The following is a 110,688-nucleotide window of genomic DNA, read 5'->3' on the forward strand; positions in this document are numbered from 1 at the left end:
TGTGCACGAACCGAGCCTCGAACATGTCTAGCATGCAATACATATAATAAACATCATGCAAAAAGCATGAGAGTCTCTTCAAAATGTAACAAGTGCATTTCACCACCAACTTTAAGCCCTTCGTGGGCTCAGAGCAAGTTAGTTGTCATGTGCATCCTAAATGTATAAGATGGCATTTAGGGTTGCCACCTGGCCGGTTTTCTACCTCCGGTACAAGTATTGTGCTATCTCGTCAGGTACAAAAATGATCATTGATGTTATTGATTCAGTAGTCACTGCATGACTAGGATACTCCATGCGATTCAAAATGTTAATTGACCTATACGCGTCTCCTTGTAAGTTTACTTATAAAGGACCAGGCGCGCTTGCATACACAAATGAGCGCAATCAGCAAAAGTTTGTATTTTTAGCCCTTATTGGAATTACTTTGAATGAAAAATATAATTAGAACATTGGAATGTTGGGAGCTCCTTTGAAAACAATACAGTGCTCTGGGCTTCCAATGCCTGGTAGAAGCCCTGAGCTTCAGCGTTCCAATGTTGGCCACAGCTGTTGCCGTGAACAAAGGCCTTAGGGAGCCTTAGGCTTGGGCCTTTAACCCTGGAGCAGGCCTTTAATAGACAGCGGGTTATAATAGAAAACACTTCTCCCTCCTGAATCAGGTCTATTTGCATGAATGTAGCTAGTTGCCTGACAGGACACTTGAAGCCACCTGGCACGTCGACCACATCTGAGTATTTCAGCCATCTGTGGGTGGGATGGAGCAGCTACAGCACAGGAGGGGTTGAGCACAATGCAGCAGTATTGACACTTGCAGTTAAACAACCCTGAACGCGTGAATGAGAAACATGATGTGACATAAGCTCGGAATACATCTGTTATAATCTTGAAGAAATTGATTATTATTGTTCTTGATGCGATAATCTTCTCTATCAACTAATTACAATTGTTCAGTTCTTCCCATATTCTATATGTAATTTTAAGATCAACTATTGATCAGGTTAAAGTGTAATGTGTTAACAATTAGACAGTTGTCTGCCACTAAAAAGCTGTGTCACACAGGAATGGTAACTCCCGGTGTCTCCCTAGAACGTTGTGACAATGGAACAAACTGGAGTTTACCTTAGAATGTTGAGGTGAGCTTGCTGACAGAACAGTTGCTGTATGGCATTGGAGGAGTTCGTTGAATAAACATCCTTTCAATTTCACTCTGTGGCGTTATTTACAACACTTTTATTGGTGACGAGGGTGGGATCCTGTGTAGCGGAACTTCTCACCCCTGATTGTCTTCGCCATCAGTGAACTGTTCAATAGTGGTCAGCAGTAAAAACCTGTAAGTGCAGAACAAAGAGCTGACAATTCCACTTCATTTTAAGGCATTTGATTTACGAAGGCTGGAAGCTGTAGCTGTAACGTCGTTCCGTTGCTGTTTCGGCTCAGATCGGAGGACCGTGGCTTACTTCCAGGCATAAATAAGTCATCAATCAAAGGAGCGTGACTCCTTCGAAGCGCCTCAACTACCGGCATGTTTTGTGCAGCGAGCAGATCCTGAAGGGGCGTATTTCCTATTAAGCCTCCAAGGAGTGTGAGTCCTTTAAAGTGTCCCAACTACCGGCACTGTTTTTGACAGTAGGCGGATCTCGAAGGGGCGTATTTCCTATCGAGCCTCCAACAACCAGCTGAGCTTGGTGACGTGGGAGGTGAGGAGCTGTCAAGGCAGAGTTTCGAGGACCGCACCACGCTTCACTACCGGCATGTTGGGAGTGTAGTGGGCGGATCCAGAAGGGGGTGGATCTTCGACACACTTCCAACTACACAGCATTGTTGTTATTGAGGCGGCAGTGGAAGAAACGTTTTCTGCAAAGTTGTGGCGAAAACCTACAGGAACAAGGAGGGGGCATAATTAACTCTGCTCCTATTATTTTTAATTGGAATCGTATACTGTTCTGAGAAAGGCATTGAACATTATATTTTAATGTATTTGTAAGGCTGAAGTCAATAACGTCGATGTGTTATGTGTGAACTCCGGTGAGACAGTTCTTGTGCTCAGTTTTCAAATTTATGAGGAATTTTAGAGAAAGAACTGTTGTTTCTTACTTTATACGGGATTTATTTCCTAAGTGTTGATGAATATTATTTAACAAACATGCTCCAGGAAGTAATATACTACTAGTGCTTATAGAACAGGCATAAGGGTGTCATTGTATGATTATAAACGTTCAAGCAATTTTATTCCATAACGGTGTGATCACTTTTACCCTCCCATATTGCAGCATAACTGTATTGTATCTAATCATGGCTGCAGCTAGTATGTCTTAACCACCTCCTTTTCTAAATCAGTTTAGTGAACCAGGGCTACCTTGGAAGGACTGGATAAAGTTATTTGAATCTTACTTGATTTCCATTGGGGGAGAAAAGTTCACACCTTTAAGAAAACAGCATGTTCTTCTACACAATCTTGGTACCCATGGAAGTAAAGTTCATGGTAGTTTATCTGACCCAGATGAAGAGGAGGAGGATGAAAATGAAGGATTAGATGTTTATGAAAAAACACTCAGGAAGTTAGAATGCCATTTTGGTCATAGAGTCAATGTTGTTTTAGAAAGGCACACATTTTTTAGCAGGACCCAAGGCAAGGAAGAGAAAGTATCTAGTTATATTGCATGTTTGAAATGAATGGCATCTACTTGTGAATTTGGAAGTCTTGAGGACTCCCTAATTAGGGATCAGTTGGTGAGATGCACCAATAATCATAAAATATCAGGAAAAATTACTGATCCTGAACCTGACCTTAAAAGATGCAATTGATGTTGCAAAAAGTATTGACCATACAGCAGAGTGTATGAAACTAATCAAATACACATCTGGTGAAGATGAAGTGAAGGAAGTCAAAACTAGCTCCAAACAGGAACATAGAGAAATGAAACAGGATGATGATGCCAGGGTTCACAAAGTCTCTTTTAAGAAAAATAATCAGGATGGAGGTAGAAGTAAATGTTTCAGGTGCGGTAATAGCAGACATCTAGCTAATAATCCTTTGTGTCCAGCACAAAGTTGTATATGCCGGAAGTGTGGAGTGAGAGGACACTATGCACGAGAATGCAAGAATGACAAGAATGAATGCAATGAAGGGAAAATGGTGCATAAAGTTGAAGAATCTCAAGATCTACACAGTAAATTTGTGTTACAAGTAAAAGAAGTTTGTGATGTCAAGCGTGGAAATGTAGTATACCCCATGTGTGATATAACCGTTGATGGTATATGTGTGAGTGTGTTTGCAGACTCTTGTTCCCCATTTACTTTCATGAACTATAGTGTGTATGAGAAAAACATTCACAGCAAAGGGTACGAGTTACAACCTGCAGACATTTCTCCGGGTGGATATAATAATGATCCTATACCTTTGAAAGGCATGATGTCTATGCAAATAACATTTAAGGATAGACAAACCATTGGCAAGGTTTATTTCACAAATAAAGGATCCAATCTGTTAGAATGGAAACATCAAAGAGAATTGGGTACTAAACTAGACCCTAACAAGGAAGAACCAGTACTACTGGTAGACGTCTTAAATTGTGAGAAAAGTGTATGCAAGGAATTCCCTGAATTATTTGAAGATAATTTGGGATTGTTAAAAGATTATCAACACAAAATCAAAGTGAAGGAAAATGCAATCCCGATAGCCCACAAGGTCAGAGCTATTCCATATCTAATGGAAGAACTCTTGAAACAAGAGTTAAACAGACTGCAGCAGTTGGGTGTCATTGAACCAATTGAAAGCTCCTTATGGTTGGCCCCAATTGTAGTGGCTCGTAAACCTGGTGGTGAAGGCATTCATGTGTGTGTGGACTTGAGGGGCCTAAATGCAAATATCTGGGTGGATAGGTTTCCCTTACCCAGGATTAATGACTTGTTAAGCACCATGGGCCTGGCCAAGTTTTTCAGTGTGATAGACTTATTCTCGGCCTACCATCAAGTAGAGTTGCATCCATTATCCCGTTCCCTCACATCCTTCATCACACCGTATGGGGCTTTTGGATTTTGTAGGATGCCTTTTGGTCTTGCTTCTGTTGCAGCAGTTTACCAGCGTATCATGCAGGGCATATTACAAGACATTGATCATGTGATGTGTTTCCAGGATGATGTTTTGATATATGGTGTCACGGAAAAAGAGCATGATGACACCTTGAGAAAAGTATTCAGGGCACTTGAACAAGCTGGTATGACTGTCAAAAGAGAGAAATGTCAAATTGGCGTAGAATCTGTGGAATATCTTGGCCACAAAATTTCTAAGGATGGTGTACAACCTAAACATGATTTAGTGGTGGCGGTGAAAGAAGCTCCAGTAACCACTAACAAGCAAGAACTCAAATCATTTTTAGGTTTAGCTCAATACATGGCAAAGTTTGTGCAAAATTTTGCTGTAGTTACGGCCCCAATGAGAATGTTATAAAAAAAAGATGTCCCTTTTGAGGGGCACCTGGAATGCCAAACAGCCTTCATCAGGGTAAAGTAGGCTATTATTAAGTCTCCCAAATTAGATAATTTTGATTAAAAAAGGAAAACGTGGGTGACAACGGATGCCAGCGGCAAAGGTTTAGGGGCGACTTTGACTCAGAGTGTAGATGGACAGGAAAGGATTGAGGCATTTGCGTCTAGATCCTTAAGAGGGGCTGAAGAGAACTATTCAACAATCGAAAGAGAAACTCTAGCATGTTTTTGGGCCATCAATCACTTCAAGTTCTTCCTATGGGGTTTACCTTTTACAGTTAGGACAGATCATAAACCACTCACCAACATATTCACTACCAAGGGAAGAGAACATGCTACCCCATGTATAGCCAAGTGGATGATGAGCCTAGATGGTTACAATTTTGTGGTAGAATATGTCCGGGGAGGAAAAATATTGTAGCGGATTATTGGTAGATTACCATTCACATTGGACAATGATCAAAATCGTAAATCAGATAACTACCCAGGAAGCAGTAGAATTCTTATTAGAAGCATTTATGAGAGAAGGGATTCCCAGCACTGTTGTAACCGACAATGGTGTGCAATTCACTTCTGACGCCATGAAGGAATTCCTCAAGAGATGGGGAGTTCACCATTTTAGAACCACTTTGTATATCCCCGCGCGAATGGGCTCGTAGAGCGAGCAAATTGAATGATTAAGGAATGCCCACAATTGGCATCAGTTTCGGCTGTAGCGGGTGAGAAAGCATTAAAACAAATGTTGTGGTCTTATCATACTACGCCTAATCTAGTTACAGGAGTGTCACCTTTCCAGTCCCTCAAAGGAAGACATCCGGGAACTAAACTAAATCCAAACTGGCTGAAAGGGGGGGAAATAGAACGTGAGAGGAGATGGCAGACTGCATCAGACGGAATCAAGGAAAGTACAGAAGATGGTACAATGAGAAATACAGTACTAAGGATAAATCATGGAGTGTGGGGCAATGGGTCAAAGTAAAGCTTCCTGTTCCCACTAGAAGAGAGGGTAGCAAGTTCTCTAAGCCATTGAGAATTATTGTTGTGAGAAAAAATGTTGTAAGGTTGGAAGATGGGAGGATGTGGAGATTGGACCGCATTGTAGGCAATCAAGAACCTATTGTGAGCCTGGGACAGGATGGTAATGAGGGAAAAAAAACGGTCCTTTGGAGACACCTGTTTGTAGTAGAAGTGCCAGGACCCAGAAATGACCTCCACGGCATAAATACTTTGTTTTTCAACATTAAGGATAGGAGATATGTTATAATCTTGATGAAATGGATTATTATTGTTCTTGATGTGATAACCTTCTCTATCAACTAATTACAATTGTTCAGTTCTTCCCATATTCTATATGTAATTTTAAGATCACCTATTGATCAGGTTAAAGTGTAATATGTTAACAATTATACAGCTGTCTGCCACTGAGAAGCTGTGTCACACAGGAATGGTAACTCCCGGTGTCTCCCTAGAACGTTGTGACAATGGAACAACCGGGAGCTTACCTTAGAATGTTGAGGTGAGCTTGTTGGCAGAACAGTTGCTGTATGGCATTGGAGGAGTTCGTTGAATAAACATCCTTTCAATTTCACTCTGTGGCGTTATTTATTCTTGTAGTATTTTTCTCCTATTAAGTCACCTTCAAGGTGCACACATATTGTAGATCTGGGGACACAGGGACGTATGATTTGTGCAAGATCAAACAACCTGTTAAAGTTAAAGGCCCAAGATTGTAATACAGAGCTGCTTGTTCCAAAGTTTAGTACTTTGCCCCAATATAACATTTTGTTGAACAGACCATGTAAGTGGTCACTGCCTACCTGCCCTCCTCTAAGGTAATCTCCAGTCCAGGTTCTTTTTTTACCACTAACTTACCAATCCCATTCTTGGATCAAAAATTGGAAAAGAGGAAGATGCTTAAAAAGTGATTGTCCAAGAACACATAATTTAGCCAAACGGGAATGCTGGGACTAAATACCATACCGCCTGATTACACAGATTCCAATTAGCCCAGTACAGCACATTTCAGGTAGCAGTGATTTTGATGGAAAGGCCGAATAACAACTTTTACAGGGAAATGTCACTGTACTGTGGGCTCTGCCCTTATTTATAATTAATTTTTGTTTCCTAGCATATTTAGGTGAGTGGGAAAGCCAGTATCAGAACCCCTTTTGGAGGTTCAGGTCAAGGGGGTGGGGGGAATCAATCGTGGTGGTTCAGACTTTTTCTCCTGATGTCCAGAGGCCCGACTTAGTATTTATTCAGAGTAACAGGGCCAAGTACCCCCTCTGCACTTGACTCTCAGGGTTGCATGGTCCAAGCAGTTCAAGACTCCCTCGGGGTGGGGTGTATGCATATTCGTGAACATAGACTCACAACTCAAAATGTGCACAGCAATAAATCATTGTCCAGTCAAATACTCACTTTTATGAAAATAGAGAAACATTTTATTTCTAATGCTACCCACATAAATAAAGAACACAACCTTCACCAATGATTACATAGCCCTCCCCTGAGGTCGGGGGCTGTCTCTTTGGCAATTCCTTATCCCACTCAAACTTTGTGTAAATGATCATGGTTACTCGCTATCGATAATATCGAGGGTATGCCTCACTAGTAGTCCAATTCTGCAGAGTCTACTACTACTCCGATTTTAAGTCAATAGTGTTCCTTCCCATTAAAGCCGCCTGAGTTAGTTGGATGTTTCCCTGGGGCCATCAGTCCAGAAACAAGTCATACCAGTTTTTGATGTCTTGGAGTGCACCCCGTCCCCAGGTGTTGTAGCAGCCTAGCCGAAGTCAGGTGAGTTGGCTGCACGTGAACTCAGGGACTGAACTCTGCAGGTGCAGGTTTTCTTCCTTGCAGTCACGCTTCTGCGCTGATCGGAAATTTCCTACTTATTTTCCTGTGGGGTAAGTATTCACTCGCTCCCTATGGGGGGTGGCTACAATGATCCTGTCCTGGGTCCCTCGCTTGAGTGGGAGTGCTCCCTCAGTCTCTTCACTTCTCCAATGGTGTAGAGCAAGTCGCAGTCCTTGTGGGTCTGGTGACCTCCTCCAAAACACGAGGGTCACCACCGCTCACTGTCATAAGGCTACCATTGGAGCAGGACCAAGACTGATTTGCATATGGCTGAGTCTATTCTGAGGTGTCATGGTGGGCAAAAGAACGATGGGTTGGAATGTTACACAAAAAGTGATGGGAGGATTCTTGCAATAAACCTAACTACTGGCAATCGTTTGGGTGTGTTTCAGGAAGTGGCCAACCATACCTCAGAGTAGCCAAGTCAAGGATAAACGAAGGATTTACTCATTCACCTCTAAGCAATAACGTAAACAGTTAGTTAAATAAATTACATTATATGTGGTCTATCATTTACCATAATATCAATATAAAGTTCTATATTCCATTTAATTTTATTTTTCCATCATATCCCTTCCACATAGCTTCCCTATCATAAGCTAAAACTAAGAATTCATTGGAAAGGGCAGGGTAGAAAATAAAAAACAGACATGTCACAGCAACAGGTAGGTAGGATGACTACCATTCTCCAAGTAAAATTCTGGGTAGTCACTGACAAAAGTTTGGACAAATGGCCAATTTAAACGGCAAAAAGTCTGTACACAGTACCAATTTTACAGACTCAAGAATGCAGCAAATTGTATAAATCTGTCAAAAATAAAAGATGGGAAAATAAATTAAGGTTATGTCGTATGTCAAAAGAAGAAAGCTTTTACCGGAAGGTCTGAAGGCGAACCCATGAAATATTGAAGCAGTTCACGGTCTACCACAGTATACAAGAGCCTTATTTGTCTGTAGCCACCAGGTATTTGCAAGTCTGTGTGTACTGTAGGCTCAGCTTCATTGATTCTGCAGAGTTATTTGTCTTCCGTTTCTAAAACCCTGAGCTGCTCCAGCACCAGCAAGAAATCTCATTTCGAATGATATGCTCGTAGAAATGTCGCACTTTAAAAAAATATCTTTATCCTAATGGTTTTTTTTTTACAAATGTTACAGTCAAACACAACCTTACAATTAACTTAATAGAAATAGAGACAAATGACATTTTCTTCATCTCCCACCATCCCAAATACAGCATTCCCATTCCCCTGCATTTTCATACAATACATCCAATTGAAAGAAGACTCCAGAGAACAGGCAGCTATCTCTCCTCATCGCAGGTCAAATGAGAAAACGTTCAAGAAAGAATTTAAAGACTGGATCATTAAGTGTAATGTGATTTAAAGTGTCTCATGCACTCTTATTACAATAACAGATCCAATTCTTCTTTAGGACCCCTTTACACATAGTTCTCATGTAAACAGTTAGGAAAATACCCAGAAATAACTTTAGACAGCTTCAAATTGCTATGGGCTGGAAATTCCACTAGAATTTGGGCCAGTATTAAATACTATGCCAGAAGAAGTAAGGCACATCATTGTTAATAAACTATCGCAACAAATGTAAAAGAAAATGAAATATCACCCAAAACATTATTTTATGCCATAGTATTTCTAGTATATATTACATGGATGCATAAACACTGTTGACTGAGATGAAAATAATGTCAGAATGTGTATCGTATACTCCTGAATCCCGCACATGGTATACTGTTCAATGTGCCAGCCTGCCAGTGGCGCTTCTGAAATACCCAGGGCTCTGCTGAAAGTGCCATCTTGCCTGACTCACCACATATTACATATTTTTCCAGTTAGGAACACAATGACATGCCATGTCAACCATGGTCTCTGCGGTCCTCAAAGTCACACATTATTAATTCAATGATCTTCTCCATAAGCACTTCCATGAACCCAAAGAGCACAATTCACATTGCGCTCAGCCCCAGAGCTATGGTGTGGTCCCATGTAATGGGTAACATCTTTAGCTGAGATGTGTCTTCAACCAATCAGAAACAGGCAAGAAGTGTAGCTGAGACAGGAAACAAGAACAAGAAAGGGTGTCATGGTTTTGATGTCTGTTGTTGTTTCTTATGCTACTTCTCAGCCTCAACGGGATAGTCTTCACAGACTTAGTCTGCCAAGGATAAAGGCGACTCCTTTCAGTAGCCAAGATGCCCCAGACATAGAAAAGATCTTAACAGAGACTGCCTTCTAGAAGGAGTACCAATGTGTGAAAAAGCCAAACAGGCAAAAACCTCCAAAAACAATCCACAAAAGCCCTGGATGATTGAGATAACTTGATAGCTGAAGATGGTAGCAGTGAGATGGATTTAAGCTGCACGGATAGAAGATAGGTACACTCTCTGTGGAATGGCAGGTGGGACAGTGACTCTAGGTTTATCTGGAAATTGTCAGGAAAATCAAAGTATGAGCACTGGGGCATAAACAGAGGCCTCAGCTTCCTAGGATAGCTCACAAGGCAGATGACCTTTTTAATGAAACAAATACTGGCTGAGGCAGGGACAGCCAGTATACGTTCTAAAGCGGATTTAACATCTCTGTAACACCAGCAACAGGCGAGACATGACACACCTTCAAACCTTAGTTCTTTAGATTACAGGGAATGAATAGGACCTTCCCTTCAAAGGCTAGATTTCCTTGTTTATGAACCTTCCCACGTGTGGCTTCCCATTCTTTTTTTAGATTGTGGAAAATCCAGCCTAGCCACCTTGAGAAAATATTGCACCATCTATAAAATCTTATGTGGAGGATGAACACAGGCAGGTGGAGACTCAGGATATCTATGGGAATTTCCATCAGCAAGAATATTTCTTCATCAGGGATAGAGGTAAAGGAAAACATGTACTAATTGAAACAGTATGCCCAAAAAGCCTGTCCACTGCATAGCATTTTCATGGGCCATTACAAATTTTGCTGAGCTGTTGAAATTTCAAAATGCTTTTGAGCTCCCAACAAAAAATGTCTCCATTCAGAACAGGCCAATTTTCACAGCCAGAATGTGTCTTCTGAAAACTGCGTAGTTTGTTTCAGAATCGGACAGAATATGTGACAAAAAATGGGATGTTCCAAACTATCATCATCTTGGACATGGAAGAGGTCTACACAGATAACTATCTCTGAGGCATCTGTCTCAACAATAAACTTTTAGTTGGGTCAGGATGCCAAACAAATGGTGCTTGACTGAATGCTTGTTTTAGACCCCAGAAGGGTACATCAGCTATGGAATCCCAGAGCAAACATTAACTAAGCATCTCCTTTTTTAATAATTGGGTGATGTTATGGGTTAGGTGAGCAAAGTCACCAATAAACTGTTGATATAAATTAGTAAATCTGAGGAACTGGCCACTCCTGAATTGTCTACACCTTTTGAGGATCCATGGACACTCATCTATTTATTTGGAAACCCAAGTATTCAAACTAAAACAGATAAAATTCAGATTTTTCCAGCTTACAAAAGGATTGATTTTGTCGAAGCCCGTTTAGTACTGGACAGGCTTGTTGATTACATTTTTGGGTCCTTAGAATAAACTTAAATATCATACAAAATGATTAGTACAAATGGATTCAGTATGTTAGAAAGGACTTGTTTCATAAAACACTGAAAAATGGCTGGGGTACTACTCAATCCAAAAGGCATCACTCGATATTCAAAATGACCCAAATGGGACCTGAAAGCTCTTTTCTATTCATCCCCTTCTTTCATAAAAAGAAGATGATATGCTCCTTGTAGATGTAAGTTTGTGAAGATCTGAGACCCTCTCAGAATTTCCAAAATATCCTTAATCAAAGGAAGGGGATATTGTGCCAGATGTACTAAAAGGCAATTTGGCGTTTCCTAAATAGTGACTTCCAAGAAATCGCTATTTAGGAAATGGAAAATGCCAAGTACGAAGATATCCATTTCCTAATCGCGATTCCTACACAGTAGGAATCGCTATTAGGAAATCGCAGATAAGAAATTCCATGCCATATGTGGCAATGGACCAGTTTTCCATTTCCCAATTTGGAAAATGAAAAACCAAGGATGGCTATGGTCAAAAGGCCCCCTGAAATGCACCCCAAAAATAGTGATGTACCTATGGAGCACACATATGACCAAGGTGCATGTATGTTCTCTATTACACTTTAAAAAAACGCATTTTGGGGTGTTTTGTAAATTGCACATGGTTATCATCAACCGGAAGTTGATGGTAATTGCGTTTCCTAAATGCTCAATTCGCATTTAGGAAATGCTTTGTACACCTGAATAGGAACTGCAAACAGGTAATCCCTTTTTGCGATTTCCTATTCTGAGTATCGCAAATTGCAATTTGTGTCTATAATCTATATAAGACATCAATTCTTTAGATTTCCCAAGCATGAAAAACACTGAATCTCCAGCAGGAGATGAAGATCGTATTATAAGGCCATTCCACAGGTTTTATTGCAGATCTTGTCTAAGGACTTCCTTTTCTGATTCTTCGAGTGAATACATACTTCCAAATGGGACAGCACCTTGTGGTTCAATAGGAATAGCACAATCAAAATCCCGTTGAGGAGGCAATGTCATTCCTTTGGTTTCTTGGAGAGATCAACATGTCGATGGTAAAGGACAAGAATTCATTAAAGATAATTTATCATTCTAGAATCAGAGTGACTCTTGGTTTTTCATCAGGGCCCCATGCCTGAACTTTCCCACAACCCTCCCACGTCATAAAGACATAGGGCAACTGAACTGCAGTTCTGGCATCTTCTCCTAGCATAAAATGATTCATTTATTTCAGGTAAAAGGTTGGGAACAAGGCTGTTTTGGGGATCTTGGCGATGTTCTTTGAGTGTGAGATTCCGGTTAAGGGTGGAAATGAGTGATTTAGCCCGTCTGTCAGTTGGGATGAGGCTGTGAGGTTTAAGTTAGGGAGATATGACTGATTCAGAGACTATTTTGCGCTGTTGACAAATAAGAGGAATTCAGCCTTTGGTGGAGTTTGGCATTAGGTACTTTGTTGATATCCAGACTTGGATGCGTTCAAAGCATACTTTGAGTCTCTGTATGCTATCAGTTGAGGGGATTTTTAGGTAAGGTTAGGTGTTATCAGCATACATGTAGAGCTTGATGATACTGTCTGCAAGGATCACTCCCAAAGGTTAAATGTAAAGACTGAAACCAATAGGTCACTGGATGATGGGAAGAGTCAGTTCCAATCTGAATGAGTTGTTGTTGCTTGGAAACCACCGTACGGTTGTGCTAGAGAAGCCTATGTGAGTTTTCAAGGTGACAATCGAAGCTGGATGGTTAACAGTGTTGAATGCTGCAGATAGGTTGAGTAGGACATGAAAACTAGGGTATTTTGTTGCTGAAGAACAGGACACCGTCAACTACTTGGAGCATGGTTGTTTCTATACTACTCTGTGGTCCAATTAATGGTGTAGGAATATGTTATTTTTGCTTATGTGCTTGTGAGGGTGGCATCTGCCTTCTCAATGATTTTCCACCATTGGTAAGTTCACCAGGATCTAGTGAAGGCTTTTTGAGCAGCAGGAGCATCTGACGGGTCTTGAGGTTGTCTATGAAGTGCCCTGGACTAGCAAGGCAATCTTCAGAAAAGGTGTGAGGGCGTCCACTTACAGATATTTGATGCTGGAGGAGGGAGCACGTCATTGTTAAAGGAGATGGCCGTGAAAGTCTGTGTGGCAAGATAGTGTTGGAGGATGGACAGTTAATGGAGTGACGACTGAGTATAGGTAATAGAGTGGGGGAGGGTGATAAATAGGTGATGTTGGCTGAAGGTTAGATAACGTAAAGAAGGCTTTGCTTATGTTGATTGCTCAGCTGTTGGTGGCCTTCTGGTAGGTGGCTTTCAGAAGGATATGGTTCTTATGGAATTTAGGTGATCTTCAGATCTTCATTTCTTCTCCTGTCTTTGCATGGCGTGCTCTTTTTCTGTAAATTCTTGGGGGTATGAGGATGCTGACAGCTTAGGTTTGGGTGTGTTTTCAGAAAAACACAGCGATCCTCATAATTCTTCAGAGTGGACTTGTAGGTGATTAAAATAGCATTGAGGGTTAGACGTGCCTGAGAAAGTTTATTTAGTTCCTCCCAGAGTTCTTCTAGATGGATGTCCTTGAAGAAGCAAAAAGTAACTATAGGAAATGACCATCTTTTGCATGATGTCCAACCGATTTTTGCCCTTTTGTTATGCTGGTCATACTGGGGAGTGAAGTGGGTCTGGGCATGTGCCACGGATGGATGAGGCATCGCCCTCCTGGGCCGCGACAACTCTGGATGCAAGCCGGGCCCTTTCTGTGGCTCACCCCAGCTGCGGTGGTCGCCTCTCACTGTGCCCCTCCTCGAGGTGCGGGTTGGGATTCTGCCTTGGCGGGTGCCTAGCAGCTGATTTAGAACTGATGCGGACCACGGCAATTCAACTGTTTACTTAAAACAAAGCATTGTGATTTCTGCCCATTGCTCTGAATGTCAAAGTGAGGAAATTCAATGAAGTGCAGATAAATGGCCCCTGCCTGCTGCAATTACCTTCGGGAGGCTGGGGAAAGTGAAAAAGTCGTCAGAGGCAGCTTACATACCATTGAATTTCTTCACTTTGAAATTCAGAGCACTGGGCTTGCTGGCTTTGGAACTCTGTGCACTTCATTGATGCCAACCAGAAGTAAAGTGTCTGTGCCCCTCTGTTAAACATGGTTAAATTGGCTTATTCATGGTTTTCATGCCGAGTGGCCAGGTAGATTGAAGTCTCTGAGGAAGGTGAGATGGGAGTGTTGGACAAAGGCAGATGTGATGAGATGTTAAATTTCATCTATAGGGCCTTGTGGGTTTCACGTGGTCTGTAAAGGAGATGAAAGGATGCTGTTTTGCAGGCTGGGGGAGGAATTTGGCAGAAGAAGAGCTCATAAAACTCTGGGGTGTCATGTTGAAGATGCTGCAGTGCCAAGTCCACCTTTAGATGACTGCGAGTCCCCCCTAGTTTGAATATGCAGATTTATTGGGTGCTATATCACAATATCACAATAGTTTACATCCTCCTCCAAATGTGTGGAGGGAGTTGTGTACTTGTTTATGTCTCAGCAGGGTTTTGCATTAATTGAAACAAACTAGGGTTGCGTTAGAAGGCACAGACTGCAGAAAAGTTGCCCATTTCATTCCAGGGTTTCTGGTAAAAGAGAGATACTTTTAGGAGTTACCTGCCAGTTTCCATTCCACAAACACACTCGTAAATGTAGGCATACAAGCACACATATCTTACCTTGCATACAGACTTCTCTCTATTGACCAATGAGAGCCAGACTCCAGTACAACAGTATTCTGGATGATATCTCAGATTTGCATTGATCCCCGGAGGGGGAAAGGTTGGACATATGTGCATGGGGAGTGTGCGCATAGTCGTTAACCAACGCATAGCTGAAAAGGGCTTGAGATCCTCTTTCATGAAGTAAAAATACTGAGCACTATTTAACTTCCTGGTACGAAGGTGTTAAGGAAATCCTCCAGAGGATGTAAACAAGAACTGTAGTATCAATAGAGTTGTTTAAACCAGCTGTACACATGTACCAATAGCGTGTTTTTCACGTGTACGCAAACACAGATACCTCAGTTCTCAAGCATGTGTTCAGGCCTGCCAATTTACATGGTACCACTGCATATCATGTTTCATCACTCATCACATAGCAGCTGCTGAGTGGGAGCTCAGGTCTCTTGCAGAGAATAAATGTCCACCTCAGATGCGAACATGCTGCACAGTCGGATTCCAATTAAAACCTCCCCAGGAAATGGTTGGTGGCGTCTGAGTCTCACACTTTGGGCACAATCTCCAGCCATGTCAAGTCAGGAAGATCCCTACAGAGCTGGAATTTGTGAGACATTATCATAATATTATAATAATAATAATAATACTGACAATAGATATTGTTAATAACATATTTACTTTTTAAGTCAAGCCTAACAAACAGCACAGCTGTCTGGTTGAAAAAGACAGATTGTCAGCTAACCAAGATCGTACAGTGGGCTTAAAGGTGACCCATTGCTTACCATTGGTTGGCTTTATTTTCACTCTCATTTGCTTGTTTATTCGATGGCTTTCCTTACCCCAGGTTGTCCATCTTGTGTTGCTCACTCCCCTGGAGCACAGCCTCTTTACTGTCCTTTGGACTGGCTTACTTGCAGCCTTCCACTGTTTGCTTTTATGGAACTACCTTTTTATGGGCGAGTGCAAAGCGCTCCGTCCATTCTGTAATCTCTCTTTGGGCTTTAAACCACGCCCCATGCCACGTCAGTCACTTACATTGGTTTGTGGGCTTGCCTTTTAAAATCCGCTTGCTTTCATTTGTGAAAGGCATGCATACATCATGCCTTTTCCTGTGTTTAGCCCGCCTACATAGCACTGGTAAAGTACCAAAAACATACGAGGCTCGATGTGTTCAGCCTGGAGTCCGGACTACTTTATCTGTTTATTTTCCACGCAGCGTGATTGCGCTGCATTTTACATAGCGTGATTGCGCTGCGTTTTGTTTTGTTTTGCTTTACAACGCTAATAGCTCTAACTCGAACAAATGCGAGACCCGTTGCATTGAAAATGCTTGTTCTTTTTGTTAGGCACTCCATAAGGGTGCATGTAACTTCCATCTCTCTTCCCAATGTACTGTTACTCCTTCACCTTTGCCTCACCTGCGCTCTCCATCTTGCTGCCACCCAATCCCTTCTGTTACTTTCCCTGTTCCTCTTCTTAGATTTTCCTCTCAGAGAGGTAGTTCAACCCAGAGGTATTTTCTTCATTTATGGAAGTTCTCTGACAACCAGTGAAAAGCTTTGAGCTCTGCTCTTTACTGCAGGATGAGCTCTCTACATACCATTGACAGGGACATCTTAAGCATTTGGGGTCTCTGGGCCAAATGTATTTTGAGGGCCCTTGTTTGGAACATCTTTGAATTTATGATCCAGCTTAAGCTCTTTCATGCCCTTTTCGACCAGGTCACTGACAGTGGAATCCATCGGACCACCTCGACGCATGGCCCTTCTGTAAAAACGATGGGGTCTGCACGCCTTCATTCATAGGCACTAGCTGTTACTCAGCCTTCTCCTGTCTGCCCACCAGTAGAGCAGGAGGTAGTAACCACACACTGAACCCAGGTGCCACACGTTTGTATTAACTGCACGCCCAGATAAACAGCAAGCACAGCACTTTTTTAAAATCATTTTTTGTCGAAATGACCATGTTTTGAGTGGCATTCTCCCAGATTTTTGCATTTTTTATACTGATCCTGTTTGTATTGGCCATTGCGACTTGGTGCACTTTAGCCCTGCTAAACAATGGTAAAGTGCTTCCGCTCTCCCTTTCAAATGTGGTAAAACTGGCTTACACCTAACTGAAACATTTGATTTAACCTAAGTCCCTAGTATACGGCACTACCTGACCCTGGGTCTGTAAATGAAATGCTCCTAGTGGGCTGCAGCACTCATTTTGCCACCCGCAAAAGACGCCCTGTAGAGCATGTCTTGAGGCCGGCCACAAAGGCCTGTGCATGCGGTTTTAAACTGTCATTTCAACTTGGCAAAATAAATCCTTTGCCAGGCCTAAATCTTCCTTTTTAATACTTAGAAGGCACCAAATGCCCATAGGGCTCGGTGCATGTGACTTAAAAAGTAGGGCATGTAAATGTAATGCTATTTACATATCCTAGAGGTGAAAAACCTCCAAAGTCATTTTTCACTGTGGCAAGGCTGGCTCTCCCATAGGTAAACACAAGTTTACATTATTACATGTAATACGTGCTAAATCTAGTTTAGGAATAGCAAGAAATAAATTTCACAAATTTTCCATCCTAATGGTGAAGTCAGATTTTATATCACTATTTTGGAAACTGCAAGTTTAGAAATTTTTCATTTTTCTGCCTAAAACCAAAAGTCTTTCCTGCTTTTGTCCAGCTGTCACCTGACCCCTAATGGATCCCTTATGATAAGATGTGTATTGCTCCTAGAGAGTGGACAAAGGGCTCTGTGGGTATGTGTGTGTGTGTTTGTGTAAGCCTGTCTCTCTTTTGTCGAGCACATCAGGCTGGCTCCAAACCCAGAAGGAGGGGAGAACAGGTTTAGAGTGTGGACAAAGGATTGTCCTCCTAGCACCAGGCATAAATTTGGAACTGCTTGCCTTAAACCCAGGAGCCCAGATGTGACTCAAAATGCCAGCTGTGTGAGCTACAGGGTCCCAACAAGCCTCCAGAAACCTTCTCTTGGCAACTGCTCAACTGACCAGTTTCAAGTGGACCTGCCCTGAAACCTGCTGCTGGCATCTGCCGGATTAAGTCCTAACCACTAACTGGCGCCACCAAGGTCCTGGACTCTTGGCTGGTGTTAGAGTGTACTCCTCCTGTCCCCAAACTGCAAGCAGTTGGGCTTAGAACATTTTTGTCAAGTTTCTGCCTTGAGCGCCCATGCAGACCGGGGTCACTACCGAAGTCACTGCCGTTGAATCGCTTGTCAGCCTCAACTTGCTGGTTTGCCCCAGTAGAGAAGATCCAACTTCCAGAAAAGTTTCTGAATATCAACTTAGAGGACATCCAATCTACTTAGAGGCTTTCCTGGGGTTGGACTTTGATCTTTGCCCACATCAGAGCTCTCCCACCTTGAATGATGACTAGGCTGGGATAGAGCTCTTCAGAAACCCGCTGTCATTGAACCCCGATTCAGATCCAGCTAATGGCAACAGTGATCAACGGCCACTTTCACTCCATAAAAGTTTCTAATTCAGAAGGTAACTTTTCACCAGGACGAACCTGGTCCTTGTATCCAGCCAGCAAGCCATTAAGGTCGGTCTTAACTTTTGACTTTGACCCAGTCCAGCATGACCAAATACTCACAATTAGCACGTTTTCGATTTTTGGTGATTTTCTTGAATCAAACTTTAAAAATTCATATCTCTAGATTTAGTTATTGCATATTTGTCATTTTTGTTTCATTTTATTTATTACTACATCATTTTTAGGGTCGAGTCTGTGTAGCATGCACTTGCACATGCGTATCGCGTGCGAGATGCTGTAGTAGTTAGAAAAGGGCTCGGAGCTCCGTCCATGTCACGTCAGTGTCTTTTATTGGTTTGTGGGCTTGCCTTTTAAAATCTTTCATTAGTGGAAGGCATCCATACGTCATGCTTGTCCAGTGGCTAGCCCTCCTCGAGCACAGCAACCAAGTGCTGAAAACATACGAGGCCCGATGTTTTCCGTCTGGTTTGTGGACTACTTTTTCTCTTTTTTCGCAGCGCGATCGCGCTTGTTTAGCAGCGCAATTGTGCTAATTTTTTTACCATTTAATGAGGCAAGAAAAGTCCGGTTGGGAGTTTACAACTGCTTATAGCTCTAACTCTGAGAAATCCGAGACCTGTTGCATTGCAAATGCTTGTTTCTAACTTGGCATAGCGTTTTTCTTGTGTTATGTTTTCACTTTAATACTGTTTGAGTGTTGTATAAATAGTTTATGCATTGCCTCTAAGGTAAGCCTGAGTCAGTGTGCCAAGCTACCAGAGGGTTGTGCCACAGGTTTACTTAGTGCCTCAGTAGTTCACCCTAGCAGGATTTTCATTATTCTTTGAAGTGGGTTCTCATCTTCTCCAAGTAGCCTTCCAATTTCTTACAATTTCTAAAACTTGTTGCAACTCAGGCAACCTTGTCTTTGGAATGTAGGTTTTCAGATACAAATGTTCAGACATTGCGTATGTTACCTGGCGACTTGCCACCATGATGTTTTATGAACCCCACTATTTAAGGCACAACACCTGGTTAATACTGGCTCACCATTTGTGATTTAATTCTTATTTATAAATCCAGTGGGACTCCGTAAGCACCCCAACATTTTGTTAGTTGTAGTTTATTGACAATGGTTTGTTCCATGCAGCATGCATGTTCTTTTGAGGAGTTTGAATGTCCTTTCATACCTTCCTATGTTTACACTGGATACGATATATGTTTATTTGTTTATATGGTTTTTATTAAGGTTTCTCAGGCCATATGACACGTTGGTACATTAATGTCATACCAATTCCTCTCAGCCATGTGAGGTCCCACAATGAATCAGAAACAGTTTCCCAACAACCAAATCACAAAAAACAATCAGGCATTGTTATCTCTTGAGAGTTGCACTGCCTCCGTGTATGCCCTAGCCCCCCTTGCCTTTTGGGGAACGGGCTGCCCCCCTGGAATGCCACACACATTTACCCTCACCAGGCGCGCAATGGCGGGTTTCAGTCGGCCCCCAAGCCGCCCACGTCAGCCCCCACTCCTGGGTATTCCAGTAGCCTCACTTGCCCCATTCCTGAGCTCTCCCCAGTTGGGTCTGGCATCCGCAGGGTCTCTCCTGTGCCCGCAAATCACCCTCAGCGTGTGTGCCCCTTCTAGTGTGTTTCCAGGATCCTTCCTGTTCCCTCCACTCAGGCGCGTCTCTAAGACTCGGGGCCTCGCCGCCAGCCTCTTTATAGCTGTGCAGCGTTGTGCAGAGTAATACAACATCCCTGATGGGTTTCTTGTTTTCAGGGGATGGGAGCAGGCCCACTAGGTCTGCCTGAGTGGGGGCTGGACTGACCATCCAGTGGCCCTGTTTAGTTGCTCTGTCACCTCCTGCCAGTAGGAGTCAGTGAAGGACAGGGCCAGACGAGGTGAAGGAAGTCCACTTCAGGATGCTTCAAGCCGCACGGGTGCCGTGCTTAATGTGCAGTGCTTTGGAGAAAGGTCGGCCTGATGTACAAAGTTGTTCTTTATCAGTTTACAATGACAGTAGAATTAACCTCACCCCTTCATGGACTCTGCCCCAGTCTCTGCCAGTCATGGGCTCACTCCTTCCCAGTTTGTGTATATTCGGGGTGGCGACAGTGGAAGGTCATTCCTCAGTGCTTGATAAACATTGAATATCATTCCCCTCTCCCCTCACTCAGTGCTTGATAAACATTGAATGTCATTCCCCTCTCCCCTCACTCAGTGCTTGATAAACATTGAATATCATTCCCCTCTCCCCTCACTCAGTGCTTGATAAACATTGAATGTCATTCCCCTCGTCCCTCACTCAGTGCTTGATAAACACTGAGTATCATGCCCCTCTTCCCGCACCAGGAGCACCGTCGGCGTTTGGAGGGGCGGTGGCCCCTACGGTGGCGCCTCCGGGAAGCACCCCCACAGCCCACGTGCCACGGCAGAGCTCTTTGCGTGTTGTAGATATGGACCAGTCCCAGTGCAAAGACGCAACAGCATCCTCTCTCGCGACGAACTTCTTGTCGGGGTATAGGTTGCCCCAAGTATCGCAACCTCCATCCTTCCATTTTTGACCCGATAGAGACCCAGCTGTCTGAACCAACCGTTGCGAGGACCATGTCAGCAGATCTGGTGCGTCACCGCCATTACCCAGATCCTACATACATGACGTATGATACATGTGTGCCCAGCGGTACCCTCGCTCTCCCAGCCACCACCGTTAATGCTGCTCATTGCTGGGTTCAGGGAGCTGCCATGGTATGTTCCGTTCACTACCGGTCTTTTTACAAGGAATTTTCATTTACAGCGCATTTTTCATAAAAAAAAAACACACACAGACTGGCCATGCAGAAAGTTCCAGAGCCCTGGTAAGACTGATCCATCGGTATGCCCGAGACTTATACTGACATGGTCCTTTCATGTAGTTTAAAAATGTGCCCCTTTCGCTTTCTGTACATGCACTCAGTGCTTAATTTGTGCTTGTTGTTTCCGGTGCGGGGCACCGGCTCTTATTTTTGAGGTGCGGCGCTTATTTTTCTGCCTCAAGCATTTAATGCGAGCAAAAGACAAATGTGGGGTAGACGGAGGAAGAGAAAAACGAAAAAGTGTCACAAAGGGAGAAAGCAGAAAGCTGCAGAGTGAGCTGAAGGGGCAGAGAGAGGCTGTAAATGGATTGAAGAGGCCCGAGATGATTTTAGGATTATGCAGCCTCAGTATTCCGTGTTCACACATTTAATTACAGCAGCCGCATGTTTAAGAGGAGAGCTTTGGCCACCAGCAACTTTTTATTTACAAATTAAGCACTGCATGCAAAGCCACCTGCCTGGGCTCTGCCCACTACTCCTGTGCCCACAGTCTGTCAGAGAAACACAATCATGCACATGCACATGTATTCAGATCTATTCCCATCCAAAGACACACCCTTGTGCGGACACTCACGCTCATTTCACAGAGGTGCAAAAAGGACGCCAGCTGACCTGATGCTGACCTCCAGTAAAATGGGCTTCCATGCCCCCTAGTCAGGGACTGAGGTGCAGCCGCAGTAGGGATTCTGATGGCCATACAGACCCCTGGGTGCCACTGCAACTGCTGCACCTTTTAATATGATAAAAAACTTCATTTGCATTTCACATGTAGTTAACATCAGTTTACAATATTGACTTGACGTGTACAACCTATTTAAATGTTGTCTATTTCAAAATCGTTTTTTACACTGCATACCTGCTGTAACAGCGTGCTGTGTGTATTTTACATTCGATAACATTGTTGTAAAATGTTTGATTTTTAACTAATGACCGATAACAGCTGCAACTTGTTGTAAGAAGTGTATTTTTTCCTCAGTACAAAACCCCTCATATTGCATTCAATGAGTCTGCAATCGTTTTTTTGCTTCCTACACTCAACAAGAATACAAATACAGATGAATACTTTTTTGACTATAAAAAGAAATTAAATTTAACATTTGTTTATTTTTAATTTTTTTTTCAATGTAAATTTTTGTTTCCCTGTATGAGCACCTGATCCCAGTCAGTGGACTGCAGTACATTTCAGTCCCTATTAAATGTTAGGAAAGCACCTTAAAGGTACAATTTGGCGTCCTGCTTCTGTTTGTGCTTTACGTTTGCACATTTTTCTATGCAGCACGGGTGGAATCCTGCTATAGATGGGAGTCTCTCCTTATAAAAAGTCAGGCAGCTTAGAACTATGCTATGACATTAAACAGTTGTTTAAATCAGGCAGTATGTCTTTTACCTTGTTATTGTGCAGTGAATGCAGAATAGATACGAACTTTTTTCATCAATTTAAATATGACATGCACAAACTCCGAAATATCATGGTATCCGACTTTAGGAGGTTGGCTTGGTGTATGGTGGAGATATATATATATATATATATATATATATTTACAGTGCTTGAAATTGAAAAATTAAAGTGCATGTACTCTGTGCCAGAGTACCTGCCTGTTTCCGAGTAGTGCCGGTACTCTCCAATTAAAAGTATTACGTTTTTCTTGAGATGTGCCAGTACTCTCCCTCTCAAAATAAAAAAGTGCTGGTACTCAGTACCGGACAGCACCGGCCCATTTAAAGCACTGTATATATATATATATATATATATATATATATATATATATATATATATATATATATATATATATATATATATATATATATACATAAATATATATATACCAGGTCCAGGTATCCCTTATTAGTGAGGTGTAGGCAGTGTCTAGAAGCCAGGCTCTCTAGAGGTAGCTGTGGATGAGCAGCCAAGGCTTATCCAGGAGACATGCAAAGCTCATGCAATACTACTGTAGTCACACCACGCTTACACATATGAAAGAATACACTCAGTTGTACAAAAACAAAGGTACTTTATTATAGTAACACAACACTAGATTACTTATAGGCAGTCCCCACCAACTGGAGGTAAGTATACACTAGTTATATAAACAAAAACAATCAGAAATTAGCATAGAAAAAACAAGCATTGGCAATACTTAGTGAAAATAGTAAGGGCCATAGGGGAGGGCCAAACCATATACTAAGAAAGTGGAATGCGAAGTGAAGTCCCCCACCCAAGATTATGGAGTTGTCAGAGGGGAGTTGGAAAAACTAGGACCCCCAAGAGGTGAGAACCTGAGTAACCCCCAGCGATCAGGACAGTAGAGGTAAGTACCTGGTCTTCCCAGGGACTAACAGGAGAACTTAGAAAAGGGATTGTGCAAGAATAGGACCAGTCTAGAAGAAACCAATGGTGGATTCTGAAAGAAGAGGACCTGCAAAAGAACGGGATAGAGTCCAGTCCACGATGGAGTGTCCAGTGCGGGCAGAAGCTACTAACCACCCTTCTGTGGGTGAAGATAACGGTCGTCGGGAGAAGAAGAAGACCAGCTGTGAAGATCTGGAGCTGAAGAGGGGTTCCACGTTGGTTGTCGGGTTGCAGTTGGTCAGTGGAGTTGGAGAACCACCAACAAGCCTTGGCAAATGCAAGAGGAGCAAAAGAAGAGTTACAAAGACAAAGAGGACCAGCAAGGCCCGGGGCCTCAACCCTTGGAGAGAAGTCCGAGGTGACCCTCAGTAGTCGGGAGAGCCAAAAGAAGTAGTCACAGCCCCCACAGGCAACCCACTGGCAGCAGTCACAATAAGTGACAGTGAGACCCAGTCAGCACACCTGAAGAGGAGTCCTGCCTCGCTGTAGCAGCAGAGAGGAGACTGTGCTTGGCAGGATGAAGTGCTGGGGGCTGGGGCTTCTTGGAGCCTGGAAATCCCTTGGAGCAGGAGACAACAAGCCTGGGTAGCTGCAAGAGTCGCAGTGCACAGGGGTACTGCCCTGCAAGGACAGGCAAGGGCTTACTGACTCCCAAGTTGGACAGCTGGCAGAGAGGAACAAGGGGACCACTCCAGACTGCCACTTGTGATGAAGGATCCACGCAGTTCCAGAGGACAGCAGATACACACACCCAGACGTTGTTGCTGTAGTTACCTGCAGATGCAGTGGAGTGGCTCCTTCACTCTAAGGGAGATTCTTTCTTGCTTCTTGGTGCAGGCTGAAGTCTTGCTGACTCCAAAGGATGCACAGCCGAGGAAATGTTGCAGTTGTTGGAAAGAGCTCGAGAGACAATGTTACAAAGCAAAGTCGTCGCCGGAGTTGCAGTCTTGTTGGTTCCTGAAGAGTCCAGTTGCGGTTCCAGTGGCCAGAAGTTGAAGTAAAGGATGCAGCGGGCCTGGTGGAGTTTACTGGATGCTCACCACTGAAGGTCCTGAAGTTAACCTCACCGATGTAGACTTTGGGTCTGATTTAGCATTTGGGGGAGGACGGTACTCCGTCACAACGATGACGGATATCCCGTCTTCTGAAATATGGATCCCATTATTTCCTATGGGATTTATATTTCGGTGGACGGGATATCAGTCACCGCTGTTACAGAGTAAACTGTCTGCTGGAATCTAAATAAGGCCCTTAGTCTTCCATCCATCTGAAGTTTGTAAGCTGAGTGCCATAAGCTGGGTCACGGTAACATCTGTTATGCACATTTAGAAATTGCAGAAGGGTGGTATGAAGCACAATATAAAAATGCATTATTTTTACTATTGTTATTAACCCTGCAAACCCTGTATACAATCCAGTCTCTAATTTCCTTACCACAGTCAAACTGTGATGCCTCCAGTCACTTTTAAGAATGAAATGATATAACTACTCTACTGTAATAACTTATTACAATTGAGTTATGATGTCATAATGCCTGCTGCCAGTACCCACAATTAAGTGCTGGGTTACTCCTTTCTTGGAACAGTGAATTAAATAAATATGACAGCTGCATCATGTCTGTGCCCATGGCTGGTGATGTGCGCACTTGTATACATAATTATGCTGGGGCCGTTACAGTGTCATAATGTATATGTATGCATGCGTGATGATCAGGGGCGGCTCCTTCGCTATGGCGGAGCGTCGCACCCCTGGCCAAGAGCCAGGAGATGAAAAATAAAACGATAGTTGCATTATTGTTTTCATCTGCTGGCTCAGCCAGCAGTACAGGGAGGGGCAGGGCAACGGGAGGGGGGGGAGGATTAGAGAGTGTACATCTTAGTGCGCATGTGTGTTTGGCCGGCCATCTGAGGCTGGACAAACACACATGCGCACTTAGGTTTCTCCAGCACAGCTGTGTTTAACAGCCGACCTGGAGAAACTGCACAGATCCCAGGGCTGTGTCTGAGTAGTCCTGATGCTGCTTTCATGCTACGTTTGGCATGAAAGCAGCGCCAGGATTGCTGGGGAGCCTGTGCTGGTGCCCCAGTGAAAGCTGGGACACCACATGGAGGGAAGAGGAGCGCGAAGCAGCAGGAGACGGCAGTAAGGTAAGTTTATTTTATATTTTATTTTCCCCCATCCATCTCTTCCCATCTCCTGCCCCTCCCCTTGAGATTTGCTGTGGCCGCCGCTGGTGATGACACATGTGTAGTCATAATTGTGCTTTCTTAGGTCCCTGTGTTGATAGCACAGATGTCATACAGCTCAATTGCTAACAAGATATATACAATAGGCTCTGGTACATCCCCTTCAACCATAGGCTATCTTCACTAAACCTCTTTCAGCCACAGGCTACAGATTCTGTCAATCATGTCTTGGCTCAGACCAGTGGATGTTTTTTTCTTTTTGCTGACGTGGAACAGCATGAGCTAAAGCGGTTGGCAAAGCCAAAATATGGCGAAACGCTATTGAAAGACAAGACCTATTGGCTTTGCCAGTGCTTAAAATTCATCAGCCCGAAAATTGTCTGTCTTTTAAGATCTACTTTTTAATGTCACTCATTGTACTCACAGACACCACCAAGCCGGTGGCTCCCACTAATATCTACCACCATGGTCTACAAATAACTTCACTGGAAAGAAAAGAAACACTAAAACAGCATACTTCAGTTGAACTATAGTCGTACAAGGGTCTCTCACATCTATCAGGAGGGGCCCAAGCCAACAAGGTACGTTAATGACAGATTCCAAGACAACACAACACACTGTAAAACGATCTGAACTACTTTCTTGACTATATATGTAGTGCAAATATATGGTACTTAACTGTATGGTCATGTCACATGCCATAAAGTAAGTTACTGTTTTACATTTCTTTATATGGGGTAATATTTTCTACACACACCAGGAGAAATACAAATGAAAAAGAAATACGAAAATAGTTGTTGCAGGAAGAAGACATGTAAACTCCTTTCATGTTTTCCTGATTCGCTCTAATCACATAAAAGAGAAAACATTTCAATTACAAGATGGCCGCTCTATTGGATTATTAATATCAGCTTTTTTCACATCACAAAGTTAGAAAAGGGCTATTTCGGAGGAGATTCATGCCGACCTTGGGTGTGAGGCTTATTTACGTGTGTTCCTGCTAGGTGGGTAGTTTACCTCTCAGACTGACAAGTTTCCAGCCTTTGTCTTTTCTTTTGCAATGTATTATAGAAACATAAATTCAATGGTTTGTTTCATGTTTGTATTAGGACGCTCCACAATACCAATTCCAGTAGTAGCAGCTAATAAACGCATTGCTTGCCTCGCTCCTATCATGTAAGAGTAATTAGTCGAGTGATGCAATCTAGGACTACAAGTCCCATAATGCAGCGTGTCGAATTGCAAATCAGGGCCTGAGGACCTGGTTTCCCCGCTGACATGCCCCCGCAGGCTTTTCTCTCTGTTCCGAAGCCCCCTGCTCTGAGTAGGAGTCGGGGGGAGTAGTGTCAGAGGCTCGGAGCAGCCTCAGAAGGCAGGCCACATTGTTATTCCGTAAACCTACACTGGAGCGCCTTGGTGCCCGTGCGCCTGCTCTACAATCCAGGCGGGGAAGGATGCGATCATAGATCATACATGGGAGGCTGCTGATCTGGGAGCCCGGGGACAGTGTAACAAGGGGCTCCATCAGCACACCCCCTCCCCCCGCACACAAAACCCACTGCAGCAAAAACACCATGAAGATCAGACAGGACATCTGCACGAAGCCTCGGCTCCAGGTGAGTGATACTCTGTGAGTGGGAGCTTTGCATGCAGACCCCGGGGCACCGTCTAGGGCTTCGAGCTGTGTGAAGACAATGCACCATTAATAGTACTGACATCATAATGATGCATTGCCTGCCATCTGTGTGTTTACTAGGCATTGCTGCACGGTGTAGCAACAACAACTTGTGGGCTGCTGCATGGGTGCACACTGTGTGTTTTACTAGGGAGGGAAACGCCACGCACGTTTATGAACTACATGCCTTCCACATGTATAAACTAAATGCCATGCACATGTATAAACTAAATGCCACACACGTTTATAAACTAAATGCCATCCACATTTAGGAACTACACGGCATACATTATTTATTAACTAAACGCCACGCACATTTATGAACTAAATTCCATCCACATGTATAAACTAAACGCCATGCACACTTATGCACCAAATGCCTTCCACAGGTATTAACTAAACGCCATGCACACTTATGCACTAAATGCCTTCCACATGTATTAACTAAACGCCATGCACATTTATGCACTAGATGCCTTCCACAGGTATTAACTAAACGCCATGCACATTTATGAACTAAATTCCATCCACATGTATAAACTAAACGCCATGCACACTTATGCACTAGATGCCTTCCACATGTATTAACTAAACGCCATGCACATTTATAAATGAAACGCTATACACATGTATAAACTAAACGCCATGCACATTTATAAACTAAACGCCACACACGTTTATAAACACCACACATGTTTATAAACTAAATGCCAACCACATTTATGAACTACATGCCATCCACATGTATAAACTAAATGCCATACACGTTTATAAACTAAATGCCATGCACATTTATAAATTAAACGCCACGCACATTTATGAACTAAATTCCATCCACATGTATAAACTAAACGCCATGCACACTTATGAACTAAATGCCTTCCACATGTATGACTAAACAGCACACACATGTATAAACTAAACGCCACGCACATTTATAAACTAAACGCCACACACGGTTATAAACTAGACGCCACACACGCTTATAAACTAAACGCCACACACGCTTATAAACTAAACGCCACACATGTTTATAAACTAAACGTCATGCACATTTATGAACTTCATGCCATACACATGTATAAACTAAAGAGCATGCACATTTATAAACTAAACACCATACACATTTATAAACTAAACGGCATGCACATTTATAAACTAAACACCACGCACATCTATGAACTACATGCCATACACATGTATAAACTAAACGGCATGCAAATTAATAAACTAAATGCCATACACATTTATAAACTAAACACCATACACATTTATAAACTAAACGCCATGCACATGTATAAACTAGGTGCCACGTATATTTAAGAACTAAATTCCATCCACATGTATAAACTAAACACCACACACATTTATGAACTAAATGCCTTCCACATGTATAAACTAAACGCATGCACATTTATAAACTAAATGTCATACACATTTATAAACTAAACGCCATGCACATTTATAAACTAAACACCATGCACGTGTATAAACTAAACGGCAAACACACATTTATGAACTAACTTCCATCCACATGTATAAACTAGATGCCATGCACATTTATAAACTAAACGCCACATACATTTCTGAACTAAATGCCACCATATGTATAAACTAAACGCGATGCACATTTATAAACTAAACACCATGCACATTTGTAAACTGAATGCCATGCACATTTATAAACTAAACGCCACGCACATTTATGAACTACATACCACGCACATTTATAAACTAAACGCCACACACATTTATAAACCAAACGCCATGCACATTTATGAACTAAATGCCATCCACATGTACAAACTAAATGTCATACACGTTTCTAAATTAAATGCCATCCACATTGATAAACTAAATGCCATTCACATTTATAAACTAAACGACATGTACATTTATAAACTAAACGCCATGCACATTTATGAACTAAATGCCATCCACATTTCTAAACTAAATGCCATCCACATTTCTAAACTAAATGCCATCCACATTTATAAACTAAACGCCATACACATTTATGAACTAAATGTCATCCACGTGTACAAATTAAATGGCATCCACATTTCTAAATTAAATGCCATCCACATTTATAAACTAAACGCCATTCACATTTATAAACTAAACGCCACACACGGTTATAAACTAGACGCCACACACGCTTATAAACTAAACGCCACACACGCTTATAAACTAAACGCCACACATGTTTATAAACTAAACGTCATGCACATTTATGAACTTCATGCCATACACATGTATAAACTAAAGAGCATGCACATTTATAAACTAAACACCATACACATTTATAAACTAAACGGCATGCACATTTATAAACTAAACACCACGCACATCTATGAACTACATGCCATACACATGTATAAACTAAACGGCATGCAAATTAATAAACTAAATGCCATACACATTTATAAACTAAACACCATACACATTTATAAACTAAACGCCATGCACATGTATAAACTAGGTGCCACGTATATTTAAGAACTAAATTCCATCCACATGTATAAACTAAACACCACACACATTTATGAACTAAATGCCTTCCACATGTATAAACTAAACGCCATGCACATTTATAAACTAAATGTCATACACATTTATAAACTAAACGCCATGCACATTTATAAACTAAACACCATGCACGTGTATAAACTAAACGGCAAACACACATTTATGAACTAACTTCCATCCACATGTATAAACTAGATGCCATGCACATTTATAAACTAAACGCCACATACATTTCTGAACTAAATGCCACCATATGTATAAACTAAACGCGATGCACATTTATAAACTAAACACCATGCACATTTGTAAACTGAATGCCATGCACATTTATAAACTAAACGCCACGCACATTTATGAACTACATACCACGCACATTTATAAACTAAACGCCACACACATTTATAAACCAAACGCCATGCACATTTATGAACTAAATGCCATCCACATGTACAAACTAAATGTCATACACGTTTCTAAATTAAATGCCATCCATATTGATAAACTAAATGCCATTCACATTTATAAACTAAACGACATGTACATTTATAAACTAAACGCCATGCACATTTATGAACTAAATGCCATCCACATTTCTAAACTAAATGCCATCCACATTTCTAAACTAAATGCCATCCACATTTATAAACTAAACGCCATACACATTTATGAACTAAATGTCATCCACGTGTACAAATTAAATGGCATCCACATTTCTAAATTAAATGCCATCCACATTTATAAACTAAACGCCATTCACATTTATAAACTAAACGCCACACACGTTTATAAACTAGACGCCACACACGCTTATAAACTAAACGCCACACACGCTTATAAACTAAACGCCACTCACATTTATGAACTACATGCCATATACATGTATAAACTAAACGCCATGCAAATTCATAAACTAAACGCCATGCACATTTATAAACTAAACACCATACACATTTATAAACTAAACGCCATGCACATGTATAAACTAGGTGCCACGTATATTTAAGAACTAAATTCCATCCACATGTATAAACTAAACACCACACACATTTATGAACTAAATGCCTTCCACATGTATAAACTAAACGCCATGCACATTTATAAACTAAACGTCATACACATTTATAAACTAAACGCCATGCACATTTATAAACTAAACGCCATGCACATGTATAAACTAAACGGCAAACACACATTTATGAACTAACTTCCATCCACATGTATAAACTAGATGCCATGCACATTTATAAACTAAACGCCACACACATTTATGAACTAAATGCCACCATATGTATAAACTAAACGCCATGCACATTTATAAACTAAACACCATGCACATTTGTAAACTGAATGCCATGCACATTTATAAACTAAACGCCACACACATTTATGAACTACATACCACGCACATTCATAAACTAAACGCCACACACATTTATAAACCAAACGCCATGCACATTTATGAACTAAATGCCATCCACATGTACAAACTAAATGCCATTCACATTTCTAAACTAAATGCCATCCACATTTATAAACTAAATACCATTCACATTTATAAACTAAATGACATGTACATTTATAAACTAAACACCATGCACATTTATGAACTAAATGCCATCCACATGTATAAACTAAATGCCATCCACATTTCTAAACTAAATGCCATCCACATTTCTAAACTAAATGCCATCCACATTTCTAAACTAAATGCCATCCACATTTATAAACTAAACGCCATACACATTTATGAACTAAATGCCATCCACATGTACAAACTAAATGCCATCCACATTTCTAAATTAAATGCCATCCACATTTATAAACTAAACACCATTAACATTTATAAACTAAACGACATGCACATTTATAAATTAAACACCATGCACATTTATGAACTAAATGCCATCCACATTTATAAACTAAACGCCATACACATTAATAAACTTAACTCCATACACATTTATGAATTTGCATATTCTCCACAGAAAACAGAGCAGATGAACTCAGTTACTTCACTTAAAAAGTAAAATATGACAAAACGCTGAAACCTGTTCTTCCCATTTGTCCAGCTTTCCAGGGCTAAAGCCGGGTTATATTTAATGCCACTTTCTGTTTTGCCTCTTTTAGAGAAATCGGTTGAGCCCAAATCACAGAACCTCCTCCGAGTTCCAGGCAATTAATATAAATTCAGTGCATAACTAGGGAAGAATTGATGCTATGTGCAGTTCATGTGTACAGATTCCTCTAGTAATCGAAAGTAAGGACATAAAAATAGTGATTTGCTCAAGATCACACAATTTGATAAATGACAGAAACCAGGATTATGAACACCAGGTCTCCTACTTCAAACAGCAGTGTCTCAAGGTGTTTAGATAAAGGAGTTTATTAGAACAGAAGCCAGGCATACGGAAATACATGCTTAACTGAAGTTACAAATTACCAAACACCAACCCTTCCTGTTCGTAAAGTTTTGAGAGAAAATTCAAAAGCCATGAACTTTGAAATATGGAAAAAATATCTAAAACTGACAGCTGCCTCTTAAGGGTGTTCATCAGTCACAGAGGTGCAAGCCGTCATCTTTATGTGTCGTTTGAATCCTCTGGGGATAAATTAAGCGTGAAAGGTGGCAATGTAATTCAGTTTAAACTAGAAAGAGATAAAAACAAGCATCTGCAATGCAATGGGTCTCGTGTTTGCTCGAGTTATAGCTATTAGCATTGTAAATTCCTAACTGGACTTTTCTTGCCACATAAATTGAAAATGAAAAGTAAAACACTTGACATAAGCAAGCCGATTCAAAGCTTCACGGCTGCCATGAGCTTGAGCGCAAAGGAGAGACACAAATGGAAAAAGAACTTTGTTTGCCGTCAAACATATTGGCAAAAGTGCAATTATCCATGTAACAAGGTCAGTGGCAAAGGCAGTAACAAAACCGCCAAAAGGAGGGACAAACATAAAGCACTTACCAATGATAACAAAGGATTTTTGAAAGGCAAGCCCATGAATGAGTGATAGTGATGGGCGTGCGGTGGGTGTGGTTAAAAGCCCAGATAGATTACAACACGTCAGAGCGCTTGCACTCGACCTAAAAATCAGACTAATAAATTCTTCACTGCAGAACTTGAAAAGCAAAAGCTAGCCGGAATAATTTAGTGAGTGTAATGGGTAGGATGCAAGTGAAGTAGGGCAAGGTGTGAATCACGCCTTTGTTAAAAAGTTAAATTGCCTAAACATTCCTTGGCCTATTCACAAAGGCATTTTAGAGTAGGTAAAAAGGTACTCATGTAGTACTCTTTTCCATACTCTTCCAAGCCTTTTTGAATTAGCCCCAAAATCTCTAAAATGGCAATAAAATAGGAATACTAAGGGAATAATCCTATGCAGATAGTACAACTAGAAATGACTTAGCCCTCTTTGCACTTTTACAAATAGAGAGTTGAATGATTTTGGCCCAGTTCACAAATGTATTTACGAGTACAGCTGAGACTGAAATGTGCTCCGCATTATGTAGATTAGAAACATGGGGCTCTCAAAGGAGTTTTTTTCATGAAAGCTTAACACATGTTTTCAGAGGTAACTGAACTTAAGACAGAGTGGGATAGACCTTGCTCAATAAATGAAGATTCAAACTACCCATTGCTTATGCAAATGAAAATGTTTAAACATTCAACGTAGACTGAATCTGTAAACATGTAAATTGTATACAAGCAATATTCATTATGCACATTTAAAAAAAAAATATTTTTCAAACAAATAGAAAAAAGTCCAATACAAACGTTTCTCATAATACTTATATACATATAAAGAGATTCTTTTCTCTCTCAAAAAGAGTTGACATGTCAGAGATAAAACCATATTGACATCAAGCAGCATACAGAACAAGTACACAAATGTAGCCCCTCAGGAGCCTTAAAAACCAACGTTATGCACAATTTTTATATGCTATTTCAATATGTAAAAATAAATGGGATTCATATGTTAGCATCAGCCCGTGTATGCCCAGCAAAAAAAATAATATTGTGTTGAGAACATGCATAGTTCCATTAATATGCAATTTTGCTCTTGCTGAACATAGTGTAAGTATGAGCTAAAAATAGGAGAGATAGCCTTTACGTTAGCAATCCTGGGCTGTTGTTGCAAGATGCAAAAGTGTGTGTTGACGTTTCGGTCTCAGATTAATTGAATAAGCAAGACCATCTTCAGGACTGAATGCGTAGAAACAGGCAAAATGGGTGACACTGGCAGTCTGAATAAAACATGAAATACAAAATTGTAGCAAAGAAAAAACGCATGCAGTAATTATTCAAAACAGGTGGTTTGTGGATAAACCACCAACGCCAGTTCAGCACAGTGAAATACCATGGACTAGGGTGACAACTGATAATGTAAATTATCCCAAAGCCAACGAGAGCCATGTAGACCAAGGACCAAAACACATTAATCATGCAAAACACATTTTGTGAAAAACGTAATTAGCATTTGTCCAAAGAATACCTCAAGGGTAGGCGTAGGGGTATACAAGAAGCCTGTGGTAACAGGAAGGCAATGCGAGCCAAAAGCACAACAAGCCAAATAAAGTCAAGCCTAAGAAAAAATGGACTCTCACAACTGTAATACAAACTTGCAGTTCAGATTCCTTCTGGGGAGATGGGGTTACTCTGTCACAAACGTGCCGGATATCCCATCCGCCGTATTACGATCCCATTATATGTTATTAGAATTGTAATATGGCAGACAGGATATCCGTCACGTTTGTGACGGATTAACCCATCCACCAAACTCTAAATCAGGCCCAAAGTCTGTTAACGGGTAAAAGCTATTTATTATGAGTAGCATCCATGCCCATGAAAAACAAGAAGGTGCAGCAACATAGGCTTCCCATGCAGGAACGGCTGTTAAGTTAGCAGTAAGATGGGTAGTGAACGCTCAGCAAAGCAAGCATGCAGCTCCAATAAGTTGCGCAAGACAAGCATTAGAACTATTTGAATTCCAGGTTCTTTTGAGTAACAAAGAGAATGCTCTGCAGAGTACTGCTGTGCAACCAGAGCTGCTGTCTGCCTTTCAGCCAGCTTCCCAGGTGTGAGGTGACATCACCTCAAGCCTACCCCTTGCTGCAAGACCTGATTGCCTGTCCTGAGCGCTTAAAAGCCAGCCTGCCACCTAAGAGAGGGAAAGAGCCTCTGAAGAAGGAATAGCATTGCTGGGGACACGGTGCAGTAGGAACTTGCTGTGGTAGGTATGCAGGAGAAGGGTGTTACAGAGAGCTTCTTCCCTCCTTGATGTTAGTCAGCTACAAACCCTCCTGTGGTTCCTGCTCAGAAGGTGCTGAGCCTCTGTGCCCAGTAATCAAGCACAGAGTGCCCCGAGCTGCTGTGCCAAGTGGTCAAGCACAGAGTGCCCCGAGCTGCTGTGCCAAGTGGTCAAGCACAGAGTGCCCCGAGCTGCTGTGCCAAGTAATCAAGCACAGAGTGCCCCGAGCTGCTGTGCCAAGTGGTCAAGCACAGAGTGCCCCGAGCTGCTGTGCCAAGTGGTCAAGCACAGAGTGCCCCGAGCTGCTGTGCCAAGTGGTCAAGCACAGAGTGCCCCGAGCTGCTGTGCCAAGTGGTCAAGCACAGAGTGCCCAGAACTGCTGTGCCAAGTGGTCAAGCGTGATGTGACTGGAGACGCTGAGCTAAGAAGTACCCAAGTCTGTCTTGATCTGAGCTGCAAACATCCTACCTGCTACTGAGGGTCACCCTCACATCATCTTCTGCCAAGGAACCAGCCAACCAGTGACTGCCGTCCACCAGACCTGCACAGCCATGCGGGCTGCAGCGTCTACAGCCAGGACCAAGAGTCGTGGCAGATGCACCCATGAGCAATGCCCACTGGGGCAAATGGCTTGTGCTCAGCCTCCAAAGAGTAGGAGAGGCCAAGCCAGCAGGAAGCAGGGGGGCAGGGGCACTAGATTTGTCCAAATCAGGAGTTTCTCCACTGTTTTGCGTGAAGAACTGTACAAAGACTGAGAGGCTGCTCATTACTAAGAGTGTTGGGTAAAGCTACACCTGAGCGGATTCTTGCTACATTGTGCCCAAAGCGGGAGGAGTAAGGAGGAAGGGTGTATCCACCTAAGTCAGACATGGTGAGGGCACAGGCCACTATCATAGGAGACACCAGACACTACATTGGTACCTGAATAAGTCTGTATGCAATATTTAGTCCTAGAGTGTGATGAACATATTTTTCTTCTTAAAAGTCAAGTACTGGCTTGGCAACCCTTTATTATACAGATGTATGTGATGAATGCTGAGATTGAACACCCCCATACTACCTCTCTGAAAAGCCTGTTAATCCTCGCCATCCCTAACACAGAGAGTCGAGTGCTGAAGGGGGTATGTTTTCCCAGTTTGCAGAGCCGCAGGAGGCTGAATGCCAGTGGCAAATGTCTTCAAAACGTCACAGTCAAGACACGGTAGTCCCTTTGTGCCCCTTGTCTCTCAAATGCAGGAGTACGTTCTCCGTCAATGCAACTCTAAAGGTGAATCACATCTAAGAGAGTACGTTGGTCAGGAGCCCTTGAGGGCTTTGCTGCTTTGATGGCTGCTGATAGACTGAGGTTCGTGTAGCCCTGGTTAGTGAGGACCTAAGGTTCAGCATCATTAGGTCTTGTACCTTCTGCTCAGTGTGATCTGAAGAGACTTAGCTGCAGATGGATGGGAGCGGGTGCAAACCCTCTTTGGAGTTCTCCTCTGCAATGGGTTCTTTTTCAGGGACTATTGTAATTAAGGGCTTGATTTAGATCCTGGCGGCTGGAATACTCTGTCTCAAATGTGCTGAATATCCTGTCCGCCGCATTACGATCCCCATAGGATATAATGGGATTGTAATACGGCAGACAGGATATCCTTCACACTTGCAACAAAGTAATCCATCTGCTAGTATCTAAATCATACCCTAACTGTTGACTATAAATAATAGAAAATGTGTACGTATCAACCAGACATGGTAGGCACAACACAACATAAATATTCAACACAGTACAGATGATTCATATAGTTGGCAATCCTTGTGCTCGCATTAGCATATATCATTATCTGCGATATAGCACCGATGCCATGCCAGAACTCTACTACACCTCTTCAACAGCTGCAAAATCTAAAAAACAAGCTGCATCATTTGCAAATCCAGCAAGATTGACTCACTTATCTACTTGGCTGGGTAGCCCAGTATCTCCGGTGGCTCTCAATTGACTCGCAGCCAGGACGCTATCAGACTGGAGATGAAGAAGTGCAAAACAGGCAGATATTTTCCACCTATTCAATTAGGGTCTGGTGGGATATCCCCTATCCACCAGGACTACCCCAACACTGCTCCAATTTAGGAAATAGCTGACTCCCCACTTTAGGTACCACTACATCATGATGCAGTAACAGTCCAGAAATCAGCTACCCCTCTTATCACAGGGTGACTCTGCCTTTGCATTTGACAATGTTCAGGGCTCCCCTGTCTTTCGACTGGGTTTTAGCTATACAAACACAATAGCCATACATACTCCAGGGGTGAGAAATCCATTTCGCTACCTGTCACACTCATGTCTTTTTCTCTGTATTGACAAGAGTGTATATCAAGAACCAAGGAGCAGTGGCCGCCCTGCCTGTCTTTATTTTCTGTCTTAATCTAATGCAACACATTCCTTGTAATAGAGCATTGACGCTAACAAGCCGTAGAAAAGCCAGTAGGCATCTTTATTGTCCACAAACGCACTCAATGCTTGGGGAACCAAAAACATAGGAGGCGGAGAAAGAGGCATGTTGCAAAGAGACAGGGCACAAATAAATAAGTAAGCAGTTACTGAAGTGGTATACGTGACCAGAGGTGGTGCGCTTACCTTAACTGTTGTGGGACTCCATGAAATGTGTGCACTAAAGAGAGTCTCTAATACCACAATGTACCACTGGGGGTTGGCTTCTTGACTTTGACTGGCTAGAAACATGCTAATTTCATGAAGGCCCTTCATGTGGTATTGACCTGATGGTAGTTTGTAGGTATGGCTTCACGGGACAGCTGTCTGCAAGACTTAGTGTTACCAATTCTTAAAAATATACATATGATGAGGTTTTGCTTCACCTTGGGGACTATTAGTTTCTGACCTCATGCAATTGGCAAAGTCAGAAGGGCAGGCTGTAATCTGATGAACGACATTTGGTTAAGCAATCTATGCATAGCGCATTAGTGAATGGCTGTATTTACATTTGATGGATCTTTAAAAGGCAGATCTATTGCCTTGCCAATGCTTGTTGTTCTAATATTTTATTCACGTTGAACACACGCTGAAAGAAACTCAGTCTCATATCCCACCTACTTGACCAACCTGAGGCCATTTTAGGAAAATGGTGATTTTCAAACGAAAAGACATTATAATGAACCCAGTCGCCTGCCGGACAAAGGAGTACAACAGACTTTCACTGGTGCGGCCTCACTAAGTATGTATCTCACTTGCTTGTTGTGTTGCTTGAGATGTACTTTCTTGAAGTCTGTATCAAGGAGGATCGTACGAGCTCTACACTGTCATCATGAGAAAGGGCTTTCTCTCACCCTTGACAATTTGGGACAAGTAGCCAAGTGCATGTGTGAGGACTAACTGGGGATAAGAAGGTTTATGTGTGAGTGTTCCAATGAATTTGAAGGGTGTAATCCATTCTTGAGTTTTAGATTTTCTAGAGCCTGTATTATTTTGCTTCTGGCCTATTGCAAAACATCTGTGGATTCGAAATCTGCATTGAGTTGGGCATTGATCATTGCTAAAAATTAATTAATAAAATGTAAAGCTGTCACAATGAAATAAGAACCTCCCACCAGAGCCAAAGACGGCTGTCCATGTGAAATTGTGAAATTGATCTCGGATTTTGATTGGTTACCTACTCATAATTTGTAAACATGTAAAATGTAAATCTGTGCATAATATGCCTCCACCATGAACCTTAGGTCAGTTTCGTCCCAAAATAGTCAACCTCTCCTATTGAATGAACTTGTTTGTTTGTGCCTTTGGTGGCTGCCACCACAATACGAAGTCCTTTTAACTACTATTTTCCATTACAGTATAGTTAGAATGTTGGCATAGAATCCTTCCTAGCATGACATCATGTCCTGCATTGTCATTGCCTGGCAGTTCTTGACTCACAATGCAGTGGTGATGTAGGGTGGGTGGGCACTTAGATGATGACCACTGATGCCTAGAACATGCCTTTGGTGGATGATGTGGTGAGATTTTGTGTGCTGGTTGTAGGAGGGCCTCACATTTGAGGTTATAATGCAAGAGGGATATTCACAGGTAAGATGTTGGTCGCCTTAATTCTGTGATTGTCTTCAACCTATTACTCAGTAGGGAGTTTGCAACTGAAGTTGCAAAAAAAGTGATATGAAATTTCATCTTCCAGGCACCGGTGACTTTCCATGATGTCGCTGCCTATTTCTCCGAGGAGGAGTGGAAGGCGATGTACCAGTGGCAGAAGGAACTGTACAAGAACGTGATGAAGGAAGTTCACCAGGCTTTGTTCTCCTTGGGTAAAGTGTCATTCTTTGTTGTATTCCTGAGCAGTTGAGGGTCTTTGACTTGGGGTGAGCGCTCAGAGTGTGTTGTCTACTAATATTTTGTGATCCTTTGATCCCAGGTAGTTCCTATAAGTAGCCCCGCGTTAGCAATCTTTCTCACAGTGTACCGGTTATGTTCCAGCTGCCCTAAAAGTACTTTTTCTGGAAGATGTATTTTATGGAGTTTCAACACTTACATGAAGGTCTTCATGCAGGACATTAATCCTTTGAACCACCGCCATGTGGTCACATAGAAGAGAAAAGACCAGTGCCCCATGACTCTGCTCTCTATGTTACCCTTAAAGTAAAGGAAGGTTGATCGTGAATAGTATGACAAATGTAGGTTTTGGCTGATGGCAGACATCAGGTCTAATGTTGAGCAGCAGAATCAGGGTGGTCACTCCACATAATAAACAGCCCTTGGTGATCAAAATCCTCATGTTTGAATATATTGGTGAAAGCACTGGATCAAATGTACACATGGCTGGTGGTGAACATTAGACAAAAGGTAGGAGGAGCTGATAGTCCACTATAGACCTAAAGTAGGGCAGAGGGTGTAACACAGGCCCCTGCAGTCCTTGGGGTGCAGTGGGCCCCACCAATCAGGTGGCTGCCAAGCAGCCTCAATCCTTGGATATCTAGGACTCACCAGAGTCTCAGGGCTCCTTATGATTTACTGCCGGGGTCCCATTATCTTGCATTACACCACTCACGTAGGGGTAGCTGCTGTTATACATTATATGGGATGCAGGGGTTGGCTGAAGGCGAACATTAAACCTAATGTAGGAAGCAGCTGATGGTCCACAATAGACCACATTTAAGGGGCAGATGATGGGCATCAATAGGCCGACTGTTGTTTGCAGCTAATGGTGAACATTCAGTCTAACGTACAGGCAATTGACGATGCACATTAGATTTAATGTCAGGGGCAGTTCATGGTGAACATTAGACCTAAAGTGGGAGATGTCATGGTGGAAATTAGAGCTAATTTATGGGGCAGCTGATGTTGAGCAGTAGATCTAGCGATGGGACAGCAGATGGTGTGCATTAGACCTACTGTAGTGGGTGGCTTATGGACATCAGACATAATATATATTGTTCTATTACTACATCATATTGGGAAGCTCTGCCTCAAAGATAGTCTGAACATTTTAAAATGTAAGAATCCACGCCCTGAAGAAGAAGAAGATACAGGGAAATCCCTGGGAAAGAGGAAGGAATCATAGCGACCCAAAGGTGAACTATAAACACTGAGCAAAACATCATTAGGACACTCACTCAAAAAAGACTGCATTTGTAAGGGCAAATGTGATATGAATTTTAGAAATGGAAAGAAATGTGTTAAGTACAGCAGACTCCATAAGTCATCATACAAGAACCTGTAATGTTTTCCGTAGACTCTGAGTAGACCTGTCAACTTGTCTGTGCTCAAAACATAATGTGGACTGCAATAGTGCAGGTCGTGCATAGGCAGGATTTAGAGAGCGCAGCAAATGCCTTAGGTGTCAAGGCGCTAGAGTTTCTGTAAACCGATTCAGGCAAAAAGCAGTTGAACAAAATTACAAAACGAGCTGTGGATTCCCTATAAAGTGAAAGAGCTACTGCACACCATGTACAAAGTACATAGTGCTGGTAAAAGAGGGAAGATCGGAATATCTCGGAGTATGGGATAACAGTGGTCGTAAGAGTGAGGAGCGGGCACCTCGAAGAGAATTGTAAGAAAAATACATAAGCACTAGTGTGAGGAGTCCAGAACGGGGCTGGCGGGTCCAAGTGAGGATGTAATACTGGTTGAGAATTGATAGCCAAGACAGGATGCACAGCGGGACACCTCAGGAATGTGTGGTGTGCGTTCCACCTTCCCTTATCTCTTTGTAGTTGGAAACAAATCTCCTTATAGCACCTGTTACATCATCAGTCCTTCTGCTCATCACATTCGCCTCATGACTGCTCTGTCTGTGATCTCTGCTGTTTTAGAATGCCCATGAGTGGCACAAAGTTGAAATAATTTGTAGCAGTCATTGGGAACAAACTTGCATAGTGATGCTTTACAGTAAATGATATATGTTCAAGAAGTAATACTTTACTAGAGACCCTGGGCCTAGCTGCTGGTCTTCAAGCAGCTCTTCTCCAATCGCCCAAGCCCCGGTAGTACATGGATCTCACACCAACTAATGTAAGAAAATAAATGAATACTTAGCATGGAACATCAGTGGTGGCAACAAAATAACAAGAACAGATTTGCAGTACACACTACATGAAACCACAATCGTACACCACCCCCATTATAAGAAGCAAACCAAAGGAGACCTAACAACTGTACATAATGTAGGTGGGTCAGAGAGAATGGGAGCTGTAAAGACAGGCAGAAAGGCGGAAACAAGGGGAGATAAGGAAAGGCAAAAAAACCCTATTCAAAGACATAATTGTTGAACTTCCTTGGTCTGAAAATCTTTCTATTAAATCTGTTGTTGACTTCTTCAGAAGGGACATTTGCACTTCTATTGTCAAAAACTGTTGTGGGTTCCTTCTTAGCGCATAGATTGGGCGCCCAAATTTGAGCCTTTACGCCCATAGCCTGAGCCTTTAAGACACACACGTTTTATTTGCTTTCATTCATTTTAGCATATTTTAGCAAAGCTTGCTTTTCAGCTTGTTGTTTTATGTTGTATCAGCTGCCTTTCTCAGAAAACACACTTGTTTGTGTTTCACATTTATCTGCATCTTGTATGCATCTCGTTCTGTGCCCTGCTCAAGGCTGTTATATTTATATACAATAGTTCACTTAGTATTGCCGCTCCAAGAGTACAAAGTCAACTTTCTAACCATGGACATACAATCATGTCAGGCCTCTTCTCAGAACACAACATGTTTTGTTATAGAAACACCACACTGGCCTATAAAGGATGAGAGGCAATTTCATCCAGCCAGCCATGTTATGCTGAGTGCCACATCGTCAACAGCTTAGTTGTTATTGGCCTTCTCTTTTCAGCAGGCTGGGGAGGACTGCCAGTAGAACAACAGGCAGACCCCTGCCTTTTTCAGGTACAGGGTGGGGGCTCCTCCCATACAACCAGGGCAGACAGAAGGGCTAACACTGCTATGCTCTCATGTGAGACATTAGGGTGTAGGTGGGAATTCTTAGGCTCATGATGATGTCAGGATGTTGGAACTGTTTGTATGTTTTACACTAATGATCACAGTCACCACTGTATTACGTTTCATCCTCCTAATAATTGCAGCTCATTTTTTTAATCATAGAATGCAGTTGCTTCAATAAATGCATTGAAACGTACCCTGCATTTTATTGTCTACATTTGCATGTGTAAGAATTTGTGAAACTGAGAGAAAAGGGTATGATCTGTCAACCACGACTTTCCTTACGAGTCAGTGTGTTTTGTTTTCAGGCTGCCACAAATCACTTCTACTTTCTAGGTTTGGGTGAAGTGCTGCTAACTAGCCAAAGTGGTCAGGCCGACATCTTCCAGCCAGTGTGGGACTCTATCAGTCACCCACATGCACCAAAAACAAGCAGTCTTACCCCCAACGTAGGAGTCCTACGACACAGCAACAGGACACGTCCTCAACAGGCACTTTCTCACCATGCACCACACCATCCTCCAATGCCTCACTATCACCACTGCTACTCGTAGCCACACAGTCATCCCATAACCAGGTAAAAATCTGCTTTCCTTGCTCACTAGCCAACTTTGTTTCCACTGCACCACCATCTTTGCATAAAGCCAATCTCCTCAAAAGCCACACCTTTCCACCCTCCAATAAAGTAGAATTACAAAACGCCTCTACAACCTTGTCTGGATCAAGTAATTTTCTTTCACCCTTAAGCACCTTCACGTTTCCTCTCACAGGTACTCTTTGCCCAAACTTCAGTTTCACTCAGTACTTTTTGTGACTTCATCCGGGATCCACAACACATTTTTACTCCTCTCCACTGAACCCTCATTATCCCAAGGTTTCATTAGCTTGAAAGAACTATGCCCTGTCGCATCATCAGGAGTATAGCTGTAGGGCCACAGCATCCTCTTGACCTCCAGTTCCCAATGCCAATGGCAACATAATCTGTGGTACCCAGACTGGCCCAATAAACATACATGACTTCATCCTGGCCATCATGCATTGTAGGTGCCGGGAAAGACCTCTCAAAGATCTGAGGGCCTATTTGGCCTATGAAAACATACATTTTCTATCTGGCTAAGCCATTTAAAAAGGTTTTCAGAGTTACCTTGCTAGCAGAAGCCTGCATCACAAGGCTTTAAGGAGTCAGTGCTGAGACAAGATAATGTGGCCCACCGATGACCTGAACAAAATTTAGACTGTGCTGCAAAATCACAGTCCATAAACGCCCCATTAAAAGGCAAACGGGCTCACAGGTAGTTGGCACAGGTTAAAGAATTTATGTGAATAAATTAGCTTTAGTGCCCACCACAGGCAGCTGTAAATCCATGACCTCCACAGCCCTGTGTACCATCACCACAAAGGAGGCACTCTCCTCAGTGAAGGAACACAAAGGAGATTACAGGTCTGATTTAGGAGAGGTGTAAATGCCACTAGTATTCTGCAAATCCAAAAAAGGCCTTCATCAGTGTAATGAAGGGGAGAAGCTTGTCCACTTTCTCAGCGTTACCTTAGTTATGCTGTACTGGGTCAAGCCTCTGGGCAGCATCAGAATCTGTGCTAAACAAGGCCTCGAACCTCTGGTGATGTAGGTGTCGGGGCACAGAGGCACTAGAGAAGTGATCTGAAATCACAGGCTGTGCTTTCGTTATTCTGTGATGCAACATATGATTGAACCAAGCAGAAGCTGGCTCCATATCCAACATCAGAACCCGTGCAAAATCTGGAACTGGTGCCATAGGGCCATGACCCAGCGTCAAATGCAGACAACCAGCAGGACATCCAGCAGAGGTATCAAAGCGTGGGCAGGGGCCAACGGAGAGCTGGACTGAGGTTGGACTCGGTCAGGCAGCACCAGGGAAGGATTTTGACAGAAATCCCCAATTGCTCCATGGGGCCTGAAGATGCACCGGGTGGTACTGGAGTTGGCTTGAACAATCGCAGCATGGCCCCTTAGAAAGCCTCAATTTGCTATACAGTCAGTGATGGCTTGGAAAACCAGGACTGGATTCTCGTCAGAGTCCGAGGTTGCAGCTGGAGTTGCCTTGGAGCAGTGACTGCGTGACTTTTCTTTGGAATGAGAATAGCAGGGAAGGATCAAACACTGCTGGGATTTCTTTGTGTGTACGTCTTGACTTGTCTTCTGACCTTGTCTTAGACATACCCAACAACAGCAAACAGGACTGGGACCACAAACAACCCTTGGGCTTGGAGTAGGATAAGCCCTTGTTCTTTGCTCAGCAACGTAGAGCCTTGTTTTTCGTTCTCTGATGGCCTTTGGGTGCAGCCGGGAACATTTGTCGCAGGACTTCTGATTCATGTTAGGTGAATACTGTGGATCCATGGCCAACATTTGCTTCTGACCGATATGCCATGGTTGAAACTTGATGGTGCACAGGAGCTAGCGCAAAAGATTTCCAGATTCAGTGTAGCACTTGGGAGGGTTCAAAAGGTCAGAAAATGTTGTCCTCGATTTGTCAAAGCTCATTCTTCTGAGAGGCTTAAGCGAGAGTCTAGACTGGCAGTGACACGGATTGATTGACAACTTTTCTAACCTATAATTAGAGCTACATCATCTAATAGCTTGATATGGCAATCAGAACCTGTCCACTGTGAAGTCATACATCACTTTATGAAATTTAACATATTGTTTAAGTGAATAATAGATTTTATGATGCCTGGAAATGTTACAGTGAGATTCGAAGGTAAATCAAGGGTTAGCTGATAAGTACTATGAGGTATTTTTGTGAGATCTGTTCTGCAGGGCTGAATTATTTCATATCACGTCTGGACTAATATGACTTGTTATTTTATGCTGCAACCTAATTTCAGACACAAGAGATAGCCTTCGACTACTACTGAGTGGGTACCGGTCTTTTTGGAGAGCATTTATACATATGCATCAATAATCAGTGGCCTAACAAAAGCCCCCGCAGCCCAGTGGTGCAGTGGGACCCGAGCTCCAGGGGCCCCCCTCAGCACAGACCACTGTACACTGGCAGCAGGCCCTTGATCGAGTCCGAGGGGGGGAGGGCTCCCTCCAAGTATTTTGCAGGGGGGGGCACTCAAGTTTCCTTACGTCACTGTGAATAATACGTACTGGTTGACGAGGTATCAGGAATTACCACATTAACAATACTCTCTTTACCTTGCAGTGTTCCCTAATAATGCACTATTGCAACAAACACAAACAGATGCAGAGTACTATTCATGGTTACTTAACTTGGGCACTGATATCCATAACCTTGCCTTCCTTTTAACAACAAAACTCAAACCTCACCCAAGGAAAGACAAACAAGGGTAAAGACAGTAGGTCTGGCTTATAACTGTGAGTGCCCCTGACTTATAAGAATCATGATCCCAACTATGTGCTCGCACATCCACCCATGCATGGACTCATCCTTGCACCGTTGCAGCCATTCATCCGTCCATTGATTTATTCTAGCACTCATCCACTCATTTCTTTTAACCAGACTCCCCACCAAAAACATAGGGGCTTATTCACAAACTGCATGTTGTAGCATGTTTAGTGGCGCTACAGTAATACTACTAACATACTACAAAATGCTGTTCAGAACCCGGCCTCCGCTTCCCCCATCGCTTCCGTGCACAGATCGCTGCCTCGACTGCGCGGGCCTCCGTACACAGAAGTGCACCTTTCAGTTGTAAATGTAGGAAGAACAGAGGGGAGCGGCTGGAAATGGGGACTACGTACAACGAAAGGGGAGGTGTTAAAGGTGGAGGGAGGGGTTTAGAGAGGGACAAATACCCGCCTACAAAAGAGTAAGCCAATTGCTATTCACAAGCTGCCATTGTATAGTTACTACAAGCAAAAAGATCCCAAACTGGTACTAAATGTACCCAAGCTGAGAGCTGAACTAGGTCCAGCATCACACCTGGCCGAGCACTGGTACTGCAGCACGCTCCCACAGAAAATAATGGGGGTTTGAACTTAAAATGAAACCCCATACGAACTTATCTGGAAATAAATTACTTAAACTGTTTATCAATACGTTTTATTAATTAATGTTAATAAAATTAATCAAATAGTTTAAAATAAATAGCTGTTTTATGTTTAGATATTTTTCTGAGTGTAAAAAACTAATGTAACGATATTTTTTAAAGTATACAAAATATACATTATAAATATATACATTTTTTACTTTAGGTGGGAAATTTTTATTTTAAACTATAAAAATATTTATTGTTCAAAATAATTATATTCTGTATTTAAAATGAAGTTAGTGATGCCGATTTTTGCATTCTCATTATCTAAAATAAATATATACAATTAACACAAATATTTAACATAAAAATATTTTTCTCTAATTTCCAAAAATGTAATATACTTGATACTTTACCCTAGTGTGAGCTCCGGGCTTGATTGTGGAGGCCTCTGCCAAGTGAGCAGTTTGTGAAAGAGAGCTGTAAAATCACTACTTCTACTAGTAACATTACAGTCATATTTGATGTTTTACTGACTCAATCCCTTATTTCAGAAAGAGGGAACATGTGACTCTGAACTTTTGCTTAACTTTACACTTGTAAATAGTGAGTAGGCGAACGCAGTAAAGTTACTAAAAAGTGTACATTTACTTGTGGTAAATCTACACGTGTAGATTTACCTTTGTAAGTAGGGCCCACAGAGTCATCAGTTAACTAAGAGAAATGTTTATTTGCAAATCAGACGTGCGGGCTAAGCCCATCTTGTTTGGAAAGGGAAATGCTGCAGCTTAGCAAGGATCAGGAACCAGAAAGCAATTCAACTGGGAAACCGTCTTCACAAACAATACCATCACCGAGTGCCCACCACCTAACTGGGCACTTGAATTATTTCCTGATAGGGTGGAGTTGCGCTCCTGCAAAGCCTACTGGGAGTTGCAGTCATCTCTTTCCCCATCTCCCTTCCGCGAGATCAGACCTGATACACTCATCTATTTATGAGATGGAATTAGACGCTATGATTCATATTTCAAGACAAAGGTGGGCCACCACATACTTCTATGCAACACAGAGTTTATTCTAGAGGTTTCTCCCCTCCCACTGCTCCTCCCCCCAAGATGGCTCCTTCTATGGTGACCACTGCCACATTTTGGTGGTGAAACTTAAACTGCTCCGGTGGAAAATGTGAAACCTAGTCAGAAGCAGAATTTCCACCACTAGGCAAACTTTGAGTCGGCCCCCTAATTGACAATAACAAAGTTGACACAGTGATCTCAGCATCTGGAGTCTGAAGGACGCGGATTAGTGCCAGCATTCTACTGCCAACGATGATGAAGTCACTAAGGAGATCCTGTAGCTTCAAGCTTGCACCTGGTAGGATCCTGGATCTACTATGTGTACACTATTGTGTACACTTGCACGTGCATTCCGATGTCTCTACGACTAGTCATGCAGCCTTGTTTACAGAGATTGAGGTACCGTGCCTGATTCTGATACATAGTATGGTCGTTATGCTGTTCCCGTTCCTAAATAAAAACACTCTTAGGTGAAAATTTGCTTTATCATTTTGTTCAGGACTTCTTTGCCACTTCATGCATCCCTCATGATGCTTCTGCGTCATCTAGTTTTATTTTACAAAGTCACTTTAAACACCGAAACTCCACTGTCCCCTACTATTCCTTAGACGAAAGAAATGAATATTCTGTGAAGAAGAAAGAAAAGAAAAACAGCGGAAAAATAAGATATCTTAAATACTCTACCATTGCATTAACTCTTCAGCTCTACAATTGATACAGTCAGCGGCTCTCTGTGACTGCTTCCTACCATATAAAAATGCAATTAACCTTAAATGATGTTGGTGCCTTCCATCACTAACTCAGTACTGCCGGAGAAGCCATCGTCAGGTGCTTAGGGGTACACCTATATCCTGAAAAACCTGTCACCAGTAACCTCCTGAAGGTCTCTGGAAGATTACCCTGAGTTAAGTGGAGTTTTTATTGAAGCACTCTTTAGCACAACTGGAATCCCCATGAGGAGGTAACACCCACATGTGTATATCTCTCAAATAAGTGTCAAAGATACCATTATGCTGTCTGTAGAGACTTCTTTTCATGTTCTTTTTGGTTTCTCGCTCCACCTGCATAGGTTATTTATCATTCACCAGGAGCAGGAGACGCGGCTTTTACATGTTTTCACCGACTCATATTTGATTTCTAATACAAGAGCTTTGACTTCTATGGAACTAATTCCTCAGTACCTGACTGTAAGAGGGAAACATTTATCACCTCTCCTTGGTATTAAATGTTTAATGTTACACTGTATTACATGTTACACTTTCCTTAGTCGCTGATAATTTTTCATAATCAAAGGCTTGCTCGTGCTTAATTCACGTCTTCGATGAAGTTCCCTTGCTCTCTGGCACTCCTTATACTGCCTAGTGAGCCCAGGAATGTGTTGTACTTGTAACCAGAAAATAACTTTAGCTTTGCATGGAGAAGAAGCCATACTTGCACACCTAGCTGAAAAAATGTCCTATCAACCCTTGCTGGTTCACATTCAGAAATATCAATATTTGAAGTCGTTTGAGCACATTCTCCCCATTTTTCGTAGCCCTTTTATAAAGAGTAATATTATTTTTTCGTGGTTCCTCACTTTCTGAAGTTGGTTTTCCTGGCATTACGAATCTATGATACTGCCATTCAGTGTCACAGCCAGTGTGTTGCCTCCCTAGACATGTCATGTTAAAATTAGCTGCACTCAGCTGTTTTATTTAACTCTCAGCAAGGCCATGATTTTTTTGTCAGCAGAAAAGGAACCATTGGAACGGAAGTTTAAAGTCACATGTGAGCTGATGTGCATATGTAAACCACCCACATGCGTGATCAAAAATGGATGGCTCCAGAGAACACCATTGTGTTCTGGTTGGGTCTGATTTAGGTAACAGAAGCCAGCAAGGCCATCATGATCTCACATGCGGAACCTCCTTTCAGACATTACATGGAGGTTCATTCTACCTGTGTTTGGACCAGGCACATAGTACTTCCCCCTCCACCATCAGCTGGTATGCATCTTCTCAAGTTGTGGCACGGATCCCTTCATGCTCTTCACCTACCCAATCCCACGCTACTACCTGTGTCCATACACCCGTCACACTTCCTTCCGATGCCCTCAATGTCCATAGTGAACTAAAGGATACTGCTGGGCTGGACAGTGGCGGAGTGCACTTGCACTCTTTCAAATCTTAGCATCATTAAGTGTGCCGGGAGCTGGTGACTCCATCGACCACTATTGGTCCGATTGCAGAGTATCACATGATGCTTGGACTGCTGTCCTAAGTTCATCCGCTGATCAGTCGGAATTGCAATACCCACAACATTGTACTTTTGCCATCCTCCCAATCCTGATGATTACCTTTGAATTGTTCACAAAAGGTTGAAATGCCATTGACACATAAGCAATCAGCATGTATATAGTTGCTGTATTAACTGTCATTGTGTGAGGCTTAAATCCTTTTGCTGCTTACCCATCCTGTGACTTCTGGCTTGATTGTCTCTCTAAATGCACTCTGTTTGCTTTTTTGTTACTTCTTTCGCCGTGGGATCATTTATAAACACAACACTTTTATTAATGTACGGATAGCTGCTATTAGTGTAACAGGTTAACCTTGTGTCTAGAACTCCAGGAAACTAAAGTCCTTGTCTCTTTTTGTTGGGCAAAGTAATGTCATTGTCCCTCAACGAGCTCAGATTGTGTGAATCTTGACGTGTCTTCCTCAGCATTCATTCCCAGCACCACCTTGTTCCGCCTTCTTCTTCGGCGAAGCTCAGCAGATCTTCCCCTTACGTACACAAAGTTGGTAAGCACCATTAAAACCATATTGGAGATATGGAAATGTGTCTTAACGTACAAAAAAGGTCCAGTCGTTGACCTACGATGGACAGATGTCCAAACTGGAAAAAATTGGTCTGTGTAGATTGTCTTCACATCTTCCTTAAGGTAAATATGCAGTAAAAGTCTAGACTAGCCTTTTGGTGGTATAGCTGTAAATGGTGAAATCCAAGGAAATTGTTTGTATGCATAATAAATTATTGTCTAACCATTTCCTCTGAGATACCAACAATTTTCTATTTTTTATGATGACAGGTCATCAGATTGTCAATCCCAATGTTTTTCTCCGAATTAGTAAAAGCAAAAAGGCTTGTTTCCGTGATCCAGAGAAAAGCATCAATCTTAAAGATCCTAGCATGCGTAAGTAGACCTGTTCCAATGTTTTGTTTATTCCCAGAATATGCAATTCGTCATTTTACCACCTCATGATCTGTAAAACTGTTAACATTGCAACACCAATAATTAGCTCTGATTTGTTCAGTTCATCATTGGTTTTGTAAATCATGCAAAAACTGCCTTTCTCTGATGGATGCATTGTCCCTGAGATTTCTCAGCTTATGCACTCGCAGGCTTCAGACTGGTCCGGAAAACATTTTCACCAGCACCGCCTCTCCACTACTGCCAGGTGACACCAGGAGACTCCATCCATGGCTCTGTTTCTGATGTCACCAGAGTACATCAGGTGCCAACTTCTGCGCTGACATAAGTTCTTATTTTTGTCGCACCTCATTGAATTGGTATCAGTGTATCACTAACACTATCTAGCCATGTATCACTAACAAATTCCTCAGGTATCTCTGCAAAGAGCCCAAGTCTTGCAGATAATGCCATAAGACAATTTCCCTTTTGGGTCTCCATGTTGTCTGTATGTGGCGCCTTGGCTCAGGAAACTATGCTGCAACGTACGGGTCCAGTGCCTTCATGCGCCCAAAGGTTATCACCAAGTTATATTTGTCTAAGGCCCTGCAGGAAGACCCGCAATCAGACTTTCTCTCCTAAAGTCACCTCCCAGGGAACATTCTCCTAAGAGTTCTTCCCACAAAAAAACACATAAAAAGCTTCATACAAAGGACACGTCTTCTTCTTCCTTGAGGAAGCAGCCCTGGCCTTGGACCATTCAGATTCTGCCCCTCTCTTCCCGGAGCATGTCAGAGTGGTAAAAGGTGATACCGGAGTGTCCCCGTCTTTTATGTAACCCCCTGAAGGTCAGTTGTGCAACCCTCTGGGCTACTCCTCAAAAGGGGGGGGCTCCCTTCCTGTGGGCTTGGCACGTCTGGCGGCTCTGACCCAAGCATCATTGTCAGAACCCCTTTCATCACAGTGCAAGTAGGAGCTACTGTCGACCGTGGGTGTTGAGGCCTTTCACTTCTGATCTCCTGAGCCCGACCAACTATGTGTCCTGAGCAACTGGGCCAGGTCCCATTTCAGCACTTGACTCTCAGTGGCAGCACGGGTCGAGCAGTTCAAGGTTTCTCATGGGGAGGTAGATACATGGGGGTGATCACAGGTTCACAACACAAAGTACAATCAATAGCAGCAATAAATGATTATCTGGTCAAATAGCCTGTTATGATACAAGTAGTATTTATCTACAAACATAGAGTGAAATACGTCATACATAAACAATAGGCGCAGTCCCTTGAGGTCAGGGCTCTAGTGTTCGACTTCCCTCTCACTTGTGGTAGTGGTTATTCCCCATTCACAATAGGGGACATTCAGGTTTGGCAGCACCAGCAGTCTGAGTTTCAGGAGTTCCACTCTGACTCTGATAAAAGTCGAAAGTGTTCCAGTGCCCGAAGCCCTATGTAGCAGAACAAGTTCTCACTGGGCCTTCTGGCCCTGAGATCAGTTTTACTCGCTCCTGCAAGGTTGGTGCGACTGGAGTCTCTGCGAGAAGTGGTAGCAGTTGCTGTTGGTGGCTACCACTCACGGCTCTGCAGTGGCAGCTGGTGGGCATCCATGGCAATTCCTCGGGTGAGACTGTAAGTTCCTCTGATCCTTCCCACGAGTGGGGGGGCAGGTTGCTTCGGTTCTGATCCTCAGTCGGGGCTCAGGTCCAAACGGGTCACTACTGCGGCATCTCATGGTGGCAGCTTAAACTAGGCAACTGTCCTTGTCCTTTTTGGTGTCCACACAAGGCATACAAGATCACCGACCTTACTCTGCACACGGGCTACCCCCTGATTGGCACAACAGTTCTCTTCACACTACCCCACCTGGCATACAGGGTCATTGACTTTCCTAATCATATGGGCTACCGCCCAATCAGCACAGCAGTACTCTTCACAGTGGCCCCCTCTGGCACATGGGATCACTGACTTGAACCTGCACAGGTGCAGCCGGTGTCTCCTCACCCTCGCTACAGGGATCCACTCGCCAGGATTCCCCGCTAGACCTTGCTCCCTCAAACGCACTCCTCCTCTTCTTCACAGGGCAGACTGATCTTGGCAGATAGGGAAGCACTGGAGCTCCGGACTCCACGGGCTTGTAGTCTTGGATGTCGCTGAGTGATGTTCCATCGCCCAGCTGGGAGACTCCACAGACCGAAGTCTTGCAGAGCTTCTCCTCCTTCTCCTCGTTTGCTTGGCAGTTGACAATTTTGGGGTCCTCTAGCTCCCCTTTTTATTGTGCATTTCCAGACACTAAGGGGGTCATTCCAACCCTGGCGGTCGGTGTTAAAGCGGCGGCCAACCCGCCAACAGGCAGGCGGTCAAAGAAATGGAATTCTGACCCTGGCGGGAACCGCCAACACAGCCCGCCACTTTAACACTCCGACCGCCACGGCGGGACAAACAAACAGCGCAGCGGTCACCGCCAACAGGCAGGCGGCAGACAATGTACCGCCCACCCTATCACAACCCACCAATCCGCCACCTTTTCCGGGGCGGGAGCCCCGCCGATAAAAACACGGCGGAAACAGACTACGAACGGGAAAACGCTCACCTCTATACACTCCACGAGGAATCTGGACAGCATGGAACCCGAATTAAACATCCTACCAGCTATTGTCTACCTGCTCCTCTACCAGGAGCACGAACGCCGGCGCAGACGACAACGGTGAGTACTGCACCTACGACACAGGGGAGGGGGGAGGAGAAAAGGTTACGGGCACACACATACGCGATACACCCACCCCCACCCCCCCCCCCAAATACACACACAACTATGCAGAGTAACAAGTTACAGTGACCCCCCCCCCCCAAACCCCACGGAATAATGCAAAGACAAAAGAAAATGATCATAAAAATTGAAGTATATTATAGCAAATTTTATCTTATGTGCATTATGAAATATATAAATTAAATAAATCACATCATTTACAATATATACATCGGGCAAAAGTCCGGCACATTTTGTCAACCTGCCATTGTTCGTGGGCCAATGTGCATAGACACATGGGCAAAGCCCACACACGAGACCAGATTCCATTGGAGAGAACACTGCTGGGGCATCAGATAAAAAATCTACAGGCACCTCAGGGGGAAGGGAAAGGGGGCACCTCAGCCACATGAGTCCACGACGCCAGATCCACGAGGGGCCTCCATGCCCACTGTACCATCCTGGGGAGTGCAAAGCCACAGTCTCTCAAGTCTCTACAGTGGGTGGGTCGCCCACTGGACCATCCTGGGGAGTGCAAAGCCACAGTCTCTCAAGTCTCTACAGTGGGTGGCTTGCCCACTGTTACATCCTGGGGAGTGCAAAGCCACAGTCTCACAAGTCTCTCCAGTGGGTTGTTTGCCCACTGTTACATCCTGGGAAGTGCAAAGCCACAGTCCATCAGGTGGATAACAGACTCCACTGGTCATGGAGGAGGCATGGTGGCCAGAGTGCTTCGTGAAGCCCTGCCCGACACAGATCCGGCCCTGCCAATGGGCCAGCGGTGCTAGAGAGGAAGGGCCCAGCAGAGCAGTTCAGAGACGGCGGTGCCCAGCGGAGCGGTGCTTGAGACGGCGGTGCCCAGCGGAGCGGTGCTTGACAGGAAGGGCCCAGCAGAGCAGTTCAGAGACGGCGGTGCCCAGCGGAGCGGTGCTTGAGACGGCGGTGCCCAGCGGAGCGGTGCTTGAGAGGAAGGGCCCAGCAGAGCAGTTCAGAGACGGCGGTGCCCAGCGGAGCGGTGCTTGAGACGGCGGTGCCCAGCGGAGCGGTGCTTGACAGGAAGGGCCCAGCGGAGCGGTGCTTGACAGGAAGGGCCCAGCAGAGCAGTTCAGAGACGGCGGTGCCCAGCGGAGCGGTGCTTGAGACGGCGGTGCCCAGCGGAGCGGTGCTTGACAGGAAGGGCCCAGCAGAGCAGTTCAGAGACGGCAGTGCCCAGCGGAGCGGTGCTTGAGATGAAGGGCCCAGCGAAGCGGTGCTTGAGAGGAAGGGCCCAGCGGAGCGGTGCTTGAGATGAAGGGCCCAGTGGAGCGGTGCTTGAGATGAAGGGCCCAGCGGAGCGGTGCTTGAGATGAAGGGCCCAGTGCAGCGGTGCTTGAGAGGAAGGGCCCAGCGGAGCGGTGCTTGAGAGGAAGGGCCCAGCGGAGCGGTGCTTGAGATGAAGGGCCCAGCGAAGCGGTGCTTGAGAGGAAGGGCCCAGCGGAGCGGTGCTTGACAGGAAGGGCCCAGCAGAGCAGTTCAGAGACGGCGGTGCCCAGCGGAGCGGTGCTTGAGATGAAGGGCCCAGCGAAGCGGTGCTTGAGAGGAAGGGCCCAGCGGAGCGGTGCTTGACAGGAAGGGCCCAGCAGAGCAGTTCAGAGACGGCGGTGCCCAGCGGAGCGGTGCTTGAGATGAAGGGCCCAGCGAAGCGGTGCTTGAGAGGAAGGGCCCAGCGGAGCGGTGCTTGAGATGAAGGGCCCAGCGGAGCGGTGCTTGAGATGAAGGGCCCAGCGGAGCGGTGCTTGAGATGAAGGGCCCAGTGCAGCGGTGCTTGAGATGAAGGGCCCAGTGGAGCGGTGCTTGAGAGGAAGGGCCCAGCGGAGCGGTGCTTGAGATGAAGGGCCCAGCGGAGCGGTGCTGGACAGGAAGGGCCCAGCAGAGCAGTTCAGAGACGGCGGTGCCCAGCAGAGCGGTGCTTGAGATGAAGGGCCCAGTGCAGCGGTGCTTGTCTTGGCTGGGCCCAGTGCAGCGGTGCTTGTCTTGGCGGGGCCCAGTGCAGCGGTGCTTGTCTTGGCGGGGCCCTGTTCAGCGGTGCTTCTCACGGCGGGGCCCTGTTCAGCGGTGCTTCTCACGGCGGGGCCCTGTTCAGCGGTGCTTGTCTTGGCGGGGCCCTGTTCAGCGGTGCTTCTCACGGCGGGCCCTGTTCAGCGGTGCTTCTCACGGCGGGGCCCTGTTCAGCGGTGCTTGTTTTGGCGGGGCCCAGTTCAGCGGTGCTTCTCACGGCGGGGCCCTGTTCAGCGGTGCTTGTCTTGGCGGGGCCCTGTTCAGCGGTGCTTCTCACGGCGGGCCCTGTTCAGCGGTGCTTCTCACGGCGGGGCCCTGTTCAGCGGTGCTTCTCACGGCGGGGCCCTGTTCAGCGGTGCTTGTCTTGGCGGGGCCCTGTTCAGCGGTGCTTCTCACGGCGGGCCCTGTTCAGCAGTGCTTCTCACGTCGGGGCCCTGTTCAGCGATGCTTGTCTTGGCGGGGCCCTGTTGGAGCTTCTCAAGGCGGGGCCCTGTTCAGCGGTGCTTGTCTTGGCGGGGCCCTGTTCAGCGGTGCTTCTCACGGCGGGGCCCTGTTCAGTGGTGCTTGTCTTGGCGGGGCCCTGTTCAGCGGTGCTTCTCACGGCGGGCCCTGTTCAGCGGTGCTTCTCACGGCGGGGCCCTGTTCAGCGGTGCTTCTCACGGCGGGGCCCTGTTCAGCGGTGCTTGTCTAGGCGGGGCCCTGTTCAGCGGTGCTTCTCACGGCGGGCCCTGTTCAGCGGTGCTTCTCACGGCGTGGCCCTGTTCAGCGGTGCTTGTCTTGTGTTCCTAGGGAACCAGACCTGGCCAATATTTCCCGCTCAGTCGCCATCCGACCTCTCGCTTGCGGGGCCCTCCTGTGCTGGAGTCCTGGGCCCGTGGGTGTCCTCCATCACACCCGGAATGGGGCTGGTGGGACCCTCCTGGGCAGCTCGCCTGCTGCCGGACTTGTCCGCCCTGCTGCCCTTGCCCTCCTTCGCAGAATCTCTGGGGCCCTTGCCTCCCTTTGTGGATGTGCCAGGTGACGGGGCAAGGCTAGTGTCCTTGGGGGCAGCCGTCTCAGGCCTGTCGCGCCGGGGCTTCACTTTTTTTGTCCTCTTCCCAGGGGGTGGGCTGGCTGTCCCTTTGCTGCTGGCCGATGTTCCTGCCCTAGGAGCTGGTGGACTCCAATAGCCCTGAACTATGGTCCTAGTAGATGCAGGGCTGGTGGTGGCTGAGGTGCTCTTTGGACTCCTACGAGATGGAGGGGGTGGGTCAGTTGTTGGAAAGAGGTCAAGGTTGGAAAGGAAAAGCAATTTTGAAAGAGAGGGACGGGTAGGTGTACTGGGTATGGGAGTGGAGGAAGAGGATGTGGTTGTAGGAGAGTCAAGTGTGCTGTCTATGGGTGCAGGTGCTTGTGACGGAGGCTGTCGTGAGGTGGATGGCTGTTGGGTGGGTGGCTGCCTGCGTTTGTGTGGATTGGAAGAGGGGGTGACAGACACACTGGGAGAGGACACAGGGGATGTGTAAATGGCAGTGGGGGTGGTGACTGCACGTGTGCGGACTGTTCTGGAGGGTGTGCTGGTGATGGACGTACTGGCTGATGGTGGTGTGCATGCAGGTGTGAGTGGAGACGTCACAGGGAGGGAGGAGGGGGACACAGAGGAGGCAGTGGCTGTTGGCATGTCTGCATGTGGCTGTTGCTTGGGTGAATGCTTGTTGGATGTGTGGTGCTTATGTCTGGATGAGCTGCCCTTGGGTGTTGAGGTGTGTGCAGGCTGGTCTGTAGGTGTGGATGGGATAGGCAGAGGAACAGGGGAGTGGGACTGGGTGGAGGGAGTTGAAGGAGGGAGGCTGGAGACAGGGACAATGGCTGCCGTCAGTGCTGAGGCCAGAGCGTTGAACGATCGCTGATGGGCAGCCTGACCCGAATGAATGCCCTCCAGGAATGCATTGCTCCGATGCACCTCCATTTCTACACCCTGGATGGCATTCAAAAGGGTAGACTGCCCAACAATGATGGTCCTGAGGAGGTCAATGACCTCCTCACTGAGGGCAGCAGGGGTAACTGGGTCAGGGCCTGAGGTGCCTGGGGCGAAGGAGATGGCCGTCTTCCTGGCCGAGCGGGCACGGGGCGAACGCTGAGGGGCTGCTGGGAGGGCGGAGCTGGTGCGCTGGGTGGCGGCTGTACCTGTTGTAGCGGTGGGCACGGATGTTGCCGCCACCCCAAGGGAGCTCCCTTCCGAGGACGTGTCTGTGTCGCTGACGTCTCCACGGGTCCCCGTTGTGGAGCTCCCCTCGCCCTCCGTCTCACTGGTGTACTCGGAGTCGGTTGCATGGCCCTCCGGGGCCATGTGAGATGCAGCTCCCTCGTGCGCCGATGCCGCTTCTCCTCCGCCTGATGATGCTAATGCACACATGAACAGGAAGACCAAAAAAAAGGGGGGGGAGAAGAAAGAAAGACATGTTGAGTGCATGCATTGGCGACACCGTTGGCGGAGAGGACAGACACAGTAGCCCACTGCACTACGCCGCGCATTTGGGGTACACTACTCAATCAGTGGGACATGGCCTACAAGCCTATGGACGACAACTGCACACATAGATGACACAGGGCCATGAACAGCTGTACTAGGCACCCTACAGAGGTGGGGGGCGGGGGCACAGGGCCATGCCTCACGGAGGGACCTAGCCTACAGAAATCGCCCTGGCCTAGGGATACCCACAGCCCTCCTCCCCCACCAAGGCACCTCCACTGTGCGCAAAGATAGCAGAATGTGCTGCTACTCACCCCCTTGTGTCTGCTGTGATGTCCTCATGCGCCCATCCAAATCGGGGTAGGCCACCGCCAGGATCCGGGACATCAGGGGGGTCAAGGTACGACTGGCACCCCTCCTACGTTGGGAGGCCATCCCCAGCAGAGCCTCGGCGGTCTTTCTGCTCCCGCGGCGGATGTCCTCCCACCTCTTGCGGCAGTGGGTGCCCCGTCTGTTGTGGACCTCCAGGGCCTGGACGTCCTTGGCGATGGCACGCCAAATCTCGATCTTCTGATGGGCGCTGACCTATGTGACATGTACAGGGTGGGAAGAGAAACATCATCACTTTTCTGCATGGTCGATGTGAGTGGCCCCCCCTCCCCAACCTTGCCATGTGGCACATGCTCTCATCTGTCGCGCGATGCATTCCTCATTCGCTCCCCTCCCCACCATCGTTCATTCACCCCACTCAACCCAGCCATTGCCCACTAAGCATGGTCCCAGTGTACTTACCTGTTGGTCTGGAGGACCGTAGAGTAGCGCATACTGGGGGAGGACCCCATCCACTAGTTTCTCCAACTCTTCTGAAGTGAAGGCAGGGGCCCTTTCCCCAGTCGCAGCAGCCATTGTCTCTTCCAGACCGAGGTCACAGCAGCACTTGCAGTATAGGTCCTCTCCTGTGGATGATCAGGTCTCGAGTGATTAAGCAGATAGAAAATGGCGGCACGGCCGCGGCGGTGCGTACCGCGGCGGTGTACCGTGACCGCCGGCGCACATCCTCATTGGCTCCTGAAACCCATAGGGTTCAATGTTAACCAATGCGGCTTTGCACCGCGGTCTTCGACCGCCTACCGCCACGGTGTGCCACGCCAGCACAATGACCTCACATCACATTGTCACACTTCACAGGTCAGGCAGCCGCCATTTCAAAGGCCCACATGGCTTAATGTCAACTGCGTCACACAGGCCTAGGCCTTGCATTGCCACTCATACAAGCCATTCAATGCATAGAGAATCGTGTACAGTGAAAGCTGTGTGAACGTACCTGTGGGTTGATTGACTCTGTGCTCCATGTTGTCCTTCCTAGGCACCGTCCACAGGGACTTGTGAGGAGATGGAGGGCTGTTCCCGTGTACAGACCGCTGGTGGACCTGTAGACAATGGAAGAACTACATGTCATACTGACCTACAGACTTGACAGAGCCACTATACAGGAACTGTGTACCCAGCTGGAGCCAGACCTGATGTCACCCATCCGCCAACCCACAGGGATCCCCCCTCTAGTGCAGGTTCTGTCAGTACTCAATTTTTTGCAAGTGGATCATTCCAAACAACAGTGGCCATTTCATCTGGGATGTCTCAGCCTATGTTTTCAAAGGTGTTGTCCAGAGTGTTGTCTGCCCTGATGAAATACATGCGGAGCTACATTGTTTTCCCTGAGGTGGAGGATTTGGCTACAGTGAAGGGTGATTTCTATACCCTGGGACATATTCCCAACGTCATTGGTGCCATTGATGGGACCCATGTGGCTTTGGTACTCCCCAGAGGAAGTGAACAGGTGTACAGGAACAGAAAAAGTTATCATTCGATGAATGTCCAGGTGGTCTGTTTGGCAGACCAGTACATCTCCCATGTCAATGCAAAGTACCCGGGTTCAGTGCATGACGCGTACATCATGCGAAATAGCAGCATCCCTTACGTGATGGAACTACTTCAGAGACACCGTGTGTGGCTAATAGGTGACTCTGGTTACCCCAACCTGTCGTGGCTACTGACCCCAGTGAGGAATCCCAGGACCAGGGCAGAGGAACGGTACAATGAGGCCCATTGGCGTACTAGGAAGGTGATTGAGCGGACCTTCGGCCTCCTGAAGGCCAGGTTTAGGTGCCTGCATATGACAGGTGGATCCCTAATGTACTCACCAAAGAAGGTGTGTCATATCATCGTGGCCTGCTGTATGCTTCACAACCTGGCTTTGCGACGCCAGGTGCCTTTCCTGCAGGAGGATGGTCCAGATGGTGGTGTTGTGGCAGCGGTGGAACCTGTGGAGAGTGAAGAGGAGGAAGACGACGGGGACGACACAGACAACAGGGACAGAGTGATACTACAGTATTTTCAATAACACACAGGTAAGATTCAACACCGGCATTTTACAATTACTTACAGTCTCCTGCCTCTCTACTGTCTGGCCTATTCCCCCAATGTATGTTAACTGAGTTGTGACTTTCCCTTCCAATTGCAGCGTTGTGGCCCCCACTGCGTGACCTCTGCTTTGTTTCCCCATGGACTACAGCTGTGTGACATTGGTATGTTTTCATCACTGTGTAACTGGACATTTTGGCGGCATTATGTTCAATACATTTGTTCACAATACAGGCAGACTCCAGATTGTTTTTGTGCAATAAGTGTTTTTATTTAAAATCTGAATTTAGGGACATGGTGGGAAATCGGTGATGGGTGATGGTGGAGGAATGTCCATGGCAGAGTCCAGCTTTTCAGTCTCACAGGTCCATTGTCCATATGCCTGTGGAAGGTGGAGCAGGGGCAGTTCAAGGTTGGACAGGGTGACAATGTGGGACAGTGGGATGACATCAGGGGGTATCCTTTGCTGGCGGGGGTCTTGACATCCTACTCTGTCTTCTTACGAGATCTCAGGCCCCGCTTGCGGGGTGGTTCTTCTTCTGCAGGAGGTGGGGTTCTGGTGGCCTGTTGTTGTGTGGGGGCCTCCTGTCCACTAGCGCCGGCGGAGGTGGTTGCCTGTTCTTGGTCCATGCTAGTGACAGGGGCCCTTTGTGGTGCCACATGGTCCCGCAATGTGGTGACAATCAGGTTGAGTGCCCCTACGATGGTGCCCATTGCGGAACTGATGGTTCTAAGTTCTTCCCTGAACCCCATGTACTGTTGCTCCTGCATGACCTGGATCTCCTGGAACCTGGCCAGTACCGTCGACATCGTCTCCTGGGAGTGGTGGTATGCTCCCATGATGGAGGTGAGGGCCTCGTGGAGAGTGGGTTCCCTGGGCCTGTCCCCCTCCTGTCGCACAGCAGCCCTCCCAGTTCCCCTGTTTCCAGGTGCCTCCGTCCCCTGGACCGTGTGCCCACTACCACTGCCCCCAGGTCCCTGTTGTTGTTGGGGTGGTGGGTTATCCTGGGTGCCCTGTAGTGGTGGACACACCGCTGATTGACGTGTCCTGGAGACAGAGGCATGGGCCCGCTGGGTGGGAGCTGTGCTGGTGTTCCCAGAGGGGGTTGGGTCTGCTGTGGCCTGTGGCTGTGTGAGGGGAACCGACTGTCCCGAGGTCCCCGATGGTCCGGGCTGGTCATCCGGGTCCAGGGAGACAGAGCTGCTGTCATCACTGGGGGCCTCTTCTGGGGGTGGGATTGACATTTCTGGACCCTCCTGGGCGGTGTGGTGGCGTTCGGGTCCTGCAGGGCTGTAGAGGTATGGTTATTGCTTCAGTATGTTCCATATCGGTCAATGGGTGGGTGCCCGTGTACCCCAGGGCTGGCATTCCTGTGTGGGGGCTTTTGTGAGGGTGGCTTGTGGGGGAGATGTGTATGTGCAGTGGGCATGCTTTGGTGATGGGTGTCCATGCTTTGTGGACGCATGCAGGTCTTGGTGTTGGGATGGGTGGGTTGTGATGGTGAGCCATTTGCAGGGAGTAGGTGTGATGGGGGTGGGGGTGAGGGTGGGGGTATGTGCTGGCATGCAGGTGGGGTGGGGGTGGGAAGAAGTAGTGAAGATTTGATTTACCAGAGTCCATTCCTCCAGATACTCCTGCGAGGCCCTCAGGATGCAGGATGTGCAAGACTTGCTCCTCCCATGCTGTGAATTCTGGGGGAGTAGGTGGGGGTCCGCCGCCAGTCTTCTGCACCGCAATGTTGTGCCTTGATACCATGAAACGCACCTTCCCCGTAGGTCGTTCCAGCGCTTCCTGATGTCATCCCGATTTCGTGGATGCTGTCCCACAGCGTTGACCCTGTCGACTATCCTTTGCCATAGCTCCATCTTCCTGGCAATGGTGGTGTGCTGCACCTGTGTCCCGAAGAGCTGGGGCTCTACCCGAACTATTTCCTCCACCATGACCCGGAGTTCGGCGTCTGAGAACTGGGGGTGTCTTTGGGGTGCCATAGGGTGATGTGGATGGGGTGTGTGTTGATGAGTGTGGTGATGTGTGGTGTTTTGTGCGTGGATATTGTGTGGGTGATGGTGTGGTTTGCCTCTGTGTGATGGTGTTGTATAAGCAGTGCTGTCTCTCTGGCTTTCTGTCGAATTTTTTTTTCAAAGGGGCTTGTGGGTGATGTGGGTGTGTGTTTTATATTGTATTGGGTGTGTGTTGTTTGTATGTGTATCAGGTGTGTGTATTTCAAATTGTCCAATGTGGTTGTGTTTTGTAAGGGTGTGTGTATTTTGACCGCAGCGGTGTGTACCGCCCATGGAATACCGCGGTTGAAAGACCACCGCGTGGATTCGTGGGTCGTAATGGCAGGGGCGTATTTCTGTTGGCGTGACGGTGGAGGTTTGGTCATCGCCAGTTTTTCGCTGACCTTTGGTGTGGCTGACATTTGTGGATGTCGGGTTTTTGGCGGTTTGCCAGTTGCGGGTCAGAATAACCGTGGCGGTTTCCCGCGGCCGCGGCGGTGTTATGGCGGTCTTCTGACCGGCGGTAAGCGCCTTTTACCGCCGAGGTCAGAATGACCCCCTAAATGTGATTTAGGGCCTAAGTCTTTGAAGTTTGTGTTGGAGGTCTGCTACCTTTTGAAGTGCCCACTTCTCTGCCCTTCCTCCAAAACTCCTCACAGCAGGAACGGCTCCCAATCTGATAGCCCCACAACACAGGCCATAGGAGGGACTAGAGTTTCAGCCACCGTGATGTATCCACCGTTATTACCCCAGGCCCCCAATTCTACTATTTATAATTCTCTTATCAGTCCCATCTCCCTCCTTAGATGTGCCCAGGACCCTTTCCTCTCGCTGAATCAGGAAAGTGTACTGAAGGGCCTGCCTCTTCTTCCTCCAGTTTATGTCTCACCCAGCTCACAAGAATGCAGCAAACCACATACACCCAGCACATGCACACAATACACATGCACTGTACATCTCTACGTTCTAATTTGATGTAAGCCAAGGGTGAGTTAAGCACACAGCAACAGAACTTTACATGAGTGCCACAGGTAAAAAGGCCTGTTCACTTCTGATCACTACACAGTATGCTCCTACCACCACACTTGTGCTCTTAGCTCCTAGCAAAGGCAGTTGCCTTTTACCACTATGAGGGTAGCGCTTTGGGAATCTCTCCTGGTCCAACAAAACGGCAATCTGAGAGACAGGCCTATGTCATGGAGCACACACATGATCCATATTCGTCTTAGACAACAACAAAGCAGCACTTGGGATCCAGACATCACTGCAGCTGGGCACTCAGGGCAGGGATGCACATCTGTTACCATGTGAGAACAGCCATGTCTCCACATTCATGCTTATTCCACAATGGCCATGGCTACTTTTACGGCTCTTTCCCGAGATGTCCTGGTTGAGGACATTTCTTAGGCAGCTACGTGGTTGTCCTTTAATAATTTTGCAAAGCATAACTGCCTCATGTCTCAAGCACACAGTGAAGGATACTTTGCCCAACCTGTGTTGTAGGACTTCCTTTGTTAGCTGACATTACTAAATCCCACCATCATGGGAAGGAACTACTTTAGGATTCATTGGTGAGAAATCAATGGGAAGATATATCCATCAGAAGAAAAAAGTTATTTATCCTGTGTAATTTTTTGGGGGATTTCATAGTCTATCTGCAGATTCCTCACTGGTCTCCATTGTCCCTGATGAATTAGTGCTGCGATGAATAAGATCCCATGGTATGGAAACCTGTTATGTGCTGTGTTTGTCTCTCATCGCTCTCTCGGTTCCTCTTTACACCTTAACGGGTTTGCAGAAATTACCAGGAACCACTGTCAGTATGCAGGCTGGTGCCTATACACTCTGCTGATGTCAGCAGGAAATGTATGTCTCCGGAAGGCGCCACCTGGTGGGAAGCGAGTGTCAGTACTGCAGAAATAGATTTTGGACAAATTTGAACACTAGAAATATTATTTTTAAGTTGAGGAATCTGTGGGAAGGTTATGAAGCTACCAGAAATATCATTACTGGAGATAAATAAGTTTTCTTCAGATGGCAATCAAATCATTCGGTGAGTCAGAACACCATGAACCTACTTTTGTGTTAGATAACTCCGGTAAAGAACAATAAAACATCACATATGTTTCTCTTTGCAGCTCGGGGTTCACCCATCCAGCCCGACATTTTGTTTAGGATTAAACAAGAGGAAAAGCTTTTCTGCAGAGACTGGTATTGGGCAGAAGAGCCAGGAACTAACAATGGGCTCCTCAAAGGTGAGATGGTTGTTCCGATGAGCCTCATATTTGTTTTTTCTTGCAGTTTTAATTCATTGTAAGTAGTCCACTTTCTTGCTATACTCTCCCAAAATGCTTTAAATCACAACACTTTGTTCTAGACACAGACTCCATTGTAATGTATTCACTTGCTGCATTCATACCTCTGAAGAAGTTCAGTTTTTATCTTTTCTCCCTTTCCTCCTTTCCAGTCTATGCTGATTTAAGTTCAGATATCTCTTTGGATAAGATGTCTGATGTAGCTTTGCATGGCTTTGATAACCACAGGTTGAACGTAAACAATCCTCCTTGCAGCGGTAGCATGCATTCTTCCTTTAGGGTGGTCAAATCGCTCCCTACATACCGAAGCATTCACCTGGTAGGGCACTAATTTGTCACAGAGGTGGACAGTTTGATGTCATTCAATAAGATAACTCCAAGATCCTGGTGTTTATATAAAAAAATAATTTCGTTTTCAAAAAGTACGTTTTCTTCACAGAAGTAGTAAGAATGACTCTGAACCATCTTGAATATTCTTGTAAGCACAACCGGTTTGGTTGGTATGGGGACGATTTTTGCTGGTGAAGTGCTGAGCATTGAAGGAAATCCCCAGTGGTAGAGGCTTCTTCTCTGAGAAGGCAGGCTACGTTTGACTACATTGTGATGACAATTAGAACTGCACTTATCAGAGTCTATTCTACCCTGTATCTCAGCACCTGCATCCACTCAGTTTATGTAAATTTAAACATGCTGACTCCAAACGGGAACTATGGGAAATATTGATTAGTGGCTTGGTAATAAAAATCTTACACAATACAGCCATGCAAGGAGGATTCGGATCCAAAATTATTTAGTAGGCAGTGGAAAGATGAATCTAAGAAGTATCCGTCATTAAAGGAAAGCGATGTGACCAGAGGGTAGAAGTGGATGCAGAAAAACAAGTATCTATCTCACTTTTCTGGGTGTAAAGAAACTTTGATTGGGATAAAATGGTAGGATGTGGCAAATGAGTTTAGCTGCAGGAAGATATCTGTAAACTTAATTGTCATGGAGAACAAATAGTGCAGTAGCAAAAGAGAGCAGGTTGTTGAAGGTAATTTCTACATTTTATATTCTGTGCTTTAACCTCCCTCGCACCCCCTGGCCCTTCCCACTCCAGGACCTACTTAATGGCAGTCGCTGCATGACCACACAGCGGGTGCACATAAGGCAAGCCCGTCCACACCTGGACGGCGCCCAGTGCCAGGACCCCTGGACCCCCCACCATCCGCCGATAATTTGCAAACAAGCTCCTGGTTCTCAACACCGGATGCCAAGACTCCCGCTGCTGCACGGCCTCCCCACTCTCTGCCGAAGGAACCTTCGCCAGCCACCACTGCTGCTTCTCCTGCCTCACAGGACCACCTACCCACAAAGGACCCAAAACCACTACCTCCCAGAAGACCACCACCAACCGAGAGCTGTTACACTGCATTCTGCTCAATGCCCGCTCCCTCAGCAAACACGCCACGGAAATCTGGGACACCATCACCACTCTCACACCAGATGTCTTCTTCATCACCGAAACATGGCTCAACACTGCCTCAAACCCCGACATCGACACGGCCACCCCCAACTAATACAGGATCATACACAGAGACTGCCCCAACAAGCATGGCAGAGCCATCATCTTCAAGGAAAACATCCAATGCGCTGCCACGACGACTCAACGCCTGTCATGGAGCACCTTAATTTCCTACTACACATTAACCCCAAGACAACCATAAGGGTCACCCTAGTATACAGACCACCAGGACCCCAACTAGCTTTCTGCAACGCCATCAGCAACATCATCGCCCCCCCTCGCCATCTACGTCCTCCACTACATGCTGCTTGGGGACCTCAACTTCCACATCGTGGACCCCCAAGGACGCCAACTCCAAATCCTTACTGGAGAACCTCAACAACATCGGAGTCACTCAACTAGTCTCCATACCCACCCACAGAGTTGTACACACCCTCAACACTATCTTCTCCTCCAGCGACAGAACCAAATTCATCTCCAAGGACCCCCTCCGACAGAGCCGCAAACAAAACAGCCCTCACCGACCACCGCTGGCACATCCAGGAGGCCAAAAGAACAGCCATCACTGACCAAATCGATGCCGCAACGAACCACACCAAGGAACTCTTCAAGATCATCAAGGGATTCTCCAACCTGACTGCCACAGAAAACACAGTACACCCATCCCAACAACTCTGCAACTCACTATCCGACTACTCCCACAGCAAGATTGCCAACATCTACAACAACTTAAGCCCTCAACCCACTTCGATCAGACCCGACAACCTCATCAAACCAGTGAACCCCAGCCCAGCAATAACCACTTGGTCCTCACTCGATGAACAGACCACTGCTACCATCATGTCCTCCATTCATTCTGGGGCACCTACCGACCCCTGCCACCACCACCTCTTCAGCCTTGGATTCAACTTAATCAGCTCTGAACTAACCAACCTCCTCAACATTTCCATCTCCACAGCATCCATCCCAGATGGATGGAAGCATATAGACATCAGACCCCTCCTAAAGAAGGCCTCAGCAAACCCCAGTGACCTCAAGAACTACTGGCCGATCTCCCTGCTCTCATACCCAGCCAAAGTACTCGAGAAGGCCATCAATAGATAGCTCACCGACTACCTAAAATGGAACTACCTACGACTCATCACAATCAGGTTTCCGTAACTACCATAGCTCAGAGTCCGCGCTCATTGCCTCAACAGATGACATCAGAACCCTCCTTGACCAAGGAGAAACAGTGGCTCTGATTCTCCTCGACCTGTCTGCAACATTGAACACCGTCGCCCCCCACATCCTTATCGACAGATGCCACAAAACAACATGCCCTCAAATGGATCACCTCTTTCTTCTCAGGACGCACCCAGAGCACCCGCCTACCTCCATTCTCATCCGCTAACATCATTTGCCGTGTTCCCCAAGGATCATTGCTCAGCCCCAATCTGTTTAACATCTACATGACCCCCCCGTGAACATCGTCAGAGCCCACGGACTCAATATCATCTCCTACGCCGACCACACCCAGCTCATCCTCTCGCTCACCAAAGTCCCCTCTAATACCACAGCCAACTTCTGCAACACCATGACCACGTAGACGATTGGATGAGGACAGCTGGCTCAAATTGAACAAAAAAAAAACTGGGATACTGATTTTTGGAAAGAACACCTCCACTTGGGACCACAGCTGGTGGCTGGATGAACTTGGACCCACACCCACACTGACGGACTACGGTCCCAACCTTGGCATAATCTTGGACAGCCAGCTCAGTCGCCTCCTCCTGTTTTCACACCCTCCGCAAGATCTTCAGCTGGATCCCATTAAACACCAGAAAGACTGTCAGACAGGCCCTCGTCAGTAGCTGCCTCGACTACAGCAACGTGCTCTACACTGGCATTCCCTCCTAGCTCCTCAGAAGACTCCAGACAATACAGCATGCAACAGCCAGACTCATCCTGGACCTCCCCAAGTGTACCCACATCACTCCTCACCTCTGGAAACTCCACTGGCTCCCTGTCCAGAAAAGATGCCAGTTAAAGACTCTCACACACGCCTACAAAGCCCTCCACAAACTGGGACCATCCTACATCAACCACCGGCTGAACTTCCATCTTCCTGTGAGACACCCGGCCCCTCTTCACTCGCCCTCGCACAAGTCCCAAGCATCCATCGCACCTGCAGCGGAGGCTGCAAATTCTCCTAAGTCGCTGCCAAAGCCTAGAATACCCTCCACCTCCAAACCGGCACCCTCCCTGGCAGACTTCGGAATGCAACTCAAGATCTGGCTGTTCAACGGAGACACGGGCAAACCCCAACACCCAGATAATGTTGCACTTTACAAATGATGATTGATTGATTGATTGAAAGACAGCACCACTCAGAGGGGCCTGTTAGAAACCATGTATCTGAATTACATCTCATTAGGAAAAGGACAAAAGGAAAGTGGAAAATGAAAGATGCTTCAGATCCAACACTAATATCCATAGGTAAGGACGTTAATGAACTTGCAGTATGTTTCAACTTTGCCAGAGCCTCTTCACGCCATAGACCACTGCCTACAAGTGGACCACTCTAGTGACATCTCTTCATGTCTAACATACCTTGTCCTATTGCTGTACACTTCAAAAACAAAGGAATCGCTTAATTGAGATTAAATTCACCCTGGACTAAAACACAGTCCCTCCAGCATCTCCATCACATTCAAGATTATACATAGCTGATCAACCCAGGCCCATATCATGCACGCTTGTGGTTGCTCAGTCCAGAGCCTAGCGCATGGTTTGAATCATGTGCGATGTCTAAATTGCATACATATGTCAGAATTTCTTAGAGTTAAAGCACGATCTGCAAACAGTTTCTGGGCAATAGTGTCTGCACTCGTGCAATAACCTTAATCATTCTGAGTTATAAATGTGATCCTTAGATAGTACCAAGGCAAAAAATACATGCTTATCTCTGCTTAGAGCCAGCACTGCTCATGGAATGATCTCTGTTGCGTATCATCGACAAGGTCACATCTTGATGCTGTGTATCCTCAAGCCAACGTAGCACAACAGTAACCTGACCAAATATTAACTACAATATCAAGCAAAAACAGCATGGAGCCATTGATACAGCCACCCTCAAATAGTGGTGTGAGTGATCTTCAGTGATTTCTGATTTTCCTGCTGTAAAATACGTACTGGCAGACAGGAAGATTTTCCAGATAGTAGCACAGTTACTAACAACCCCTTTCACAGAGTTCCTTATCCTCCTTCACAAGACCCATGCAGTGACCTCTTCAAGTTATTTGTGTCCAGGGACTTCCAATAAGATGCTAGACTTTTTCCAGTTCATCTCCTACACAAAGAATGTGTGGTGGCCATTGTTAAGATGGAGTATTTGGGAATCCTGAATTCCAGAGGACCAACTATTTCCTTATTATAAGACCTCGGAGGCATTGGATACTGTGTGCAAAGAAGTCTTCCTGAGTCTTCTTACAGACTTGCTGATATGACCAACCTAACGCGCATCTGGACTGACTATGTCCTGTCAAAACACACACATCAACTCAAATGGTATGTGACTGTTGTCTGTTCAATAACTCCTCGTTTCCTGCACAATATGCACCTACAGCAGATGTAAGTGGGATAAATCCACCGAGCTTCCCTATTCTTGTTGCTCATACGTTTACTTTATCCAGTTTGCGGTGTCATGAAATGGTTTACCAACAAATGCATGTGAATGGAAAATTACTGATTCTGTTTGAACTGTCCAAGAAGAGAATTGTGGCTAGTAAGTCATGTTGAGCTACAATCCCCCAAATATGTTTGACCACTCACTTTGGGCTTTGCAGAGCCTTGGGACCAACAGTTAACATTGGTTATGTGTATAGGTAAAAACCATACAGTGGGCTGCCTGCTAAATACATTGGAAAACACCACCTGCTCTAGAACCATGAGGTAAGTTGGATCCCACACCTTGGTTGCCCACAGCAGACTAGGACCCAAAGCCCCTCATTAGCTGCTATGATTAACTACATTATATTTCTATCAACGTATGATTTTCAACATTTAATCCTCATTATTTGAGCAAAAGTTCCTCAGTAGTCGCCATTATGCCGTGTTTAACAGGTCATTAGTTATAGTCCTGACACAATCAACTCTTGCTTCCATCATTCCTAGTTCGCTCAGTTCAGCACAAAACAAGTTATTATTTTTGTTGCAGAACAAGGAAGTTAACAAAAGAGATGAGCAAATCTCTTCTACTCATAAGACATAAGATCTGAAATGGAATGGTTGTCTCTCTTATGTAAAACACACTCAGTTCAGACTAGTTTAAACTCAATTGTCTAGGGTTACACTTGGAATTTGTAAGAATCATTTAACAACAAACTCAAAAAGACTTAAAACAACATTCCTACAGAAAGGCTCGGGGAAGACATGAGCATAAAACACAAGTTTGGGAATTAAAGGTCAATGGGAAACAAAGTTATGTGAAAGCAATTTTTCTTTAACAGATGATTCCATCTCACATTCAGATGTGTCCTTGAGGGAACAACGAGAGGACCGCATCAACAGAAAGGATCGTCGACAGCCAGGAAGAAGGGAACGCAACGATGATCTCCGCGTGGGACAACAACAGTTAGCTGGAGGTTGGTACCCTTCTTATAGACTGGTAGTAAAAATGTTGTGGTGTACTAGAAATAAAGAGGCAATAATGATAAAATCTGAAAATGTAGAAGACTAAAACATCTATGTAAATATTTAATAGAATATTTTCAATACAAGTGACTGAGTACGATGAGGTCGCTCAGTTTTATATCACTAGTTATTTTGCAGTTGACCTTGAGGTTTAAAAAGGGTGCATGGAGTATTTTCCTTTCTTGTAGTTATTTAATCTCACTGTACAGAGAACTGAAAGGAGGTTGCAGTTGCTTTTTTTATTCAGAGCCACTCAGTTAATTTCAAGCCATTTTATATACTTGCACAAAATAAAGTTTGGATTTTTGTGTGATTTAATAGAGCATAATGCATCATTTTAGATCTTAAATTTGGCATTTCTGGTAGATACAGATTCCTCAATTTTAGTACATCCTCAGATCCAGAGTTCCGCTCCCAATTTTTTCAGTTTTCATAGTGTGCAGAAATGATGTCCACCTTCAAAAACAGGAAACAGATGTTGCTCTCCTACTCGCACAAGGTGTGTATTTGGACCCTGTGAGACAACTGTGCCCTTGTGTATGTGAAGCCCATCTGGAATCGGGAGACTAAGCTCTACACCAGGTAACACAAGAAGAGATTGCAGTCGAAGTACAGGTCTCACTCCCTCTCCTAATTAGGGACCTGGTCTCGGCCGCAAGGACACGTCTGTGAAAAATCCACTTCCACCTCAAAGTCTTCAGGTAAGTTCAGGTAAAAGTCCAAACTCAAACACAAAAAAGATGAAGCAGGACTCAACCCCATCACTATACTCGAGCTTGAAAGAGAAGGTGCGAGGGTGTCAAGATGAGCAATGCACCCCTTCAAAGCTCTCGGTTCCAGAACTCATTGCTTAACTGGTTCTAGTGAGCCCCTACTACCATTTAATGATGCTCTCACTAATACTTTGATGGCTCCATGGTCTAAGCCTCGTTCTTGCCTGCCTGGAGCCTCATTCTTTCCTTAACTGCCCTCTAATTAGGTATTCCAAAAGGATTGGCACATTTTGTGAACAAATATTTTTTTCAGTGAGCTTGGCCCATAAGCTCATAAGAGCAGCTTGTTTACTGAGGAGGTACATGTTTGGTCTGTGCCAAATGACCAGTGAGATCTTGCTGTGGTACCAGAGGACCTCAAAGTTTTTCTGACTCACAAGATATCTGATGGACAGGAAGCAGTTAAAGTATGTAATCACTACAAGCCTGAATTCTACTAATTGTATTAACAGGGCTGTTGGCACCATTGTCTTGCTTCGAAGGCACCCGGGGATTTTCAAGCAATTTGCAAGCATCCTTAATAGATATGCCTTTGATGGGTCCAGATTCTTCAGGAAAAAGTGGACTAAGCACTGGAAAGATTTAAAGACAGTAGAGACTGCATACTTTTTGGGGTTTTTGATGCAAGTGAGCAGTTTCTCCATCAATTAGGAAAATTTAGCAGCTATTCCAGGGGACTAGACTATAGGAAACATCAGCCTTCCCGAATAGTGGTACAGTAGACAGTCAAGTGTTTCTTAGGGTCATGGATGTGGCACCAGCAGAAACCACACATTGCAGCAGAGTGAACGGTCCTCCAATTTCTCCTGCCCTACTGCAAAGGCTACCAAGCCACTTCAGTTTATCATCAAAGGCTCATGTCTCTCAGGTGGCAGGATTTTGACGTTTCCTCCCCGGATGGACATCCATAATCAGTTGCAACTCTCACTGTGGGAAACGGGCGAGGCGGGATGTGGTGCGGGTGGGACTGGGGGGAGAGGGGGTTGGGTGCGGGTCCCGTGGGTATAGAAATTACATTGAAAAAAAAACACTTACCTTCTCTGTCGTGACGCTCCTCTCCGACGACGCTTTCAGGCTGCAGGCCCAGCGGCTGGAGAGAGCCCTGTGTGCGTGTGTGTTTTCTGGCCGGCCCAAGACGGCTGGCACAACACACATGCACTCTGAGGGGAGTGCACAGTGCACTCCCCTCTGCTTGTCACCCTGATGCCCCACCCCTTTCACATGGAAGGGATAACAAACACTGTTTATTATCTCTTCCATGTGAAAGGATTTGCAGTGGCTGATGCTGGTGAGGGGGGGTTACACACTCCTCCGACCTTATGGAGGAGCCACCTCTGTCCATTATGTCAGACAAGTAGGCTTTTACAGATCATTCAAAAGGGCTATGGCCTTCTCTTTATTTTCTCAACATCCTACCTTTCTCCCACAACACAACACATTTTGGCAGAGCACTAGACAAATCCTGATGCAGATGAATCACTTACTCTGCAGAGGTGCACTTGAATGGGTACCCGACGCATGGAAAGGTGAGGGATGTTATTCATTCTACTCCCTCCTCCTGGAAAAGGATGGAGATATCAGGACTATATTCGACATTTGCCTACTGAGTTCCTTTAAGTGGTAGGACAAATTCAAAAAATTCACGCTGGCTGAGATCCAATCTGTTCCACACACAGGAGACTGGATGGTGCCTCTGGACTATACAGGAGCTCTATGTAAATACACTCATCCTGCGGTCCAACAGGTAATACCTGTGGTTCAAAGTGTCCCAGGAACACTTTAAATTTGGCGTAATTCCTTTTGGCCTTACCTCAGATCCTCTGATTTTCATTAAAGTGAAGGTGGTGGATGCAGCCCATCTTCGAGGCTATTGAGGCTGCCACAGACGGAATTACCACAGCCAGTTGTGGTCCACTGATGGACAACAGTTGAATTCTTGACACCACTGAGTTACCGCATAATGAGCCAAAGTTCCACCTGAGCCCCACACAGAGACTTCTATTCATTGGAACAATTCTGGACACAGTAGTGTTCAAGGTATTTCCTGCACCACAGTCCAGCACATTCAGAATATGATCCAGAAGTTTTGTCTAGTTTTTTTTCAGAACTGGATACCCAGGCAAAGGGACTATGGTGCCATGGCACTGTGAGTAAGTTCAGGTTGTTAGTTGTAAACATGGTACCCTAGAGGTCCCTTTTTACTCTGATATATTCATACTCCCCCTTTGAAAAATGTGTAAGATAGGGTTTTGCATCATACTCCTTTTCCTTACTTAACGGGCAGAAGGCCGTATATGAGATGGAATAATATGCTTTTTTTTGTGTATGTAAGACCGTTACAATATGACACAAGACACTCTAATTAACGAAAAGTGCATAGAAAGAAACATCAGTCGAAAACAGTACGCACAGCAATACAGCTCAAACTGTAAAATTAAAAATTAAAAAGCAAAGTGGGTCATAATCTTAACAAATTAACAGCTTAATGTGCTGAACATTTTTGCTCTGAATCAGGGCTTGCGTACATGTCCTTATATTAACTTGATTAAAAATGACCTTAGCCATCTCCTACAAGCCTCTAGCAAAGCTGGGCATAGACATACAATGCACAGCAACGTCTGTTCGTTAAAACCACAACGTCTGCTTCTTGTGTCAGGCCAGGTTGACTTCCCGCTTTTGTAGGAAACGTTGCCCATTCTAAATGAAAGGAACTTAAAATCAGGTATTGTTGGGCCCAATCCAGGCTCGTGCTGTTTTGGCCAAAGCATCCTTGTCAGATAATTTACACTCGTGTTGACCTTTAAAGGATGCAGGCGGAACCGCTGCAGACCACAGCTCTTTATGCCAGTAGGGATATTACACATCTTTGTAGAGAGTTAAGGGGTTGCACATACATCTTGGCGACACAGCAAAAGTTATCTTTAAAAACCTTTGTTTAAAGTCAGATTAGTAGTATATAAAGCAGTAACCAGCAAAAAACACACTAGGATATTCCACAGTCGGAAAGATTGTGCTTCTGTGATATTAGGTCTTGTACATTGCTTCATTTAACTTTGTTTTGTCTTTTCTTAGTTAGGTGGAGGAAAATATGATTAGTGGCTTTTACTGAATGCATGAGAATCATTCCCAATAAACATAAGCATTCCTTCTGTTTCCTGGTGCTTCAGTAAAATGTGCTTGTATTATTCCTGTAGGTACACAGTTATGCTTGTGTATTCATAACACTGTGAATTTGTTGATCTGTCTGTGTTTTGTGTAAAATTGTGCAACTTTGAATAACATACAATTCAGACAGTTTAAATATGTTCTGTAGTGTTTATTTTTAAAGTAAAAGTAAACATGGAACCTCTTTCCTTTTCTTGTCCAGCAGAATTTCCTTTCCTCTTCGGCACCAGTTTGAGGAACAAAGGAGAGTCCAAGGCTGGTCTGATGGATCATCCTGGTGCAGAAAGAGCAGAAACCATCACCTGTCCAAACTCTGGTACGTTTTAATTGCTGTTAAATTCATATGCAGTGGAGAGATTGGAGAATTAGTAACCAATTCCCAGGTCAGGTTTAGTATCCAATGCTCACCTTACTGCCAGTGGACCACTAATACCAGTTATTTAATTCAGGCAAAAATGAAACACAAACCACAACCACAAACAACCAAACTAATACATGGTGGTGTTTTCTGCCCTTTTTCAAAAACTGAGTAAAGGGTGTAGTACCGTACAAAACAGAATCATCTCGAATAAGGACCACCAGGTCCAAAGTGCTTGCCTTGGTCCGAACATAGAGCCACAAGTACAAAGCATTTTTCCAGTCACAAACTGGCTGATTTGCATAACCAGCATGTTTGCTACTGGAAAAATGCTTTTTTGCGATGTACAAAACCCAAATTGCGATTTGGTAAAGAAAAAAGTGAAGAAAAAGCACACGTTAGTCAGTCACATTGTTACAGCTACTTATCCAAGATAGATCAGCAACGAGTCAGTCATCGTCTCCAGGTCATTAGCAAGTGTCAGGCTCACAGAGAGTAAGCCCAATTATCAGCACTTCGGACAGCGTCTCCTGACATCATCAACTTTCGCCTCTCCGCTCTGATTTTCCTTCCCTTGTCATGACTTTTTATTAGAGTCTCTCAATCTGTCCCACAAATTGCTAATTGGTCAACCTTATCAGGGGTTATGATTCTAACCTATGGTTTTTGTTTACCACTTGTTTGCGTCGGTTCAAGCATCAAGTTCCATTAATGTGATTGGTCCTTCTGTCGATGAGAACATCATCTGGCTCTTCAGGTAACAAAATTGTTGCCCAGTCTTTTAGTCAGTGCCTCTATTGTTTAAGTCCTGGGAAAGTGAGTTTAGCCTACTCTACACATAATTGTATCAATTTGTTCTCATCATCTCCTGTCCTATGGTACATTTGCAGAAGTTTCTAGCAGAGTCCGTCTGAACTCTGTGCAGTTCAAGGTCCCTTTCTCCAGTTCCAGTCCTCGGCAGCTCATTGCGTCTCCACGTTTAAGCAAGCAAGGCCCAGCGCCGACCAGGCCTCTAGTTCGGCTAAGTTAAGAATATGAAGCATCATAAAACATGGGATATACATTCAAATATGACATATTAGTACATAATTATTTATATTTTTCATTATTTTAGCATTGTTAACACACATGGTGACCACTCCCTGTGGGCACATTTGACTCATTACACATTATTTTCAATTATTAGTTTCTTTTATCAATATTTCTCAATAGTATGTATATGCAAATCATTAGAAATTTTTCATATTACCATATCTGCTCCAACACGACTGAAATGCAGTTGCATAACATTCGAAGGTTACCACCAATATTCAAATTAGTTGTAACCCATTCTCAAATTCCCTTTTGGGAATGTGGGTGACAACATTTAAACCGAACTGAAAACTTTTCAGTTTTCATTTTGAAACTCATCCCAATTTCCTTTTAGGAAAACGGGTTGCCTGTAAAAAATAAATACTTTATTTGAAAAGCAATCATCGAAATAGTGGTCTGCAGAGCCCAGAAGGCCACAATCCCGGTGATACTTGGCCATTCCCAATGGGTTGCAAATTGTGGCCTACCTCATGAATAATGATGAGGTAGGTCTATTTGCGACCAACTGGGAATCACTAAATGTGTTTGTGATACATTAGTACATCACTGTATGCGATTACCTAATTGCGAATCACAAAAATGCACAATTAGGAAATCGTAAACAAATTTTTTCGTACATGTGATTCTGTGGTTGCAAAGCCCACAGTTTACAAAATTACAGGCTTTGCATTTGCAGAATTCAAAGTCTCAGCGTATAAAAGGCATCTTGTGATTTGCAGGTGGCTTTGATTTTTAAGATCCATGCTTTTACCTTGACCTTTATCTAGCTGCTCGGTACCAGAATCCTTCTAGGGGCATCTCCTCTGAAGGTCACTTTGACTCACATCAGGTTTGACTTCACTACTAAGATGGGATGGAAGGCAAGTCATTGTGGTTGCCAGTCTTAGGTTAAACGTACCTATGGTCTCCAAGGAAAACGATGTACTATGTCATCCACCAATGCATGTGAAACTGCTTTCTGGTCGCGACCATAAGACAGCGCAAGCTGTATCGGTGAAAGTCCTACTGTGAGTTTACGGTGGACTTACAGCCGGCCCACTGCTTACTGCTGGACGACTTTATTGTAACTCTCATTTGCTTGATTCTTATTTGATGGCTTGTCTTCCTCTTCTTGTGTTTTTCCCTATCCTGGAGCTTTTAATTTTCAAGATCCTTCTGATTGGCTGACTTGTATCCTTCCACTGCTCACATTAAGGGACCTACTTTTGCTTTTTCATTCAATACTGCATGAGAATGCAAGTCTTTCTTATATACTGATCCAAGGGGAGTCCACTATCTTCAGCTATCAGTTAATAAAAACTTAAAGCAAATGACGTCACTCCACTGGGCACCTCCATGCATTCTGACGTGACCCTCCCACCACACAACATATTTTGTTTTATTTTGTGCATGCTGCACAGTGTTCCAGTGCAATACAGTACTGCCCAGGGGCTCTTAGGACGATAGCTATTTTCTTTGCCAATATTTGTTAAACTTTGTACTGGGAAACCATTGGGGAGGCAGGCTTTAGGCCACTCTTCCCATCCTTTAGTCCTTTAATTAAAATCCTCCTCATCCCCTTTATGGCTGTCATCACTAACTGTTACCATATTGGCATGTTATGCAAGTTGGGCCAGAACATTCTGGGTGCTCAGTGCTTCCTGGAACATCTAAAACAGGACTATGTCAAATGGCAGGCAAAGCAAGCATCATTTTGACTACTCCAGTGTCCTGACAACAGGCATCCCAGATCCACACCAGACTGCCCCAGTCAAGCAGTCCAACTTGAAGAGGGTAGTTAAGTATCCCAGTGCTGGTGTACATTACGTCCCCTTCAACCTGAAACCATTTGATCTTTCTGTGGCCTCTTGGGGCAGCACAGTGGAGGTGCTGGAAGCACCCAGGTTCTTGTCACTCACACCTTCAGACTAATAACCTCTTCCCCTTGATGCATGTAGCTAGCGTGGACCTTGCCTTTTCCTGCTCACCTTTGTAACTGCAGGAGCCAGATTTCCAGAGTCAAAAAAAGGGAGGAAAGGGAGGGAGTAGGCAGGGAAATCACACTGTCCCAAACAGGTCCTGCATGTAGAATAGGAATGATAATGCAACCAGCCTCAAAGCACCTGTGATGACAATGCATCAGAAAGCATAAAGAAGACCCTCAATTATTAAACAACTGGAAAAAAATCAGCGCATGCACTAAACATGCAACAATCAAACAGTGCTAGAGAGAGTAAAAAACTGAGATGAGCTGAGTGAGTAGCAAAGAAATCTAATCAAGATGTGGTCCTAGCAAGGTGGAGGTAACTAGGGGGTATAGTAGAAAAAAATGCTGTTGGAAAGCAGTACTTCATGTGAGGCGGTGGTTGCATGTGGGGTCCACCGGCACTTATTTTTCCTCAACAAACTGATTCAGAGCAAGAGGGAGAAAAACACAAAATGGGGCAAAGAAGCAGCAAGCAAAAGATGGAAAAAACTGTGATGAAGGGAGAAAGGATGGATGGAAAAGAAACTAGAAGGATGAGCTAAAGAGATTGGTGGAGAATCAAAGAGGCATGAGGTGGAACCAAGGCAACACAGCCTTGGTGTGTGTTTTTTTCATTCAAAAGAACATCCAAAAAATAGTATAACTGAAAGGATTAAAACTCAGAGAAATGCGTAATAGGTACGATAACCATAACATACATATTCATGTTTGTAGAATAATGAATAATAATCTAAATAAAAAACATAGAACGGCTACTATGATGAATAAATGCACAAAATAATATAGGTAATATAACACATTAGAGTTGCTGATATAGGAATCTAGAGTACACCCCACAAGCACAGACGAATCCTTACAGGTTGATGATCGTGAACAGTGACCATGCTTGAGTAAAATTATCCAGTCCCACCAGGCCTTAACAGATTGAAAACGTGCATCTTTCCAATTTGAAGTGATTAATACAACAGCAGCAGATACAAGGAAATCAAAAAGCTTACAGTCAGCAGGAGGTAGTAGGTGTTTAAACACATGATATTTATAAATAAGTACATTAGTTGATGAAGGAACTTGAAGCTGAAAAATCTATCTGTAGAAAAATATATTGCATTCTTCTGTACAGAAATTAAAAATAGCAGGGCAATCATAAATTATATGATGAAAACTCCCCATATTAGTTTTGTAGTGCCAGCAATTTGGTGTGTCAGTTAGGTTTGCATTAAACATTTTAGCTGGAAACCAAAAACATTTGTATAAAAGGTACATATTAATTTGTATAAGAGTGGTCAGGAGAGAGCTAGCAATAATACATAACCAATTAGATTTTTATTGTATGAAAGGAGAATGATTATCAAAGTCAGAATACCATTTGTGAGCTAAATTAACAAAAGGAGTTGAATAGAGGTGATTTTTTTCTAATATATTTTAGAAGCAATGTGACCCTACTGACTGAAAAGGCTTATACAAAATTCCATATTATATTTCTTTGCAGATGGTAGTGAATTTGCTTAAGCATTCAGGATAGAATTACATAAGTGATTGTGGGAGATGGTATTTGGTTGACAATTCAGCAAAAGAGCTAAACATGTCTATTTGCAAATATCACCAGTATAGAAGATACCAGCTTTAATCCATGCATTCCAAAAAGAGATATGCCTATTGAGTTTTAGGTTGGGGTTATGCCAAAGTGCAACTCTTTTAAACAATCTCTGATATTAATATTAAATTTGTAATCAAAAGACAGTAGTGCAATTTTAGTGGCATGTAGGATCAGTGAGATTTTACCAATCCAAGTGTTTGCCATGGTCAAAAAAGCAGGAAAAGCTTTTAAATGATTGTGTTCTAATAAGTCCCATTTGGGAGCAGAGAAGGGGTCAATAACTTGAAACCATGACGAACTTTGGGCAATGAGGGTGAACATACAATATTTCTTAAGATCAGCTAAACCAACATCACCTTTTTTCTTAAGAACATATAGTAATTTATTGCCAATACATGGAGGTTTTTTATTCCAGATAAAGATGTTAAATAATGTGTATACTTTAGTAAAGAAAGTGGAGGGGAACAGATTCATAACACAGATAAAGTATAAAGAATTTAGGGAGTAATAACTGTTTTAATAGCGTCAATATGCTCCCACCAAATTGGGTGAAGAATTGATATGTTATCAAGCTTTTCCTTAGTACTAATAAGTATCTTGGGACAACCTTTTTCTATTGTAGTTTAGCAGAAGACAAACTCGTAATACCTAGGTATTTGAGAGAAGTAGCGTTCCAAAGGATGTTTGTATCTGCTATCATAGTGGGAGTACATAATATATTTAGTGGGAAAAATTTAGTTTTGCACATGTTTAGATATAAACCAGAGAGAGCAGCATAATAAATAATAATATTTTAAATAATAGGTACTGATGTGGCCGGATCATTGACATATAATAACACATCATCAGCGTATGCTGAAACCTTTAAAACAGTATCCTTTAAAGCAATTCCAATATTGTCTTGTCTTATTCCGGAGAGAGCATAAGGGAGGTTCAATGGTAATTAAAAAAACGAGGGAGGATAACAGGCAACCTTTTCTAGTGCTTCTGTGTAGGCTAAATGGGGCAGAAAAGGGACCATTGATATGGATTGTAGCAGATGGGGCACAATATAATGCTTTAATCATGCTTATGAAGTTAGGATCGAAATTAAAAGGGTCTAATGTGCGAAACAGGAATTGCCAATTTACTTTAACAAGTGCTTTTTTGGCATCTGCTGGATATTGAATTTTATTGGCAGAGGATATGATATGACTTAAAGGTCGAGCGTTATATGCAGCATGCCTACCTTTCATAAAACCTGTTTGGTCTGACTGTATAATAAAATGGAATAAAGGTGTTAGTAAGTTAGCTAGCTTTCTGGCCTAAATCGTACAATCCTAGTTAATGAGAGAGATGGGACGATAATTGGAAATTATATTAGGATCTCTTTTCAATTTCAGGAGAATAACAATAATGACTCCTGTAAAAAAAAAGCACCATCTACTGTAGAGGTTGTCTGGAATTCAGTAACTATGGAATGGAGAATAGGTGACAGTTGTGTTCTGAAATAGCAGCGCTGCCCTGGGGATTACGAGTCCCCTCTCTGCCGGCTTTTACAGCCATGTAAAAGCTGGCGGAGATGGGGCGCCAGGGGGGCCCTGCACTGCCCACGCCTTGGCCCCCATGGCCAGCCCTGTCGCGCTTTTCATTGTCTGCTTGGCAGACAATGAAAAGCGCGATGGGTGCTGCTGCACCCGACACACCGCAACATTGCCGCCGGCCCTATTATGAGCTGGCATCAATGTTGTGGGCTGTTTCCCGCTGGGCCGGCGGGCGCAAACTCCGTTTCTGCCTGCTGATACATCGGCAGACTCTTAGTAGCCTTTGTGGTCAGATCACTTCAGTAGCGGTTTTCTGCCCGCACGGCTGCGGTGGACAGGCATTTCCATCCACCGAAGTCGTAATGAGGGTAAGTACTCCATTATTTTATGTCTCTTCACTCACAGATGTAGCTAGAGGTTAGAGGAAAAGTATCATAGCATAAGAAACAAAGTAGCCCATAAAAACAATAGGACAAACAAAACAAAAAATAGAGGTCACACCACAGGACTACAATGGAAAAGTAGAGACAGAGGCGCAAAACAAGATAGAGCACACTGCATATACTTGCTATGGTGAGCAAAAACACATAATATGCTGTGAGGAAACCTATATTATCCAGTAGAGCCTGAGCATTGAGAATCCAGATATATAGTATTTACTGTGGTATCCAATGTGATGAAGCAAATTAAATGGTGAATTGGCAGTGACTAGCTTGTCTCCTGCAGCATTTAAAAGTTATTTATTGGGATAGCATATAGAAATCAAGATATAAAGTGTCTTCTAGCAATTCTCTGTGATAAATATCTGTAGGTATAAAGGATTCTCCAATATTAGCATGCAGCGAGATTGCAATTGAGAAGAATAGTAAAAGGATAATCCCTTTGGGGCACCACGAGGCTAGAAAGTACAATCCCTTTAAGAGGGAGCCAGAAAGAAAAAGCAGGCGTGACTGAGGAAACTCAAGCTCCCAGACTGCTCCCTTAACTGGAGGCAGCTGCTTTGTGAGTTGAGGAAGCTGAGGGAGCGCATCGGAAAAAGGTGTCAGAGCTCCTGTTATAGGAAAGGTCTAAAAAACCTCACCGCGTGTGTTGGAAGACGTCTGGAAGTAGTTGTTGGTAAGACAAAGATCAGGAATTTCGCCTCTCATCATCCAAAGCCTTGTCTTAAGGCAGGCATACGTCTACAGCGCAGCAGCCATCTTGGTTCGCAAGTTACCATCGCTTGTAGCCTTGGTATTTGGTACTCTGACTTTCAGTAGTGTTGGCAGAAGGCCCCAGAACAAAAATTGAGCCCGGGACTTATACCTTTACAAATTAAGAACTGTTTGAACTACATTTTCCCAAGTGTCTAGAGGAAGTGCAGCGTTAGTATGTATTTTCTTTGCTGCTGAGTTTAAGGAAAGATAGAGGTGCCTTCCAACTTGTCCCCAGTTCTCTTAAAGGAAGGGTAAATTCAATGTGCAGATTAAAATTTACAAACTATGGACATGCCCACTGTCTCTAGTGCTTCTCTTTCATAAATGGCACTAGCATGACAAGTTGTGGTGATTATATTTCATTTGGTACTCTCACTCCATCTAGTTGCGCGGCTAAAAGGATGGAGCGTAACTAGTGGTAAGGTGGTTGCAAGTGATTAATTCCAGCATGGTTTCTCTGTTATTTAGAACCTCCTTTACCTCTTTTACCTCTTTTACCTCTTTTACCTTTTTTACCTCTTTTACCTTTTTTACCTCTTTTACCTCTTTTACTCTTGTCCAAACCTCTAAACGAGGAGCTCAGTTTTAAGGCTGCAGCAGTGAAGTCTGTGAGAAACCATCTCAGTCAAGCCACAACCAGTTTCATTCTAAATTGCAACAGGACAAATGTATATATATTTTTTTACAATAAATCGGAAAGTCTTTTACATGCTTTGGGAGAAGAAAGGAGATGAGTCACAAACACATTAGTCACTTTTTGATTTAACAATTGGGTGGTATATTAACAGAGTGGTCTTTGGTGGGATGCTGCAGCATCCATAATTTAACTATCCTCTCTCATCTCAGTATTTGGCTCCTAGAGCAGCATTGTGTTTCATCAGTGAAGGGTGTAGGCACAGATTTCTCTTGTCTTTGTGTTCACATTGTATGCTTGACTTAATATGATAATTCCAATTACATTTGCTGGTACAGATCTTTCCCTCATATGAGCAGCAAAATTGCTAGACTTAGGATCTATGCATTAACACGTTCTTCGTCCATTTTTCTTCTTTGCTATGGAGTGTTTACCTACATTAAACTCAGATTGAAAGTATTGGTTCTGTCACTCCGTCTTTGATTCTGGGACATGTTCTCTTCACATCAGGCGTCTCGGTGATTATTAAAAAAGAACAAGAGACCTCTTCTGTGGACCAAGAGGGTTTGGAGAGCCAGCAGGTCCTTGAATCACCCTCAGGTGAGTGAATAACCATGTTTCATTGTGTACTATGGATGTTTGTGTGGTTTGTGGTACCATTGTGTAGCGAGGCCCTCTTGGACCCACGTTGGTTCTCTATTTTAGGTTTGTTTTATATTTTATATAAAACTCACTTCTGCATCACAGAATGCAGGTAAAGCATGTAGTGCTTCATGCCTGCATGCAGGGCTTGCCCATCCTATCATAATTCAAGAGAAAACTGGACTAAACAGTGTTCCAAACAGCATGTATACAGACTCGATTACAGAAGGTAAGATGATGGTTTGAGGGAAAATATGTGTCAGGCTGTTTAAAAATCTACACCTCTACACTTGATGGCAGGCATGCTGGTACAATACACATCCTGTTTCACAGAATCATTTAATTGAACTTCTATCCTAATAGACAAATGTATGGTTTGCAGTGCTGTTCCTGACAGGATTGTTTTTTGTTTTGTATATGAATATTTAAAAGTATGCTCACTCTGTAGTTTAACAACAGTTTTACTATTGCTGCCTCCCGAAGGATATCTGCCAATTTCGATCTGTATGAGTCAGTTTTGCTAGGATGTTTAGTTGGTTTTAAAATCCATAGAATGGTGGCTTTACTCTAAGATGGAGGAACATCGCTTTCAGAAAAAATTATTAAGTTAAACCTTATTTTCCACTGTGGTATAATCTCATTTACTAGTTTCTTATACAGTTTGCCTGGGCTCTCACATAGTCCAGCTGCTTAACAGTTGTTTAATTTGTCTGGCTTGGTATTTTCACGTCTGGAATTTTACTTCTTAAGACTCCAGATTGAGTGTATGTTAATCCAGGCAGTTTACTGTCTGACAGCTACTTTATTATCCTTTTTGATTATGGATGTATTTCTTCCATATATTATGTGCTAAAGTTTTAACCATCACCATTTATAAATCTACTGGGGAGTTTACTTTTCCGGTTTCATTCTCTATTATTGTACATGTACAATTTCTGGTCTCATTAAATTTTGGTTTTCTTTGCTAATAGCACCCCTCATTTTTGCCCATGTTCGAAGTGCTTCATCATATTAGCCCTCCAACAATGTTGCATTTTCTTTTTCAGGTACACTTTAAGTTCATTCTGTGTATAGCCGCAAATCTGCAACTTCACTATCTGAAGGTATGCTTTGAGGTTGTATCCCTCTTCCATTTTCTGCGATCTGATCCTTCAACTTCTTACACATCTCTCGAGCCATCATGTTATGTGCTATTTTGCCATTAACCCCTCTGATATAAGCCTTATATGCATTGCAGGCCATCATGCAAGAAGCCGCACCCATATTATAGTGGAAATACTTCTGTTTTTTCTTTTATTGCTTGTGTGTCCTTTGTGGAACATAGCCGTGTGCTATTCAATGGCCACTTATTTTGTGTATTTTTATTGGGCAATCTAAACTTAAGATAACCACTGATTGATTGAAGGTATATGCTAGGACATGGGTTATCCTTTTTACTATCCTAAGAAAAGACTGTTCAAGCAAAAAAATAATCTAGCCTGGAGTAGCGACCATTCTTTTTGCTGTAAAAAGTATACATTTTGTGGTTACCAGATTTCTTGAACCAGTTATTGCATGTGCCCAAGTTTTGCATCTTTTAATTTACAGCATACTTTTGGAGGTGGAAATGTTTTTACTCTTAGAAGATTTGTCTAACTCTTTATCTAGGACGGCATTTAAATTTCCTCCCACCAGATAGAGAGAAAGAGCATTGATTAGGTGAGACTTCAAATAGCTCAGAAAAGTAGAGTCATCAGAGTTTGGGCCAAAAAATCCCATACATGTACATATTATCTGTCCAATCCCTATTGGATTCCATCTCCAGACATTATCAGTTTAGTATTCTAATTCTGAAATTTTTCTTTATGGTTGTTGCCACCTCCCTTGTGCTGCATTTCTGATCGGTACAAATGACCGACCTCTTGGATCTATCTGCATTTCCTAAACCGTGCCCAGCATTCTGATCTTTCTAAATTAGTTTCTTGAAGTAGGATAATCTGTGCTTTGAAGTACTTTAAATATGGTACAGGTATGTTTTGTTTCTTCCAAGAACATAGCCCAGTTATGTTCCGAGTCTCAATGTTGGTCATTTTTTGCATAAAGTATATTTCTTTGTCACTCCTCTCATTCTCCATCATTCTCTCCGTTAAATTCTTCCTATAATGTATAAGTACTACTGAATCCTCTTTACCCTTATCTTCATATGTGCCGAGGACCTATTTTTCTTTTCTCCCTGTATGCTCCCCACCCAATGCTACCTCCACCCCCCCCAGCCCCCCACCGTATATGAACCCTTATTTCATTCTGTGGCATCATTATCCTGCCATTAGCCTCCCTCCTGGGGTGTCTTAGGTCAATGTAGATTTATTGTGTGTTTTCTGTGCTCTCCCCTTGACCTCTTGCAGTCTTCATTTTCCTTATCAGTTCACCCACCTCTTCTCCACCTTTGAGAGTAAACATTTTGTTCTTCAACATTATTTTCAGCATAGCTGGAAATGTTAATTGGACATTTGCCCCCACTTTCTGTAACTCTTCTATTCTGCTTCCCAATCCACACTGGCCCTGTGCGTGCATTCTATCATCATCCTACCTTATTAGGTAGGTAAAATTATTGTATATCATAATTTCCATACATTCCCTAATACCTGCTCTTTGAGGGTATGAGAAAGTTTACCAGTTTTTTTCCTGGGCTTTTTACTGTTAGGGTTATACTTAAAAGGATTTCTATGTATCTTTTGAATTTCCGTCTCTAAGTTATAATCAACATTACCTCTCAGGGCTACCTCTTGGAGGATCCTTTTTATGAACCCTTTGAGGTAATTGCCCTCGGGTCCCTAAGTATATTCAAGAATCTTAAGCTGTTTTGTCTGAAATGGATCTCTAGCCTCTCTAACTGTCTTCTGCCAGAGCTCTGTTTTGTTATTTATATTTTCTATTTCTTGGGTGTTTTTGTAGATCTGAGTTTACTGTCTCCATCTTTTCTACTAGCTTAGTTCTCTCTGACAGATTGTCTGATTTGGATTCTAAGAAACAGCATGATCCTTAAATCTCCATTTAATTACCTTCTAAAGTCTCAAACCATTTTTCTGCTTTGAAGTCCAACAGGATGGATTCGAAAGAAACTCTGTCCAGTTGAGTTTTTGGAGGTTGTCCCTTTATTCTGACCCCTTTGCAGCCTCTAGTGTCTGGTTGTTTACTCCTCTCTGATTTTTACAGGCCAGAGTTGTTGTTTCTTAGGTGCATCCTTGCTCTTCTAATCTTTGCAGAACCTCAAACCTGTTCGTCATTGGGATATGAAACCAAAAAAACTCTTGCTTGTAAGGGGCATCTGCTGAGCGGATTACCTGTTGACTTTAGCCCCTATGTATTACTTACATTCTAGTATTGCCTTCTTTGTTCTCTAGAGTCTGTTCCCTCTTGCTGTAGTGTAGTGTTTGCATCCTTTCTCTTTTGTTCCCTTATTCTGTAAAAGGAGACTAGGTGAGGCTGTGGATTTTTGTTAATATCACTTGGGAAGGCTTCTTTTCATAGCTTTCCGTTGTTTTGAGATTCACAATAGTTTTTTTGTGGCCAAAGCCGTACATATTGAACTAGCCCCTTCTTTAAATTTTGTTAGACCCTTTTTTAGATTGAGTTTTCTCTTTATATCAGCTGCCCTTAATGCATACCTATTCCTGTTAGGTGCTGTAAATGTAATGGCTGCAGCGTGGATGATCGGAGTGGCCCTGGATACAATAGGTCTCTATGGGGAGCTTGTTGGGCTCTCTCCGCCCCTCCACTGCTATATTTTCTCTGCTGCGCAAATGAGAGATTGTCTCTCCTTTTAACAGTATTACTGATGTTACTACAATCACCCACTTTGATAGTTTTAGAGATGTCTTTTATAACCTGAACCAAAGGTTTGAAGTCATCTGTGAATTTCTACCACGAGGCATCGCTACGCTTCCCACATAACATGTTTGCGCTTTCTGGCTCCTGGGCTTCTGCTGACTGACATGCACCTGCAAGTGACCAGTGCTGGCCCCTACTCTGCTGGTGCTTCCCCAGAGGAAAATCCTGGCTCTACTGCATCTCAAGGAAGAATACGCTCTGTACCAACGGACGCCTAAGGGTGGGGTAAACAAATTGTTGATCGCCAACCAGCAACAATATAAATTGTCACAATCCAAAAAGGGAGCACTCTGTCTTACATTTCAGCTCGAATAGCCCCAAAGCATCATGATAAATGCAGTCATTAGGATGAATTCGAATAAAATAAATTGTGCAGGTAAAATGTTTTATCACATTCTTCAGAAAACCAGTATTTTTTTTAAAGCTTAAGAGTCCAAGAGTCTTGACTAGTCGAAGCTTGGAGGCACGTAGAGAGTGAGAATTTATGGAGCCACCTGTTCCCTGCCACCTCTCAGTGGGGACTAGAGGCGGGACTTCCATCTTTTATTTACAGTAACTACTGTGGTGTGACTAGTCTGCACATTCATCTGGGCGTCATTTCAAATAATGCAGGTAGAGAAAGAATAGCAGGATGTTTGCTCATGGCCTCCCATCAGTGGAGCTGATTACATCACACAGCCCTTTCCCTAATCCAGGAATTGATTGAGTACATTGTGAGAATGGTGCATTTACCCTGAGTTTGATTAGTTATTTGCAGTGTCTGTTGTATCTTCTCTAATACATATACTCTTCACATGCTTGTTAAGAGAAAAGAGACACCGACAGTCATAGCTTTTTAACTGTTTCCTGCTACTTGGAGTTCTTTGCATTTCGAGTTTATATGTTGGTACCTTGCTCAATGCATCTAAGGACCACTCGTTAGATGAAATGAAGAAAGTAAATTATTGATGTAAAACAACATCCAACTAGCAGCCTTCACAACCAGCATCAGTTCAACTCCCTAGCACACTTAGCTGGAGGACTAATTTAAATACTGGCATGCTAGCAGTTCAGGTTCTATAATTCCACACATAAAAAACTCTAGACAATAACTATGTATGAGCTGTTGAAATACCTATCAACATACACACCCACATCCTTTTTAGTCAAGGCTAGTTCCAGAGATGGAAAATGGTGTGTAAAGTCCAATATTACCTAAACCTCTTTATTGTACCCAACAGACTATACACGCTGTAAAACTGTGATGTCAAGCTACTTCCTTAACAGACCTGAGACGCACAGAACTCTTACTGTACATCTGGTATTAATAACTCAATAAACTTTGGCTGTTTTTCACCCAGGTGCAAACAAACGTGATCATTCTGGCAAGCAAACCTACATTTGTTTTATACGTATTGTGGAAAATTGAGCTGAAATAAACATGTGGACGTATTCTTGTTTAACAAGTTATTGTGTGGAAGTCAAGCTTTGATTCACACTTTTGGCCTAAGACTCGCAGTTTTTGTGTTAGCTGTGCCATGCGTAGCAACAGAATAGGATATCAAACTAATGGACAAAGGGTTCTGATCTATAAGTTGTTGATCACTCACTCAAAATGAGAACTACAACTAAAGATTGGCAGTTCCTGCATTCGTGTGTGTATTTTTGCTTGATACAAATGAATACAATCAAGTGTTGGGCTTTCAGAGACATTCAGAGATTTAGAAAATAATGTAGTCATTGTCTCCACATGCCATAGCTAACTTTCCAGGGATCCAGATTATGCTTTGGAGAGAGAGAATAAGGGGCTGGATATTGGGTCTACAATGCAATAAGACTGTTAATGAGTGATCTATCATGTAACTGGCTGCAAGTCAGGTGCACCAATCCCACAAGCTAAGATGCAAACATACAGTGTATAGTTTCTTGTCACAAAAATGCATCCATGTGATTCTAAAGGCATCAACACTCTGTGCCTTCCATATCTTTATCAACACTGAGATGGTTGTCTGTTCTGTGCTACTGAGCAGTGGGTGTCGCTAACCAACTGCATCATGTAACCACATGATGCCTACAAGTCTCTTATCCTAAGAAGCTCATGTGGCATTGTGTTCTTACTGCAAAGGAGCTTTACGTGTACCAGGGTCCCATAAAAATCATCTCTTTCTTTAAAATTCAAGCTTCATCACAATATTTTCAAGCAGCTGATAATTCCAAACTTAATTTGTGTATAACAGCATCCCCAGTCAACACATGATTTGACGCTGGCATGGCCTTCCTCAGGGTCTCCTGATGCTCAAAGCAGGTGTTTCTTTCAGTATTACAATTTTGATTCACTTAAAGATGGAACCCCTCAAGATGGCAGAATTCAGGTGTGCATCATTGTTTTACTTCCAGTTCTTAGATATTATTAGCAAAATATGGGACTCTAGACAATGTGTAAAAGAGATGATTGCTCAGAAACAGGCTTAGAATCATCATTCATGGACATGGAAACTGTAGAAGACAAATGAGGAAGAGCTATGTGTTCTACAGTAAATAGCCTCTTCCCCTTAAGAAGTGGTTCTAAGGTAGTCTACTAGTCTAGCAACTCTCAGGATACCAGGGAGAAGGTCTGTTTGCATAGGGGTTTGCCCAGGGATAACTCACAAGGGGTACAAGTTCACTGTTATATGGAAACTCGCATGACCATGTTGTCTGTACCAACAATCACCTGTTCCAGAGTTTGCAACTCCCGTAGGTGGGATGATGATCATGATGTGTTTTAGTGGGCAAGATGTATATCCAAGCTTACATTACTGCTTAAAGAATACCAGCAGCAAGGAAAATTGACGATCTGCTTGAAAGTCCCTCCCATGCCAGGAAGCAGCAACAGTACATGGTTTCTGCAACCAAAACAGTAAGGATGCCAGTTCAGGGGAGACAGAATGTTTGAAAAGAATACCGTCTGATGCATGCTGATAATTGCTGCCACACCGCCTTTTAAGTTTGTTTTTGGAATCTACCCACATATTGAGAACAGGGGGTATTCAATGCACAAATAACTTGCCTACTCTTATAAAATGTTGTACTCGTAGCCCTAAGCCTACTCATTTCACAACCCTTTCACCATAAATAGACAAGAATGTACAAACATATGGCAATATTCTTTTGCACATGCGTCCATTCACATAATCATCCACACAGATCCTTAACAAAATCTAGTGGATCACTATCTAATTCAATCTATCCATAAACAAGTCACAAAGCTGCTTCTTCGTCACAGCAAAACACCCCAAAACCAACCAAATACAATGTCTACAGACCACTTTGACTTTACCCAACCAGAATCTCGGATCTACAGAGTGTCCTGGTCTGAAAGCACTCCTGCTGGATGACACAACAAATGGTAGTAAGCACTGCACAAATGCACTCGACATAGCATGGGTGTGTCCCTGTTCCGATACAATAATAATGACTGGTGATTGGATGAGTGGAGCAGTAAGAGAACAGTGATTATTTGCAAGGGGATGTCCCTATATTTGTGTCTGGCCCCAATATTACTGTGGTCTAGGTGTCTGTACCGTCCTCGAGGTTGATGGGTTCCTACAAGTGAATGGAGGTGACTTTGGACAAAGAGAGAAGAAGCTCCAACATCACGTGACCAAGACATCTGATAACCATGTGGACACGTGCGTCAAGTTGACATAGAGCCTTTACTACTTTAAACAGTGTAACAGAGATAACACATTAAGAGCTTGATAGAAAAAATGAAAAGAAGCTTAGCACTTATGACAACTGCTCATCGTTTGCAAATCTCAATTCATGATTTTGTGTTTTCCTTATCTCAGGTGAGTCGGAGGTCACAGCGATATTCTCACCGAGAGTTAAACCTGAGGAAGGATCGCATTTGAAAGAGGAGCCAGAGCCTAAGGATGGGCCCGCAGGTGGGTGAGAACTATTTTTCATGAGGTAAAGAGTACACAATAGGATACTATTCAGATTATTTTTCTTTACAACCAGGTGTATATGGTTCTGTGGCATTGACTGTTTGAATGCTGCGGATATTGGTGTAAAGCAGGGGTTCCAACCTTTTGACTTCTGTGGACCCCCACTTTATCATTACTTGAACCCGGGGATCCACACTGAATAATTATTGGAATCTGGTGACCCTCCACGGAGTCATTACTGAAAGCTGGGGACCTAATCTGTTAATATTATTACATTTTCTGAGCAGTCGCAGACGCCCTGAGGAGACTTCAAGGACCCCCAGGGGTCCCAAGACCATAGGTTGGGAACCACTGGTGTAAAGCTGTCCTGCAATGGTGCGATTTATGCAATCTGCTTCAAAATTAAGCAGAAGAAAACGCCTTAGTTCCCTGTGCTTTTCTGGAGACCACACAAAAGAATTGTGGCCTTACAGGATCTCTGAGTCCCAGGACAGCAAGACCTGTGCTGGAGCAGGACTGGCCGCTGCTGGTGTGGGCGCTCTCCTGATCGAAGCCCAATTTACCTATTGAGAAACTCTGTAACAAAGAATTTGCGACTGAGGACATTCTGTGTGACAATAAGATTCCTCATTTTGTGAAGACACCAGGCATCATGACAGATATTATAAACATTTTTAGGTGACAAAACGTTTTTAGGTACTAGAGCATTTCATTTTTTGGATTAGGCAAATCCACCAGAGTGTTGTAGCATTTAGTTTTTCCTTTCCCCGCCTGATATCACTGGAGGAACTCTCAACAATAACACAAAATATTTGAGTTTTCCCTGAATCTCAGTACACAAACATATTTCCTTTGTAGAAGCAATTTCTTGATGTGAGCAGAGTTGCTGACTTTATTAGAAGGTTGTCACCAAACTCCTCTGGAGTTATGAATGTGTGAAATGTGTGCTGAGCGTTGTTATAGCTGATTAGAACCAAGGATTCCAGAGGACGGAAATGCTAACCTGTGCTTACCCTATAAACAGAGGTCAAAGAGCCATGCTTACTTACCACAGTTTCCTTTCCGTGATCCTTTGCCTAGCCCCTCAGCAGCACATGGGAAGCTGTTGACTAGTTAAGTGTGGCTTAAAAGTGATCTCTAATGTCCATTAAAAGCACAAGGTGTGCTTTCGCTGCATGCAATAAGCATGGTCAAATTGTGAAGCCAGAAGGTCTGATGCCAAGAGGCATGCATTTCTTGTCTGTGAACTTTAATACCAAGAGATACACCTTCAGAGGAGGCTGGGGGAGTACAACCAAATCTTGCTATCCTGCCTCAGGGGAGCTTCCATTCAAGTCGTTTTGGAATCTCATGACAAAACTGCATTTTCTAGGTTTATCCGGAGAAATTACTTCAAGCAGTAATGTGTCTCCCTAAAAGGCTTTGTAGGGCATGAGGTTCATATTTACCGTCATATTCTCATTTACAGCTGTGCCTTTACCTGGAAATCGTGAGCAGCCTTCAAAGTGACTTTCTTTAGTCTGACATTGTCCAGACTTTGGCACGAAGGTCTCTGTCTACGAATATAACTGTAAGATGCCATCCTGCTCTATACTCTGATAGAAATCACTGCCAGCCCCAATACTACAAATCGGTCATTTCTGTCCTATGGACGGGTAGAATGAGACTGGACTGGTGAAGGCAAATGGGACATGTACTATCATTCCACTGGAGGGTAACTAAGAGGTGTAATATTGGAAGAAAGCAATCCTGCCTGAAGTTATTCAGTTTACAATGAATCTGATGTTTGACGCAACTCAAAATGTGGCTACGCATGCTTGTCTTACAAGATTCTTGTCCCTTAGAATATGAAGTGTCTATCTAGAAAATACAGCTGTTGACCTGGTTTTGTAATGCCAAATCTTTAACCTTACAAAAAGAAGAGCTTCTGGCAGGAAGACACGTTAGACACCTATCACCCAAAGAGGTTACAGTATTTTCCAGGCCTGATAATTGGCCTCAACCAGGGGCAGTTCCTCAAGGGCGGAGGAGCGTCGCTCCGCCTACTGTGAGCATATCAGGCAAACACAAATAAATAAAATGGCATTGCAATGCCACTTTAATTTTCCACTGCTCATCAGGGCAGCGGGTGGAGTTGAATCCTACGACTGCAGGATGACCGCTAGGTCTACAGTGCGCATGTCATATTGGCCCACTGTCTTGTGACGACCAGCCCAACATGCGCACTGTAGACTTTGCAGTCCCAGGGCTGTGAAACAGTCACAGATTGCTGACACAGGCCCTCTGCCTCAAAGTGAGCAGTGGTTTTGCCTACTCCAACCAATTGTGTGGCTGCTCTCATACTAAAAACAGCATGAGAGCAGCTCCATGATTAGTTCGATTTGTGTTCCACTGGGCAGGAAGGAAGTCCTTTCTTTTCCTGCTCGTAGACATCAGGGGAGAAAGTGCCGCACCGGGCAGCAGCACCCTTCCTGGTGAGTTGTGCGCCATCACACCTCACCATATTTTTCTATGTCATATAGGAACACAAGCAGCACACTGGGCAGTATTTTGGGTCTGCTAGGCAATGTACCTTTTCCCAGGTTCTCTTACCCTCTTGGTCTGTTTTTGATTTTCTCAATAGCAGCTCCTCCTTTGCTATGCCTGCTTTCTCATCCGATGCTTGCAGACACACTGTGCTTGCCTCCCTTTTTGGTGAGGCCACCAGCTTGCCCACTCTGAATGCCCAAAAAAAGCTGTGGTGAACGCCACCTTGAACAGAGAGACTTCAAATGCATCTGGGCCACTAACTCAAGTGCACCCATGATCTGGGTCAGCCTTTCGATATCTATGAATAGTCCTGTATCCTGCCTCTTCCCCTCCAGTCCCTTCCAGCCCTTCACTGCTAACTTTATGTAATGAGAGGCAGTAGGGTCCTTCTCAGTGATCAATATGGCGAAGTGTGCCACTGCAGCTTTGTGATCTTGTGCCCATGACTTTGACATATTCTGATCCTATGCCCGTTTGAAGAATAGCCCTGGTTGAACTTTTCATGTTCTGAGGTCTCTGAAGCCCTGTCACCTGCATCACCATGTCTGTGTAGTTCCCATACCACTTCGCCCAACTGGGTGTGAGTGCATGTTCAATCATACCTAACAAAGCTGCCCTGCCAGCTCCCCCATAGATCCTGGGAAAGGTGTCATCTGGCACTCTGCCTCTGGTGTAGTTTCCTGAACTTGCTCACCTGGAAAAGAGAGAGTGCAACTGCAAGTGCGTTCTCCACCCCTGGGAAATTCCTTGTTTATGTCCAGGTTGCCGTACAATTGTAACTTGACCATGTATCTTATTAGTCTCAATACGCTGGGGCATCTGGCTGCCCCACTGTTCATTACCTGCACCACCCCTTGGTTGTTGGACCAGAGGGTGAGCTTCATGTCTCTCAATATTTTTCGCCAGAAGTCAGGGACACCACTATGGGGAACAACAGTAGCAAAGTGATGTTCTTTGTGACGCCTAACTCACTCATCCAACCTTTAGGGCAATCCCCCTGTGCACCACAACTTTCCTAATATTGCTAAAAAACCCTGGCTTCCTGCGGCATCTGTGAAGAGGGCTACTTGTCTAACTGTCACCCATCCCTCTCTCCATATTAGTTGTCTATTAAATTCTCCCAGGAATGAGTGCCACACTGCCCGGTTCTGCTTTACCTCTGCCCCAAGTCTTATGTGGTGATTTTTCTCCCAAAAGCCTATTGTCGGCTGTGTCAGAAGCCTTGCAAAAACTTGCCCTGCTGGTATTACCTTAGCTGCAAAGTTTACCTTGCCTATCAGCCCTGGGAGCTCCCTTAGCATGACATGCAGTCTTCTATGGTTGAGTACCCCACTGCGCATGCCTCCGAGTTGATCCCATCATCCAAAGATGCTGTTTCTGGAAAAGATAAATGATGTGTGAGTCTAAATCGTCCGGGTCTTTTGTAGGCACCACCCCCAGTGAGGATATCACCAGTCCTACAGAGAAGGGGGTGGGGCTCAATTCAACCCAAAGCTTTCTCCTTCATAATCTTTTGGCAGACTACTTCTGGGTGAACCTGGGCAGACTTCAAGTTCCTTGCTATGTTTGTGGTGACGGAACCTTTGAATGGGATCTTAAAACCTTTCTTAGAACACTTTGTCAGGAGTGCAGCATGCTTTCTGTTATAACTATTAGCTAGCCCTCTGAGCTTGTGTGTTTTTATGGGGGAACCTGGCTAACTGGAAATCCCTCCATTCTCTGTGCCCCCCCCCCCCCCCTGCTATGGCTGCCCCCACTAGGCCTTCTTTTTTGTTTCTTTCTTGACATTGTGTCTCTTGCCACACCTGCGCTCTGAGGCAAGGTGGCCTGCCCACAGGTGACGTATGCATGCCTTAGCTTGCATGAAGCGCTCCATGTGCACTCATCTGAATCACATTTCCAGCATATTGCTGTGCTATCCTTGTCTGCTGCTGCCTTCCAGCTCGGGTATGGCTTTTCTATGTAATAGGATCTCTGCTTATCTTACCTCCCCTAAATGGGGTGCTCAACTTGGCTGTTCCACTTGCCCTCACCATTTCTTGGCTTCTTTAGCCACCATCATCTTATTAATAAGCCCGGATACATCCTCCTCATCCCAATCAACGTTGTTTTGTGTTTGCATCTCCAATCTTAAGCCCTTGTTGTACTCCAACCAACCCTCACCTGGAAATTGACTATGTTCCCCATGTATCTTTGCCTTATACATTCATAGGTCTATGCACAGTGTGGGAATTTTTCTACATTGGCGCATTCTATAATCCTGAATGCATTGATCCAATTATCAAAGTTTCTTTCTTTTCTGACTATCTTTGTCTCTCTGATACAGTCTTTGTTATCACAAACCTTCAGGTATAGGCCCTTCACTTGAATTCCTAATAAACTGAAGATATCGATAAATTATTTTCTCCAGATTCTTCCCTTCAATGCTAATGGGATGAGGGTCCCCAAACCTGTTGCCCTTCTGACCATTGATGGTTGACCTGGTGTGGACCTTGAATAAGCCTCTGGTGCCTGCCCCCTCAAAGCTGGGTTCCTTGTTCCCTGTACCCTGCTCCCTACTGTATTACTCTATGCTTTCATGAGTGACGCAGCTCCCCTGCTGTTCTGCACCAAGCCCAAGATGCCCCACTCTTGCCCCTCTCATTCTTAACCACCAGAAGACCTTTCATGTGTGTCCCATACTAATGGGAGGCCCTGTATCCCACCTCCTAGCCCCTTGAAGGGTTGCCTAGGCTCCATTCGGTGCCATGGGAGGCCTGACACTCCCCCCCCACCTTGTGCAAGCGCAAATCATTGTGAGTGTCCAGCCATGCTCCTCACCCCGCCTCCCCCACACTGCTCTGAGCCATTAAACAACAATGGTGCAAATGATTTTAAATATTTCTGCACAATCACGCTTATATGCTCATTTGCTGCTTTGCTGATGGCCTTTTTACTGGATCCAAACGGCAGGTCCTTGGCTTCTGGCCCTCTCTTATCACCCATTTTCTTTGCCCGCTACTTGTGTTCCTTTGACGCTTCTTGGGACTTTGACTTAGTGTCGGTTTCCGTTCAGCTTATCCGACTCTCCTTTACCACCTGCACTTCCTGCTGGGCCCTTCACCAGGATCCTCCTCCAGCCGGCGAGTAGCCAATCTCCTCCAAGCCTTGCTGTTGCCACTCTCACTATCTGCAGCATCTCCTCCACTTCGCCTAGCTGACCCATTGCCTCTCAGTTCTCCGTGGTCCCTGCCGGGGTAACTGGTTGGGTTGCATCGCCTTTCGGCTGTCCCAGGACCTTAACCTCTACTTGATGGTTGGTGTGCAAAGAGAAGAGTGATGTGGGGAGGTCTTGAGGGGGTCTGGGTTGCGTTGCTCTTCCTTGAGTCACAGCCATCACCCCGGGTCATTGGTGCCCCAGGCTGTGGCAGTGAATGATGATGTGTCCTGCATTCATGCCACAGCTCATGGGACTATCCCAACGCTGGACAATGTCAGCTTCCCAGCTGTGGCAGTGTGGGCTCTTCCCTGGACTCTAGGAACTCCTTCCTGTGCTCTATGCAGCTGCTAAAACAATGATGGTGCTGCCGAGCATCAAGGTAGAGACTTCTTCCTTCTTTCAGCCCAACCTGTGTTAGGTGCCTCTGATTGGCCCATGGGTTTCATGCCCTTATGCTCCTTTGTGGCACCCCTTTCGCTGACGCGCCCCCATTCCTGGGGGTCCTTCACTTTCTTGGTGTGCTATGGCGCAAATCCACCTCCAAAAGCATTTTTTTCCGATCACTAGGTGGTTAACACTCCGGCCCTCTATGGCCTCTTCACATAGGGCCTCCAAACCAGCCTCTGTTCCTTCAATGTGATTTCTGTGTAGCTTGGCAAGTGCTTGGAAAAGAATGCGTGCCAGTGTCCAAAGCCGTGCTCAGAAGCCTGCGGCAGCGCTATTAAGTGCTAGCATGCTGAGCACCAATGTTGCGTAATAGACAAACCACCTCAGTCCTCTTTAGTTCACCACCAAACACCTCCTTCCACTTTCTCCCTGTTGCAAGTTCTTCCTTTGTCCCTGTGTGACAGGTTTTTGCTCTTTCTTTCCCGTTTGTGTTTTTCTCTCTCTGGAAATGTCTGATCAATCAAAATAAGTATTGGTCCCCAAAAATTGCCTCAGCCGGTGCATAAATTGAGAAAAAAAATCAGAAAGAAAGTAATTTTAATGGGAAGTTTGGAGTCTTTCTAAATTCAATTTAGGCCGCTCATCGTCCATACTGTATTATGTTTGATCCACTTGCATTGCTCCCGTGAATCAATCTAAGGATACTGACTTAATTTGTATCCTCCAATTCCACACCCCTTCATGTTTACAGAACATCTTAAAACGTTCATCTTTAAATTTTGCTTTTTCATTTACATACACTTAATTAAACTGTTAAAAATATCTAATTTTCTATGCAGTTGCAGACACCCAGAGTAGCCTTCGCAGACCCTCAGAGGTCGCCAGACCACAGGTTAAGAACACTGAGTTAAAGGATACACGTTCACTTACCAGTGCACGCTAAGGTCAAGCTGTGATGAAACCCATTAATTACCAGCAGACTGTGTTCAGTCCTCAGAACGAGGGCCACTGAGAGGAGGACCCTAGGGTTCATACACTGAAACAAATAATGCTAATCGGAGTTAATTCGGTTCAGGTATACCTTCACGGACTTGTTTTCTACACCATTTTCTCGCACATATTTTGGAGACATACGACCTGATTTAGAGTTTGTCGGAAAGGCTACTCTGCCACAAACATGACGGACATCCCCTACCCTGTATTACAATTTCACCATAGCCTATGGAACTTGTAATACGGCGGACGGGATATTCGTCACGTCTGTAACGGAGTAACCGCTCCGCCAAACTCTAAATCAGGCCCATAGTGAGCAGAAAACATATACTGTAGCCTAATGACTTCAAACAGACCAATAGTTATGTCCAGTAATCAAAGAAGTCAAGAGGGCCACACCTTTTCCAAACCAGTGCAGCCACCCTAATGCTGGTCAGTGAGATGACAAGGTTGTGGGGGAAGTTTGGGTAACGGGCATTTCACGCGCCAGAGGATACGTTGCCCACACCATTTGATTTATGGTCATTCCTAATGGGCATGTGGCGTAAGCCTGTTAAAAATAATATTTGTGTGTGGTCTGTTTTGTCGTAGAAAGGTATTAATGTGACTTTGGTTTTCATCCAACAGTTGGGACCAGCATGGACAGAGAAAGGAACAATGAATTTTCATTCGCAAGTAGTGAAAAAACGACCTCTCCTTGCTCTGCGACATCACAAAAAGGCAAAGTGAATCTTATGAGAAGCTCTGACAAAACAGACTCCCGACGACAGCAATGGTCTAAAAATAATCAGAAAAAGGGAAAAGAGAAAACTGATTTATGTAACACCGAAATCAGAAATTTATCACCGTCAATTTTTCATCAGGAAAGACAACAATTAAATGTTCCGATTGATTGTGGAAATTCTTTAGTCAAGACTCAGCTTATCAAAAGCCAGTCGGACGCACAGCACAACTGGGGACCTTCTTCCTTTGCTGAATGTGGGAAAGGTTTCTGTGAGAATATCGGGTTCATCAAGCACCAAATAACGCAGGCAGGGGAGCGATCTTATCAGTGTTTGGAATGCGACAAAAGTTTTAATCAGAAGGTTAATCTAATTCGGCATCAGAGAACCCATACAGGGGAAAGGCCTTACCACTGTACCGAATGTGAGAAAAGCTTCAGCCACAAACACCATTTAAAAGGCCACCAGAGAACACATACTGGGGAGCGACCGTATCAATGCGCCAAATGTGGGAAAAGCTTCAGCTGGAAAGAAAGTCTGAGTCGCCACCAGAGAACACACAGTGGAGAGAGGCCATATCAATGTACCGAATGTGTGCAAAGCTTTAGCCTTAAGGAAGGTCTCATTAGGCACCAAAGAACACACATGAGAGAGATTTGTAATGTTCCAGTGGGAGCAGCCAGACAAGATATTCCACAATCTGTGACACACTTGAAACACTCCAAAGGACTGGAGGCTGTCAGGTGGACAGCCGAAGGTGGCAAGCAGCCATTCTTCTGCTACTAATTACAAAGGGCTCTGTTAGCTGAACACAGTGGACTCCAGAATTAGGCCGGCTTCTTTCTCTGTTCAACAACGAAAACACTCAAAAGACACAAACGTAGAAGGAGTCACAGTTTCAGTGCAGGCTTTCATGCACAGCAAAGCACATCCCCAGACAAAATATTGAGAAATGCTTGACTTGTTAAAAAAAAAAAAAAGAAAGAAAGAAAAGAGAGAGAGAGAGACTGCCCCCTCTTTTGGTTTCCAAACTTAGGCAAGTCCTCCCCCCGGATGCAATGTGTGACTTAACTTCCTTTAATAAAAGCACTTGTATCTCCTCTTTAGCTTCAAAACGTCCACTGCAGCTTCATTTCTGTGTTCATTTTCACTTTTTATTAGGATTTGTGAGTTAGCGGCTCCTGAAATGCACGTGGTTTACATGCTTTGAGTACAAAACAAATGCAAATACAACGGTGGCGTGAGACATTGGCCCATATTTATACGTCTTTAGCGCCGCACTACATTTGTATTTTGTAAGTTTGCGCCGCTTTTGCGTCAAAAAGCGATTATAGGACATGTGAATTGTGTTTGCTTAAAACAGGTAAGAAATATGCAGAGGCTGTCTGGGCTCACACTAGGGGAGTGCAACGCTTTTCTTTTGCTGGCAAAGGGTTTCACTTTTGTTTTTGCTGGCCTGCAGCTTCTATCTCCGCCCTTACCACTTCTCTGAGTTTATTTTCATGGTAATAGGTAGAAGACCAAATCGACACTGCCTTTGGAGTTCGATTCATGCTACACGTTTCATAAATCCACACTTAAAACATTACACAGAGGAACACAATGAACTGTTTTTTGCAAAGTACTTCTTCTGACGGGCCATTTTAAAAGAGGTAAATCAGAATATATGTAAAAAAATTGCCTGAAAAGTCAGTATTTTAACACATATGTATAAAGTAAAACATTTCTCAAACTACAGAAACTGAAAAACTTCATGCACACCAGGTCTGCAGGCCCATATCTATAGAAAATGCTATGCACGTTAGCTGCTTCTAGGGTGGCATTTTGTATTCATCTAGAATTTTAGTGGTAATACCTTCTTCTCAGTATGTTACGTTAAGGCCCATACTTCTGCACCCCCATTGGTGGGGTGCAAATGCTGCAGCCGTAATTAACAGTACTGTGTGCTAACACCCCATAAGAACGGTGCAATTAGGAGTAAAACCTCTCAGAATGGGGAATAGCTGGGCGGACCCCGAATCACAGGGCAGAACTGAGCATGGTATTCCCTGTTCTGAGAGGGTTTGACACACATATTTCCCACTCACTTTCAGCAGGTGGTTAAAGTGAGTGCCGGGGTCAGTGTGAGTCAGGGGATGGTGTGAGGGTTAGAAATGTTAGGGAAGAAAAGTCCTCGGACCAAAGGAGGAGGTCGCGGACCATGGGCTGAGGCGTGGATCTAATGCAGCCCAATCTCCAGATTATCCCCAGATGATTATAGCTTTTTACATCTATTTTTTGGTAGATCGATCATCCACTTGAAAAAACAGACTTGGGATGCCAATAGCGCTTTATTTACGTTTTTTCAAAGTTGATTTTTAAATTGTTAGATCAATTATAATCCTGCAGACATATGAACTGCGGTTGAAGACTTAGTCACATTTTATCGCGCACAAACAGATCCTCTACACAGGCCAAAAATCTGGACACTACAATGGCCCAGTTATTATTTGAAATTGAAAAAAGATCAACAAGATATTGTGAGAATAAAAAGGGGCTAAAATGCACCCTTGTTTTAAATAATTTCTAGTTTTTAATATGTGGTGTCAAATATCTGCTGCCAATTTAACCTGAACCCAGGTATCCACATATAGCTCAATAATTAAGTATGAAAGTGCATTTTCAAGCCTCCAACCTGCCCATTGTGGTCATAGTGTATTTCAATCAACTTTATCAAGCGCATTAGAATAATCTATAAAACAGGCGAGTCATTTGCTGTCATTAAAATAGAGTGGATAGTTGGCCAAGCAATTTAGAGCAACGATAAACCCATAGCCGAACAACCTGATTTAAAGCCGGTACGATGGGGGGGGGGGATAATTATTAAGGAACATTTCACACAATCTACTAATTATGTGACTAATTGTTTGCTAAAAACATTTCCATCCACATGAAGTAAAGATATAATACAACAGATGCTGGATGCTGGTTTAGGAGTGCATTTATATAAGGGTTCCAAAGAAGAACCTTTCCAAGACAAAGGAATATTACCTGAACAAAAACACAGAATTAAAGAGTATGGCATTAAAAAACCCATTCGGACCTGTGGCTGAGAGATTTTTATTTCAGCAATGAGTATTCCTCTCCTCTATGGAGGTTCAACTTTGAAACAAGAAAATGTAGCAGCCCACTTTGCTGAATGAAGATTGAGCACCAGAACCCTAAAGCTCTGCAAGTTAAGGGTTTCATTTATCATGACTTATGTAACATTCCCCTGACGCTTTTTTCTTGTTCTCGTCAAACCCGATTAGTGACCAAAACTTCTTAGAATTTGTACTAAATATTGATTCATGCAATGCCATCCATAATCGCTGATGTTGTTCAACTGTCATTTCTCGCAGTGCTAACTTTAGTTCTTTGTTTTTTTAATCATTTTCATAATTCATTATTCCTAAGGTTGATGTTTTAATCTTTACGAGTCCTTAATTTCTGGATGCAAAGTTCTTATTTGGACTGGTCACTCGTGATGATACAAAGTTATAAAATTCTGTAAATACATGTTCGATGGCATCTGTCGCTGTAGATACACATGTTGTGCATAGCCCGCCATCTGGTGTTGGGTCGGAGTGTTACAAGTTGTTTTTCTTTGAAGAAGTCTTTCGAGTCACGGGACCGAGGGACTCCTCCTCTTTGTCTCCATTGCGCATGGGCGTCGACTCCATCTTCGATTGTTTTCTTTCCGCCATCTGGTTCGGACGTGTTCCTTTCGCTCCGGGTTTCGGAACGGAAAGTTAGCTAAATATCGGAAAAATTACGTCGGTATTGTTGCGTTCGGGATCGGCTTAGTTAGAATCGACACCGAATCGAAGAGTGAAGAGCTCCGGTACCCTTCGGGGTAGTTTTCGATCCCCCGTCGGGGCCTGGTCGGCCCGACCGCGTGTAAAACAACGCTGATGGAACGGACCCCGTTCCGTTTCTGTCCTAAATGCCACAACAAATACCCGTATACAGACCAACATTTGGTCTGTAACCTGTGCCTGTCGCCTGAGCACAGTGAAGAGACTTGCGAGGCCTGTCGTGCGTTCCGGTCCCGAAAAACACTCCGTGACCGTCGAGCCAGAAGACTGCAGATGGCGTCCACGCCGACAGCTCACCGAGAGTTCGAGGAACAAGAGGAAGAAGAAACCTTCTCGATCAATGAATCGGACTCCGAGGAATTCGACGACCAAAAAACTGTGAGTAAGACGTCGAAGCCAGCACACAAGAAAAGTGACAAGGCCCAGGGGACGCCACTGCCACCAGGCCGTGGCTCGACCCATAAATTCGGTGACCGACCATCAGCACCAAAAAAGGCCGAAATGGTGCCGAGATCGTCCGACTCCGGTCGAGACACCAGCACGCAGCCTTCTCTGGACCGAGAAAGTGCTGCTGAAAAACATCGACGCCGAGATAGCGGAGCCGAAACTGCTCGACGCAGAGACAGCGGCACCGAGGAAGATCGACGCCGAGAGGGTTCGACTCCGAAAAAGAAGAAGGTCACCTCGGAGCCGAAAAAGAGTACAGACAGGGTTTTGGTGCCAAAACGACCCGCAACCGACCCAACTACCGGTTCCTATTCAGAGGAGCAATCACTGTCCTCTCAGATGCGAAAGCATAGATTTGAGGAAGAGTTGCAATCCACCAAAGTGGACCACACTCAGAAACATATTTTTATACAGGAAGGAACAGGGAAAATAAGCACCCTTCCCCCTATTAGGAGAAAAAGGAGACTGGAGTTTCAGTCAGACCAAGCACCACAAACAAAAATGGTGAAAAAGGTAACTCCGCCACCCTCTCCTCCACCTGTAACTAACGTTTCACCGGCACAAACTCCATCACATTCCCCGGCTCACACCACCATGAGCCAAGGTGACCAGGACCAAGACGCTTGGGACTTATACGACGCCCCAGTGTCGGACAACAGTCCAGAGGCGTATCCTACAAAGCCCTCACCACCGGAAGATAACACAGCATACTCACAAGTGGTGGCTAGAGCAGCAGAGTTCCACAACGTGTCCCTACACTCGGAACCAGTTGAGGATGACTGCTTATTCAACACCCTCTCCTCCACCCATAGCTCCTACCAAAGCCTGCCTATGCTCCCAGGAATGCTTCGGCACGCAAAGGAAATCTTCAAGGAGCCGGTCAAGAGTAGAGCAATAACACCAAAAGAAAAGAAATATAAAGCACCTCCCACAGACCCTGTTTTCATCACCTCACAGCTGCCACCAGATTCCGTCGTAGTAGGAGCAGCTCGCAAGAGAGCCAACTCCCACACATCTGGGGATGCACCACCCCCAGATAAAGAGAGCCGCAAGTTCGATGCAGCCGGAAAGAGAGTCGCAGTACAAGCTGCAAACCAGTGGCGCATCGCTAACTCTCAAGCACTACTTGCGCGCTATGACAGAGCCCATTGGGACGAGATGCAACACCTCATTGAGCATCTACCCAAAGAGCTACAAAAAAGGGCGAAACAGGTGGTTGAGGAAGGACAGAACATATCTAATAATCAGATACGCTCCTCTATGGATGCAGCGGACACAGCTGCAAGAACAATTAACACATCTGTGACTATAAGAAGGCACGCATGGCTACGAACGTCTGGTTTTAAACCAGAGATACAGCAGGCAGTGCTCAATATGCCATTCAATGAGAAACAACTGTTCGGACCAGAAGTGGACACGGCAATTGAGAAACTCAAAAAGGACACTGACACTGCTAAAGCCATGGGCGCACTCTACTCCCCGCAGAGCAGAGGCACTTACAGCACCTTCCGCAAAACAACCTTTAGAGGGGGGTTTCGGGGTCAGGCCACACAAGCCAGCACCTCACAGGCAACACCGTCGAGCTACCAGGGACAGTACCAAAGGGGAGGCTTTCGGGGCCAATACAGAGGACAATTCCCTAGGAATAGGGGAAAATTTCAAAGCCCCAAAACCCCTACAACCAAGCAGTGACTCACATGTCACTCATCCCCTCCACACAACACCAGTGGGGGGAAGAATAGGTCAGTATTACCAAGCATGGGAGGAAATAACTACAGACACTTGGGTCTTAGCAATTATCCAACATGGTTATTGCATAGAATTTCTACAAATCCCTCCAAACATACCACCAAAAGCACAGAATTTATCAAAACAACATTCAGACCTTCTGGAAATAGAAGTTCAAGCATTATTGCAAAAGAACGCAATAGAACTAGTACCAAAGACACAAATAAACACAGGAGTTTATTCACTGTACTTCCTAATACCAAAAAAGGACAAAACACTGAGACCAATCCTAGACCTCAGAACACTAAACACCTACATCAAATCAGAACACTTTCACATGGTCACGCTACAAGAAGTGTTACCATTGCTAAAGCAACAGGACTACATGACAACCTTAGATCTCAAAGACGCGTATTTCCACATACCAATACATCCGTCGCACAGGAAATACCTAAGGTTCGTATTCAAAGGAATACATTACCAATTCAAAGTATTGCCCTTCGGTTTAACAACTGCACCAAGAGTCTTCACAAAGTGCCTAGCAGTAGTGGCTGCACACATCAGAAGGCAGCAAATACACGTATTCCCGTATCTAGACGACTGGCTAATCAAGACCGACTCACTGACAAGGTGCTCACACCACACAGATCAGGTCATACAAACCCTCTACAACCTCGGTTTGACCATCAACTATGCAAAATCACACATTCTGCTGTGCAAGGTACAACAATACCTAGGAGCCACAATAGATACAACAAAGGGAATAGCCACTCCAAGTCCACAAAGGGTTCAAAATTTCCAAAAGATTATACAACGCATGTATCCAACACAAAAAATACAGGCGAAGATGATATTACAACTACTAGGCATGATGTCCTCATGCATAGCCATTGTCCCACACGCAAGGTTGCACATGCGGCCCTTACAACAGTGCCTAGCATCACAATGGTCTCAAGCACAGGGTCAGCTTCTAGATCTGGTGTTGATAGACCGCCTAACATACCTCTCGCTTCTATGGTGGAACAACATAAATTTAAACAAAGGGCGGCCTTTCCAAGACCCAGTGCCACAATACGTGATAACAACAGATGCTTCCATGACAGGGTGGGGAGCACACCTCAATCACCACAGCATACAAGGACAATGGGACGTACATCAAAGAAAGCTGCATATAAATCACCTCGAACTACTAGCAGTTTTCCAAGCATTAAAAGCATTTCAACCAATCATAACTCACAAATACATTCTTGTCAAAACAGACAACATGACAACAATGTATTATCTAAACAAACAGGGGGGGACACACTCGACACAGCTGTGCCTGCTGGCACAAAAAATATGGCAATGGGCAATTCACAACCACATTCGCCTAATAGCACAGTTTATTCCAGGGATCCAGAATCAACTTGCAGACAATCTCTCTCGAGATCACCAACAGGTCCACGAGTGGGAAATTCACCCCCAAATTCTAAACACTTACTTCAAACGTTGGGGAACACCTCAAATAGACTTATTTGCAACAAAGGAGAACGCAAAATGCCAAAACTTCGCATCCAGATACCCACACAGGCAGTCTCAAGGCAATGCCCTATGGATGAACTGGTCAGGGATATTTGCGTACGCTTTTCCCCCTCTCCCTCTCCTTCCATATCTAGTAAACAAATTGAGTCAAAACAAACTCAAACTCATACTGATAGCACCAACGTGGGCAAGGCAACCATGGTACACAACACTGCTAGACCTATCAGTAGTACCCCACGTCAAGTTGCCCAACAGGCCAGATCTGTTAACGCAACACAAACAACAGATCAGGCATCCAAACCCAGCATCGCTGAATCTAGCAATATGGCTCCTGAAATCCTAGAATTCGGACACTTAAACCTCACACAAGAATGTATGGAAGTCATAAAGCAAGCCAGAAGACCATCCACTAGACACTGCTATGCAAGCAAATGGAAAAGATTTGTTTGCTACTGCCATCATAATCAAATTCAACCATTACACGCATCTCCAAAAGATGTAGTGGGTTACTTACTACACTTACAAAAATCGAACCTGGCCTTCTCTTCCATTAAGATACACCTAGCAGCAATATCTGCATACCTGCAGATTACCCATTCAACTTCACTATTTAGGATACCTGTCATTAAAGCGTTTATGGAAGGCCTCAAAAGAATTATACCACCAAGGACACCACCCGTCCCTTCATGGAACCTCAACATCGTCTTAACAAGACTCATGGGTCCACCCTTTGAACCTATGCACTCTTGCGAAATACAATTCCTAACATGGAAAGTTGCATTTCTCATCGCCATCACATCTCTAAGAAGAGTAAGTGACATTCAGGCGTTTACAATACAAGAACCTTTTATCCAACTACACAAAAATAAAGTAGTCCTAAGGACCAATCCTAAATTTTTGCCAAAGGTTATTTCACCGTTCCACCTAAATCAAACGGTAGAGCTACCAGTGTTCTTCCCACAGCCAGATTCCATAGCTGAAAGGGCACTACATACATTAGACGTCAAAAGAGCACTAATGTACTACATCGACAGAACTAAAAACATCAGAAAAACTAAACAACTGTTTATTGCATTTCAAAAACCTCACGCAGGAAACCCAATATCGAAACAGGGTATAGCCAGATGGATAGTTAAGTGCATCCAAATCTGCTACCTTAAAGCAAAAAGACAACTGCCCATTACACCAAGGGCACACTCAACCAGAAAGAAAGGCGCTACCATGGCCTTCCTAGGGAATATTCCAATGCACAAAATATGTAAGGCAGCCACATGGTCTACGCCTCACACATTTACCAAGCACTACTGTGTAGACGTGCTATCAGCACAACAAGCCACAGTAGGTCAAGCCGTACTAAGAACTTTATTTCAGACTACTTCCAGTCCTACAGGCTGAGCCACCGCTTTTGGGGAGATAACTGCTTACTAGTCTATGCACAACATGTGTATCTACAGCGACAGATGCCATCAAACTGAAAATGTCACTTACCCAGTGTACATCTGTTCGTGGCATCAGTCGCTGAAGATTCACATGTGCCCACCCACCTCCCCGGGAGCCTGTAGCCGTTTGGAAGTTAGCTTCAACTTTGTACATTTGTAAATATATTAAATCTTAGATAGGTACATACTTATTCACTCCATTGCATGGGCACTTTTACTAACAAACAACTCCTACCTCACCCTCTGCGGGGAAAACAATCGAAGATGGAGTCGACGCCCATGCGCAATGGAGACAAAGAGGAGGAGTCCCTTGGTCCTGTGACTCGAAAGACTTCTTCGAAGAAAAACAACTTGTAACACTCCGACCCAACACCAGATGGCGGGCTATGCACAACATGTGAATCTTCAGCGACTGATGCCACGAACAGATGTACACTGGGTAAGTGACATTTTCATTTCTCATTCCTCTACATTGGGGTTGTAGCTGCCCTCAGAAATATTGGACATGTTGGATTTGATGAAAGGAAATTCCCAAAGTTCTTCTAATTTGTTTGTCATCAGCAATTCCATTTAATTGTTCTTGATGCTAACTCTTCAATATAAAGATGAATGGGCTTTTAAGCAGTACAACAAAGTTCTTCATCTGACCACTGAGATTTATTAATTGAGGATAATGATTACTGTCCTTTCTCTCACCAATGACAACATTTTGGCACTTATCAAAATCTGTGAAATACATTAAGTATAATCTATAATTGAGTAATGACCTCCTGAATGATATGTGTAGTTTGCAGGTTGAACTGCATACAATCTTCCATTTAATGTATGGAAGCCCAGTTCATCAAAAAAGAACAAATATATTTATCTATGGGTTTGTTTGAGAGCATTATTACAAGGGAATACCAAAGTACCTCTCTTCCCAATCCTCTGCTGTTACAATGGTATTTTGATGCAGAAGATTTGCATTTAAATTGCCAGTATCAAATAATTTTTAATGCTTAATAGTTTCTATTTGGTCTTCTAAAAAGTGTAAACAAGAAGAGAGACATCAATAATCTTCTGACACTTATGAAGGAAAATACACATTCATTATCAAAACATAAGACTAGATTTATCTAAAAACTTAATAGCACAGCAAGTATAAAAGAAGATTTAAATACCAAAACGGTTTAGTCTTTAAATTAAGATTAATTAGGGTAATTAACTGTTCATTGGGCCTTCCCATTTTATTCACCTTAACTTCAAAACTTCAAAATATGAGATAAAACATGAATCTGTGATTGATGATTCCTGAAGGCAAACAATGTGGATGGCCATGAAACATTTAATAGATATATGGCACTAGTTTTCAAATGACGGCTAAGGCCGGCAGTGTTCCAGAAGCTAATATTAATGAGATAAGCAGACAATTTAAATTATTTGTTTGGGGTATTGCTTCCTTGTTGCATGTTCAATACTGCAAGAAACATGTGCCTACTTATTATTAATTTACCTGTTCCTAAGAGGTTTGCTATCCTGTAATGAAATGTTCATAGTTACCAACGATATGTTATAAAGACTGATTCTTATGTTTTAAAGTCGTTCACTATAGAAGTTTCCAGCCCCTTGCAATTACTCTTAAAAACAGACATTTTCTAAGCTGGAATTTGATTTCTCTTTTTTAACTCCCATATTTATGGTGGGATAATTTTAATCTTTACTCACTGAGCTAGGGATTCTTTTATGTCCTAAATGAGATGTGTCTGTAACGTAGATGACCAGCTTGTGCAAAAGACCTTTTTCTCAAACTTGGAATCAATAATAAACCTTACCAAACAAAGGTCCTCGGATTTTAGGTTAGAAAGATAATTGAATTCCTGCAGTAACGTTCATATATTTTTCCTATTTAGGATGTTGGGTCTCCTTTGACAATGACACTGAGGACGGAAATCAATTTGCAATGAGGCCTAAATCATAGTGAAGAGGAGGCTTGAGGAAGCTTTTTAGATTCCCAGGTGTTGGTTGAAGAGACTGCTGAAACCAGAGGATTTCAGTATAAGCAGAGTATTCACCTTAGATAAAGGCTTAACTGCATTGTAACTACTAAGATCCCCTCCAGGTAGCTGTTTTGTAGATTCATCTGCTACAGCTGCAAGAATATTCATAATTGCTGAAACACCTTCAGAGATATTATTCAAAGGCACCGACGACATGTTCTCATTTAGATCTGAAGTTGGCTGGTTTATCAGACTATTGTTCCCAGCATTTGGATTGGACTAAGTTGATCAAACCAATTATGCAATAGACAAACTGGCAAATTACCTGTCAGAGCATCCTTTGAAGAGCACATTGGATGAAGTTGCATATCTTTCATCGTGATTCACTCCATCATAATGTTAAGTGATTCTGCT

The 110,688-nt window shown here is 44.1% G+C and overlaps 1 protein-coding gene across 5 annotated transcripts; it reads left to right on the forward strand.

Annotated features, from left to right (window-relative positions):
• Positions 1-26,481: 26,481 nt before the first annotated feature.
• Positions 26,482-100,438, forward strand: LOC138303597 (zinc finger protein 436-like). 5 transcript variants are annotated; one of them, XM_069242883.1, is made up of 9 exons: positions 26,482-26,535; positions 39,152-39,278; positions 50,526-50,630; positions 64,419-64,535; positions 70,590-70,724; positions 74,914-75,027; positions 83,588-83,677; positions 91,399-91,494; positions 99,233-100,438. In XM_069242883.1, the coding sequence occupies exons 2-9, from the start codon at positions 39,209-39,211 to the stop codon at positions 100,111-100,113; spliced, it is 1,608 nt and encodes a 535-aa protein (XP_069098984.1). In that variant the 5' UTR covers positions 26,482-26,535; positions 39,152-39,208; the 3' UTR covers positions 100,114-100,438. The 5 variants fall into 5 exon arrangements, with proteins under 5 accessions (XP_069098984.1, XP_069098979.1, XP_069098981.1 ...); XM_069242878.1 differs by lacking the exon at positions 26,482-26,535 and adding an exon at positions 26,825-27,147; XM_069242880.1 differs by lacking the exon at positions 26,482-26,535 and adding an exon at positions 26,825-27,147 and having other exon boundaries at positions 70,611-70,724.
• Positions 100,439-110,688: the final 10,250 nt, after the last annotated feature.

The sequence above is a fragment of the Pleurodeles waltl genome, chromosome 7 (genome assembly GCF_031143425.1).
Source record: "Pleurodeles waltl isolate 20211129_DDA chromosome 7, aPleWal1.hap1.20221129, whole genome shotgun sequence".
Lineage (NCBI taxonomy): Eukaryota > Metazoa > Chordata > Amphibia > Caudata > Salamandridae > Pleurodeles > Pleurodeles waltl.

Excerpts from the sequence above, each read along its gene's own strand:
- LOC138303597 (XM_069242878.1), top strand. The coding sequence starts at position 27,106 with ATGAAGATCAGACAGGACATCTGCACGAAGCCTCGGCTCCAG. Across the intron at positions 39,279-50,525 it reads CCAGGCTTTGTTCTCCTTGG|GTCATCAGATTGTCAATCCC; the intron begins GTAAAGTGTCAT and ends TTATGATGACAG. Across the intron at positions 83,678-91,398 it reads GGTCCTTGAATCACCCTCAG|GTGAGTCGGAGGTCACAGCG; the intron begins GTGAGTGAATAA and ends TCCTTATCTCAG.